The 144,179-nt window shown below is 38.0% G+C and overlaps 4 protein-coding genes and 1 long non-coding RNA gene across 9 annotated transcripts in view; 4 read left to right on the plus strand and 1 right to left on the minus strand.

Moving 5' to 3' along the window:
- Window positions 1-36,854, plus strand: part of gas2l1 (growth arrest-specific 2 like 1) — a 45,506-nt gene extending 8,652 nt beyond the window's left edge. The window contains exons 2-5 of the mRNA XM_073840747.1: window positions 18,060-18,167; window positions 27,894-27,990; window positions 29,210-29,519; window positions 32,205-36,854. Of these exons, the coding sequence (XP_073696848.1) occupies window positions 18,060-18,167; window positions 27,894-27,990; window positions 29,210-29,519; window positions 32,205-34,224 (2,535 nt within the window). The 3' untranslated portion in view covers window positions 34,225-36,854. The remainder of the gene's footprint in view (window positions 1-18,059; window positions 18,168-27,893; window positions 27,991-29,209; window positions 29,520-32,204) is intronic.
- A 3,782-nt stretch (window positions 36,855-40,636) lies between these two features.
- Window positions 40,637-77,082, plus strand: ap1b1 (adaptor related protein complex 1 subunit beta 1). 4 transcript variants are annotated; one of them, XM_073840291.1, is made up of 24 exons: window positions 40,637-40,718; window positions 44,291-44,351; window positions 44,807-44,912; window positions 45,025-45,160; window positions 48,642-48,887; window positions 49,233-49,423; window positions 49,818-50,039; window positions 50,162-50,282; window positions 52,459-52,554; window positions 52,706-52,821; window positions 53,117-53,282; window positions 53,600-53,698; window positions 56,769-57,028; window positions 58,264-58,462; window positions 58,943-58,963; window positions 59,325-59,390; window positions 60,123-60,152; window positions 60,355-60,498; window positions 60,885-61,030; window positions 62,985-63,114; window positions 65,723-65,807; window positions 66,767-66,853; window positions 68,073-68,227; window positions 75,642-77,082. In XM_073840291.1, the coding sequence occupies exons 2-24, from the start codon at window positions 44,315-44,317 to the stop codon at window positions 75,714-75,716; spliced, it is 2,934 nt and encodes a 977-aa protein (XP_073696392.1). In that variant the 5' UTR covers window positions 40,637-40,718; window positions 44,291-44,314; the 3' UTR covers window positions 75,717-77,082. The 4 variants fall into 4 exon arrangements, with proteins under 4 accessions (XP_073696392.1, XP_073696391.1, XP_073696394.1 ...); XM_073840290.1 differs by lacking the exon at window positions 40,637-40,718 and adding an exon at window positions 40,842-40,977; XM_073840293.1 differs by lacking the exons at window positions 40,637-40,718; window positions 59,325-59,390 and adding an exon at window positions 40,843-40,977.
- Window positions 77,083-80,489: 3,407 nt separating this feature from the next.
- On the minus strand, window positions 80,490-81,858 carry LOC141335906 (uncharacterized). The gene is made up of 2 exons (XR_012355645.1): window positions 81,480-81,858; window positions 80,490-81,286 (listed from the first exon to the last, which is right to left on the minus strand). It is a non-coding gene; the product is annotated as an uncharacterized lncRNA (long non-coding RNA).
- An 8,710-nt stretch (window positions 81,859-90,568) lies between these two features.
- On the plus strand, window positions 90,569-115,082 carry rasl10a (RAS-like, family 10, member A). Its single transcript, XM_073840659.1, has 3 exons — window positions 90,569-91,404; window positions 106,244-106,368; window positions 110,436-115,082. Exons 1-3 carry the CDS (start codon window positions 91,189-91,191, stop codon window positions 110,704-110,706), a joined length of 612 nt encoding a protein of 203 aa, XP_073696760.1. The 5' UTR covers window positions 90,569-91,188; the 3' UTR covers window positions 110,707-115,082.
- Window positions 115,083-116,388: 1,306 nt separating this feature from the next.
- Window positions 116,389-144,179, plus strand: part of osbp2b (oxysterol binding protein 2b) — a 92,915-nt gene continuing 65,124 nt past the window's right edge. The window contains exons 1-3 of one of the 2 annotated variants that reach the window (XM_073840304.1): window positions 116,389-116,806; window positions 137,206-137,414; window positions 137,800-137,841. In XM_073840304.1, the coding sequence (XP_073696405.1) occupies window positions 116,499-116,806; window positions 137,206-137,414; window positions 137,800-137,841 (559 nt within the window). In that variant the 5' untranslated portion in view covers window positions 116,389-116,498. The remainder of the gene's footprint in view (window positions 116,807-137,205; window positions 137,415-137,799; window positions 137,842-144,179) is intronic. The other variant, XM_073840305.1, reaches the window with a different exon arrangement.

The raw sequence follows: 144,179 nt of genomic DNA on the forward strand, positions 1-144,179 counted from the left end.
AATTACACAGCTATAGTTCCTCTTGATTTTCTTAGTTACAAAAACACTGATACAAATACTCCCCTGCACCTCTCCCTCTAGCGCCTTACTCATCTCTGGTAGGTTTGGCTGGGATTTTCCACTGTTGGACGTTGTGGGGGGAGACAGAACTACTGCTTCCCCCTGTGTAATGTTATTTAGTACACTCTGCTAGAATGTCTAGTCACAAAAGTGTATCCGTATAGTCAATCTAACGCTGTAGTACCCAACTCAAAGTTGAGAGAGAGACAGTTTCCCTCTGTCTGCTATCTCAGCTCATTTGTCATTTGTTTGTGTAACTTCTGTTAGTGACGCACTGTCTCAGTGCATTACGTCACTCATCATATAGTTACACTTACTCTTGGCTACTCAGAATACTTTAAATAGAAATGCAGTATGACATACGCTCCCATTCAAAGGGTTGGGGCTGGTAGGACTTTTTTTAAATGTTAAAAGTCTCTTATATATAGAAGTTCATTTCCGTCCGCTGAATAAAAAAAAAAGTTAATTGCAACTTTATCTTACGATTCTGACTTTTCTCTTAAAATTGCAAGTTTACATCCTGACCGTTTTTCTGAATTGTAAGATATAAACTTGCAATTGCGAGTTATAAAGTCAGAATTGTGAGGTATAAACTCGCAATTCTGAGAAATGAAGTCAATAAATAAAGTAATAAAAGTCAGAATTTCAAAATATAAACTTTCAAATCCAAATTTTTGCAGAATTGGGTGATATAAACCCACAATTCTAAGAAATATACTCACAATTTTGAATTTTTCTCTTTACATCTCGCAGTTGTGACTTTATAACATGCAATTTCTTATATCTTATATATCTGTTTATATCTTACAATTCTGAGGAAAAAAGTCAGAAATTCTGACACAAACTTTTTTCACAGAATTGCATGATATAAACTCGCAGTTTCGCATGTCTTTTTTCTCTTTGAAACTGGACTATAACTCGCAATTGTGACTTTGTATCTTGCAATTCTGAAAAAAAGTCATAATTATGTGAAAATTGCAAGAAAAAGTCAGAATTACAAGTTTGCAGTTTTGAATTACGAGTTTGCATCTTGCAGTTCTGACTTTATTTCTTGCAACTGCGAGTTTACATCACACAATTCTGTGATTTTATATCTTGCAATTCTGACTTTATAACTCGCAATTGCGAGTTTATAGTCCGACTTTATAGTTAGAGATATAAACTTACAAATCTGCAAACATAACATTTTTCCCCTAAAATTGGACTTTATAACTAAAAATTGCAAGTTTATATACAAACTCGCATTTGAGAGAAAAAAAGTCTGAATTAGTGAGATTTTATCACATAACTCTGAGGGAAAAAAATCAGAATTGTGAGATAAAAAGTCGCAATAATCTTTTAAACAAATTTTTATTCCGTATGTACGTGACCCTGGACCACAAAACCAGTTATAAGGGTACATTTTTTGAAAACGAGAATTATCCATCTGAATAAATAAGCTTTGATGTATGGTTTGTTAGAGATACAACTATTTGAAAATCAGGAATTTCAAAAATATTGAGAAAATCACCTTTAAAGTTGTCCAAATGAAGTTCTTATCAATGCATATTACTAATCAAAAATTACGTTTTGATATATTAATGGTAGGAAAATTACAAAGTATCTTTATGGAATATGATCTTTGCTTGATAATGAGAGTCCTTATGCTCACCAAGACTGCATTTGTAGTCACGTTGTTTTAATCACATGTTGTTTTCACAGAGACACATGTTGTTTTAATCAAAATTTTGAAGACGGGAGAACAAAATACTAGTGTACTGACTTTTTTATTTATTTTTTTGGCACATGCTCTTATAAACAGACAGACAGACAGACAGCGTCTTGTCAGAAATACCCAAAGAAATGAGATAAAGGCATATGACCAGAAGGATGCCCTACAATTTCTAAGACATCTGACAGGCTCTCTGTTCTCTCTCTCCCCCTCTTTCTCTCTCCCCACACCCCGAGGCCTTGACATTCTGCTTCATGGTTTTGTCAATAATGCAGAGCCCCAATATTCTCTCTCTTTTTGTTCCTCAGACACGCACATGCATGCGTACAGTACACATATACACACTCACACACAGTCCCTGCCCAGAGCTAAGGAGAAAAGAACAGAAAAAACACACTGCTTGATGCTGCAGTGCAGTAATGTTGCTCTTCTCATTATGATCCAGACATGAATAACAGCTCAAATCATGTGGTTTGTTGAGAAGTGTGCTACTACTTTGCTGAAGGATTGGTTGTTGCCCAGCTGTAATAAAATAGGGAAATTTTCCATAGTTACGTAGTTAAGAACCAGAATATGAGAATATGACATTGTGGGTTCTTTTGACTTGTACCAGTAAGGAACCACCTAGAAACCACTCAGAACATCTTAGCAACTGCATAGCAATATCCTGGTTTGATTTTCTGCAGGAAATGTAAAATTATCATCATTCTGCAGGATTTTGACCACACATATGCCGTCCCACGTTTGAAATTTTAGATTTATGGAGGTAACTGCAATCCCCTACAGGCCGACGGGAATGTGAGGACAGAGAGAGAGGGAGGGAGACATAGCCATGAGGTAGAGGTGAATCGAAGGACAACGGGAGAGCGGGAGAAAGACTGATATCAGAGGTGGAGTCGAGGGAAAACAGAAAGCTTTGCAGCAAAAGATATGTAAAAAGGGAAAATGCAGAGTTCAGTAGAGAGCATAAATGAAAGATGTGTGGGGGTGAGAACGAAAGAAAAGAAATAAGAGCAGAGAGAGAAACTGAACAGAGGTGAGCCGAGGACAGAATAACGAGAACAAGATGGATGGAGAATAAAGGGAGCAGCGGAAAGAGTGAGGGCAGCTGGGGTTGATGTGTTGCTCAGTGAACCTCATGGCAAGGACGTTATCATTGTGCATTTTTTAAAATTAGCTGTCAAATGTTTTTAGATTCATTTTACAGTGTAGTTTCAACATTTGTTTTACAGTTTAGTTGTTTTGGAACATTTCTATTATGTATCTACACTACCGATTTAAGGTTTTTATGTATCTTAATCTCACCAAGGTTGCTTTTGTTTTGCTTGTATAAAATCATAACCTTTAAAACATTTAAAAATTCTATTTTAGTATACTTAAAAATTGAATTTATTTATGTGATGGCAAAGCTAAAAAAAATGTTCTCAATTACTCCAGTCTTCCATTTCACATGATTCTTCAGAAAGCATTGTAATATGCTGATTTGGTGTTTTTTTATCTATTGTAAATGTTGCTGCTTAATATTTTGGTAGAGATTTTCCCAGGATGAATAGAAAGTGAGAAAGAAAAGCATTTACTTAATGTAGTCAAATTATTCAGACACAAGATATAATTTTTTTATATTGTTGTACTAGTGTGCTGTAAAATAGACAAAAATTTGGGACCAAAATCTTCATTTGACACTTTGACCTGACCATGTTTGGTTACATACCTTTCTATCAAAATTATCTGACATTATCAAGATGAATTTGTTCTGAAACAGTTTAACTCTCGAGTGATATTTTATTACCATTTTCTAAACTACGTTTGAGTAATACTACTTAGCAAACTGTAATAAATATTGCAAATGATAGAAGAGGAAAGACAGATTGCACATTGTAAGACTGCACATTGCACCAAAGGCACATAAGTAAGAAATAAAGAGTCCTCTGCTATTTTCTTCCAGTCGTTGCTATTTCATCTCTGTTATCTGTATCAGTAACCTTACTGGCATATCGCCTGTGGGATGTCTTCACCCACGCAGTTCAGGTTATTCCAGCATGTGAATAGTATTCAATGACTGTTACAACTTTTTTGTGTTTTATTTCAGGTAGCATTTCAACCAATGGTTTTAGTTTTTCATTTACTTGCATTACAGGCATATTTCACCCAAAAATGAAAATTCTGTCATTAATTACTCACCCTCATGTTGTTTTAAACTCGTAAGACCTTCATTCAACATATTTTTTTATTAAATCTGAGAGCTTTCTGTCTATGCAGGGTCAGAACGCTCTCAGATTTCATCAAAAATATCTTAACTTGTGTTCCGAAGATGAACAAAGGTCAGGTTTGAAACGACATGAGGGTGAGTACTCAGTTACAGAATTTTAATTTTTGGGTGAACTATCCCTTTAATTGTGTTAATTTATGAAATCTAAGATCATTATTTTATTTAAAAGAAAAAAGCTGAAAATAAAGTCTGCTCAATCCTTTCTCACTTGCACCATGAAGGCAAGCTTTGAGTTCACTCTGTGTCTTAGTTTGAATTGACAACAATAACCCTGCCTTATGCTTTAGTACAGTTTGCCAGAAGTGCCTGTACTGTACTGACTGCTAGACCTGCCTCTAATGGATTTTACACCAGAAAGATAGACACAGAGAGAGAGAGAGAGAGACAGGAAAAGTAGGTCATGGCAGTTTATGCTGGGTCAGAATCACACAAGCTCAGGCTTCGCTGTGAGAGAATGTCTCTCACTCCCTCTCTCTCTCTCCCTCTGAGTGTTTCCCATATGAACTCATATTTAGTCTTTTCTCTTTTTATGGTCATGCTGATTTATGCATTACATTTCGGCTGCCATAGGTCATGTATCTTTCTGTGGTGGGCTGCTGTACTCATCTATTAACAGAACTAGTGAAGTGGGCTGTATATGTCATTTCATACAGCACCTGTCTATGCTCAGCTTTTGTTTGTGTTCACGCATGTGTGTATACATTCATGTGTAACTGAGCGTGTGGAGATGAATGCGCGTGTGCCGTGTATCTGCTCAGTGTGGAAGCTGAGTGGTTTCTTAACTCTGTTGGTGGCTGATGAAATCACAGCATGGATGCCATTCCTATTACAGTATGTGTTTAAATCACCTGCAAGTATGGTGATACGAGCTATTGTTGTGTTTTGAACAAGTACTATGGTAACACATACATTTTTTGTATTTACTTTACTAATTTAATCCTGGAAGAATCTGACTTTTCCGTGTTTAAGTACTATGATCGGGTCACCAGTGCATCTACCAACCCAGAAAAAAAGAAAAGGACAACCTGGTAAATGTGTTTTGATAAGCATTTCTCTGCAAGCATGTGAAAAAATGATCTGCTCAGATTTCGCTCCCCCTGTGACATAGGAAGAAGGTCTTATTATAATATTACCGCCCCTTAATTTTTCACAATTACAAACTCACAATTCTGACTTTTTTTCTTAGAATTGTGAGATATAAACTCCCAATTGCGAGTTATAAAGTCCCGTTCTAAGAAGAAAAAAAAAAGACTGATATGTTTACAGAATTGCGAGTTTGTATCTCACAATTCTGGCTTTTTTTCTCAGAATTGTGAGATAAAAAGTTGCAATTGCGAGTTATAAAGTCAGAATTGTGAGATATAAACTCGCAATTCTGTAAACATATCAGTCTTTTTTTTTTCTTCTTAGAACGGGACTTTATAACTCGCAATTGGGAGTTTATATCTCACAATTCTGAGAAAAAAAGCCAGAATTTTGGCTACGTCTACATTAATCCGGATACATTTGAAAATGGAGTTTTCGTTTGAAAACGCTCTCCGTCCACACTAGTGTTTCCAAGCGTTTTCCAAAAGTTTCTCATCCACACTGAAAATTTGGAGGCTTTACGCATGCGCGGTAAGGCGAATTTGATGTAATAAGTTTTCACGCAATTCTTCTGGCGGGATAATTTACGCAAATATCTCATCATCCACTGACACGTCTATATCGCGCTCATTCATATTTTATCTGAAAAGCAGTTGTCGTCATGTTTTGCAGGACAGCAACTGTGAGTAAATTTTCTGTCATCATTTTAGGACTGTAATTTGAGGAGTGTACAAGGTAAATCTCTTTAGCAGCAGTGTGACAGTGAATAGCACAGGCACAATTACTGGTGTAAACATAGATATCTATTGGTACAATATGCGTCACATGACTAAATATGCGTCATCGTTTTCAAAAGCCTCCGTTTTCACAGTCCACACTACAACGCGAAAACGGCGTTTTCAAATTTATCCACTTTGGAGAGCGTTTTCAAAAAGCTCCGTTTTCCTTGACAAAAACGCCGTCTCAGTGTGGACGGAAGGCCAAAACGGAGAGAAAAAGATGCGTTTTCAAACGAAAACGTATTAGTGTGGACATGGCCTGTGAGATACAAACTCGCAAATGCAATTCTGACTTTATTTCTCGCAATAGTAAGATTATATCCCACAATTCTGACTGTATATCTCACAATTCGGACTTTATAACTCACAATTGTGAGTTTATGTCTCACAATTCTGAGCAAAAAAGTCAGAATTATGAGTTTATATGACGCAATAAAAAAAAAATCAGAATTGCGAGAAAAAAGTCAGAATTGTGAGTTAAAAAGTCGCAATTACCTTTTTAATTTTTTTTTATTTAGAGGTGGAAACGGGCTTTCATAGCCAAACAGATCTAATATAAATATAAATATAAATATGTATATAAGTTCTTTCCTATCTAACCGACTGTTTTTATAACTCCTGTGTGTTTTTAACATAAACTTATGTGTATTTGACAGTTTAAGCACAATACGATGTGAAAGAGAACTTAGTTTAGTACTTACATACCGTGTGACAGCTGCTTTCTTTTTGGGTGCTTCAGAAAACCCTGTATCAGAAGTTTAAACTAATGTGGTTTAAAACCCATGATTTCAGTGTAATAAACATGATAATCAAAACCACAGATGTTTTTTGGGAGAGTTTCTGAGGTACGAGCTGTAAAGGCACTGCCCTATTTTGGAAAAGGGGGTGGGGAGCAGCAGCTCATTTGCATTTAAAAAGTCATGCACGAAAACAAATTTTTTCAAAATTTTATAGTAAGTGATCTGGGGGGTATTTTGAGATGGAACTTCATAAACACATTCTGGGGAGACATGAGACTTATACAGTATATTGTAAAAACTGGCATAATAGGTCTCCTTTAAAGTCTTAGTTGTCCATGTGGTCTCTCATTGGTGTTTAGTCATATGCTAAATTAATAAAACAGCCGCTGATTAACTACTGCAATAGACACTACAGTTGAGTTGAATAGTTAAGTAACAATGACCTCTGTATGTTTTTGTCCCTCATGGCCTTGATACTGTTCTTGCGTGACCAAATCTCTTTGACTGAGATATGAAAATGAATTACATAATCTGTGCAGAAGATTGTGGGAAAACAGAAAGAGGAAAACAGCGCCAAAAAGTTACATAGGCCACGTACACACTGCAGCTATAATCGGTTGTCAGTTCACCTTTTACTCCTTAATCACGTTCTGTACACACATAATTCACTAAAATACAGGAGTGACAACCGCATTTACAGAAATTCTTTGCAGTGTGTACGGAATCGAACTGAACAACTAGTTGCCAAAACATTTTTATGGTTACAAATGCAGGAGTGACTGCTGTTACGTACACACATGGAACGATAATTTATGGGACTCACTCCCGCATTTAAATGCAGATTTCACTCCTAAAACTTCCAGTGTGTACGTGGTCATACTGTAGCTGGAGAGATTTTATGCTAGGTACAATTTAGGTCATATGAATTTTTATACCTTATTTGTACCAGGTCACCTGATATTGCCAGTAATTGTATAAGTTTATATCTCAGTTTATCTTCCTAAGTGTAGCTTCAGTTTCGTCATAATAAGGCCTTGAACAAAAGGACAAGCATGTGATAGTCTTATGCCAAAGTTTGTGAGAAGAGCTTTCATTCTATAGTTCTCCAGACAGGACACATATTTTGCTTTGCCCTTGAGTGCAAGCCACAACAAGCTTTTATAGAGCACTAGAGACTAACCTTCATATTTCACCAGTCAGTTTACAAAATTACGTTCTTGACTAAAAGGAAACAATCCTGTCATGGTAACTTAGTCTTTTCATTTATCTCAAGTTTATCTTAAGCCCTACTGCCCATTTATTCTGGTTTGTCTGGTTAGGTCTCTCTGTTCATGTGTGTATGTGTGTGTGTGTGTGTGTGTGTGTTTGTGGAAATTTTAGTGTTGTTTTTAGTTTTGATGGTAGAAGGGACTGTCCTTTTAATTAAGGTTGACAAGTTCGATAAGAGATGACAGATCTGTGTGAGTGTGTGTGCATGCTCTCCACATGTTTTCCCACTGTCTGTAGAAGTATGCTGGCAAAGCACACTAGTCCTTTGTGATACAATCACCCCATCACAGATCACTGCTTGCTGAAACTGTAACTGTCACGAATGTCCTTGTTAAAAATACTTTTTTTTTCTGTTCAAAGTTTAACAATTTTAACAGTAAGATTTTTCATCTTTTTTTCTGCTCGCAAGGCTGCATTTGTTTGATCCAAAGTACAGCAAAAACAGTCAAGTTTTGAAATATTTTTACTATTTAAAATAACTTTTTTCTATTTGAATATATTTAAAAATGTAATTTATTCCTGTGATTTCATACTCCAGTCACATAACCCTAAAGAAATCATTCTAATAATCGGATTTGCTGCTCAAAAACATTTTTTGTTATTATTATGGTGAAAACAGCTGAGTGGAATTTATTGATCAATTTAAAGAATCCTTGGTAAATGAAAGCATTAATTTCTATAATTTATTTTCCCCCTTTTGAATGGTATAGTGTATAATGTTGCAAAAGCTTTTTATTTCAGATAAATGCTGATCTTTGGATATTTCTATCCATCAAAGAATCCTGAAAAAATGTACTCAACTGTTTTAAATATTGATAATAATAATACAAATTGTTTCTTGAACAGCATATCAGCATATTAGAATGATTTCTGAAAGATCATGTGACACTGAAGACTGGAGTAATGATGCTGAAAATTTAGCTTTGAGCACAGGAATAAATTACATTTTGAAATATATTCAAATAGAAAAAAGTGATGTTTAATAAGAAATAATATTTCAAAATTGTACTTTATTCTCTGTACTATAGATCAAATAAACGCAGGCTTGGTTAGCGCAAGAGACTTCTTTAAAAAAACATTAAAAATCTTACAAAATTAAAAAAAACTATTGACTGGTATTGTATGTCTCATTGTTTCCTTTTTATGCATACAATGTAAATCAGTGGGGTTCATTTGGACCCCATTGAATTTCATTTCATATTTTTTGCTTCTGAGTAAACTATGCCTTTAAGTGAAATTAAGTGTCTTCATTTAGTTGTCTAAAATGCGTTAGACCTGTAAGTGACCTAGATTATGGAATGACGTTGAATGGAATGATCTGTGTTTTATTGTTTGTTACGTGTGTGTGATGTTGATCTTAGGTTGGTTTCAGCTGATACAGCTCTATTGAGTTTGATTCTCCCTCACTGGAGATGCAAGAAATGTTTTTGCTGTGCCAGACACCCGCTGAAGTGCTGAAGCAGTGTGTTAAATACAAGGCATGATCATATTTAGGTTGGAACCCACCCAGTCTGTATCTCCTGATGGAATCAGATATAAACTTCTTAGCAAACAGATTTCTCATTCTTGCACAACTGAAACAACAAACGTTTTTCTGCGAGGGAGGTTTTTTTTCAGACTCTACTCAAACAATACCATACTGTTTAAATATTGTCATTATTCAGTACAATTAACACCTGCCCTTGCAACAGTTTGCCATGGAACACATGGATTGTCAAAATATAACAGTTACCACAATTTATTGGGCTGGTTTTGTAAGTCTGAGACATTCAGTCACGCGATTACTGAGAAACGAATCGGCTATTCCAAAACAATCCACCCCCATGGCCTTTCTGTATCTAACCCGGAAGGGTCCTTTGCTTTTTACCCATCTGGCCTTCTGCATATCACCTCTGTCTAAGCATGTGTGAGTGTGTGTGTGTGTGTGTGTGTGTGTGTGTATCAGGTAGCCTGCAGTTATCAGAGACCCAGATACAGCTCACTATCTCTCAGATGCTCCATTTCCTAGTCTGCATCTCCAGGCTGACCGCACCCGGTGCTGTGTCTTTGATGCTGGCTCTCGCAGTCCCTTAGTGCTGCTGTGTCGGTTGTAAAGGAAGCAGGGTGATAAACAGAGAGTTTTCCCTCCAGACATATGCTCAGGCAAAAAAGCAGTACAGATAACAGCATTCGGGAACCAAAAACACAACAAAGATGAGGTCTGAAAGTGCAAGTAGAGTTCATGTGGAATGTCTTTAAAACAACCTTTCTTTTAGCGTTCATTCAGAATTTATTCATTAGTAGCATTGCCATTCAATTTAAATGATTAATTGTGATCTATTTTTTGGTATCAGTGTGATTAATTTAATCTTTTAATTGGCAGAAATTTACGGTAGGGTGGCAAATGTCTGACACCTTTATTTTGAATTGAAAAAAAAATTGAATAAGTAAGCAATTATTGTTATTTGACAGATAAATTTATTTTAAATTAGTTTAAAGTACTGTACACTAATGATTGCCCATTGATTGTTTTTCAATTTTTTTTAGCAATTTCAATTGCTTACTGGCAAACAGAATAATTTACAGAATAAAATTAATATTGTGCAAGTATGATGATTTCTAAAGACATTGTGAATCATATGTAATTGAACCAGACAAAAACTTAAATATATATTTATATATAATACACTACCAGTCAAAAGTTCAGAAGAACAGCATTTATCTGAAATATAAATATTTTGTAACATTATAAATGTTATATAAAAGTTCATTTCTATCATTTCTTTTCTTAATGTTTTTTAAACAGCAAATCAGCAGCTGATTTCTTAAGGATCATGTGGCACTGAAGCCTGGAGTAATGATGCTGAAAATGTAGCTTTGATCACAGGGATGAATAAATTACATTTTAAAATATATTCAAATAGAAAACAGTTATTTTAAATAGTAAAAATATTTCCAAATGTTACTGTTTTTGCTGTACTTTGGATCAAATAAATGCATCATAAGACATTTTAAAAACAGCAAGTACAGGAACTGGTTACCACTAATACATACGTAGATACGGTGCTGTAAGTATTTTATACTATCTATACAGGTGGAGCTGGGGAGGTAGAGGGTTTCAGAGAAACTCTAAAAGTGCATTGCATAATGATCTAGTGAATGCTAACCAGCCATTTAAATGTAAAGCAGCAAGCTCATTGGCTGCGCATACAACATGAACCTGTCAGCTTGTCCCAAGTTGTTTAACGCTACGAATATAATAAGTTTGCACTAAGGACCCATCAACCTGCGCCATTTAGAGTTTCATGACAGAACTTGCCATTTCAACGGCGCTGTTGTTTGTGTGTGTTGTAAACATGGACGTTGACTTGTCTTTTAGAAATCACACTAAACAGAATGAGATGAGATTTAATGTCAGATTGGGTAAATATCTAAACTGTGCTAAATAACTTTAACAGTGCTAATTTAATTTGTCGCAGAAGTTAATGTGTCAAATTTGTCAGCCCTGTTCATTATCATATTTATTCGCTCCCAGCAGGCGTCTCCTCTCCTGCCGTCTAGCTCCCTCCCCCCCATCAGGTGTTCATCTCTTTCTGTCTGCCAGTATGTTTTTCCCAGGAGATGCCTGCATCCGTAACACAGGGAGAGCTCTGATAACTCTTGTCTCTTATCGCTGTTTCCAGGGCAGTACAGAACCAGCATTTTCCCATTCTCTGAGCTGAGTCCATCACAGATACATCTCATTGTCTGATCTGTTTGCATACAGTATATGCTCCTGACAGTAGGCATTACCGAAGAGACAGACATTTAAATAACGTCTCCATGTCTACCATTTGTTAAGGGTGGTTTCTCAGCTATAATCAACAAAGAAATACTGTGTGAACGTTACAGGGAGTCTGCCTGCTCTGGTTCTGCTACACTGAATGACGGAGCTGTGTAAACTTCATTCTCATTCAGTTTAATGGATGGAGACTTTAAAATTTGCAATGAGCATTAAGGCTCTATACTGTATACTTCTGAAGCATTTAATTGTTTTCCCTGATGTCCATTTATAATTTTATATCGATCAAGTTTCTAGTAATTCTCAGTGGCCGACATCCGACAGCTATTTAAAAATTCATAGCTGTTGCTAAAAGAAACACTCATCGTTTTTCTGCACAGAGCACACATTTTGCGAAAGTACAGTGAGTTTGCTTTGCTCACATACTGCTTGTGTGAGATTTTATTGTAATTGGCTGTTTTTGCTGTTGTAGCATTAAGATTTGTATATGTGAATGTTTCTGTTACGATTGGCTAACCTTTTCACATTTAAAATGAGTAAGAACACTTGTATGCAGTGTTGATCACTTTAATGGAAGCATTTTGGTTTTGTCACGTCATTTGTTTGTGGTATAGCTATGATGTAATGGAAAGAAACCATAAAGACCATGAGTGGGGAAACAGCATCTTTAAGGTGGTCACTGCTTACCGACTTTCCAGAACAGATGTCTAGACAAAAGAGTGAAGCATTAGAGAGGCAAAATACTAAAAGAAAGTGCCTTATTACTTCAGAGAGAACAGCAGAGAGTCTGTATTACAGCTCTTTCTGGTTCTGTGGTAACTGTCAGACACATGCTGCCTAAATAGACATGAAGTTGGGTCTAATTATAGAATATTCCAACTTTAACCCTCTAATCTTCCAAACAGACCAATAATGTGGAAAATTAATCATGGACAATTCTAGAGCCTCTGAATTCAACTACAGTCAATCAAGTCTCACTGACTGTGTGCGGCAATAAATCTTCTCAATCATGCCAGCAGAAGTCTGCTGTCTCCTGTCTCTCATCTCTGGAAATTTGTCTGTGTAGGAAATAAGGATGAGTTTCCCATGTGTTTGCGCAAGCAGTCCAATGGAACAGCAAAGTGTACAGTCTAACTTTTCCCACACTTGTAACAGAAGAAAATAACATTTTAAAATATATGCAGGTGAATCTTGTCAAAAACAGAATGTAAATATAGGGTTCATACAAAGTGCTTGAAGTACTTGAATTTGACTTTTTGAAATTTAAGGCCTGGAAAACCCTTGAAAATAGCAATTTTCCTGAAGAGGTACTTGAAAAATGCTTGAATTATTAAAGCACCACTAAGTAACTTTTTTTACCTTAAAATAATGTTTCCGAACTCATGTCAGTGGTTCATCAACTCATAACAGGGTGAAACGGCACTTTCGTATTCGCTTTGCGACCTTCTATCAGCCATAACAGCACTATGTAAGTTTGGGTCGTCGGGTCGTGGTTTTGTAGTTCAAATGAGACTACAAATGCGACTTGATTCACAGCAGGCTTCACAAAAGGTTTTCATACTTTTATAAAGTCATACAACATACTCTACCTTGTCACTGGACATCGTTATTTCCAAAGCTGGTCCTGGATAGCCTTTCAAACTAATAACGTGCATGTGACACGACGGTAGGCTAAATTATTTACGACAGCGGTAATGGTCAATTCCGCTTCTAACCTGTAGTTAGTGTACTTAGTGTTGCTTTAAAAGACAATAGATCTATGAAATAAGTGTTAGATTTTTTTTAAATAAGCACATATCTTTTCACGCAATTAAAAAAAAATCATACTTTTTTTTTTGCCTATTTCAGTTAATGTCACCCCTATCAAGCTAAACCAGTACTGACAATGTTGTTTAAACATGGCTAAAGATGCAAAAAGAGGAACAGATGAACCAAATCAACTGAGTGAGTGATTTAAGCTGAAAGCGTCAGATTCAGATTTCTTTTAATTTCAAGCGATTCACTAGCAAAAACCAGATCAAATTAAAAGAGCCATTCATTTAAAAACCATTGCATCTCAACATGATTCACTGTTTCGAAGTGCTCAGGACTTCGGAGCAGGTTCGCAAATCATTTGACTTAGATCGGAGCTTTGCGTGTCGTGAATCATTTGATTTAGATTGGAACTTCAGAGTGGGTTCTTGAATCATTTTGCGAATTGAATGTTTCGTGTTCTGCGCTCAAAGTCCTGCTCTGAAATGATGGTTCATATACCATTTGATTCAGATCAGGACTTCAGAGTGCATATCGCAAATAATTCGATTTAGATCACAACTTCAGAACGGGTTTGCAAATCAATTGACTTAGATCGGAACCTCAAATCGTGTATTGCAAATCATTTAATTCAGATCTGGACTTAGGAGCGTGTATCACGAATCATTTGATTTAGATGGGAACTTCAAATTGCGTATCACGAATCATTTAATTTAGATCAGGTCTTCGGAGTGGGTTCGCAATTCATTTAACTTAGATTGGAACTTTGCGTATCGCAAATCATTTGATTTAGATCGGAACCTGAAGTCATGTATTGCAAATCATTTGATTCAGATCGTGACTTCAAAGTGCGTATTGCGAATCATTCCATTTAGATTGGAACCTCAGAGCAAGTTCTTGAATCATGCCGTGAATTGAATGATTTGCGATCCGTGCTTCGAGTCTTGATCTGAAATGATGGTTCGTGAATTATTTGACTTAGATCGGAATTTTGCATATCTCGAATCAATTGATTTAGGTCGGAACCTCAAGATGTGTATCACAAATCATTTGATTCAGATCGGGACTTCAGAGCTCAAATCGCGGATCATTTGATTTAGATTGGAACTTCAGAGCAAGTTCTTGAATCATTCTGTGAATTGAATGATTTGTGATCCAGGCTCCGAGTCCTGATCTGAAATGATGGTTTGTGAATCATTTAATTCAGATCAGGACTTCAGAGCGTGTATCATAAATCAATTGATTTACATCGGAACCTTAAGCCAGGTATTGCAAATCATTTGATTCGGATCGGGACTTCAGAGCGTGTATTTCAAATCATTTGATTTAGATTGGACCTTCAGAGTGCATATCGCGAATCATTTAATTTAGATCAGGATTTCGGAGCAGGTTTGCAAATCATTTGACTTAGATCGGAACTATGCGTATCACGAATCAATTGATTCAGATCGGGACTTCAGCGCATCTATCGCAAATCATTTGATTCAGATCGGGACTTCAGCGCGTCTATCGCAAATCATTTGATTTAGATCGGAACCTGAAGTCATGTATTGCAAATCATTTGATTCAGATCGTGACTTCAAAGTGCGTATTGCGAATCATTCCATTTAGATTGGAACTTCAGAGCAAGTACTTGAATCATGCCGTGAATTGAATGATTTGCGATCCGTGCTTCGAGTCTTGATCTGAAATGATGGTTCGTGAATTATTTGACTTAGATCGGAATTTTGCATATCTCGAATCAATTGATTTAGGTCGGAACCTCAAGATGTGTATCACAAATCATTTGATTCAGATCGGGACTTCAGAGCTCAAATCGCGGATCATTTGATTTAGATTGGAACTTCAGAGCAAGTTCTTGAATCATTCTGTGAATTGAATGATTTGTGATCCAGGCTCCGAGTCCTGATCTGAAATGATGGTTTGTGAATCATTTAATTCAGATCAGGACTTCAGAGCGCGTATCATAAATCAATTGATTTACATCGGAACCTTAAGCCAGGTATTGCAAATCATTTGATTCGGATCGGGACTTCAGAGCGTGTATTTCAAATCATTTGATTTAGATTGGACCTTCAGAGTGCATATCGCAAATCATTTAATTTAGATCAGGACTTCGGAGCAGGTTCGCAAATCATTTGACTTAGATCGGAAACTTCGTATTCCGAATCTGAAAATGGTGCTGATTTGAAATGGTGGTTTGCGAATCATTTGATTTAGATTGAAACTTCAGAGCAAGATTCATTCCGTGAACTGAATCGAGTCCTAATCTGAAATGATGGTTTGCCAATCATTTGATCAGTCAGAGCGGGTTCTTGATCATTCCGCAAATTAATTGATTCACACTCCGAATGGACTTCAGAGCGGTTTCACAAATCTTTTTTTTTTTCTGTTTAATTTTTTTTTTTAAGCGAGATCTCTGACTGAAGTCCTTTATAAAAAAATGCTAAGGAAAGTCCTTAGCATTTTCTCATAATCTTTATGAGATCCAAACCCACACACATTGGAATTTAATTTGTGATAATTGTTACTTTTTTGCTGAAAAACTGTCTGTCTTATTCATCCTTTTCGAAGTGGACATTTTGTCTTGCAGTACGAGTTTCAACTCTTAACATTGCTGCTCTGTTGTCTGATCTTGATTGATCTTCTGGACTTTTGCCCTGTTTGCTGTCATGGTGCCACACTCATTTAGGAAAGTCTTTTCAAAGACCGTAAACAGAACAGAAGAATGAGAGCCTGCGCAAGTCCATGCTCACCCCACCCAGTACAGCACTTTTGACCAGACTGACCACTTTGAATCAAAACACATGCATGCTTCCATACTGTTACGTCACTCTCTTTCACATCAGCAGTAATGTTTTATGTGTATGCGGCATGTGCCTTTGTGTTAATCATTGGGCAAGTCCCAGATCTCATCAGGAAATGACGCAACTTTAGGTAATGGCTCTTTGTTTCACTATTTGTGGTTTAGAGAGAGTGAGAGAGAGATAAAGCAAGAGAAACTATTTGTTTTCCCTAGGGAGTGATTCAATTAAGGTGTGACAGGAATTAGAAAGGTCTGGCTCTTTAGGTGAGTCAATCATCTCAGGAGCTCAGAAGTCAATAATGGAGCGTTCTATGATGCATCACATATACGTTACATTCTATCCGTTCACATGCTTACACATGCTCCCAGCGTCCTTCACTCTCTAACGCACAGTTGAGTTGAAGTGAGGTAAGGGATGTGACTCAGTGTTTCTCACAGGAAACTGCTTCTGTTCAGGTGCTGCTGGACATTCAGTGGAACGTTTGTCTCAGTGTGAATAAATGTCTTTTATAGTCTGCAGTGAGGCAGTAAAAAACTGAATACTAAATGACTCCATGTTTGTGAATAGATCTCAGCTCACCTCCTATATGGAAGAGATACATACACGAGTATAAACTAAAATTTAAATATAATTATAATTATAGATTATAAATTTTTTAAATATTTTTTAATATTTTTTTTGTATTATAAGCAATAGAAGTGAGGGTAAATAAGAATACAACATTACATATAATTTCCTGACTGATGTGGTGGTGAACAGTAACTGAACAATTGTATTTTTTTCGTCTTTTAATGCCCATAAATCCTTTAGTAATACTATGTTAATTTTTAGTCCTTTTTTCCCTTTTAGATTATATGATAATATTATTACCATGTAAAATAAGGTTTTTCTATTTTAATGTACATTAAAATGTGATCAAAGTTGAATTTTCAGTATTCACTTTCACATGATCCTTCAAAAATCATTGTAATATGCTGATTTATTATCAGTGCTGGAAACAGTTGTGCTGTGTAATATTTTTTTAACCTGTGATACTGTTTTCAGGATTCTTTGATAAATAAAAAAGCATTTATTTAAAATAGAAATCTTTTTTAACAATATGCACTCCCATTCAAAGTTTGGGGTCAGTACATTTTTATTCTTTATATTTTCGGAACAAAATTAATGTTTTAATTTAGCAACAATGTGTTAAATTGATAAAAAAAAGTGATATCAAAGACTTACATTAGAAAAGATTTATATTAATATTAATAAATTCTGTTCTTTTTAGCTTTTTTTATTTCTAACAAAATCCTGAAAAAAAAAAATCACAGATTCGAAAAAAATATTTGGCAGCACAATTGTTGCCAATATTCATAATTCTAATAATATATAAGCATATTACAATGATTTCCTAAGGATCACTTAAGAATGGAGCAATGGATGATAAAAATTCAGCTTTGCATCACAGAAATAAAATATATTTTAAAGAATATTAAAATCAAAACCATTATTTTATATTGTAATAACATTTCACAATATTACAGTTTTTTTAAATAAATGCATCCTTGATGAGCATATATAGCATAAGATATATACAAAAAAAAAAAAAAAATATATATATATATATACTCTTTCTAATATATTTGCAAGCTTCAAACTATAGTATTGGCCTCCTTATATATGGCAGGATATACCATTACACTACTGGCATTGATAAAAATAATATTTTGTCCAATTGTTATGTGATGAAAGGATTGTTTGTTTCAATATTGCAAACTTTTAACCATGATTGTCTACATATTGTATGATATTTGTTTAGTAAGATTTTTTATTGTGTTTTGTAGGTTCGGGAGATTCTGGGCCAGTGCTCCTGTCCATCACAGTTTCCTATGACCAAAGTCTCTGAAGGGAAGTACAAAGTTGGAGACTCCAGCTCGCTCATCTTTATCAGGGTACGTATTTAATTGACTCACCAGGTTTTTTTTCACCTGTCTATTCTGTCTGTCTTTTTTTTCCTAAAAAAGGATTGAAACAATTCTGAGCTGAAGTGTCTTTTTTCTTGCAAGTAGATCAAAATAATGCAAAATTTGCTATAAGTTGAGCCACATGTAGGTTTACTTAACCAGTGCCAGTCAGTTTGCAAACAAATGTTATTTTCGCGATTTTATTTGCTGACGCAAGTGGCACAGAATGATACACCTCACTTTCTTTCATTACAAAGTTTGAGTACAAATGCTGGTGTCACACCCACAGACATCAAGCCATCGATTCTGTTATTTACTTTAAATCTGCGCTGCTGTATCATTGGAATCTTCGACATTCCCAGAATAGAGGCCAAACTATAATAATTATAGCTCCATAATAAGTTATCCCGAGGTTTGAATGGTGTTTACACAGTTGCCAGGCTGACCTTTTCAAGACTTAGCCTGTTATCCAACTTCATCTAAAAGCACCCACACCCATTCATACTGCAGACAGAAATGGAGACTGATGTCATTTCCTGTCCTCTACCAAACTCTCTGGATGTGTGTGTGGGTTGGTGTATGGGTATTTACAAGCGCTTTATGCCTGCATCTGTGTCTCTTTAATTCGGTGTTGGGTCTACAGATTTTCACTCTCAGCTGGAGGAAATTTTAGAGGTTATTTTATCCTCCTCCAGTGCAGCAGGGCTGAATTAATTTAACTTAATTTAGCCTCGTTCTCCTTTGCACAGATGCTGTAACTGCAACCCTATATCCTTTTCTTTTTCTGTCTTCATCTGTTTTGATCTGCTCAGTTTTTCCTGTGCCTGATGTTTTTTCCCTGTGCTAAATATGTGTCTGCATGTTTTTTTTACAAGACACGTGCAACTTAGTTGGTGCTGTTAGAATGAACCCTTTTATTTACTGAGACTATAATTATACATAGAGCCATCATCCCTCACCAGCACAAATTAACACTAGCAGCACAGTATGAGGTGAAGCAGAGGCCATTCACATGCCCAGCTCAGTTTCCTTTTCTTGACATCAGTGAGGAAGACAGAAGGTGAAAAACAAAGAAAACGTCATCTGTCATCCTCTGAACAGTCACCTTGTTTTAGAAGCTCAGTGCTCATTTTGACATTGGTAAGCTGAAAGAAAATTGATGAAATCCCTGGAGATGAAGACCTTGGCACAAAAGAACATTCGCTTTGTTTACTGTTTATTATAATTATGGTTCCCTTCCGAAGGGAACTCTCACTGCGTCCTCTAGAGGGCGCTTTTGGGGAACGCTGCAGCGTGCCTCGAGTCTGAAGAATGCATAGAAAAACTACATGAAATGGCCGGCGCCAGCGTATGACGTCACCGCGGCGCGTCAGTCGCTGCCGTTGCGTCACTACCGGGCGACCATAACATAAAGAGGCGCCCGTGCAACACAATACATCTTCGCTGTCTTCAGCTTTCCCGGTTTGGATGTGCATGGGAAGAAACGGTAAGAATCCTTTCTTTGAACTACTATCATGGCAAGCACTAGCAAGTCGTTTAAACGGTGTGTTCATCCGTGTCCGCGTTATTTGACACCTGATGACACACATGATCTTTGCGATATTCTGTTTGGGCTAAGAGCACACACGCGATGTCCTTGAGGGGGCATTGTGTATACATTATGAGCGCTTCTCTATGAAGAAGCTCCGGTCTCGTCTGTCTCTCTTTCTGAGGAAAGATGAGCGTCCACTTGCCCCTCGCGGTTCGGGTCCTGCCGTTGCCGAGGCACGGAGGAAACTGAGCTCGTGGGGCTCGCAAGTGGAACTGGCTGACGATCTTGAGAGGGGTCTCTCTCTCTCGCCAGCCGGAGACGACGACAGGCTCCTAGCTGATGATGGTGCGTTATCGCTGACGTCATCAGATCCAGGAGCAAGTGCTCTTTTGGGTTCCACCCAAGAAGAGCAGGAAATGCTAGAGATGGATGAAGACGCTGAGGCTGAATCCTCTCTACCTTCCTGCCCTGCATACGAAGAGCTGCCAGAGGTTATGGACCGCACCACGGCCAGGCTTGTCCTGCTGTGGAAGCGGGCTAGAAAGATAGCGCCGCGGGGTCGCCTTGACGAGCGATATCTTTTCAGGCCATAACCATCCAGCTCTGGTGAGTCTCCCATTCCTTCCCGATCTTCATACTGAAATCGAGAGGGTCTGGAAAAAGCCGTACGCGGCGCGCATTCATAGTTCGTCCATTGCGAACTATGCTAGTATCGAGGGTTTGCGCGACCACGGCTATGAGAGGACGCCCCTTGTGGAAGAGATGCTATCTCTCCACAGGGCGGGCTTTCTCTCTCAAGACTCCCTCTCTGCCTTCTCCGGCCCTGCTGAACGGCAGAGCGTATGCAGCAGCAGGTCAGGCGGTGGGTGCACTGCACACCATGGCAGTGCTCCAAGCCTACCCAGCCGATCTGCTGAAAAATCCTTTATCCCTCGAAGGTCCAGGTATTAGCCCGAACACCACAGGGGTCCTGCTCCGCCTCCTTCTGAGGAACGGAGGTAGGTGCAGAAGGCTAGTGTTGCATCCCGCGCTCCTCCCCCGCCTGCGAGCAGGTCTAGGAGGCGACGCGGATCGAGAGGTGACAGACAGGATTTCAGGGAAGTCATCCAAGCGAGACAAAATTCTCGCAGGGGTCAGAGTAATACCTCTCCTTCCCTCGGTCCAGTCGGGTCGCCATATTAATTCCCCTGTCTCCATTTAAGCTTCCTGCACTCCCCGGACCCATGATGTCCTTTGGGGGTTCTACCTGTATAGAACCCTAATTTTCGGACGGTCTGGAATCAGGCGGTCTCTGAAAAAAAAAAAAAAAAACCCCGCCTCTTTCTATGAAACAGGATGCTTTTAAATGGGTGAGTATGATCCATTTTTTACGTGAAGGAACTTCATACTGTCTCAGACCTGTGTATGTTTTTCTCTATTCACAGAAGAAATACGACGAGTCTACGGCAGACGCCCCCTCTGATCCTATGGATTAAGGTTACGGCAGTGTTTGCCCTCTCCACTCCACAGGCTGTGCGGTAAATCAACCCTTACAGCATATATTACACATAGGACCTCTGTCCTCTTCAAGGTAAGCTCCCTAAGTTTTTCTTAGGTTTGCCCTTGGTATGCTTATGCTGTCCTTTGCAGGCCTAGTGTAGACTTATGTCCTGTTGAGACAGGAGCATAACTCCCTAGTTACGCCCCCCTTATGGCTGGATAGGCGTGTTGCCTGCAGGGTTTGGGTTGCGTGTTGTGTTTTTCCCTCAGAAAAGGAATGTGGAAACATCTCAACGGAGCACCCCTCCCTTCCGGTTGTATGGTGGTGTCCGTCTACACAACACTCGTTCCAGCACAATCGGGCTTCTCCCTTCAGTGGTTAAACGAGCAAAAGGAAATTTTTCCTTTCTCCCTAGGTAAGCATCTTAAGATATTTATATTTAAGATTGCACTAGTATGTTTAACTCTGTTGCAGACGGCCTGCGTGCGAGGATCCGCTTCGTGTCCTCTCCTAAATACGGTTTCTATGGAAACTGAGTGTCTACACCTGTTGAGACAGGTGTTCACTTACATAGGAGTACCAGCAGTCCGGAGTGCTCGCTGCGGACTCGGAGCAGGTTTGGTTGCTCCCTTTTCTGCGGAAAAGGCTTTTTATTTGAGCACCACCTGGTGACACGCTTTCCAGCTGGGGTCTTGATTCTCGGTGTGCGCTCCCCTTTCTGAGGAAAGGGGTTTTTATCTGAGCGCTACTTTGAGACTCTCTCCAAGTCGCCTCATTCTAAGCCTGAGGGCTGAAGCAGCACTTGATGTAGGATCTACACCCAGGCTGTCGAATGTCTCCCCTACAGAGGGTTTGAGCATCCTTCGGTGTTTAACACCTTAGAAAGCCGTCACTTTAGGATCGATTCTCGCTCCCCAGGCCTAGTTCCACTTCCCTTTCTGAGGAAAGGTTTACGAAGTGTCTGAACTAGGAAGCTGCCCTTATTCATTTCGGAGCTTCCCAGAAACTTTCAAGGCAAACAGTGCTCCCCTTTCTGAGGAATGGGTTTGTTAAGGTTAAGAGCTCACGTTCCTCCCTGTGCGCAGGATTGCTGGAACGGACCTGAGCTCCCCTAATCCAGGGTTTCCTTCAGAGCAACTTCCCAGGACTGAGTGCTCCCCCTTCTGAGGAATGGGTTTGTTAAGGTTAAGAGCTCACGTTCCTCCCTGTGCGCAGGATTGCTGGAACGGACCTGAGCTCCCCTAATTCAGGGTTTCCTTCAGAGCAACTTCCCAGGACTGAATGCTTCCTCCCTCCTGAGGGTAGGAATCTACCAGGGACAGACCTTTGAGAGTTATGGACCTGCTACAAGGATGTTGGCGTGCCCCCTTTCCAGGGTTCACTTATAAGAGCACCACTCCTTGGTGGCCAAGTTCTCCTCCCTGTTTCCCAGGGTAGGAGCTTGACCTTCATGCTTCAGGTTTCTACTCTCCAGCCTTTATTCTGGATGTATGCTCCCCTCTATGAAGGGTAACAGTGAGAGCATTCGCTCCTGTTCGGTTGTGCAGCTCCCCTTCTGGGAAGGGTCTTCTATGAGCGCCAACCCACCTTCGTGAGATTGCCAGACCTTCATACAGGTCGCGTGGACCGGGCTGTGCACGCTTCCCCTTTTCATTAAGGGTTCCCTAAAAAGACAGCAGTGCCCCCTTCTGGAGAAGCGATTCTCCCTGTGGATCAGGGTCAGGATTTTTGTCCTCCACTGTCGTCCACTATTGCAGGATGGTCTCAGCTCCATGTTCTTCTCTGTTGACAGATAGCTTGCGAGCTTCTGTCCAGGGGAGGGTTAGTGTGGCAATCCCCTCACCTTCAGGGTTATCCCCTTTCCGTCTCTTCAGACGGCATGGAGCTGATAGTGAAACCCTCTGGGAAAACACTCTCCTTAAATCCGATCATGTCGGTAAGCGTCCCACGCTATGCCTGGGCGTCTTCCAGTTAAAACCACAAGTGTGGTAAGTGCACACACACCTGGGGCACTTCTATAAAATCCACGTGTTGGTAGGTTCCCACCAAGTTTGGGTTCCTCTTTTAAATCCCTTTTTGGTATGGGTCACACGTTTTGCCTTGTTCCCATCTATTGGAGTCGGCTCACAACCCCGGTTCCCTGGGTTCGACTCCTTTGATATCTTAGCTGATGTCTGCTGACCATCCACTATTAGGGCGCGCCACTACTAGTGGCCCTTTGAACGGACCCAGGACAGGTTTCTGCCCTCATATGGGAGCCAGTTCCTGAGGGAACTAGGCCCTATGTTGCGGTAGTTTCTGGTTCTGACAAGTCTAAGTTTCCATCGAAGCTTAGCCGTTTCCCTCAGAAGGAATTACTATAATTCCAAGCCTGAGCTGTGCCCTGGGTTCTACCCAGTCTGGTAAGTGGGTAACAGGTCAGGCCTCTGGCCGGGAGGGGTAACGTTTTGACAGCCGTCACCACGTCCTAGTAGGGGCAATTCCTCTCAGAATTGTTGCTTAGTGCTCGCTGGCTTAGCATGCACTCCCCTCAGCATGGCAGTGTTGGTATACCGTTCCCCAAAAGCGCCCTCTAGAGGACGCAGTGAGAGTTCCCTTCGGAAGGGAACGTCTCAGGTTACGTATGTAACCCTAGTTCCCTGAGAATAGGGAACGAGACACTGCGTCCTCTAGGCTTCTTCGCCATGCTTCGGACGATAAAGCTTCAGACTTTGAAGATGTATTGTGTTGCACGGGCGCCTCTTTATGTTATGGTCGCCCGGTAGTGACGCAACGGCAGCGACTGACGCGCCGCGGTGACGTCATACGCTGGCGCCGGCCATTTCATGTAGTTTTTCTATGCATTCTTCAGACTCGAGGCACGCTGCAGCGTTCCCCAAAAGCGCCCTCTAGAGGACGCAGTGTCTCGTTCCCTATTCTCAGGGAACTAGGGTTACATACGTAACCTGAGACGTTTCAGCATGTTTCCGCCTGTTTCCATGGTGATTCAGGGACTGAATCCCAAGTGGTTTTTAAAGGGCAGATGAGTTAACGGCCAGAGTGCAGCACTCCCATTGGCTGGCGTAGAGGTGCAATAAAAGTCAATTGTTACATTAAAGCCTAGTGTAATAACAAATCTACCTGCAGTCATATTTATGTAAATACGTACTTGCAGTGAACTACATGTTAAAAATAGTCACACATAACAATGTTTGCAGAGAAAATCCCTCAGATGATGATTCAAAGCCATTGTACCATGTAAAAGTTTAAAGAAGTCAGTTATGTAATACTGAGAAATATAGCTTCTGTTATATTTTAATACAGTTGAGGTCAAAAGTTTACATACACCTTGCAGAATCTGCAAAATGTTATTTTTTTTACCAAAATAATAGGGATCATACAAAATTAACCTAACCTGAATAAGATATTTCACATCAAAGACTTTTACATATAGTCCACAAGAGAAAATAATTGTTGAATTTATACAAATGACCCCGCTCAAAAGTTTACATACACTTGATTCTAAATACTGTGTTGTTACTTAAATGATCCACAGCTGTTTTTTTTTTTTTTAAGTAATAGTTGTTCATGAGTTCCTTGTTTGTCCTAAACAATTAAACTGCCCGCTGTTGTTCAGAAAAATCCTTCAGGTCTTAGAAATCGTTTTTTCACCATTTTTGTGTATTCGAACCCCTTCCAACCATGACTAAATGATTTTAAGATCCATCTTTTCACACTGAAGACAACTGAGGGACTCATATGCAACTATTAAAGAAGGTTCAAATGCTTACTGATGCTCCAGAAAGAAAAATGATGCATTAAGAGCCAGGGGTGTAAACTTTTGAACAGAATAAAGATGTGTACACTTCTCTTATTTTGCCTAAATATCCTATTTTTTCATTTAGTCCTGCCCTTTAGTAGCTACAAAAGATACTTGTTTTCCAGAAGACAAAATAAGTTACATTTACTCTGATCTTCAAATTTTAAAAGTTTTCACCCCTCTTAATACATTGTGTTTCCTTCTGAATCATCAGATCGTTTGAACCTTCTGTAATAGTTGCATATTAGTCCCTCAGTTGTGGATCATTCAGTTAACAACACAGTGGTAAGAATCAAGTGTATGTAAACCTTTGAACGGGGTCATTTTTATAAATTCAACTATTATTTTCTCTTGTGGAGTATATGTAAACATCTTTTATGTGAAATATCTTATTCAGGTCCGTACTGCAAGGTGTATGTAAACCTTTGACCTCAACTGTATATTTTTAAATTGTAATTTATTCCTATTTTCAGGTGCCATTATAAAACAAGTTGTAGGACACTTCATTTGCAATCACACTGGCCGAACTGTTTAAGACTTAGTAGTTACAAATAGTTTAGATTTCTCGAGACCCCTGCATGCTGATCCACTCTGTCCAGATTTTTTTAGATGTCCCATGTGAACAGCTCCTTACTGATTCTTTTAGAAAGTGTGGTTTGGCGAGGTGCGTTGTATTAGCAGCTGGGTGTAGGCTGACTGCTGTCTTGTGGAACATTGTGTTTTGGTGATGCTTCATGCTTGAATGTAACCAACAATAGGAAAATTCTTCATTGCAGAATTTAAATACGCTTCATGTTCGGGTTCATTTGTATTGCGTTGTTGTCAGAATTCAACTAAATTAGTTAAATTAACATGCCTACCATTATTTTTATTTATATTGTGATTACGATTAATAGTGCGGATTAATAGAATTTACATTAATTATTTTGTGTATGGCTATTATCTGTCATCTTAATGTAGAAAAGACTTCCAAAACAAGCATAGAAATGTGTAGAAGAATTACAGCCCTAGATATAGTTGAGTGTACGGTTTAGCTTGTATGTGTAAGTGTTTCAGTCTTTGTAAAAATTAGACCTTGTGTAAGTTTGTGCAGGTGGGCATTGTGCCAGCCAGCAGATGTGCTCTCTTTTCATGGCAACAGCACACAGACACTCATCACATGGTTATTCCTTACCATGTGCTCAGCAGATGGAGTTTAGCAATGCTAAAACTATAAAGAGCTTTGTTGCAACAGGTTCGAAGTACACGATCAACAACAGTGAAAATGTGAAAGAGAGCGTTTTCCTGACTGAGCGTTTTTGATAAAGCAATCAATAGTGGTCTCTTATCCTGCGTTCCTCTCTGTTCATCAGAGAATAGCTGAAGAAACACGTTTGGAGCAAAAGGAGGGTTGTTTCTATGCTAAATCTCCTCCATTGCATTTTCTCCGAATACTATCTGAGAGGGGGTTGAACAAAAGAGAGTGCGTGTCGGTGCGTGATGTCTTTTTGTTCTCTCTCCAGCTCTGTCATTGTGTGTTGTCATGATAATGAAGGCGGATGAAGGCAGCAGGGAGGTAGATGAAGGAATTGTTGGTAGGCAGCTCAGCTCTGTTATATAGCGTTATATGACACAAGGGCTTGAGCTTATAATAATCAGCTGACTGTCATGTTGTTCCACTTGTATTATTAGTGGTGTTTGAAGATAAGCATCACTATTATTATTGCCCATACTGAGGGTGAGGGATTTAAACAAACTAGCCCTACTGCTTGTTCTACAGGAATGAATAATAGCTCATACTTTACAGTTCGCCTGAAGAGATATTTCTTGTGAGTTATTAAATAGGTAAAAAAATTCCATAGACTTGCAATGAAGGAGGGACCTGAGGCATGTTTATGGAGTTCAAGGGACATCGGATGCAAAATTCACTTTTACATGCGTTTGCATATAAATGTGTCCTAGCAGTGTGTGGACACAATGATAAAAATCCATTCACACACTTTTTTTTCAATCGCCAAAAAACCTAAACAGTCTTAACCCTTGTGCAAACTTTTGGACATTTTTGTCCTTTTCAGTTTTTTTTTCTTTTCATTTTGCCTGTGTTAATGCCAACTGCGTAAAATTTGGCACAGGTGTGTATTTTTATTGGAATTTTAATATTTTACCCTCATTTCCTCTAATAAATCTATTTTACACTAGGTACAAAAGTAGTTCCTCTCAGGACCTTTTAGACTAAAATGTCCTCATTGAAACCTATTAAAACTGCAATTTTTAATCTTAGGGCCATTTAACTACGCAATATTTGTTAGGCTTTCATTTTTCAATTTTTTACTAGATGGTGCCATTTTTTTCAAGTTTGGCAAATACTCACTTTATTCCGGTTTTCTACTTATGCATATTATAGTCTATTATAGAGTCAATTGGATAAATTATGCAGCTGTAATTGTGTGGGTATGTTGGTATGGATATCAGAGTGTGGTTTGATTTAGATTAGATTTCTGTAAATCTAAAAAAGTAATAGATTGATCAATTTGATGTTTGTACGGTTCTGTGCAGATCCAACCTCTACTAATTCTGTCATTGCAATGACAACAAATTATATCATCCCTTTAAAGTGTACACTGTGATGTTTTTGTTTCAAAGCTCTGAGACTCAATCTACTCTGTTTTGTACTTTTCTATACATGTCTACCACTAAACAATCACTCTTCAGTCTGGATCTTTTAACCAGCTGTTTACATTTAAAGCGCTACAATCATCAATATTCATTCGAAAATTCTTTTCTCAGCTGTTTTTCTCAGGTTTTTAACACAATTTGTGTATGTTACTGCATGTGACAGCCATACTGATGCATTAGATGAGTGTTTTATTTGGGTTGTGCATGTTAATGTGTGTGAAAGCTGTTAACATCTCTCTCTCTGTGTAGGTGTTACGGACTCATGTGATGGTGCGCGTGGGTGGAGGTTGGGACACACTTGAGCATTACCTCGACAAACACGACCCCTGTCGCTGCGCCGCATTCTGTAAGATCACCACTTGTGTCATTTCCTGTCTCTGAGCTGTCAGACTTCTTGGAATTTTTTCAACAGTACCACATGTGTTTCTCACTTCTGATTGTTTACTTTCTTATAGTATCATACAATCAAGTTATACAAGTTTCTAGTGTTTTGTGGTTAATGGGGGTTAGTTCTTTCAGTATTCAACTCTAGTAGTGTAATATAATCTGTTTGTAGGCATTTACAACAGATTTGTAATAGCTGTCTTACTTCATATATTCATACATAATCTATATATGTAACTCTGGACCACAAAACCAGTTATAAGGGTTCAATTTTTTCAAATTCAAATATCATCTGAAAGCTGAATAAATAAGTTTCCCTTGATGTATGGTTTGTTATGATAGGGAAAAATTCTGAAAATCTGAAATCTGAGGGTGCAAAAATAAATAAATATTGAGAAAATCGCCTTTTAAATGTATTAATTTAAAATTTGTTTTTGATATATTTACAGTAGGAAATGTACAAAATATCTTCATGGAACATGATCTTTACTTAATATCCTAAGGATTTTTGGCTTATAACAAAAATCGATACTTTTGCCCATACAATGTATTGTTGCCTATTGGTTTTGTGGTCCAGAGTCACATATATACAACTTATTGAAAATATACAAATATACACTGCTGTTCAAAAGTTTGGGGTCGGTAAGGTTTTTAAATGTTACTGAAAGATGTCTCTTTTGCTGACCAAGGCTGCATGTATTCGATCAAAAATTCAGTGAAAACAGCAAGTGTGGAAAAAAATGATTACAATTTAAAAATTTTGTTTTCTATTTTTATATATTTTAGCCATTAGCCATTACCTTAGTTTTGAGTGTCTTCAGAAATCATTCAAATAGTCTGATTAAGAAACATTTCTTATTATTATCAATGTTCAAAGCAGTTGTACTGCTTAATATTTTGGCAGACACATTATACATTCTATATCTTTTGATGTGTAAATACTTTTGACTTAATGCATTCTAAGTAAATGTATTCATTTCTTTACAAAAAAAACTTACTGGCCTCAAACTATGTACAAGACACATGAAATACCATTTTGGTGCCATTTTACATAAGTATTAGGTTTAAAAACATTTATGATGTTGAAGTTAATCATCATTTTTCTTAAATATTAAATAGATTATTATATTATATATTAAATATTTAAAGCGCTGTCTGACACCTATCTTTGACCTCAACAGCTCACCGCTATCAGCAGGCTAAAGCGAGCGGCCAGGGTCCTCACAGTAAGAGCTCCAGCGCTCACTCCTCCCGCTCTACCAGCCCAGGACCTCACTGGCGCAATGAGGGCATGGCACCCTACAAAACACCTGACAGGCGCACTTTGGACCCTGTGTTGGGCACCACAGCGCATTCCTCTCCATCACGGCCTGGCAGGTCGCACCATGCAGCTGTACCTGTGGAGATGGAGACTAATACAGGGCGACCCACGACACTGCTGCCTCGACCACCACGAGACAGATCAGAACCACGCCACTTTAATCCTCTCAGGTCAGTGCAGGTGTGTTTGGGTGTTAAGCAGTGTGCATGTGTGCGTGTTTACAGCTCCTCGGAAAGTACCTAAAACAGAAAAGCACCCGAAAGTCACACTGGAATCAAAGACAACAAGAGAAAGCGAATGTGAAAGTTACCCCATTTTTATTTTAAAGAAATTTTTTTTAGGATGTAAGAAGTGTAAACAGGACTGATCTTATAACAATTCAAGCATTTTGTAAATATGAAGGATTTTGAAAGAAAGTGCACGTTTGATAATGGATTGTTTATTAATAATACAAGGGTTTGTTTTCTTGCTAAACCAAAGCCAATAGCTTCTCCATACAGAAATAAATATGAATAGTAATGAAAAGAGAGAAAAAATACAAAAAAAGAAAAAAAAAAACATAATTCACAGAATATGCGTGCATGAATATATAAAGGGTGCAATTCTGTACGGGAGGAATTGAAGCTTGAAGCGTTATGACTAGGGAACATGCATGACAGGGTGTTTGTACAGTTGTTTTGTCTGTATAGATCCCTCAGGGTGTCTGCCATTTGCTCACACTGACCTAGTTAACTCAACACGAATTATAGCACTTTGCTTGTGCACTGTACCTTCACATTGAGCTGCATCTTAAGGCAACAGTGCGTATGCACACAAACAAACACACACACAAACACACAGATTATTGCAAGCAGATTTGAACTAATCCCAGGTGACATTGTCAGGACATCAATCCTCTTCTTGTCCAGTTTGTGACTCCCTCTTGTGTTGGAAAAAAAGAATTACAATTTTATAAGGAGACATAGTGTTCTTTCTGCCTAATTATGCAAGTCATAACATGTTTTGGATAATTTTTCAGTCAGTATTTCCAAATCAAAAGGACAATTATATCTATTTGTGTTTTTTTTTTTTACAAATGCCTGAAAATGAATGTTTAAACATGACTATAAAACTTTGCATTATGCATTACTGTACAATTAGTGTAGTAAACAAATATCTCGTAAACATTCTAAGGTTTCAAAAGGTGCTCATTATTTCTATCAGATGGCGTACTTGTACGTCAGTGTGTTGCCAGGACATTATATAACTGGACCATGAACAGCTTGCTGGTTTATCTTGGCTGTGTGCCGTGGTTTCCTTAGGCCGACTAATGATGCAGGCCCAGCGTCAGAGCAATACACTTTAACACTTGCACTCCCAGAGATGCAGGTGAGTCAAGCTGGATTATTGAAGATTAGAATAATCTCAGCCCCCAGGTCTGTCACTGCAAAAAAAGGTCAGAGCAGGGTTTATGCTGGTCATATTACAGAACTGGGCCATCAGGGTGTGCGTGTTTCACTTTCTTGTCTAAATAAGAGTGTGCATTTGAATAAAGTCAAATGAGGGCAGAATAGGGTAGCACTTTCACTTTTCATAAGTGTATCATAGGATCTAGAAGTTCTACATTTGAGAAGTGATTTTAAAGCAGTGATTTTATTCATATGCATACATAAGGAGAAAGAGTTACAATGCCAGTTGTATTCTTAAGAACTTGGTGTAGTACTTCAAGAGTGTGTGTAAAGAAAGTGTGTCTGTGTGCACGTTTGATAATGCCTGAGGATGAGTAATCCCTCTCTTTCCATTCCTATTTGATGTTTTCTTTAATCCCAAAAAATGTCTCCTGAGGATACAGCATCGCATACAGTTTCCTGCATGCTTGGTAAAGATTATCCATGTTGTCAAAAGTGACAAGTATGACGTAAAATTATTAATTCTAACCAGAATTACCAAGAAATATCGATGCATTAAATTGATTAAAAGTGACAGAAAATACTTTCACAAAAAATTATTTGTAATAAATGCTTTTCTTTTTTTCTTTGCTTTTTTGTTCATGAAAGAATTCTGAAAAACGCAACTATTTTCAACATTGATAGTAATAGCAGATGGTGTTTGGGCACCAAACTGGAATATCATTGTGATTTCTAAAGGATCATGTGGCATTGAATACTTCAAAGTCAAAGACAAAAACGACAATTTAAAATATTTAAAAATAGAAAATGGTTAGTTAAACTGGCAATTTTTTTGCATTATTACTGTTTTTATGGCATTTTCGATCAAAGAAATGCTGCCTTGATGAGTGTAAGAGACCTTTTTTTTTAATTAAGAACAGAAAACACAACAGAAATTAAGATATTTTTGATTCAATCTGAGAGCTCTCTGACCTTCCATAGACAGCAACACAACTGAAATGTTCCCAGGTTCAGAAACGTAGCAAGAACAACCATAATTTTACAAAGCTACGAGAATACTTTTTATGCACAAAGAAAATTACTTTATTCAACAATCCTTCTCCTCCTCATCCCGTCTGCTACTGCGCGCCGCCATTGTGGAGAGAGTATCACAACATGTGTGAGCTTTCCTTCATGTAAACGATGTGTCGTCTCCACAATGGCTATGCGCCGCAGCAGAAACCTCAGATTTCATTAAAAATATCTTAATTTGTGTTCCGAAGATAAACAAAGGTCTTACAGGATAGGAACGACATGAGGAAAAGTAATTAATGACAGAATTTTAATTTTTGGGTGCACTAAATTATTGAACAGTAATGTGTATGTGGCAAAATACGTCAAAAATATCAGGCAGTAGTTTATTTGAGATTTATGCCTCATATATCCTAAAATCCATGTTTATCTTTCTCTCTTTTCTCTTACAAACAGGAATAAGGAATCTCTTCTTCAGACTCGCAGACTATCAGGGGATAGTGACTCTTCCACAGCCTCGTCTAAAGGTGGAGGAGGAAGCACAGGAGGAGGTCGCTTCTCTCTGGGTACAAGGCATGCTCATGGAGATGAAGTGGTCCTCCTGGTGAACCGCAAGGAAGGAAAACACATGATTGAGCGTCCTGGAGCGGGAGCACAGATTCCAGCCCTGAGAACCCCTCAAATCCGTGCCCGTAGTGCTTCCAGAGAGCGCCCTGCACCACAATCCACTTCAATCCTGAAACCTAGCCCACCACAGGGTCCAGCAGAGGTACACCGAACACCCCGCACAGAGAGAGGCAGATCACTTGGGCCTGAAGGTCCGAGGAAGCTGCAGGCTCCACGCTCCCTCAGCCAGGGCAAGACTCCTAGAGGCCGACTGAGTGATGTCAGCCCTGGATCATCACCTCGCCGCAGGGACCCTCAATCTCTTTCAGTAGATCGGAGAGAGGAACTGAGACCCAAACACATGCCCGCAGGATCTTCGAGACCAAGTGGAAGTCTGTCTCGAAGACAAGCATCTTCCTCGGCTTCTAACTCACCTGTGAAAAGCGCTGCCAGCGGAAGTCCTGCGAAAAAGGGCATGGTCGCACCACGACCCCCTGCGCCTCGGTCGCCTTCCACCGGGAATCGAAAGTTGCTTCCCCCTGTCACACAACCAGGGCGGCGCTCTCCACATTCTTCTCCACGAACAAGCCATCACCACCCAGCACGTTCCCCTCGAACTGCACACAATGCAAGAGCCGCAGGGAGAGACCAAAAAGGTTGGGGAAATCCCTACAACCAGCAGCAGGAGAACCATGAGGATGCTGGTATTTTTAGTTTACACTTGCTGCCAAATCTGGACCCTCAAAAGGAGCAAGACCTATATCGCAGCTTCGAGGCAGAGTTTCTGGCCAACACACAACAAACCAAGACTGTACAGGGTAAGCCGTCTACAGGAAGGGAAATCAGGTCGCTACAGATCCACGTCTCCCAACAAGGTGTAGGGGTGCTCCCAACCTCTTCAGGTGACGCTAATGTTACAGACTCTGCTTACTCTTCTTCGAACTCTTCAACGTCTTCTCTTAATGTTGGAGGTAAGGTGGGAGTCCTACCTGATTTGCGAGAGTCTAAACGGACTAATCCTCGCACCTGTGCACTGGAGGATCCTCCCGCCCTTCTCCATAGCCAGATTCGTGGAGGCCTCCCCAACGGAGGGCTCTTGGAGGGAGAGCGATGGGGTGGTAAAGGTCTTCGCAAGCTTCCTGCCATCTCCAGCTCCACAGAAGAAGGCGAGACCTCAAATCCAGGCCTATCCAGGCCGGTGTGCCTCCCTAAAGACATCAGCGGGAGCCTTCCTTTGACGGAGGTGCCAATGGAGAGCCAGCAGGACTTGGCGGAATGGGATGGGGTGGAAGGAAACGTCCCACAAAGTACCGAATATCACCCGAACCTTCCACAAGACAATGCTGACTTACCACTTTCTGAGACATTTCCCTCGCCTCCACCACCTCTGGATGACTGTTCTTACCAGGACTCTTCCAGTGAGAGCTCATCCATGTGCTTAAGTCTGAGTGAGCCTCCATCTGAAGGCTCCTGCACTCCTCCTCTACCGCTGGCCAATGGGGATACGGATGACGCAGTCGTCCTCCGTGCCAAGAAAGGTCAAAAGAAATCAGAGAGGGTGCCCTCCATCTACAAGCTCAAGCTGCGACCGCGGATAAGACCCCGTACTGACAACAGACCCGACAACAGCCCGTCGCGCATCCCTACGCCTGTACGATACAGAAATCATTGTCAGCAGTCTCCTGCCAATTCGTCTCCCCTACAGACCCCACCACAGTCCCCACGTTTGAACAACCACCAACCCTCACACAAAGCTCTGCATCAGGCCTTTGCTGACCTAATCCAACCGCAGCAGCGCTCCCCTGCTATGGGCTCTAGAGAGTGTGCCTATTCTTCAGAGTCCAGCCTAGACAATGAGGCCTGGATGTAGTGAATGAAGATGATGATGTACACAGGCAACTGACTTGGTCTGTATTCTTTCGCTCAGCTTTATAAGAGAAAGGAGTGGTGAAAAAAGCACATTTGTAAGACTAAGAGACAATGCATACTTGACTGTTGTGTACAACATGTAGCAGGATGCTGGAATCCTTACTGTCATTTCACTGTAGACGTAGATGTGTCCTACCAAAACACCATTTTTGACATCTTGGACCAAGATAGCCTGTTCTGAAGTAAATCTGAGAGCTACTGTACTGTTTAAATTTGTTCATCGAGTCATCGTTTTTTCTTTTTTTGTTTTTTTTTCAGTTTGAGAACGGAAATGACAGAATTTCCCTTTAAAGATCTAAAGGCTTTAATGCTCCTTATTAATGATCTGTTCCATGAGGGCAGATTTTAGCTGTTTTAGTGTAAAAATCTTATTTTAATCAGGGAATTGTAACATACAGAGTATACTGTATACTGGAGAATAAGAGCTGTAGAATCAGAGCAAATAAGATGGTGGAATCATTTTGGTGTAATTTTATGTGCAAGATGAACGCCTAAATGGCGCTGTGACCATACTTCCATATTGTATTCAAATTGGAGATACAATTAAGTGACTGTATTCTCTTTTTTTTTTTTTTTAGCCCAGGCTAAATAGAATGGCATATCAACTTATTAAAGGGATAGTTCACCAAAAAATTAAAATTCTGTCATTAATTACTCACCCTCACGTTGTTCCAAACCCATAAGAACATTTATCTTCAGAACACAATGTAAGATATTTTGATGAAATCCAAGAGCTCCCTGACCTCCATTAACAGCAAGGGTTGATGTTCTTGGTACCTTTCTGGGCCTTGAATGTGGAAGGACCCTTGCTGTTTATGGAGGGTCAGAGAGCTCTTGGATTACATCACATATACCTTCATTTGTGTTCCAACAATGAATGAACATGAGTGGGACAACATGAGTTTGAGTAATTATTGACATAATTTGTATTTTTGTTTGAACTATCCCTTTAATTCGGTGTGAGGATTTCTCAGAAATATTTATGAGAGGATATAATTCTCACATTTTCTGCTTAACATGACCTTGGCAGACAAACAAATGTTGTATTTGTTTATTATGTTCTGTAACTAATATGGTTATTGTATAGGTTTATATGTAACATATGTTCATTTGCTTAATTGTGTGGTAGTGTAATGTAAATATAATTAATATTATTAATTGACTTTAATGTACAAAATGTATGCTGTTGATTTCAGTATGGTAATTCTGCCTTAGCTATGCAATGTTGCTATTGAATGTTGCCTTGACAGATTTTCTTGCCTTAAAGTAAGGATGAGAAGTTGTGTTTGTGAGGTAGAGATGATGAAGAGATGGTGTGTGTATGTATCTGGATGGTTAAATATGAGTGTGTGAGGTTGAAAATGTTTGTTATAGTGGATGGATTCTGTTTTGGCCCACTGTGAGACAATCGCACATATTTAAGGTCACAGTAGTGACAAGATCCTGCTTTATCAGTGTTTTTCAGTTAAAGTAATTGCTTGATTTATCTGCAAGTGATAAATGAAGGACTTAGTGTCATATTAAACATCAATAGGATGGTTTTTTTTTCTTCAAAATATGGAAATCACTACAAAATATGTATGGAAATAGCAATCATTCAGGAAATCACGCCATTTGATTGGGAAAGCCATACTGAGTGAAAAACTGCTTGTGAAGTAGTGATATTTTCCACTGTCATCATCAGCAGACGTTAAATTTCTTTTAAAAAGCTTTATGGCGCCACCAAGTGGTTGAGTGTTATCGGTGATGTTTGTATGACTTCCAAGTATAATATGAAAGTGTGACTTTAGTGGGCGATTATGATTTTAATCTGAGTGATACCATTGCATAAAATAGGGGGAAACTTAAACGAATTACACTACACACATATTGTTTTGGCATTGGATTGTTTATTTATATTAAATGAGTAAGTTATTAAGCCTTGTTGATTGGTTGTGGGTGAACTGTTTTATCATAAAGGGACAATGTTGTATGTTTCTGAATGAATTGTTTACTTTTGGTAGGTTCTCTTTTGAAAGGTTTTATACAGTACTGCTGTGTATTTATGAGCTCAAGTGTTTTATTGAGAGATGTTCCCATTTAAAAGAAGAGTAAGGGAGATTTTGGAAGTGGAAGTGGATTTCAGTGTTCTCTTTCTTTGCCTCAAGGACTGCAACCATAGGATATTACTGTTAGCATGGCCATTGACACTCCACAACACTTTCTTGTATAAAAACGACAATACAATTTATCACTTTACAGTGCTTCTATGTTCATGGCCATTTAAATGTCTGTTCAACACTGAAATACGTATAAATAAGGACAGTAGAGCTTTCTGCGGTCTTACAGATTATATTAATGGTTGCTGTGCCTAATAGTCAAACACATAGACACACACTACACTTTGAGTTATCTTTACAGTATCTAATTATTAACTGCCATACATTTGTACAGTTAACTCATTTTAAGCTCCAGATGTATTTATTCTGTTCTGCTTTCCAAAAAAAAGTTTCTTTGTTTTTTTTTTTTGTTTTTTTTTACAGAAAGATGTTTCTTTTCTGTGATGACATTTGTTGTGCGTTTCTAATCACATTTAGACCTTTTGAAAAATAATTTATTGCATGGATGGGTTCTGTTTTTCTTAATTCATTGTTGACCTCAGAACTACAAGCATGTAGATTCACACAAGTTTTGTTTACTTGAGTAAACCCGTCTGATTTGCATTATGCAAATGCGATGTTCAGGTGTGATCTACAAAATGCATGTCGAATCTCTGTCATGCTCTGGTTTCCGTAAATGAAAAGGATGTCGGATGATTTGAAATCTGAATGTGCATTGATTTATATTCAATTTCTGCAGTTTGTTTGGCTGACTGTTTTTCTTTAATGTTGACAATGAAATGTAAGGTCTTGACATTGTGGAATTTGTCTGTGTTGAATAGCAATATTGCAAGACCAACATTCCACTGTTCCTTGAAAACCAATTGCTGTTAATTTAATTCTTGTAATAAAAATGTTTTGGATTAAATGTTTTGTATTTCTTCTTAATTGTGGAATGGAGATACATGATGGCTACAATGACCTATTATAAGTGAATTTTTAATAAGCTATATGATAATAATATTAATAATATATATATACACTACCAGGCAAAGGCTTTTGAACAGTAATTTTTTTTTCAAAGAAACTTTTTCTGCTCACCAAGCCTGCATTTATTAGATCCAAAGCACAGCAAAAACAGTAAAATGTTGAAATATTTTTAGTATTTAAAATAACTTTTCTATTTGAATATATTATAAAATGTCATTTATTCCTGTGATTTTAAAGATGAATTTTTTGCATAGGGTTTATTTGATGAATAAAAACATTCAGAACAGCATTTATTTGATATAGAAGTCTTTTGTAACAGTATAAATGTTTTTATAATCAATTTTGATCAATTTAAAGCATCCTTGCTAAATAAAAGTATTAATTCTTTGAATCGTTCTATTCATCAAAGAATCCTGAAATGAACTGAACTGTTTTAAATATTGATAATAATAAATGTTTTTTGAACAGCAAATCAGCGTATTATTATGATTTCTGAAGGATTATGTGACACTGAAGACCAGGGACGCCGTTCGCAATTTTGGGCCCTATGACAAAATATGAGGTTGGGCCCCCCCTACCACACAAAAGCAGATCTCTGGGGGCCCCTAAAAGGCGGGGGCCCTTAGAATTGTCCTAACTTACCCCCCCTTAGCGGCGCCCCTGCTGAAGACTGGAGTAATGATGCTGAAAATTGAGACTGCGGCAGAAAAAAAGCAAGGTGAGTGGCCTGACACATCCAACATTACTTCTCAATAATAAGGTTGATAAATCAATAAAAAACAAATGCACATTCAGAAATAAAGTTACATTTATTAAACCAGCAAGTTTTTTTTTGTTTTTTTTTATTAGAAGTGACAAAGACATCTCCCAGAAGATAATAAGATGATGTACAAGAGGAATAATTGTGGAAAAAATTATCAGTCCTCTTTTATTTACATTTAAACAAAAAGTGGCATGTACAAAATTATTCATACCTTCTCAATAATCAATCTCATCTTTAGCGATGAGCTCCAACTCTTTCAGGTTGGAGGGTCTCCTTGCCATCACCCTGATCTTTAACTCCCTCCACAGATTCTCAATTGGATTTAAGTCAGGACTCTGGCTGGGCCACTGCAAAACGTTAATGTTTTTGTCTGCTAACCATTTCTTCACCACTTTTGCTGTGTGTTTTGGGTCGTTGTTGTGATGAAATGTCCACTGGTGCCCATGGCCAGGTTTCTCTGCAGACTGCCTGATGTTGTTGTTGAGAATTTTGATGTATTGCTCCTTTTTCCATTGGACTGTCTGCCTTGAGATGTTGCCACCAGCAGAGCCCAGATTCATCAGGATGGCCTTGGTGGTGATTCTTTTCTTACCTCTCTCACTATCTTCCTGGCCAGCACAGTTGTCACTTTTGGCTTCCGACCACATCCTCTGAGATTTTTCACAGTGCGGAACGTCTTGTATTTTTTAATAGTACTTTGCCCTGTAGCCACTGGAACTTCAAAACATTTAGATATGGTCTGGGCTATAAGACCTGACCAGACCTGGGCTAGTTTCCTGACTTGTGAGCAGCCACAATGCACAACCGCAAGTCCTCAGTGAGATTCTTTGTCTTAGCCATGACTGTCCACAAACCAACAGCAGAAAGCTTCTGTTTTTCACTTGTTGAGTTGATTAAAACAGCTGTTCCCAATGAATCAGGGTAATTAGGATGCTTTAGAACACCTTAGACTATTTGGAATGGTATAGAACTTTGGATTTTCCCATAGACTGTGACAGTTTGCAAAGGGTATGAATAGTTTTGGACATGCCACTTTTTGTTAAAATGTAAATAAAAGCTGAGAATTTTATTTTTATTTTTATTTTTTACCACAATGATGCCTCTTGTACAGGGTCTTATTATCTTTTGGGAGACGCCTGTGTCATTTCCGGCCAAATAAAACTTGCTGGTTAAATAAAATTAACTTTAATTCAGAATTTTCATATATATATATATTTATATATATATATATATATATATATATATATATATATATATATAATTTTTAGTTAGTGGGCCAATTAACCTAAATGTGTTAGGATAAAATGAGCCATTAATTTCAGTTAAAATGGGCCACCTGAGTTGAGTCTAAGCAGAATTTCTGTTGATTCCTCTTATTAAAATGTATTTATATTATTAATCTATTATATTATTCCATTTTTGACATACCTTTCACGTTTATATGCTCGACTACATTTGTATGTGCATGTTAATGAGGCATGTGTATGTGTACTATATGTGTACACAAAAACATAGTTGTACACACATGAGCTCACACTCACTGAAAAGAAAAAAGGGTGAAAGAGACAGTTTGATATAGAAGTGATAGATTTCATTCCACTGTATGACCACACATGTAGCAGAATGACAATAAAGCTCAACTTGACTTGACTTAAGAGGTAAAGAAGTAAAGTAGCTTAATGTTAAACTATTTATTACAGTCAACATGAAAAACAAAAAGGATCAGAAAAGAAAGAAGACAGTCAGGAAGGAACAATAAGGAGATAGAAAGGAAGCCTGCAAAAAAATACAATCTGAGGGTAGGGGAGAAGATGAGAGGAGCACTGGCCGAATATAGGGAAACTGATTTAAATGTATGTTTTAATGTAATTCAAACTGATGTTCTAATCTAATGCAATGTAAATGCAGTGTTACACTGTTACATTATAAAATAAAATATAATTAAATGTGTTTAATCAGAAATGTCTATTTCACTTTGTTTGACTGGCCCATTTTTGCCGATCAGCTGACCCATTTTACCTGAACATTGCTATCTCAAAAAATCTGGAGCAGCTAATGTTTCCAAACCTGTAGGGCCTAAACAATTATATTTTATTACATCAAATACAAAAAAAGCGTCCCAATTTACCTGATATCACCCTTTTTAACTTTTGAATAGTATGCATTCAATCATATTCAAGATATCTTGATAAGATGAAAGATAAAATGCATTTGTAAACCTGAGGTTACATTAAATATCATTTAAAATATGAATTGACGATGATTTTGTTATGATATGGTTATGTGAGGATATAACAATAACCTACAGCAAGTTTTGCTATTTCCAGTGGAATATTATTAGCTGCAAGTTACGTTTGTTGGTTATTATGTAATTTATCCTCACATAACTATATCATAACTTCTGAGTCGTATGTTTAAAGCAAAGTCAAACTGAAAACCAATGTAGATTTTACTGTAATCTTACTCCATTCAACAGTGTGTAACATGATACGAAAACTCCCCTAATGAAGGCGGAAGACGGAAGTGTGAATCATATGATGACAAAACATGTAAGGTGGGAGGCAAGGAAGAAGGCCGACTTGTACACACTCACTCTTCACTTCGGTAAGGAGCGTTTCTCGGTTTAACTGAGGTACAGTGCCTCGTTTCCACTTATCTATGGCTTTGTGCGCTGCGTGGTTGGACAGTAATACAGTCCGCAAGATTAAAGGCTTAACTGTGTGCTCCCATAAGCCCTGATTAAGAAGGTCATGAAGCTTTAGCTCGCGAGCCGTTAGCATTCAGCTAGCACAGCATCGACTATCTACATCTCCGAGAGCAGGTTCATTCATCCGCCAAAATGGAGTGGGCAAGTCAGCTATGTGTGAGTGAAGATCCAGTTCGCTCTTAGGATTAGAAGAAAGACCTATAGATAATACTAGGTTGAAATTAGTTTGCAAATGTCCGATTCAGAGGGTAATAAATGGGTTTTGCTAACGTTAGTTAGCTCTGTGGGTTTACCTACATTGAAACGGCTGTGGTTAGTGTGACTGTCACCTGCTGCAGTCACCGCTGCGCCACGTATATGTTTAACCAGTTGTGATGTTATGGTTGTTGGTAATCATTTAAGATAACGTGCCTGTATAACTGTATCACGTTAACGGTCGTTTAGTGGAGTCTGTCAGCTCTCTGACAGTTGACAGCTACTTTATCTGTACTGCACTAGCTGGGACGACGCCTCACAGGTTGACGAGATTATTGTTCTCGTTAAAAATGGCTATAAAGAGTTGTACTGTTTCATATATTCTTGTTTAGTACTTTATGTGCTTGCCAACGTTATCAGCTTTGAACAAATACTGCCTTTTGGCTTAAGTTTACCACTGCTAAGCATTGCAAGGCTTTGCTACACAAATTACTATAGTTATTGCAAAGTTTACATCTCTGTAAAATAGAATAAATACACTAATGTTACCAGTCAAAAGTTTTTGGACAGAAATATTTTTTATGTTTCTTAAAGTATCTTCTGCTCACCAAGCTTGGATTTATTTGATCCAAAATACAGCAAAAGCAGTAGTATTGTGAAATATTTTTACTATTTTAAATAAGTGCTTTTGATTTTAAAATGTAATTTATTCCTGTGATCAAAGCTACATTTTCAGCATCATTACTCAATATTATCGTGTACATTTTTTTAAGGATTCTATGATTAATAGAATGATCCGTAGATGTAATATTCTGATTTTCTGCTCAAAAACATTTATTGTTTTTATTTTGTTGAAAACAGCTGAGTAGAATTTTTTTCAGGTTTCTTTGATCAATAAAAAGTTAAAAAAAAATAAAAAAAATAAAAACAGCATTTATCTGAAATAAAAAGCTTTTGTAACATTATACACTACACCACTTTTTAGGGGTGGGGGATAGACAATATAGAAATTAATACTTTTATTTGGCGAGGATGCTTTAAATTGATCAAAATTTCTGATAAATCCATTTAAAATGTTACAAAAAAATTCTATTTCAGATAAATGCTGTTCTTCTCAAGTTTCTATTCATCAAAGAAAACCTGTAAAACTTCTATTCAGCTGTTTTCAACATAATAATAAGTGTTTTTTTATAGGGATGCACTAAAATGAAAAATGAAGACCCCCTTCTTGAATCAGGCATGTGTTTTTATGTGTTTTTGCATGCCTCTATTTCATCGTCACGTCATTGTTTGGTATAATTTATTCGGCCTTTTCGCTTAACACCGGAAGAGCTTTTTTTTTTTTTTTCGGCCAAATAATTTTGGTTGCCGAACATTCGGTGGATCCCTACTTTTTGAGCAGCAAATCAGAATATTAGAATCATTTCTGAAGGATCACGTGATACTTAAGTCTGGAGTAATGATGCTAAAATTTCAGATTTCAAATCACAGGAATAAATTACATTTTAAAATGTGTTCAAATAGAAAACATTTATTTTAAATAGTAAAAATGTTTCAGAATTTTACTGTTGTTGCTGTACTTTGGATCAAATTAATTCAGGCTTGGTGAACAGAAGAGACTTATTCAAAAAAAAAAAAAAAAAAAAAAATATATATATATATATATTTACATTACCAGTCAAAAGTTTTTGGAGAGTATGTGGTTTTTGTACATTAAAAAAGTGCAGAAAATATTTTTACAGTAGCCATTTCTTCAGGCTTCAGTGTCACATGATCCTTTCGTAATACTATAAATGTTTAAATGTTTTTTTCCCAGTGTTCTTTGGTAATTAAAAAATTCAGTATTTATTTGAAATAGAAATCTTCTGTAGCATTATACTGCAAATGCAATTTCTGTTCTATATATATTGTTATTGGTTTAATAAATTACTTATTAGTATTAATTATTGTTGCAAACCCTCTAGTTAACATTATGCATTTTGTTTTTGATGGGGTGTAATGATAATATAGTGATTGTGGTATGTTTGGTAATGAAATACCACAGCCGCCCTTGATCAATGATTTATGCATGTGGAGAGTTAGTGGACTGGTAATGTTGCCTTCCTAACTTACTGTCTGTGCAAGTATTGTCAGTCATTCTTCAAGGGCCATTTAGATAGGTGTGAACATTAACAGACAAGTGCTGTTTCATAGATAATTGTAATACAGTTGGTCAACGGGGATACCCAAGTCATTCAGGCACACAGATCATAATTCTACAGCTTTTTTTATTGTAACTGTCAGGATTAAAATGCCTTGTGTTGTTAGTCATAGGGGAAGAAGAAAGCCTGTAAAGACAGTTTCATAGCAAATAGCTCTTTGTTCTCTTGTTCTCTGTTCTTTCAATCTGCATAATTTCAGAGGTTGATTTTAACTGAAGTGTGAAATTAAGTTAAAGTAGCACTGTCACTTTTTTTAATATTATTTTTATGTAGCCAATATAGCATTCATCTTGGACTTAGACAAATAGTGTGGTGAAAGTTACCCATATAACAGTAGAAATAAACATTTTTATCTAGAAAAAATGTATTACTTTTTCAACAAAAAATATTAAGCAGCACAACCTTTTTCAACATTGATAAAAAAAAATTATAAGCACCAAATTAGCGTATTAGAATTTCTGAAGGATCATGTGACAGTGACACTGAAGACTGGAGTAAAGATGCTGAAAATTCAGCTTTGCATCACAGAAACGCATTCCATACTGTTATATTACCATGTATTTTGAATACAATAGTCATTTAAAATTTTAACTATATTAAATTGATCTTTTAAAAGCATTAAAAAAATCTAACCAACCCCAGGCTTTTGAATGGTAGTGTATATAAATAAAAAAAACTTGTCATCAAGTCAGCTGAATCAAATGAAATACTGTTGTATCCTAATGTTTCTCTTCCTCTTAAAAGACCTTTCAGGTGATGGCGCGAGTCTAATGTTCAATAACAGGAAATGGGAAGCTCTTCACAGCAGATTTAGAGAGTGCGGGAGAGCAATCACTGCACGTAGAGAATATAATTTTGCTGACTGAAAGAGAACAAGAAGCTTTAAAAATGTGTTTTTGCACAAGTTTTACCCCACTCCACAATCTCTAAGAAACATCAGGGAGGGCATCAGCAGGACAGGGACTCGACTTCCTCTCTTTTTCCCCTGCGCTTGCACTTTTCAGTATCCTACCTCCCTTTATTCTCTTCCACAATTTTGTTATGGTCTTAGGAATCTTCTTTCTCTTCTGCAGGAGAACAGAGGCTTGGGATCCAAGATGACAGATTCCAAATACTTCACCACTACTAAGAAAGGTCAGATGTTGTCAGTTTTGATTTAAGATACAGCTGTTTGAGGATTAGTATATCACATTATGTCAAAGAGATTTATTGGTCAATGTAGATCATCAAATGCACTGCTCCATTACACATTTAAAATAGTTTCCTTCTGCAGAACACAGTAAACTAATGGAGTCTAATACTGCGTAGTGTTATTTAGCTGCAGTCTAAATGAGATTTGTAGTCTCTAGATTTATTTGGATCAGGCACTTGCAGACACATGATTGTGCCAGAACAGAGTATTTTAACTGCAAATAGAGCTGCACACTTTACTTGGTCAAAGCCAGAAAAACACTTTACACACACAGAATCATTTTCTCTTTTATTACATAAGGCAAACAACTCTTCTAATACTGGCTGTCTAGACTGGCAATGTTTTTCTGAAAGTTTTTTGATCTTAAAGTCTCAAATGTTGTGTATTGAACCCTTAGGGGAGATCTTTGAGCTGAAGGCAGAGCTCAACAGTGATAAGAAAGAGAAGAAAAAGGAGGCAGTGAAGAAGGTCATTGCGTCTATGACAGTGGGAAAAGATGTCAGGTAAGACAAGTCATTTTCACAGTTAAGTATGCAACATTTGAATTGTTTATATGCTACTCTGTATGTCATCCATGAGTTTATGGAAATCTGATCTTAATATTTTTGTTCCCAGTGCTCTGTTTCCTGATGTTGTGAACTGCATGCAGACGGATAATCTGGAGCTGAAGAAGCTGGTCTATCTGTACTTAATGAATTATGCCAAGAGCCAGCCGGACATGGCCATTATGGCTGTCAACACCTTTGTGAAGGTAGAGTTCAGATGAAACAAATTGTGTTTTTTAATATTTTTATCATACAATTTGCACAGACATTTGATATAGATTACCAAAAAAAAAAAAAAAGATATGTGACCCAGGACCAAAAAAACAGTCATAAGGGTCCATTTGTTTTATATTTGGGATTTTTACATAATCTGAAAGCTGAATAATTAAGCTTTCCATTGATGTATGGCTTGTTAGGACACTATTTTTGGGCTAAGATACAACTATTTGTAAATCTGGAATCTGAGGGTGAAAATCGCCTTTGAAGTTCTTAGCAATGCATATTACTAACCAAAAATTAAGTTTTGATATATTTACGGTAGGAAACCGTAGGAATCTTTATGGAACATGATCTTTACTTAATATCTATAATTTTGACCCATACAAAATGGCTTTTGCTACAAATATGCCTTTGCTTCTTATGACTGGTTTTGTGGTCCAGGGTTACATATATGGATTATAAAACACACTCTGAAGTTCAGACAGATGAAATTCCCACTCTGGACTGGGAAGTTCTTAAAAGCCATGACATAAGCCTGGCAACAGCAGAGAAACTCTTTAAGTATCTCTCTAAGTACTAGAAAAGGCAGTCTTTATAGAATGGTACAGCTGCATGGCAGTCACTCCATCAGGACTAATGCATTTTTCCTGGCTTCCCACTAGTGCTGTGCAATATGGACAAAATAATCATATTGCGATTTTTTGAACGAATATTGCGATTGCGATTTTATTTGCGATTTTTTTTTTCTTTTTTTTCTTTTTCAAACAAGCTACATACATACATTCTAAATGTATTCAGTGCACAAGAAGTGCATAACAAAACATTTCACCATGAAATAACAGTATTAAGTTTGATAAAAAAAAAACTGTAGTAAAATTGTCTTTAAAACAGACAACATAAAATAAATAAGCCATTTTACTTTTTTCTCGGTACTTTAGCCTACTTTGTGCAATAACGAATACATTCATTTCAGTGGAAAAATAAGTCCAAAACTCTCTATTTTAACATTGAGGGTTCTAAAATCTTTTGCTTTTTCTTGTGTTTTAATTTTTCTGATAATGAAAAAGCATAAACATTTATTTATTTTTAATCATATGAAAAATAAACCCTTTTCATTTTTGTCAAACAAACAGAAATTTACTGTTAAAATCAATGCGTGGAAGAAAAATTATATTCAGTTTAAAACGTTTAAATAATAATTAAGTGGTTAATCTTGTTGTAATATTTTTTTTTATCATATATATTGTTTTATGTAAATTATTTAAATAGGAATATATAAACACCTACATTATACTGTACAAAAGTAATACAGGACTAATATTGATCTGTTACATGTTAAACCGTACTTTTATTTTGACAGGTTGCCGTGAAGTTTCTGTGTGTATATGATGCTAGTTTTCTCAAATGAAACGGTAAAAGTGAAACTCACAGCAGCGATTTGGCGATTGAGTTTATCTGTTCATGTGAGATGCAAAGGCCAAAAATTAGCGGGAGCGTCACGTGATTTTCAGTCTGCATGTAGTAAAGAAATAAAACGCGTCTCCACCATTCATACATACAGAAGCAAACGAAACATGCAGGATTCATATTAAAACGGTCTTTTTGCATTTCAGTTTTCACAGACACTAGTCCATATCGCGATTTGAATTAAGTGACAGACCAACTTTTGATTTATTAATCCAAAAATCTACGAATTACTTGGCATTCTGCGCTATAGTAGATTAGGTTTTTATGAATGGAGTCCGCGATCCAGTCCGTGTTTTCTTGGAGGAGACGTTGTAATCACGCGACCATGAAGAGACAGAAATGCCATGCCTTAGTGTAAATAAGATAAATAACATAAGGCAATTTAGTATGTTTAATAAAATAACTATGTATAGACCTGTTCTATAGGAAAGATAACCTTAAATGACTTCTTTTGTGATGTGGCGCTATATCGAAAATAAAATGAACTTGACGTTCAAGGGGGGCGGGGGTGCTGTTGGGGGGGATAGATAAAATCGCAGCCTTGTGCGGTTTAGAAATCGCATGTGCTTAAATTGCGATTTTTTTGCGATTGCGATTAATTGCACAGCCCTACTTCCCACACACCTGAGAATGAAACGAGAGACGCATAACTGAAGCAACTAACTAGGCGAAGCCTACAGCTAGTAGGGCAACTAGGCCATAAGGCCCATCACAGCAAATTAGAAAACAGCAAAAACTTTCCTGGTCCCTCAGGATCTCTGTCACGTATTACATGTCTCTGTCTTTTTTATTGGTCTCTTGGTGTTGGACTTTAGTGGTGCTACTAGTTTAATAACTTTTCTCAGGTTTATAGAAGTATAAAGTAGCTTGTAGCAAGATATGTTTGCAATGCTTGTAATTTAGCACAGCTAATGTTCTGTGTAGTAGTTGATAAGTTAGTATATGTTTATGTACATTGATATTTAATACATGCACACACAAACATGAATACAAAGAATTGATCAAAAGATTAAATTAATCAAAAGTGTGAGTAAAGACATTTATAATCAGTGTTGGGAAGGTAACTTTAAAATGTAATAAGTTACAGATTATTACCCTATTTAAAATGTAATAAGTAGTGTAACTATTTCAATTACTTTATTACTTTATTATAGTCATGTAAATGATTACATTTGATTACTTCTATACATTTCTATTCTATTCAAGCATTTAAACCATGCAGGGATAGATAACCTTACAGTAGTATTATCAAACTGTCAAAATCCTTTATCACTTGAAATAAGATTATAAAAATGTAATTTTAAAGCACAGCCACCACAAAACCAGACTTTAGCATTTCTTTTTACTTTGAGATTGTTCAGGTTAAATACTGTTTTTTAAAAATAAAGCAAGATATAATTTAATAGCTATGATACTGTGTTTAAAATCAAATATTTGCATAGCTATGACAGGAAACACTGCCATCTAGCAATGCTATGGGGAAAATGTTAATCTTAAAAAAGCCAAACAGCAAATAAAACAGTTATTGAATAATTATGTGTCCTAAACTCTTGAAACATTGGTGTCTCATATTTTAGAGCAGTCTTTACAATTTTCAGAAAGAAGAAATCAATCAAATCTGTATGTGTGTAAAAATATGTGTAATTGTTAACATTTTCACAAGTAGCTATTTAGTTAACATTTATTTTGTAATTAAATTATGTAACTCTGTTACATGTAACTCATTACTCCCCAACACTCTTTATAATGTTACACCAAAGCTTTATATTTCAAAGAAATGCTGTTCTTTTGATCTTTGCATTCACCATAGAAACCTGCAGTAAATGTATTTGTATGTGAATGTGTATATGTCAAAGTCTTCTCACAAAAATATTAAACAGCACATGTTTTCAACATTACTAATAAGAAATGTTCCTTTCAAAAACATAAACAACTTAAACTCCAAGCCTATTTTCAGGCTAATGTGTGATATGTGTGTCGGTGATATGTTCTCTCCTACAGGACTGTGAGGACCCAAACCCTCTGATCCGTGCACTGGCTGTGCGCACCATGGGCTGTATCCGAGTGGACAAGATCACTGAGTACCTGTGTGAACCTCTAAGGAAGTGTCTGAAAGATGAAGACCCTTACGTAAGAAAGACTGCTGCAGTTTGTGTCGCTAAGCTGCATGACATTAACGCCCAGCTGGTGGAAGACCAGGGATTCCTGGACACCCTGAAAGACCTGATCTCTGACTCCAACCCCATGGTGAGGCATCACAACCCAACTAGCCACATAAGATAAAGCTAACGTAAGATACATAATTGACATGTGAAAGGAACATCAAATTTAAGTCCTGGTTAGATGCTGCCAATATTGTAAAGTGTAATCTCTAAATCCCTAAATGCATTTGTACTCGTGCTAATTCACTTGCCCATGCACTTACGTTTGTTTTAAGGGCATCCGTGAGCTTGCCAGTGCCATTTAGGTCTCTCTTAGTTTTCATGGTGTGTAATTACATGCTATTGTTGTGCAGTCTCGAAACCCGAGACCATTCACATTCGCACACTACCATTGTATTGAGTTTAATGCCTTTTTTTTTTTCTCCATTAGGTGGTAGCAAATGCAGTAGCGGCTCTGTCCGAAATAGCAGAGTCTCATCCTAACAGCAATCTTCTGGACCTGAACCCTCAGACAATTAATAAGCTCCTGACAGCCCTTAATGAATGCACTGAGTGGGGCCAGATCTTCATCCTTGACTGCCTGGCCAACTACACGCCCCGTGACGACCGCGAGTCACAGAGGTCAGAGGGCAATGTTATTTCATCACTCCTGTACTGTGTAGTGGACTCTAAATGATTTCTCTAATGAAGTCTAAATAATACATAGGAGCCAGCTTCAGTAATAAAGCTGATCTAGTGTACCACTTATCTGCATTGATTACTTGAACTGAATTTAATTAGATCAGAGTTGGCTTCGAATTACTGTTGATTTAGTTAGGGTTTTACGAATCAATATCGTATTGTTCAAATGAGGATTGCAGTTATTTGGAAAAATCAATATATGCATATATATTTACCAGCCCTAATTCAGGCAGTATTAAACTACCCAGCCTGTTTTTGCTCTTAAAGATTTCTTTTATTCCTCTGCCTTAAAGCATGTTTCTCTTTATCTCTCTCTCTCTCTCTCCTCCCACAGTATCTGTGAGCGTGTCACTCCACGGCTGTCCCACGCTAACTCTGCCGTGGTTCTGTCTGCCGTGAAGGTTCTGATGAAGTTTATGGAGATGCTTCCTAAAGATCTAGACTATTACGGCACTCTTCTGAAAAAACTTGCTCCTCCATTGGTCACGCTGCTCTCAGCTGAACCTGAACTTCAGTATGTTGCCCTGAGGAACATCAACCTCATCGTGCAAAAACGGTAGGTGCACAGCTCAGGAAAATAGATTAGTTTTTGTGATGATGGATTGGCTATTTCAAAGTCAATGCACAAATAAACTTTATTATATTTTTCTCTTTTCCTTTCTACACTGTGTTTACCAGCCCTGAAATTCTAAAGCATGAGATGAAGGTTTTCTTTGTGAAATATAATGACCCAATCTATGTGAAGCTGGAGAAGCTGGATATCATGATCCGCCTGGCGTCTCAGGCCAACATTGCTCAGGTGAATGAAACGCCACATATACACCTACTTCACAAATGTGAAACATGATCTCTGCCTGGTCAGTTATGTTGATACATTTTTCTGTTACGCCACCCAGAATCAGAGCTGGGTAGATTACTTACAAATTGTAATCTGCTACTGATTCCAAATTACACGATAAAAATTGTAGTTAGTAACGTAATCTGTTACATTACACATTTTAGGTAAAATAATTAGACTACTTTTAGATTACTTTTGACCTTGCTTGTTTATCGCATTAATTCAAATAGGATAATCTTGTACCATACAAAGAGTAAGAAAATATTCCATTTGTTGTTATTTACAACATGAAGTGCATTAAACATTATATTATGTCAAGGTTTCCCAAACTGGGGTTTGTAAAGGAACTGCAGAGGGTTTGTGAGTTTAATGAAAAGCTAATAATTTAATCATAAAAATTGTTACAATAAATAAGTCATTGCAAATCAACAAAAATAAAACACTTTCTAAGATGAAGTATTTTATATGTTTACCCACGTCATGTGACCATAACCAATGTCAGAGAGCCATGAACATACAAATGTGATTCTTAATTATTAAATAATTAGGGCTGTCAGTTTAACACATTAACTCAAATTAAAATTCAAGACATTCTTGCACAAAATGCCTCTGAATTAGTTTTTGTCTCATATTTATATCATATGATAAGCGATATCACAAGACACAGCTGTTTGAGCGAATCGAATGAATGACTCATAAAGACATTTACCACCTGCTGGCAGATTTAGTTTCTTATTTAGAGTATCATTTCATTAAATAATAATGGTAATAATAATAAACATTAAAGAGATAGTTTACCCAAAATAATTAAATTGTCAAAGCTGTTTTGGTTACCAGTGACTTTCATTGTATGAACAAAAAATACAAAGATGTTTCTCAAATGATCTTCTTTTATGTTCCATACTTTATGTTAGGCCGTTGTAGCCTAATTGTTTATGTATAATACATTTTTTATGTTAAATCAAATGAAATATTTCTTTCTAAAGCTACAATTTGTAATGGCTACTTGATATTTTCTCATTTAACACAAAAATAGATTTAAATAATCTTTTGTGGCTATTTTCATAATCAAATTTATTTTGCGATTAATTTGATTAATTAATCGACACAAAGTAATTAATTAGATATAAAAAAAATCTGCTGACAGCCCTATAAAATATTTATTTTAAATCTCATGGCTGATTCAGGTAATATATTAGGTAAAAGAGGATCTGATGACACAAGTTTCTGAATTTTAATGTGTTTGAAAGACAAAAGCCTTCTAAAGACATAGAAATACATGGTTAAATAACCTACAGAGCGATAATTCAAATAAAATGTATGTGTTCATCAGTAGTTGATGCAATATTGAAACACTTCTTCAACCTGAAATGGAAATGGAAGATGTTCCGACTGTAAATAAGCAGTAGGGTATTTTAGAAAGCAATATTTAAAAGATGAAAAAGAGGAATTAGGGAGAATCAATAAATTATGAATAATAGATTGCTATTGTGTAAATAATATGTAATCATGTAATCCATAAAAAAGTAACTGTAGTCTGATTGTGAGTATTTTAAAATGTAATTTAATCTAATAACAAAGTACCTAATTTTTGGTATCTGATTACGTAATCCGGATTATATGTAATCTGTTTTTACCCATCTTTGCCCAAAATATAGTGGAGTCCAAAAGTCTTAGACTACTGGTGGAAAATACATTTTGTAAAAAAAAAATCAAAATGAAATTCAGAATGTCTAGTATTAGTTTTTTGCCCTCTTTTGCATTAATGACAACAGCAAAGTATATTTATGGTCTGCCCATTTTTTTTAAACTTAAGGACTTTTTTAAGCAAAATAATTAAATAATGTTTTATATGTACTTTGTTCAGCCTTTTTTATGGCATTTTATTGTTTTATTTATTCATGTTAAATTGTGTCTGTAAAGCAGAAATGATAATAAATGTAAATGGTATTATTATTACTAGTTATGTATTATTTTGTCGTCCATAATTTTTGTTTCAGTTTTTCTTTTATGTCCATGTTTATAATTTATTTCCAATCCCATATGTTACCGTCACTTACTTTTGGACACATTACCATTTGTAATGTATGCTTATGAGAGTCTGTGTTAAATTTCTCTGTACTTTTGTGTTGTGAAGGTGCTAGCTGAGCTGAAGGAATATGCCACTGAAGTGGACGTGGACTTCGTGCGTAAAGCTGTACGAGCCATTGGCCGCTGTGCAATTAAAGTAGAGGTGAGCTGGCCTGACCCTGATTAGGATAACATTATTATTACCTTAATTAACACTGGCAGTCTGATTAATGTTAATTTTAATTGTAAAGTTCACCACACCTAATGAAAGGTGCTTTAGCAGATCAGCTGATCTCTCTTTCTGTCTGTTACAGCAATCAGCAGAGCGTTGTGTCAGCACACTGCTTGACCTCATTCAGACCAAGGTCAATTATGTGGTGCAGGAAGCCATTGTGGTCATCAAGGACATCTTCCGCAAGTACCCCAACAAGTAGGTTTCTGTGTTTCTTGTAGAATTTTCCCCTGACCCTGACCTCTTTGACAGTAAGGCTGTTTCTCTCTTTCACTCTCTAAACTGCTTCCTATTTCTGTTTGGCTAAGGTTCATTATCCAGATGCTAGAGGTTCATTGTCCTGACACAGCCTCTGTTCAGCCATGCCTTTCATAATAAAATGTGTTGAAGAAGAATTCGATAAAGATTCACTGAACCCCCCCCCCCCCCCCAGCTATTCCGTTTTGCTCTTTGAGCTGCATCATTGTTGCTTTTCTCTTGAATGTATTGTCAGGTATGAGAGTGTGATTGCCACTCTGTGCGAGAACCTGGACTCTCTGGATGAGCCTGAGGCACGTGCAGCCATGATCTGGATTGTAGGAGAGTACGCAGAGAGGATCGACAACGCAGATGAGCTGCTGGAGAGCTTCCTGGAAGGCTTCCATGATGAGAGCACACAGGTGAAGTACTTTTAAGATTGCTTTATTAAAACCCTCTTTGCTAGTAAAATAAGTAATGCTGTAATAATTACAGCAGACTTGTGATATGCATGCAGTTTTGCTTCCATGCGCAAAGAAAAAGTATGACTGTGTAATGCTGTGGTATTGAAATTTGTCCTTTCACTGGTAGTGGTAATGCCTACTAAAATTTGGTATTATAACAATCATACCATACTACCCTAGGGAATTCTGTAGTGAACTTACATGAACTTGTTTCTTGGAAGATCGTGTTGCAGGATTTTTCTGTGTGTAAATGTTTTTTCTCACTTCTCTTTCAGGTGCAACTGCAGTTGCTGACAGCTATTGTGAAGTTGTTCTTGAAGAAACCCACTGAGACCCAGGAGCTGGTGCAACAAGTGCTCAGTCTCGCCACACAGGTGAGATATCCACACGGACGCTTATCAAAGCACACGTTTCAGTGAGAAAATGACACTGCACCTATACATGCTCACACATTCAAGGGCACTCTCTGGAGGTGTTACCATCCTCAGATGGCAGATCTCTAAAGCAAGGCTGATATTCAAAAGCAAAGATATTCAAAATGTTGTTACTCAACACCCTGATGTATTTAGTCTTTTAACAAAATTGCTTTAATTTCTTTTTATAACTGCAGGCAGACAATAAGAGGATAACAAAACACAAAATGGTAGACGTCTAATTAGTGAACATGTCCCAAATGAATGTAAAGTGCACAGGAAACAAAATATGATTATAAAACCATCAGGAGTTAGAATGTCCTGCTCCTGTGCCCCTGTTAGACTACATGACCTGCCCCATTTTATTATATTATATACATGCATATGCAAATAAGTGTCATAATGTAAACCGTAAGCACTGTGATGGTCCCTAACAATTTGCTATAAAGCTTGTGGGCCAGAATTTTTAAAACCCTGCACCAGATGTTTATTAAATATGTACATATATATGTTAAGGTTAGTATAACTTGCTTTCTTCCTCTGTGCCAATTAGGAATTTAATTGCTATTAATGCACTTTTTTGCATTGTCAAAATAAGCTTTTTCTGTTAAGCCACAGTTTTGCAGAATAAGGAAACCTTAATCTTTTTTTTAGTTAAAAGTGCTGCATATTCATTCATTTCATATGGATGCAGCTCATGTGTGCTTGCTTGACTAATTAAGTTCTCGCATATCAAGCAAGTGCAATTGCGATTTCAAACAAACCAATTAAATTTATTCTACCACATCTAGCAAACACAGTTAAGCTTAGGTTTTCCATATTTTATGTGCTCTGTGTAGGGGTGTTGATCAATATGTGAATAACAATATGTGAACTATATGTAAATAAAAGCCTAATTAAAATCATTCATCGCATAAAGTAGAGCAGGGTTGGTAATAATGATTCATCAATTTTATTTGATCCTCATTTGAATAAACTAATAATAATTCTTAAATTCCAAAAGTTCCAAATATCTTTTTAGTCTATGCTGTTTTCTTTTAATGTGTGAACAAAGCTTCATGGAACATATTTTTTTTGTAGTGTTACTCCCATCCAATAACTATAACAAAAGGTTTGTGCTTGGTTACTTTTAATATGAAAGTCTCAGTTTTCTTAAGTTTTATCACAAAATCCAAACAATGAATGCTGTTTTTATGCTCTTTAAAGGGATAGTTCACCCAAAAATGAAAATTTGATGTTTATCTGGTTACCCCCATGTCATCCAAGATGTAGGTGACTTTGTTTCTTCAGCAGAACACAAACAAAGATTTTTAACTCAAACCATTGCAGATTGTGGGTATACCTATTCAAAACGGTAATTACTTGCGCTTATCCTGAATGTTCAAACTGATTTAAAACTAAAAGATTACGTTTATGCAAACTCATCCGGGGCCGTTGACTTTTCACCGATTTTCCCCTTCCGGCGTTTGCATATACTTATATATATATATATATATATATATATATATATATATTTTTTTTTTATATATATATATATATTTTTTTTTAACAAAGGTTTGGTGCCCATTCTCTGCCATTATATGACTACCGGACTACAACGGTTCGAGTTAAAAATCTTTGTTTGTGTTCAACTGAAGAAACAAAGTCACCTACATCTTGGATGACCTGGGGGTAACCAGATAAACATCAAATTTTCATTTTTGGGTGAACTATCCCTTTAATGTGGCATGACAGCCTCCTTAGTTCAAGTGGCAGCAGGGAGCGCATGTGAGCTGATCATCTTTTACTCTTTACTACTAGTTATAGCATGAAATAAACATGCTTTAACAGATTTAAAAAGAAGCAGGACAGCATACTGAAATATGTTTTATGTAATCGTTCAGTTGGTGTTTCAACTGCAGAAGGACATCAATAAACGGCTTATAAAAAATGTCACAAAACGTTGCAAATACCTCATGAGCCATTTAATGTCCATAGCTCGACCGTCACTAGAAAAAGGTACTTTTTAGCAATATCTCATTTATTGTATGTTTGAAAACATCTGTCATGAAAACGAATTTTAATGACAGCCACAGTTTTAAATGATTCTATTTCAACAACATATTTATAGTAGAAACATAGTTATAGTCCCTATCATTAAAAGGTTTATATAAAAGCTGCCTGTGTAAAAACATTTTTGAGTATTTATAATTATATCTAAAAATAAACAGCCATTTAATTTGGAATCTTTTGTTAATTTAAATCTTAATTATTATAGTAATGTTGTAGTAATGCTGTACAGTTTACAGCATTAAAAATTTTCCTTAAGAAAAATCAACATGCATTGTACCTTGTCTATGTATCCTTATCTAATCTAAATCAAATCAAGACCTTGTGAATCAGATTTGAATCGATTGGTGAAATCTGTGTCAATACCCAGCTTTGATGTAAAGCAATAATTCATGTATCTTCAACCGCTTTTCATATGGTTTATTTTTACTTTGTCTTTATGTACCTTTTGTAACTTGAAAATGTTGCTGACAGAGTAGTTAAGTGTTTGTGCGTGCGTACGTGCGTGCGTGCGTGTCAGCAAGGGAGTATGTATGTGTGTGTGATCTCATTAATATTCAGAGAAGCTGTGAGCTTGTGCTGTCAGACTGGGATCTGAGATTGAATCTTGTCATTATTAACTTTGAGGTTCAGTGCCACAGGCTGTACTTGCCGCCAGGCTTCTGTCAGAATACCAAATGTCCTCCTTTATCCCAGGTGTCGTTTTATGGCCTCAAGATCTAATTCTCTCACCGCTGTTTTGCTCTGGGTGTTGCTGCAGCACCACTTGATCTTATCACACAGATGAATTGGTGCTCACAAGCAGTTTTGCATTATTTACACAAGACTGTCCTTCAGATGAGGTTTTGTGAAAAATAACAGTCACCTCATTTTCTCTTTCACCTTTAAGATGATATACTGTCATAAACAGTGTATGATTCCCGTAGGTTCATTACTAGTTAATGTTCACTTGCCCTGTATTTTCCTCTCTTTAACTTTGCAGGATTCTGATAATCCTGACCTGCGTGACCGTGGCTACATCTACTGGCGTCTGCTCTCCACAGACCCTGTGGCAGCAAAAGAGGTGGTGCTGGCTGAGAAGCCTCTGATATCAGAGGAGACGGACCTGATTGAGCCCACCCTGCTGGAGGAGCTTATCTGCCACATTGGAACTCTGGCCTCAGTCTACCACAAACCTCCCAGCGCTTTTGTGGAGGGCAGCCGTGGTGTTCAGCACAAGAGACTTCCTGCTCGTGCTGGCTCGTGAGTCTCTGTTTATATTCTATTCTTTATATGTGACCCTGGATGACAAAACCAGTCTTAAGTAGCACAGGTATATTTGTAGCAATAGCCAAAAATACATTGTATGGGTCAAAATTACAGATTTTTCTTTTATGCCAAAAATCATTAGGATTTTAAGTAAAGACCATGTTCCACAAAGATATTTTGTAAATTTCCTACCGCAAATATATCAAAACTTTAAAAAAATGTATTACTAATATGCATTGCTAAGAACTTGGACAAGGCAATTTTCTCAGTATTGTAATTTTTTTTTTTGCACCCTCAGATTCTAGATGTTCAGATGTTCTATCCTATCAAGCCATACATTAATGGAAAGCTTATTTATTCAACGTTCAGATGATATATAAATCTCAAATTTAAAAATTTACCTTTATGACTGGTTTTATGTCTGGTTATGTACTAGAAAAGCAAATATAAAGATTTATTTCTACAATGGTGGCCAAAATTATTAGAACACTAGTATTTTCCCCAGCTAAAAATGGTTTTAAGTCAGTAGGAATTATCAGTTTACATATCCAAACATTAATTTTGCCATTAATAGTAATAATCCAGTGAGATTTTTGTTTGCACAAGGAGTCTGACAACAGCCAGTGCTCCACACAGAGATCTGATCTCATCATCATTCAGTTTTTCTTTAATGACATGAAAAAACAGAACAAACTGAGACAGACTAAATCCAGAACAACTGTGGCAATGTCTCCAAGATGCTTCAAGAGACCTACCTGCAAAACTACCTGTAACTCACTGTACTGTAGCTTTGCAGGTGGGCCTCTTGAAGCCTCTTGAAGACTTTGCTACAGTTCTTCTGGATTTAGTCTGTCTCAGTTTGTTCTGTTTCTTTTGTCATTACAGACAGACTTGATGATGATAAAATCAGATTTCTGTGTAGAGCACTGGCTGTTGCCAGACCCCTTGTACAAACAAAAATCTTACTGGATTATTACAATTAATGGCAAAATGAATGTTTGGAAATAGTAAACAGATATTTCCTACTGACGCACTGCAGCAAAAGATAGAAATAACTGACTTAAAACCATTTTTAGCTGGTGAAAATACTAGTGATCTAATACTTTTGGCCACCACGGTATAATTCAGTTATTATTGTACATTTACCATACATTTATTTGATTTAAAATGTGTTTGTATTTTTATTTAATACTTTTTTTTATTATAATTTGCTCATTTATCTCTATCAGCGGGGAAAGTGCTGAGAGCCCTGATGTTGGCCAGTCTGGACCCACTGAACCTCCACCCGCTGTCATTCCATCCCAAGGTGATCTGCTTGGTGATTTGCTGAACCTGGATCTGGCTCCACCCACTGCCACTGTCCCTTCAGTGCAGCCATCAATGCAAATGGGAGCCATGGACCTTCTGGGAGGAGGTCTGGATAGTCTGGTACGTTCCTCTCCTGCCGCCTCTTGCTTTGCTATAAGCGTAATAACCCCTTTGTGGTGAAATTAGATTAATTAAGTGGAAAAACAGTGTAATTACTAGCATGAATATACCCATCAGTTCCTTTAACAATCTGTGTGTGCATATTCAGAGGCATGCAAGGCTTTCGCTAATGTGTTTGTCAGTTGTTCGGCTCACACGTGTTGTGAGACATTTATTTTGAGTTTGTGTCGACCTGAACAGAATCCAGACCTACTTTACTAAATCGAGATCATCTAATACCAAATCTGATCCCAGATCACTCCCAACACATCCAAAGTCCTTTAACCAGTGTAACTGTGTCTGTTGAGAAATCACAGATGGTCTTGCATAATTACAGTTAACTTTCCTTGCCTGCATTTCCCCTCCAGTCTTCTCCTTCTTTTTTTTGACTGCTGTTTTTTTTTTGTTCCTCTCTCTTTTATCCTTACGCTACACTTGCAGATGGGCGATGAATCAGATACGGTAATTAAACTAAGTGAAAGAGGAAGCAGACACTTCCATATCATGCCATTTCATTGGTCTTAATTGGGGATCTGTTAGTATGGGTATTCGATGTACTCATCACACCAGCACAGGGCTGCTTCAGCTACTGCAGTTCAGTAAAATATCTCCAAAATGTTTGTTTTGTCATCACATACCTTGTATGAACAATTCTAGACTTGATGTAACCGCAACCGCATTTTGTTCTTTTCTGGGAGTTATGCCAATAACTGTAAAGTTCATGAATGTTTCTAGAGTTTTAGAAGTCCCCAGCAACATTCCCCTCATTTCTTCTGCTTTCATCCATCGGAAACGTTTCATCCATTTCTCATTCCTCTATCAGCCGGGTGTTTCCCACAGGACAGAGGTGCAGTCTCCACAGCCATCTTCTGATTTTAGTGAGAGAGAGGTCTGTGTGGGTGTTGTCAGCTTTTGAGTTTACCCGTAAAACCTTCTTAGATCAGTATGAAGGAACCATATTAGCACATTTCCTCCTTTGTTTCAGTGTTTGAGTTTGTAGCAGTAGTTGTAGTCACACACAAGTAGGCATGTCTCATGTGAGATGTTTAGTATGTTAAAGGTAGGGGTGGGCGATATGACCAAATTAGTTTTTTTTTTTTTTTTTTGGTTACAAAAATATTTATCACAATATAGATTATTTCATTTTTGCTATTTTATTTTACTAAAAATAAGAACAAATATGAAAATATAAACATGAAGAAAAATACAACTTACAATTGTAAGAAATGAAGTAGAGAGAACTCGCAATTCTGTCATTTTTTCTTGAAATTTGCTACTTTGTATCTCGCATGACCCTGCAAGCAAACTTAGGCCATAGACATCTTTCTTTATCACTCTAACATATCAGTAACTTTAGGCAGACCGGTGCTGTGCAGACATATTTCCATACTGAGATATAAACAAAATTACAAAATCATTGACGATTGACACTTCATATCGCCCATCCCTAGTTGAGAGTAAAAAGCTTCAAGAAACTGTCCACAGTACGTTTCAAATATTCCTTAGCAGCTCATTGACTTGTTTCCACCCACTGAGCTAGTTCCCCCTTCATCAGCCTCTTCATAATTATTCCCTGCCTGCTAATCCTTACTCTCAATTTTTGTCTTCTTTCTGTTCCCAGCTGGGGGGAGACATCGGCGGAAGCCCTTCGGTAAGTTTTTAGCAAAGTTCACCCAGACTTTGATGAATGTGCTTCATGGAGGAGTATTAGCATCAACAGAGGGGTTTGCCCTCATTAATCAAAGCTGTTAAATTCCTCCAAGTCTTTTATCATAGTTAATTTGTCTTTTTACAGTAACTTGTAACAGTCTAGAAAAGTTGTAATAGGTTGTAATCCTCGTCTTTCTTCTCAGATGGGTGCCGGTTTGGGGGCGGCCCCGGCAGCTATGCCTGCTGCTCTCGGCGGTGCTCCTGCTGTTGGAGGTGGATTGGGAGACCTTTTTGACCTTGGTGGAGGTGTCGGCATGCCAACAGGAGCCTACGTTGCACCTAAAACTGTAAATATAGAATCAATCAATACTCTCAATCAATACCTTTGGTTATTACTTCAGAAGTCTTTTATAAGCAGTTTCCAGTCAATTTGTAATGCGACAGCGTTTCCTGGACTCTTAGTGGGTGTGCGCATGATACGTGCTGTGGTGTTCAATAACAGCTCGACAGAGTCCAGCAGAATGCAGGGCACATTTTTAATCATAAAACAATGGCTTTGAAATGCAACTCTCATAGAATGAGATGCTTAAAAAAAACAGGGAGGCACAATGCAGGAGCCAAAAATGGCCATCTGATGCATGTGTACAGAAACATTGAGGCTAATAAAAACCGACATTGTGTGTGTGCGTGCACCTAAGTCTTATTCTCTCAACCTGTTTATCTCTGGGTTCAGATGTGGTTACCAGCAATGAAGGCTAAAGGGCTGGAGATTTCTGGGACATTTGCCCGACGCGGTGGGATCATTCAGATGGATCTGTCTCTCACCAACAAAGCCATGAGTGTTATGACTGACTTCGCCATTCAGTTCAACAGGAACAGGTGAGTCCAGTGGCAGAACGGGAGACTGGTTTTGAGGACTTTTCAAGGTTTTGCTCTTCTCTCTGTGGTATCTTCTCTGCTTGCTAATCAGTTTGGAGGCCTGCCTGGAAAATGTTGCAATCATTTATACTGTTTTGTCAGTTAGATCATTCAAGGACATGCTGATATTGATACTTTTCATGTCAACTGAGGACTTCTGTCTAGAAAATTACTGCTCATTTAGTAAAGCTTAAAAGTAGAATATTGTAATATATTCTGCTTAGATCTTTGACTAATGCAAGAGCAACAGAAGGTCATATTCTTATCTATAGTTGTATAGAATGATGCTTTCTGACGCAAATCACACACCCACAAATCTAGGCAGCTGTGAGTGGTTGACAGAGTGTTGCTATGAAGTTGCTAAGGTCACCAGGTGGTTGATTACTTGCCCAGTCGAAAGTGCACACATTTAAGTCTTAGTATTCTTGTTCCTTAAAGGTCCCTCTGCTAGTAAATCTGCAACAAACATACATATTGGTTGTGTCTTAAAGGATAGTTCATCCAAAAATGAAAATTCTGTCATTAATTGCTCACACTTGTGTCACTCCAAACCCGCAAGACCTTTGTTCATCTTCGGAACACAAATTAAGATATTTGTGATGAAATCCGAGAGCTTTCTGACCCTGCATAGCAACACAACTGAAACGTTCAAGGTCTGGAAAAGTCATAAGGATTTCAGTAAGTGTGTGTTCACATTTGTCATGTGGTTTGATTAAAACAAACTCTGGTGTGATTGCTCAGTTAGTGCGGTTCATTTAAGTAAGTGTGTACGCTGCCATCCGATCCTGGTGCGTACCAAACAATTTTCATAAGCTCTTTGTGAGTTAGCAGGTGGTGAAAATAAAATCATTTGCTTGTAACAGTGAGCGTCTTGAGTCCAGCAGACGGCATTGCGTGTATTTGTGTATGCGGTGCTGAGCAGACCGATCAGTGAATGGGTACTTTGATGTCATACACTCACAGTGCCACTTTAAGTCGAACGCACCTTTTCCTTTTGTTTGGAGTGTTTGTGGGTTCCATCACAAAATATGCATCATTCAACTCAACCAATCAGGTTGTGAACGTATCACTATGTCTTTAGGTTCGGTATCTTTAGGTTCGTTGTCAAAAAATGCCAGTGTGAACGCTAAGCAGACCCAGACAAATGTATCATTTTCCTTTTTGGTCCGGACCAAATGAACCAAGCGAACTGAACCACAAGGGTGGTTCAACCATAATTTTAAGAAACCTACGAAAATACTTTCTCGATGCACGTTTATGATAGTACCACGACACACGTGTGCATTCCTCTGCTAGCATGCGCCTGCATGTTTTATACAGATTATTATTTTTGCATTCAAGTTCACAGAGACTGAGATGGCAGAAAGCACATCCTGTTTGCTTTCATTATTTTACAAAAGTGCAACGTTTTGTTGTGAGTGCACACAAATAACCAAAAATGACAGAGTATTTTAAGAGCAAGTGACCACACCGGTGCCTCCACCTATCATGCAGTGTTCAGCTTCCACACTCCGCACTTAAATAGCACACATCTTCTAGGTTAACATTAGACTGAGCAGCCATGTTGCTACTACATTCACCTTTCAGATGAAAAGCCATAGCCATATTTGAGGTCAATGAATGATAGGTAAGCATTTGGATGTCTCGTTCGATGTACTATATTACCACATAGACCTGCCGTTAACTCCCTGTCCGTCACAGATTGCGTGACTTCGCCAATTCATGTGGAATTTTTTTCTGCAACTAAGCACTCATCGACTATTAGGGGGCAGCCCTAATATAAAATGTATTCGGCTGAAATATTGAGAGGTGGCTCATTGCAGAACTTTGACTAAATGAAACTAATTTCAGTTTATGTAAAAATATATATATATATTGCATCACTAATCTAAACTGTTTCTCTGTTTTTCTGTAGTTTTGGTCTCGCCCCCGCTGGCCCCTTGCAGGTTCTGACTCCTCTGAGCCCCAATCAGACCATTGATGTTAGTCTCCCTCTCGGCACAACCGGCCCTGTCATGAAAATGGAGCCTCTCAACAATCTGCAGGTAATATATCCACCGCATTTCTGCAGTATGAGCGTTGTGTTGTTAAGCAATAAAGCAAGCCCAAAATGAGCATTATTAGCAGACGCTGCAGCCCAAAAAAGCCACTCCAGAGACAGTAGGGACAATAAGTGTAGTTGGTTACCAAGGGATGCAACCGCTCAGAAGAGATTCAGTAAAAAGAAAATCATCATTAGTGGATCCCCTTGGCTGTTCACTCTCTCATTTCTGCCTTTTCTTCCCCTCTCACTGCATCCATGTCCATTTCTGTCCTTTATTGATCAGGGTTGTAGGTCTGCAGTAGTACAGCAATAGGTCTGAATTAGCTGTGTCTGATTATCTCTCTCAGTGGAATCATTCACGGTGCTCTCCAGTGACTGCATTGGGAAATAAACCACAAAGCCCACAGAATACAATAGGAAGGCATAGCCATTATAGAACAGTGCAATCACTAATTGGTAGTAATTAAAGCAGGAGAAGATTGTGTTGAGCTTCGGGGACTGTTTTGGTTGGGTGAAGCAAATGCTAAAAAAATACAGGAATGAGGGCTTTCTTTCTCCTTCTGTCTCTAAAGGCGATTAAAAAAGATAGTGTTTTAATCTTAAGATTTTATAGAGCCCTACAGGCTTCATCTAATGCCATTTTCAAATTAAATGCATGTATTGAGCTTTCCTAGAGAGAGATTACTGAGCGTCGTGATTCCGGTTGCACATGTTAGATTGGCATTAAATGGTAAATCATAAATGTGTCTCTTTCACTTTCTGCTCTGTGCTTGTCGTGGAAGTCATCAGCAGGGGTTTTAGTGTCTAAGAGAGCTGTATGATAGTAATTATGGGATTTGTCACTGTGAATCACAGGAGGCAACATGAATTTTATCTCCATTTTTCCAGGACTGATATCACAACAATGATGTCTGGATATCAGGCAGCTCAAAGCTTCAGCATGTGCATTTGATGTGGACGTGCTTTGGCTTACCATGCGTTTCCAATCTTTGCAGGCATGGATTACTACGGCTGATACTTCTAGTCCCAAAGAGGCTCGTGGCATTATTAATTTCACACGTGGCTCCTGATAATAGATCAGTTATTCATTGCAGTGGCATCACAGGAAGTGAATGTTACTCATAGACTGAATGAAAGGCTTTTTTTTCTGTAGCTTGACTCATTGTCATTATTTACAAGGCCAATAATACTGTGGACAAATCTGAATAGAAGAAAAACAGATTCTAATATGTCATGACAATTACTCAAAATGGAATTTTGATTTTGGATTTCACGTTTCATGTTAATTAGTATTTTGCCTGGAGGTTCGATATAGTATCTCTAACTACAAGTAGACAACCGAGGGAGGGATAATGACAGTTTGTGCAGCTTAGAGCTTTTGGCTGGATGAATTATTCAGAAGTCAAGTGTAGCAGCTCTGGATGTCTATGTGGGACTGCCTGTCCCTCTCTGAGGCTGTGTAGTCTCTATTTTTATGGATGCCATGCACCTGCTGTTAGCTTTTATAAAAGCTCCCCTGGGTGCCTTTCAATCCCTCATGCTCTCAAAAGATTTACAACCATAAACGGATGAAAATTTGGTGCTTTTTTAAGCTGCAAATTTGTAAAAAAAAAAATTATTAAAAAAGTAAAGATTGGTTGCATTTAGGGCTGTCACAATTTCTCGATTCAATTCGAGTACTCGATTTGAAAAAAATCCTTAATTGTATTTTACCCTTGTCGAGTAACCAGCGAAATATCAGATGTGGTGCATTCCATAGATAAGAATCCATGAAACGCATTATTAGTCAGTGTTAGTGTAAGTGTTTTTGAGGGCTGCATGATATATTAAACCCATTTAAAAATCATAATAAAGCATGATGCTGTTGTGAATTCACAAACGCTACAATTCAGTGTTTTTAGTAAAGTAAATATTTGCGATGCAGGTTTATATATATATATATATATATATCTCAATCCAGGAATTGATAAATTAATTAAATAATGTTTCAAATTTATCAGATTACGTGATTAATAGTCAGAATAATCGATCAATTACACGATTACCAAAATCATTTTTTTTGCATGAAACCTCAACTTATAACATTTTTACAATGACAATGTAGACAGTCAATCATATAGAATTATATTTCTATCTGATTCTTTAGCTGCAGGTGTTTTTGAGTCTGATTATCCCGGACAGATGCGCTCACTCTGTTTTCTCAAGCTGTCAGTGGGCATCTTCCATCCTCTTAGTGAGCCACTGCCTTTGAGGCATTTGTGCATGTTTGAAGTTCACATATTGGCGTGCAAACATGAACTCCACACACAGGAGCTGAACCCAACCTTTGCAAAGCCACAGAGGGTCTTAAACAAAAGACTGAAGAGAGAGAGAAGCAAAATGTCAAAGAAAGACATGATCAAAGGACCATATTTCCTTATTGTTCTGTGGTGTGTCTGTGCAGATTCCATTCTTTGAAAGCACTGGAGAAAGAAAGGCCTGTTTGTTTAAACTGAAATTATGGACTAAATTCCATCTGCTGTTAACAGGGTTTGAGAGCCTTGTCCACAGCCGCAATGTCTTAAATCACAGTCGTAATGTGTTTCTCTCTCTCTTTGTCAATGTTGCAGGTAGCTGTGAAGAATAACATTGACGTGTTCTACTTCAGCTGCCAATATCCCCTCAGCCTGCTCTTTGTAGAGGACGGAAAAATGGGTGAGTGTGTTTGTGTGTGCAGCCTTAATCACTGCCTGCGTCCTCAGACGTAAGCAGAAGTGCTTCAGGTGATTGTGACGTCAATCCTTTAATATTTTTGTGTCTGTGTGTTCTTAGGTTTTGAGTATTGTTTTTCAGTTTTGACTCGTCTGCATGAAAGTGTGAGTGCCAGATCTGTCCAAATGAATGTGTAAGAAAGGATGTTGGTGTTTATGTGATGTGCGAGTCTGAGAGAGATTGCTTATGCATAAACAGCTTTCCTCAGGAGTCTCTTAAATGGAGTTCGGTCTCTGCAGGATATCACACAGATGCACAGTAGCTGTGTCCGAAAAAATACTGCCTTTGCAGGCAATATATGCAGGTAGAAAGGTTTGACGGCACACTCGAATCAGGGCGGGATTAACCATATGGACATTTGGACACGGCGAAAGTAGGGCACCATGCACAGTTGGAAAAATATTAAATCCATATGGGCCCTTTTTCCTCATTTCCACCAAGAAATAAGTGTGTGTCTGTCTGTGTGTGTGAATATATATATATATTCGACATAAATTTCAAGATTTGTTTCTAATTCACACGCATTTGATTCGATATTGATTATTTTGGATATACAGTCAAAATTATTCAGACACCAGATATACTTTTTAGATTTTTCTTTACTGGTGAGTGCAGGACACTATAGTTCATTTATGTAAGTGAGGATAGACAAATAAACTGACATATTATACCCAAAAATTTCTCATACAGTGGACTACTACTACTGCCTGGAAAAACAGTCTGAAACCAGTCTAAATGTGTCCTTGATGTGGGGTGCATTTATACAAAAGCATCTGTCTGGCAGAAAGACAGCAGTCTTCATTTTCAGATACAGCCAAACTGCATTCTTCTACTTTTCATCTACTGTTTTTTCCCACTGGTGTCCACTCACGTAACACTCCTTTTGTCCCTCTGCTTCTCAGAACGTCAGGTGTTTCTGGCCACCTGGAAAGACATTCCAAATGACAACGAGGCACAGTTCCAAATCAAAGACATCCACCTCAACTCAGGTAACAGGAATCAATATGTGCTGTGTATGAGTGAATTGGGTAAAGTGTGTGGAGGGAGATGGGAATGAAAAAAATGGAGGAAATGAAACAAATAAGCAAAGATGAGAAATGAGGATGAAGAGAAACGTGCACTATCCTTATCACTGCTTTGTATTATATTGACTGTCACACACTCTATCTTTTAAAAGAACACACTGTCCTGTTAAGGTCTGTCTCTGAAGAGCAGTGCTGATCCAGTGGCATGTCTGGTTGTAATTAACTCGAGGCAGGTTTTTAGGGAATGATCCTCTTCCGCATGACTGTTTGCATAAAATAATTGTGAATCACACAAGCATGAACATGCACACACACTCTCAGTGATATTGCTAATGAATGCACAGTGGGTGTCTTCAGTGCTCTTTTTTTTTTTTTTTTGACTCGCTTTCTCTTTTCTCTCCATGTGGCTTAGTATTTAATATAGGTGCTTGCTGCATTGTTATACATAAATCTCTTGTCCCAAAGCAAAATATATTTATGTTAGCAAAGATTTGAGCTTGCAATTGATGAGAAAGAAAGTTAGAGCAGCACAAAATAATATATAGACTATAGAGATAATACAACTTAGTTTTTTTTATTTAGCAAGCAATTAATTTGATAAAGAGTGGCAGTAAAGACATTTATTATATAAAAAAAAATCTGTTTCATATAAATGCTGTTTTGAACTTTCTTTTTATAAAAGAATACTAAAAAGTGTATTTGATCAAATGCAGCATAGATAAACATAAAAGACTTCTCTAAAAAACATTTAATAATTTACCAGACACAAACTTTTGAACTGTAGTCGACTAGTCACATCTGAGTCAGAAAATAATTAATTGGTGAATCCGTATATCGTTTAAAATTGGTAGGTGTCAAATGAACATCTCATTTACTCTCTGAAGTGATATTTAAATTAATATTTTCATTCTATGAAAAAATAGGCAATTTAGACATTCCACCGAAGTTCTTAAATGGATAAATGAAAATAGAAGATTTTTAACAACCTATAATCTAAATTAGTTTTTTATCCGACTTTTCTTTTAAATCAGACTAATTACTGACTGGTTCATATGTCAACGTGTAAGTAAAAATATGCATTCGCGACAAGAGTTGCCATAGAGACTCGCTCAGGTTCATCTTGTCTTCAGAAAAGCTGCTATGTGTGTCTGTGTTTTGTTAATGAGTAACTTCTCTCTCACAGACGCGGCCAGCAACAAGCTGCAAGGCAGTAATATCTTCACCATAGCCAAGAGAACAGTGGAGGGGCAGGACATGCTGTACCAGTCTGTCAAACTCACCAACGGCATTTGGGTGCTGGCAGAAATGCGCATCCAGACCGGCAACCCCAACTACACGGTAAATGGAAACAAAGAGACATTGTAGTGGCTTTTAAAAGGATGTGAAGAGACTAGTAAAGTACCACTCGAACACACATACACGCATAGATCGATAAAGACAAGAAGATGTGCTGGAGGAGACAGTAGCGGTCGCATGTGAGAGAGTGTGTTTCACAGAACGACTCTCCTGTTATTTCCTAATGAGTCACGGGGGAGAAAGATCTGTGCGTTTGTGTGCATGTGTGAAGGAAGAAGCTGGTCAAAAGGGGAAAGGACTGCTGGGTAGATCAGACACGGTCTTAAAACCTACTGAGCTGCATGCTTAGAAAGCATTTTATTGGTGCCTCAGAGTCCAAAAATGCTGTCTAGTCAGGCTGCACGCTAAGTTGGAGACCCAGCCATTGTGTTCAGAGAGAAAGAGTGTTTGGCAAATCCTGGCTGGGAGAAGATAAGGAAAGAAGATTGTCAAGAAAAGATGTCAATCCTCCTGTCAGTCCTTTCTCCCTTTGGTTTGTGGGGAGATTATCGCTCAGCCCAATGCGGAGTGTTTGTTTCTTCTCCCTCTTGTTCCCTTTCACATTTCCCACATGAATCATGCTTCAAACACAATTGTAGGGAACCATTTATTTTCTCAGATCTCAAGAGTACCTAGAATTGTGTACGCCAGCATGCTTCATTCCCAGAAGCAGAATATGCATCCTCCTAGAGAGTTGAACTATTAATATATCATACAATTATAACTATTTTCCTCAGAGTTAATCAGCATATTCAGCTGTTTTCATAATTACATGCACATTTATTCTGTTATACCACTATGATGTGGCGCTTTTTTTGAGTAGTGCACAAATTGTATTTATTTCTTTTAGGGGTTCCGAAGTACATGTAATTTTCTTTCTGAATACAGATTTGGCCACATCCCCAATAGGAAGTAAAAAAATATATTTTTCATTTTTTTTTAGGAAGTTAATAGGAAACATTGATTTCTTGAGTGAGGACTACCCATACTACAGACTTGTGTTTTTTTGTAACAAAATACTGGTGCGTTTGACATCCAGTGTGCACAAAACAAACAAAAAGCAAATCGTGAGCCCAAGAAAAATGCAAATAAAAAATGCTGAGTTAAAAAAACAACTTATTATTTGGCAACCCAGCGCTGGGTAAATATTGGACAGAACACATGCTGGGTTATTTTGACTCAGCTGGTTGGGTTAAATGTTTTTACCCAACAGGCTGGGTTGTTTTATTTAAGTCAACTATTGTTTAAAAAATACTATATTGCTGACATAACCCAAAAATAACTCAATAAAATGACCCAACAAGCTGAACCAAGCATTTAGGTTTAAAAAAAATAAAAACCTAGCTTTTTTTTAGAGTGCAAAAAACCTACCCAGCACCTAGGTAAAAAAAAAAATATTTTAAAAAAACCAATAAAATGACCCAGCAAGCTGAACCAAGCATTTGGGTTAAAAAAAAAAATAACCTATCATTTTTTTAGAGTGCAAAAAAACTACCCAGCACCTGGGTAAAATAAATATAAAATAAAAAAAAAAACAATAAAATGTCCCAGCAAGCTGAACCAAGCATTTGGGTTAAAAAAAAATAACCTAGCATTTTTTAGAGTGCAGAAAACTACCCAGCTCCTGGGTCAAAATATCAAAAACAACCCAATTAAATGACCCTGCAGGCTGAACCCAGCATTTTTTTTTAGGATTCCCACCCCTACTAGATATGTTATATAAACACCAAATTAATCACATCAAATGAATCATAGCCCCTACCGAGCGTTTAATTTAGACAAAATCTGTGCCATTTGCTCGCGGATCCTCTATCACATCTTATTGTCCAAGTGATGAATGTTACCATTTGTGTTGTTTGTTTTTCTGTTTAATTTTATTGTATTTTTTTTCCCTGTGTGTTTGCTCATATCTGCACTCACCTTTGATGATGACTTCACAATGCAGGAAATGGAGGTTGGGTGTTTTTTTCCCCCAAAAATAATCTTAACTCGAACTAAACAAACCTCTTTTACACTTTGCTGCTTTTAAATGAGCATGGTTCTTTCTTTTACTTCCTTCTATCACCAGTAAAACAGTCAAGTCCACCAAAACAAAGCAGCATGAATATCACACTCATGTGACTTCATATAAGAGCAACTATTTTGAATGATCAGAGTTTTTTTTTTTTTTTTGTCCTTTATCATAATAGAAAAGCATGACTTTATAGGAAGACACAGAGGTTTTGTGCACCGAATTGTTTTCCAGATTTCATTCCAGGAATATTCAAATTGAATAGCCTTCATCAAAGGAGTTGCTCTTCAGCAGGCACCCGTCGATTCGCGGCATGTGCTTTTAATGTGCACAAGACTCGCTCTCCTATACACACACCAGTGTTTCCTGCAGCGCTTTCAAGCGGCGGCACTCTACCGCTGCTGAATCTATAAATCTGCTGTTAAATCTACACCGCCACTGCAAAATTATATTTTATCTGAGATAAGAGCTGGCAGTCTAAATTAAATGTGATGGGATAAGACAGAATGCTGCAAATTTCTTGTGACTGCTTGCAAAAACATATAACACGACCAATGTTGTCCGATTCTTTGATAAATGACTCACTCCTTTTAATGAATTATTCAATACAATTTACAAAATTCAATTAAACCTCAATAAATAATTTGATTTGCATGCTTAAACTGTATTTGGCACACATTTTCTGTAGGAAACACTGAGACGCAGCACATCTGTATGGGTCTGCTAATCTTCCATCTCTCTCCTCACATCCTAACAGCCACTTTAAGAGGCAGAACTGTTATTCACAGCTCAGGCGCACGGTCCGTGAATCATGGTTGTTTTGTTTCTGGCTGTTGTTTAAGCACATAAACAATATTTGTCTGAAAGTACAGAAAAATGTGGCAGTGTGGCTATACTGTGAACTGTTTTGATATGTTGTTTTCTCTAAATATCTAGCAATGTTTCCATTAGCTACAAAGCTCTACAATTTGTCACTGTTCGTCGTCCCTATGGCAACCGGGCGTCCAATGGCACGGCCCGGTTCCCCTTTAAACGATTTGAGCGACTGATGGCAGGGATCTGTTAAAGCATTCCTCCGCAAACCTTCGGTGCAGCACCCCGCTGCTTCCACTCTTCCTGTCATCCCACCATCTCATCTGTTTTCATTTGTGCTTTGATTACGTTCTTACCCATTGTCGCAACCCGCTGCTATATCTCGAAGTCTTAGAGTCACACCATCTACTCTTCCTTCGTTCTTGTGTGGTTCATGTCCACCACCCACCTGTGCAGTATCTCGAGTCAAATTATAGAACAATGCAACTGTTAATAAAACGCCTCTGCGTACAGGAAACCGATGCCACAATGCAAGTTAGCACCAGTGTCATCACGTTTATGTGTTTGTGCACCCACTACATTCTGCATGAAGCTAAGACAAAATCCTCCAAATCTGACAGAACTAATGGAAGCTTAAAGTGGAGTTTGCTGGGATTTGATTGACAAGGACATGCCCACTCATTCTTCGATGTTCTCAGCATATTCATTCAACAAATTTATCTGTCTAAATCGCACTGGTGAGGAGTTGAATGATCTTTAATGAGCACTTTGCACTATTCCCTAAGCTGTATATTGCATATTCTTTTTATTATAATTTTTTTATGTAAATGCTTAAAATTTACCATTCGGTACAACTTTGGGGGAAATTTATATCGCAATATTCAGCAAGGATGCATTCCATAGATCGAAAGTGACTGAAGACATTTATAATGTACACAATACAGATGAGGTCAAAGGGTTACATGCACCTTGCAGTTAAAAAAGAGGGATCATACAAAATGCATGTTATTTTTTTGTTTATTACTGACTGAAAAAAGATATTTAACATAAAAGATGTTTACATACAGTTCACAAGAGAAAACAATAGTTGAATTTATGAAAATTACCCCATCCAAAAGTTTACATACACTTGATTTTTAATACTGTTGTTACCTGAATGGTCCAGTCACCACCAGCTTTTTTTTTTTTTTTTTTTTTGTGACAATTGTTCATGAGTCCCTTATTTATCCTGAACAGTCAAACTGCCCGCTGTCCTTCAGAAAAATGCCTTGGGTTCCACAAATTCTTTCGGGTTTTCAGCATTTTTGTGTATTTGAACCCTTTCCAGCAATGACTGTATGATTTTGAGATCCATCTTTTCACACTGAGGACAACTGAGAGACTCATATGCAACTATTACAGAAGGTTCAAACACTCACTGATGCTTCAGAAGGAAAAACAATACATTAAGAGACATTATTTTGCTTAAATATTTTATTTTATTATTTATTTATCATTTAGTACTGCCCTTCAGAATACAGTAAAATTGATCCTGATCTTCAAATTTAAAAAGTTTTCACCCCCCAGCTTAATGTTAATGTTTTTCCCTCTAAAGCTTCAGTGAGCGTTTGAACCTTCTCTAACAGTTGCATATGAGTACCTCAGTGTAAAAAAAAAATGGATCTCAGAATTATATAGTCATAAAAAAATTTTCTGAAGAACAGCAGGCAGTTTAACTGTTCAGGAAAAACAAGGGTCTCATAAATGAAAGTTGCTTTGATTGCTTCTGTTGTTCTCATTAGTCACATAAAATTGTCTGTTAAAGGACTAAATGTAAATTTAGACAAGTAATCAAAAACTAATCAAATGTAATCAGGTACTACTTTAATAAAGTAATTGAAATAGTTACACTACTTATTACATTTTAAATAGGGTAACTTGTAATCTATAACCCATTACATTTCCAAAATTACTTTCCCAACACCGTAATAATCAAATATACATTCATTGAATCAACCAATATATTCTGATTATAAAGCCTTTTACTTTAAAACAAATGTATACAAATACAAACAGCATTGGAAACGTGTTCCATCATCCTTGACGGACACCGTATTAGGAATCTCTCAACTTAGCATGTGTAGACAATGATTTCTGTCTTTTGACTAGTGGGAGCCTCACAGTTGATCTCATAGAAGCCTAGAGAGAACTCTTGGGTTTAGAAGGGACAAATTGTGCCATTGATCTCTCCCTCACGCTCATCTCTTTCCCTTTCTCACTTACGATGTCCTACTGCGCAGCACCCACAGGCTTTTTGATTATCCTCTGTATGATTGGTCCGTGAGAAGCCTCAAGTCTGCTGCAGCGCTCACTTGACAAAAGAGGAAGCAGGTGTTGCTGTAGATGGAGGTCTCCACTCATGTCGACCTCTCCAGGCACAGTTGCTCCTCCGACATCAGACTGCATTTGTTTGTCTATTACTCTGTTAGTGCCACATGAGATCCTTTTTAGGAGGAACAGCTTTTTAGGTGGCTCTCAGCAAGTAAACACCGCTTGCTCATGAATTTGCTACAGGTGGTTATTTAAATTGTTTTTCAGAAAGGGCTAAAGGTAGAAAACATTAAACACTGTTAAAATGTTTGGGGTTGGTAGGATTTTAAAAAAATGTTTGGAAAGGCTGCATTTTCTGAAATATGACTTAAAATATTCCCGTTTAAATGTTTTCCATTTTTTTTATTTGAATATATTTTAATGTAATTTGTTTCTGTGATGCAAAGCAGAATTTTCAGCATCATTATTCCAGTCTTCAGTGCCACATGGTCCTTCAGAAATCATTGTAATATGCTTATTTGGTGCTCAAGAAGCATTTCTTATTATCATTGTTGTAAACAATTGTTCATACAAGGTGCTTAAAGTGCTTGAAGTACTTGAATTTGACTTGAAATTTAAGGCCTGGAAAACCCTTGAAAATAGCAGTATTTCTGAAGAGGTACTTGAGAACTGAACAACTGATTAAAACTTGTGACTTTGATCATTCATTTCAGGCGACTCGCTAGCAAAAAAAACAGATCAAATTAATAGAGCCATTTATTTCTGAATTCCGTCATCGCTTACAATTAAAAAAAAACGTAGTGATGGATTACTTTTTCTAAACTCAGAATCAGTTTCAGTGTTTCGAAACGCTCCAATTGTATCTCGTATCACGAATCATTTGATTTAGATCAGAACCTCGGAGTGGGTTCGCAAATTATTTTATATTAATTGGGACTTTAAAGCAGGCATGTGAATCATTTGATTCAGATCGGGACTTCTGCGCAGGTTCATAAATCTTTTGCTTCATATTGGAACTTCAGAGCACGAATCGCAAATGATTTGATTCAGATCGGGGTTTGCAAATTAAACAATTACCATTTTTTACAAATCATTATTTAAATCGACACTTTAGAGCACAGATTGCGAATCATCTGATTTAGATTGTAACGGAGCGGGATCACGAATCATTTGTTTCAGGTTTGTTCACATTTTAGAGAGGTTTTGCTGTTTTTTTTTGTTTTTTTTTGTTTTTTAACAGTAGAAAAATATCACACTATTAGGGCAGTACAGTTAAAAACTAAACAAAGTAAAAAAAATAATGGAAGAAAGTATACATATAATTACATCCATAAGCTTTTAATGAAATTTGGAAGAACTCGTGAATCTGTTGTTTGATCTCTTCATATTTAAGGAGAGAACTATAGTTTCCAAAATCGCTTGTCGTGATATTCAAGGGTGTAGAATTTAGTAGAGACGCTATGACATGTCCCTACCAATATCCAGACACTACTAAATTGTCCCTAGCAATAATTTTGATCAAACAATTAAATGTCTGTTGTCTGCTGTTATGTTCCCACCAGTGCCCAAATCAGTCGTCACTCTTGTATTTAATGTATACAATTGCATATAATACATGCTCAGTTTTTAGAATTTGAAAGAGAAGACATTGTTTGATAAGTGAGATCTGGGATTGAAGTCATTGAAAATCATAGAAGTAGTGCTTAAAGTCCTGGAATTGCATTTACAGAATCTGTATGAACCCTGTGCTTAATATTTTTGATAACCTTGCTTTTTTAAGATTTCTTTGAAGTTTATGCATAAATGAATGTGTTTTATCTCTTTTAAAATCTTACCAACCCCAAACATTTGAACAGTGGTGTACTGTATATTATATTTCTAAAACATATTTTATATATGCCTGATGCAAGTAATGTTGTGCTTTCAGACTTGAAATTACTGTAAAAACTTTCTCTTCAGCTAATAAGGCAAAAGTTGGAAGTCTTAGTCATAAAGTTGAAGCCTGTTTTGGTCTTCTACATGGCAGTGTTTGTAATTTAGATTGTTTGGTTGCTCTTGGCACTGTGAAGGAGATGTATGCTATATTAGTGTGTTGGCAGGCTTTACCAGTGCTTATTAGTTTCTCTCACTTTCTCTTTTTCTTCACTTTGTAATGTCTTAAATTCTCAGCATGGCCTCAAATCTTCACTTCTTATTTTTATGAAATTTAAATCGATGTCTGATACTTGCCAGTGTGTCTGTATTTTATTCTAATCTCTCTTTCTCTCTGTTTCTTTTCCTCAGCTGTCGATAAAGTGCAGAGCGCCAGAGGTCTCTCAGTTTGTGTTCCAGTGCTATGAGCTGGTGCTGAAGAACTGAAGTGGGGAGAAACCGTTCCCAGGCATCATTTGGGTGGCTGAAACTTGATTGGACGTCAGAGAAAGAACCCCCGCTGTCTTGCATTTCCCTCAGACTGTGCTTTCAGCATTGACTGAATCCCAAGGAATTTTTCTTTGTTACTTTGTCCATTCCCAACACTCTTCTTTACCCCTCCTATTTCCACCCTGCAGTCTGAAAAATATTACAGTTACAGTCTCTCTTCTAAAATACAACACACATTCTCAGCATTGCCTATACTACACAATTGCTTCACTGTTTATCCCGTGTGCTAGTTTTTTTTTTTCTCACTCATGGAGGTCAAGCATCACACGCAGAAGATCTCTAAAAGTTTTAGACCATCCTGTATTTGTCATCCATTCATAGGAAGGGTGTGTTTACTACAGTTAAAAAACCTTTCAACACTGCTGTTTTTAATTTAGTCTTAATAGTCAGACAATGGGTCGCTGGGTTTGTATTCACACAAGCAGTTGTGTGAATACTTTGTGGTTCAAATATTTATTTTTGTTTTGTTTTATTAAAGCTCCTCCCTGGTCTTTCCTCAGTAATTTAGGTCTCCTGCAATTTCTTTTAAGGGAATGCTGTATCCGGAAGCACTACACAGTTGCTGAGTAAACGTTTTCTTTGTCTCCAAAGTATCTCTGTATTTGGCGATGACTAAGTTTGCAGTCATGTTTTGCTATTAAGCTGAGTTTATTTTTAGTTACTACTGTCTTTTGTGTGCTGTGTATCAGTTTTGTGTGTGTGTGTGTGTGTGTGTGTGTGTGTGTGTGTGTAAGTTGAAGATGTAACATGCTGCATGTTCTGTTCCTCCTCCTGGCAATCTTCCCTGTCCTCCCTTATTCCAGGATAAGCTTCTGGATCTGTGAAGGAGACTCGATTCCTGCAGAAAAGTGATACTTCATGGCATGGAATATCTCTCAAATCACACTGAATTTGTCTCCTGCTTTGCAAAACAACTTGTTCACTGAACATTTTTTCTCTCTCATTCTTTACGGGACTGGGAGACGTGATTAAACTTCTATGTCCATGTGATGTTTCATTTTCTTTTAAACCATTTTGACAAGGTGGACTTACTTCTCTCAAGCTTAATGTACAAAACCACCAGACAAAACACTGCTGACCTGACACACATAGCGCTGTGTGTGTACACTTAGAAGTTCCCAAATATTGATGATTGTGTTTCTTTTAATCATAGTTGATTCTGTATGTGCGATATATAATGTGGGTTTATTCGTAGGGGTGACTACAAGGAGATGGCAGGCAAAGAAATTTGCTTTACTTTTGTTGGATTCTGTTATGAATGCATCATCTGTTATAGAAATTAAAAAAGTATATTACCCATTGATTTAAAGTGTAATTATTCCAGGTTTTTTTTTTTTATTAAATAAATAACTTAAATAACATGGACTGTCCAAAAAGTGCTTTTAGAAATGTGTAGTCTCTCATATTTAGTATTTTAGAGTGTTGACCACTCTTGACTGCTGCAGTTACAGTCCTATTGTTCTATTGCTCTATGACTCAGGCACCATGCTGCAAACTAACTCATTTAAACTAGACTTCCAAATATCACCTTTTTATAGTAAATGTGAAATCCTAGCAGGTAGAGCTGGGCGGTATGACCAAAAATTTATATCACGGTATTTTTTTTTATTTTTTTTTATACGGTATCACGGTATATGACGGTATTTTTTTTTCCCCATGCATGACTAGGTGTTAACCACATTTCCTAATAAATAAGAGAATAATTACTGCAGTATATTGGCTTACATTGACCAGACTAGTATTAACCCAGGTATGATTGGTCTCACAATTCACAATTCTTGGCCGTAACGGAAAATCGAAAGAATTATGCCAATTATTAGTACCATTGCATTTATGGCTATGACTGTGTACTAAATCTTACTAGAATCAAGGCATTGCAATTGCATAAATATTAAAGTTTCAAAGAATAAATCAACTATATCAATTTAAACAATTATTATCAATCAAGTATTATATTACTTAAATAACATATACATATATTTTACTGCCTTTGTTTAAATTGTTTAAACTTTTATAACACATTATCTTGTGGATCCATGAGTTCACATTTACAAGTCTACGCGTTTCTCTTCCAGCAGGAGGCGCTTTCAGACTGGTACACAAAGCAGCGCAGCAAATGATTTTGAAATGTGCAGCGCTCATATTTATTCAATGGATAGCCTTTTGAAGTTTCATCGCAATTCTTGTCTTTCAGTCCCCACATTTAAGACCACCTGAAATTATAATTATGACTTTCAGTCATCAATGAAAATTAAGAGCTTTATTTAAGACTTTTTTCAAAAACAAACCTTACACAAAATACGTTTTTTTATTTTTTTTCCCACCATGTTCGGGGCACAAGAAAAATATTAAGGGACTAAATTAATATCAGCATATGAAGTATAATCGTCTCTCATTGTCTGAAAGAATGCACATCAGATGCTGAAAGTCAGTTTTTACTTTCACTTTAACATATTGATCAGTTTCCACGTTGCTTGTGTGATATCCATTGGCTCACCTCCATGGTTTAAAACATAAATATTAATAAAAATACAGTATATAGAAAAGACATATCTTTAAAATATTGCGACGTAACACCAACGTAAAGCCATTGTTTTTCTCTCACTGAAAGCTACATCTGTCTGCACGCAATGCGCCGATCTCTGCTCTCATCGCTGCAGACACACCCCCTCTTGAAATTTCGGCATTACAAGTTTTGCAAATCGCTAACCCTGGGTCTTTACGTTCACACCGCAGATGTGTTGCTTCAGACAAGCACGTGCAAGCTGTGGTTTCTGTTTGCCTCAACATACGTGTTCCCAGCGCTTTGTACGCGCACACTCACCGGTATTGGGGTATATGAAAAATGAATATCATTTAAAAAAAAACAAAAAAAAACACCGGTATTCGGTATGAAAAGGTATACCGCCCAGCCCTACTAGCAGGCACAAGAAACTGTATCTCATCTAATGACATTTTCTCCAGTGGAACTAATAGGCTACCGTACCTAAGCTAGGGTTGCAAAGGTTTCAGGAAATGTAATTTATTATGGTTTGCGGGCATACATCATCCAGTCCTTCACTAAAACTCTAGATGATTACATGTTATTAGTTTTGCAATGTAGTTCTGTAGAGTTTTAGCAATATTTCTGTTTTGTTTGGTTGTTTTTTTCCGTGTTCTTTTTGGAAGTGATGGACGTCATCATATCCCCTTTTTATTCAGTACAGTATGAATCCATGCTGAGCACATGGTTAAGCACAATTTTCTCTTTGTTGTGTTGACTGTCCTGTGGTGCTGAAATTACAGTGTAATGTAGAATATTAAAAGAGGCTGGGGGCCGCATGTGTATCGGACCATATAATTCAGTGGAAGTGCAATCATACGCCATGCCCGAAGCTCAATTTTGAAGCTGATGGCAAGCAATCTAAGCAAGGAAGACAGGAGGCTTGGCTTGTAATCTATGGCTCATATTGAACTCGGCCTGACCACCAGCATGGCAGTTCAAAGATACATTTACATTTTATAGCATTCATGATTGATGTATAATGGCTATTACTAGAGTTGTGTGTGTGTGGACAATCTGAGATAAAGAGTGGCCCAAAGCCCTGATAGATTGAGAAAAATCACTAAAATGTGTAAATGTGGACTGAGAGACAAAAATCTAGAGAAACTATTTTTTATTTTATTTTTTGTAAATCAAATTGGACTAATGGATGAATGTATTCCAGGTTAGTAATCCAGATATCATTATATTCAATTACAGTCCATGCTGTTTTGATACCCAGCACTTCTATTATCCAAATGAGCATGGAGAAAATCTTTGGATTAGGAACAGTGTGACTACTATATTCCTGTAGAATAGATGACCATTAAATCAAACAACAGATTAAAGGAAGGAATCCCCAAAAATGAAAACTCTGTCATTAATTACTCACCCTCAGGTCGTTCCAAACCTGTAAAACCTTTGTTCATTTTCAGAACACATATTAAGATATTTTTGATGAAATCCAAGAGCTTTCTGACCCTCCATAGATGGCAAGGGTACTATCACGTTCAAGGCCCAAATGTTTGCCCAAATCTTTGGTTCAACTGTCGCATATGTGGGATGATGCTGGCACCTAGGGTGTCACAAAGGAGAAGATTTGTTAAATAAAGTCATTATTTTTGTTTTCTGCACAAAGTATTCTTGTAGCTTTGTAAAATTAAGGTTGAACCACTGTTTTAACAATGTCCTATGTTTATGTGCCTTGACCATGGCAGTACCCTTGCCATCTATGGAGAGTCAGTTCATTAAAAATATCTTAATTTGTGTTTCAATAATGAACAAAGGTCTTACGGGTTTGGAACAACATGAGGGTAAGTAACTAAATGGTTAGGTCACCCAAAAAATTCAAATTAGCCCATTATTTACTCACTATCAAGGCATCCTATAGGTGTATAGAACTGTATGATTTCAGATGAATCCAATCAGAGTTAGAAGAGCAAGCAACCATAACTTTTTAGAAGTAGGGAGTCGGTGAAAAATCAACACTCCCGGATAAGTTTGCAAACGTAACTGTAACCCCCGTTAGACGACTGGAACAGAAGGTTTACTCATAAAGGAAAAGGAAAAACAATCATTCACCAGAATTTAAATGATTGTTGTAGGACACTACAAGTTAATTAAGATCCAATCAGAAGACAAGATTTCGTGAGAGGCAAGGCACACACACACACACACACACACACATATGTTTTAAATGCGCTTATTTATATAAAATAAAGATGTTTGTTTTGTTTGGGAGGGAAATTTGGCAGGATACACAGATTGAATGTGTCAATGACACTACATGAAGGGCAAAAGTAAACCAAAATAAATACAAATTCAAATACACATATCAATCAGCTTCGAATCTGACTTCCAAACAAATAAATTACCCAATATGAACCAAAATTAAAACCCTAAACACAGAAAATTATTTTCTTCCAAATTAAATTAAACTGGACTCAAATGTTCAATTGTAGGTTCAATCTCCTCAATCTCTCTTTTCCTCTTACATGCACAACTTAATACATACTCAAGTTCAGTGAGTACAAAGAAATAACTCAAATGTCAAAAAAAAGTGTAAATTCCTGCTGTAACACTTATTTATACAAAATAAAGTTGCATAAATACAACTGAATATGCAACTGTACTGAATATCAATTCAGCAGCAATAATGCTGAAGATGAACAGTTCAAAAGTGAAGTGTCAGTCCAATTAACAACAAATTATATTCTGTCCTCAGTTCCTTATAATCAATGATCCAGCGTTCAAAACAAAGAAAATTAAAATTAAATTGTTAGATACTTCAAACCTTCAACAATCCAGTGAAATATGTTCGTTGGAGGCAACGCAATACAGATGTCCACAGAGACAAAAGAAAGACGTTTCTGGTCGATTTACGGTTGGCTCGCCATCTTCACTCGGTGCACGATTGCAATGTTCATATCAGTGCAGTCCACGAATAGAAAGATCCAGATCCTAGACTCTAAGAAAACAAACTGGCCTGTGTACACACACAGAACGATATACAAAATCAGCCCATATTTCACATACATTTTGCTCAACTATACACATTCTTTAACACACTGTACATACATTTCTATAACAATGTATACATTCACTGAAAGTTTTTCCTTTCCAAGCACATCAATACACCATTTAATCACCACAACATTTATACTGAAATCTTAACTCACCGATTCCCTTGTGTATTAATGATATTTCTTATTTTTCTTTCAGGTTTCCACCGGATGACGCAACGATGGCCCACTCCATCGGACCTCAGCGCGACAGCGGTCACACGGATCACAAGATACAAGTAAGTCCTTCCAACTATTTAAACTTCTCAACAAAATATGTGCAAGATAACTTGCGCAGTTCGTTCTTTACAACGTATTTTTCTGATAAAATCCGATAAATCAAAACTTCACGCAACTTCTAACTCAAGCTTCTCTTCTCGTACTTTCTCTTCTGTCGGTTCCCTAATGGGCGGAGTCAGCTTTGCCTACTTATACTCGATTGGCTGCTCACCTGCGCAGCACAGACTAAGGGTTTAAAACGAAATAAAGTTTTAAAGTTTTTATCTACTCACTGTCCTGATACCACAAGTAACCCACATCCAAGGAGAAATAAATATTAAAATAAAGTTAAATAAATAAATGTATATATATACACACTATTTATCTTTTATCGCATTATTTCTACCTACATTCCCCAGTTATTTAGCCCAACCATATTCGCACACTGATTTAGACCACAAATGTTTTTGAGCCTGGGTTACATAACCAAACAGATCGCTTCCACACGTGCGTCTACTAAGCCAGAGCATGGTTGATGTGAACACACTCAGGACAGTGGGACATTGCGGTGGATCAGAGGTTAAAAATATTATATAAATACTGTTCAGTTTCTTGTTCTCTTTCATCATCTCGTGTTCGAGATCCACCTATGGGAAGGGCATCCGTACCTGACCTCTGCAGAAGCATCCAATTGCACCAAGTCTGGCTTGACAGACAGGAGCGCGTGCCCACTGGCAGGTAAGGGGCCGCCCCTTACCGAGCGCATAAAAACCCCTGCACGCGCTACCTTTTCTCAGTTGACATTCGCTTCTCGCGATCTCTGCGTAAACCAGCACGGTTGGATTGCATCTGCTCACTTGTGTCTTCAGGAGGACAAATCATCTGATCAGCCTCCGCCAGACGTGAGAGTCTGTTTTCAACCGACAGGTCAGTTCCTGTTGCTGCATCCTGAGCCGCCCACGCTCTCTCTCATTCACCTGCTCCCAGTTCTCGCCGCTATGTCGCTCTCCAAGTCGTCCTCTTCTGCCGGCGGTACTTTATCACGGGCCTGCCCGGCCGCGTGTGGAGCTCTAATAGCCGCCAAGGACACTCACCAGTTCTGTGTCGTTTGCTTGGGCCTCCAACACGCGCAAGAGGCTTTGGAGAACCCGGAGAACTGCAGCCATTGCCTCGCGCTGCCCAAGAAGCTTTTGCGGCGCCGTCTTAAAGTTTCCGCGACTCAGTGCGTCGAGCTCGACCTTTCGGACTCAGATGGTGGAGTCGGTGATGACGTTGCGCAACCGGGGAACTCCCGGGGTGCGACGTCTCTCAACTGGGCTGACCAGCCCAATCCTGCTTTCCCCGAAGAGGACATCTTCGCGGATATCCTCCCGCTGACCGACGAACCGGCCGGTTCCGGCGGCGACGACGATGACGCGGGCCTTCTCGGGATGTCAGAGGACGAGGAGGCCTTCCCGCCCTCCGGCTTTCCCCAGATGAACGCCCCTGCGCCTACACCTCAGTCTATCCTCCTGGACGTCTGTGAACGCGCGGCCGCGCGGCTCAAAATCGAGTGGCCGGCGCCACAGAGCGCTTCCGACCAGGAGCGGGATATTTATGACGGGAAGCTGCTGGGACTCCCTCCCGGCCCGAGAAAGCAATTTTTCCCCGTCCTCCCAGCGTGCGCGAAGCACATGAAGCACTACTGGGGCGATCCACTAAACCTCAAACACGGTCTCGCGGGCCTTGAGGTAAAAGATATGGCAACGCTCGGCATGGGTGATCCCCCTGTCATTGAGCCGTCGATTGCCAGACACCTTAGCCCTGTCCAGGGTGGGTTGCTCGCCCCTCCGAAACCGGTCTTGCCTAATAAAATGGACCGCTTTTCCGCCTCTGTCTACCAGGCCGCCTACAAGTCCTCGTCCCTGGCAGTCAGAGCTCTTAATGTCTCGTCTCTCCTCTCCGCTTACCAAGCGGAGCTTTTGGATGATTTGGGACATCAGATAGAAAAGGGACCCCCTTCCGCTTCCCTGTGGAAGGAGATCCGCACGGTAAACGACCTCGTCCTCCGTAATGCCCGTCAGTCTGTCCAAGCCTGCGGGCGTTCCATGGCGCTTTCGGTGGTAGGGGAGCGCGCACTCTGGCTCAATCTGTCGGGTCTCCCTGACAGCGAGAAGAGGCGCATCGCGGGCGCTCCAGTAGAGCCTGGCCAGGCTCTCTTTGGCCCCGCTGTCGCACTGATGCAACAGCGATGCGACGACAAAAAGAAAGAGGACGAGGCTTTTAAGCTATGCCTGCCCAGGAAGGCAGCGCCACGCCAGGCGCCCCCTGCGCGCTTGCCTATCCCCCCCGTCACGGGACGACAGTTCCAACAGGGGAAGGATAAGCCTCGCAACAGACCACCTCCGCGACAGGGTAACCCACCCTCCGCGAAGGCCTGGGGAAGACCAGCCCCTACCACGGCTGCTGCTGCCGCTGCAGCAGGAAAACCATCCCACCCCACCCATTCCGACACGAAACGGAAGCGGCCGGCCTGATGTTGGATCGATAAGGGCTCCGAGTCTACGTTCACGGGCCACAAGCCCGTCAGACTCGCTGTTTGCCCAAGGGACTCCGTCCAAAAGACGGAGAATCTCTCATGGAGGGCTCGACCAGCCCATGTGTTCTGCAGCTGTTGTGTGTCGTTGCCCCACGTTCGGGGGGCTCGTTGTGAGGAAAAGTACACAAGCAAACCTTATTCCCCTCACCCAAACAATAAAGGCTTCAGCCCATGTGTTCCCCAACACAAACATCACACAAAACACAAAGAACACTCTGATAGAAACGAATCAAATGAATTCGTTTCAGCGAGAGAACATCTCTCTGGTTCCCTGCACGCCGTCCCTAGTCTGTCCACTAGATGGCGCCATTGCATCACATATGAGCGAACCGGACGAATTGGCAGCCCAAAGCAACTCTCCGGTTTGTGTGGGGTCTCTAATGAATCATGTCGCAGCCTGGCGGTCAGTGTCAGCTCCCGAATGGGTGATTCATACAATAACGAAGGGGTACAGACTTCAGTTTGCCACAAGGCCCCCGCGTTTCAACGGAATTCTCTCTTCTCACACGGAAGAGAGCTCCGCTCACATTCTGAAAGACGAAATCTCCGCTCTTCTCGAGAAGGGGGCGGTGCAAGTGGTACCGCCACATTCAAGCAGTCAGGGGTTTTACTCCCGTTATTTCCTAGTCCCGAAGAAAGACGGTTCTCTCCGCCCTATTCTGGATCTCAGAGTGTTGAACAAACATCTCAGGAAATACATTTACATTTACATTTACATTTATTCATTTAGCCGACGCTTTTATCCAAAGCGACTTACAATTGGGAATACAACAAGTGATTCATCCTAAGGAGGCAGATCAACATAGGAAGTGTTCAAAAATACCATATATCAGGCGTTGTTAGAAGAGTGCAGGCTAGAAGGAGAAGATCAAGAAAGAGAGGAAAAACAGGCTAGAAGGGAGGATTTTTTTTTTATTTTTTTTTTTTTTTTTTTTTATTGAGTCAGATAGTGTCGAAAAAGATGGGTTTTCAGCAGTCGTTTGAAAGCTGTTAAGGAGTCTGCATTCCGGATAGGGGTGGGAAGATCATTCCACCAGGCAGGAACGTTGAACGAGAATGTTCTGGACAGTGATTTGATACCTCTCTGTGGTGGTACAATGAGGCGTCTTTCACTAGAGGATCTCAGTCTTCTGGAAGGAGTGTAGATGTGTAGTAGTGAATGGAGGTAGGCAGGTGATGATCCGGTGGCTGTCCTATAGGCCAGCATCAGTGTCTTGAATTTGATGCGTGCTGTAACCGGTAGCCAGTGCAGGGATATGAAGAGAGGTGTAACATGGGCCTTTTTGGGCTCGTTGAAGACCAGTCGTGCTGCTGCATTCTGAATCATTTGTAGAGGCTTGATTGTACATGCTGGAAGACCAGCTAAAAGAGCATTGCAGTAGTCCAGCCTGGAAATGACCAGGGCCTGGACGAGGAGTTGTGTAGCATGCTCTGTTAGGAAGGGCCTGATCTTTCTGATGTTGTACAATGCAAACCTGCAAGATCGAGCGGTCTTAGCTATGTGGTCTTTAAAAGTCAGTTGGTTGTCAAAGATAACACCCAGATTTCTGGCTGAAGTCGATGGGGTAATTGTTGATGAACCTAACTGGATGGAGAAGTCATGCTGTAGAGATGGAGTGGCAGGAAAGATAAGGAGTTCCGTCTTTGCTAGATTGAGCTGTAGATGGTGTTCCTTCATCCATGCAGAGATATCCGCTAGGCAACCTGAGATCCGTGCAGCTACCGATGGATCGTCTGGTTTGAAAGAAAGATAGAGCTGTGTGTCATCAGCATAGCAATGGTAGGAGAAGCCATGTGCCTGTATGATGGGGCCCAGAGATGTAGTGTATATGGAGAAGAGGAGAGGTCCAAGAACTGAACCCTGAGGAACCCCAGTGACCAGTTGATGAGTTTTGGATACCTCGCCTCCCCAGGCCACTCTGAAAGACCTACCAGAGAGGTAGGATTTGAACCAGCGAAGTGAAGTCCCTGTAATACCCAGCATTGAGAGGGTGGACAGGAGGATCTGGTGATTCACAGTGTCAAAAGCTGCAGAAATACAATTTCAGAATGCTGAATCACTCCTCTCTTTTAAGATCCGTAAATCACACTGCGTTTTTTACCGTGATCGATCTGAAAGATGCTTTTTTCCACATAAGCATCTATCCCCCACACAGAAAATTCCTTCGTTTCGCCTACCAAGGCGTTTGTTACGAATTCACAGTTCTTCCTTTTGGGCTCTCACTCAGCCCGAGGACGTTCTGTCTGTGTGTGGAGGCAGGACTCGCTCCGCTGAGAGCAGCGGGACTCAGAATCCTGACGTACTTAGACGATTGGCTGATCATAGCCAATTCGAGAGAGGAAGCGATACAAAACACAGCCCGTCTGCTCGCTCACATCACAGCGCTCGGCTTCAGAGTGAACGCGAGCAAGAGCAATCTCATTCCTACGCAGAATGTGGTATTTCTGGGGCTGGAGCTGAACTCTATCACAATGCGCGCGCGGCTCTCGCAACAGCGCACTCTGTCCCTCCTGAATTGCCTGTCGCTTTTCAGAGAGGGGGCGAGGATACAGTATCGCACATGTCTCAGGCTACAGGGTCTTATGGCCTCGGCTGTCCATGTCCTGCCTTTAGGCCTTCTGAGAATGAGGGCGTTCATGAAGTGGGTTTTATCTCTTCATCTCAGCCCTTTACGCGATCTCTGCCGCTCTGTATCGGTGACGCGCACATGCACTGCAGCGCTGCGCCACTGGAGGAATGTGGGGTTTTACGCTCATGGAACTCCCCTCGGGGCAATCATGATGCGCAAAGTGGTGACGACAGATGCCTCCTTAACAGGATGGGGTGCCACTCAGGAGGGCAGGACAGTGAACGGTGTGTGGCCAAACACACTTCACTCAGCCCACATAAATTATTTGGAGCTCCTCACTGTTTGGAAAGCTCTGACTCATTTTCTCCCCCGCCTGCAAGGGCATCACGTGCTGGTGCGTTGCGACAACACCACAGCCGTGGCTTATATCAACCGCCAAGGGGGGATGCGCTCTTCAAAGCTCCATGCTCTAGCTCACAGGCTGTTAATATGGAGCAGGCAACACTTCCTGTCGTTACGGGCGACTCATGTCCCAGGCGTTCTGAACAGAGGCGCAGACCTTCTATCGAGGGGGAACCCGCTCTATGGGGAATGGCGCCTCCACCCTCAGATAGTGGGGCAACTGTGGAAGAGGTTCGGTCAGGCGACCGTCGATCTCTTCGCCTCGCGCGAAAACGCCCAGTGCCCTATGTTCTTCTCGCTACGGGACGAGGACGCCCCCCTCGGCGTGGACGCACTGGCCTATCCATGGCCCAATGTGCTCCTCTACGCATTTCCTCCGCTATCGTTAATAGCGCCCACTCTGGCCAGGGTGAAGGAACAGAGCCTGACTCTCATTCTGATAGCACCCAGATGGCCCAAATCTCCATGGCTGGCACAGATAATTCCTCTTCTGTATGCACAGCCGTGGCCTCTCCCGCTACGCACGGACCTCCTGTCTCAGGCGAACGGGGAGATCTACCATCCCCACCCAGACAGGGTGGCTCTATGGGCTTGGCCCGTGAGAGGGCGAACTTAAACACATTGGGGCTCCCCCCACGTGTTGTCGCTACCATTCAGAATGCCAGAGCCTCCTCCACACGCTCCCTCTACAATTGTAAGTGGCGTGTGTTTGAGCAGTGGTGCGATGAGCGCCGGCTGATATCATATCAGTGCTCACTCACTGCTATTTTGAGCTTTTTGCAAGACCTTATCGATGGTGGAAGATCCTTTTCCACTATTAAGGTTTACTTGGCGGCTATCGCTGCATGTCATGTTGGGTTTGATGGCACGACGGTGGGGCAACACCCCCTCATTCGTAGATTTATGAAAGGTGCCCGCCGCTCCCTTCCAGTCACTAAAAGAGTGATTCCAGAATGGGACCTCTCCATGGTGCTGGAGGTCTTGTCTCAATATCCTTTTGAACCGCTGGGAGATATTTCTCTCAAGCTTCTGTCACTTAAGACAGCTCTGCTCCTGGCACTGGCATCTGCCAAGCGTGTCAGTGACTTGCATGCACTCTCAGTTCATTCCTCATGCACGAAATTCTCCATCAATGGAGATAAGGTCTTTCTAAGGCCTAACCCGGCCTTCATGCCAAAATGCTTCCCAGCATTCACGTGTGAGGTGATTCAGCTTTCCGCTTTTCATCCTCCTCCTTTCTCCTCTACAGAGGATAAGAGGCTAAACGCTTTGTGTCCTGTTCGTTCCTTACGGGTTTATATTGACAGAACCAGCGTTTTCAGGAGGAGCGACCAGCTCTTCATTTCTTGGGCCCCCCCAAACTCAGGGAATCCCATTTCTAAGCAACGCCTCTCTCATTGGCTTGTGGAAGCCATCTCCTTGGCATATGAATCTAAGGGAGTGCGTCCTCCAGAGGGCCTCAGAGCTCACTCCACTAGAGGCATGGCAGCCTCCTGGGCTCTGTTTAACGGGGTTTCCTTGCAGGACATTTGTGCCGCTGCAAGCTGGGCCTCACCACATACATTTGTCAGATACTACCGGCTGGATGTCACCCAGACCCCGGTAGCTCATTCTGTTTTAGGTGTGGGTTCTTCGTTGGGTTGCGCCCTCGGACCCTTAACACCTTAGGCTTGAGTGGTCCAACTCAGCTTATTCATGTTTCTAAGCAAGTCATCTGCCCCCCCCCCCACACACACACATCTTTATTATGTGTGCATATATTATTATTAATATATCAGCATGAGGTGTGTGGCCATATTATGTGCATGTTACCACTGTTCATTCTTGCACGGCTGGTATTCATGCTTATTATGGGGGTCTGATCCTTAGTGACGTGTCAAGCACCGCCTCTCCAGGTGACCGTCCTCTGGCTTACAGGGCCTCACTGTGAGTGTATTGGGCAACCGGGGAGCTGTCCATATCTCCCATAGGTGGATCTCGAACACGAGATGATGAAAGAGAACAATAGGTTACTGTCGTAACCCCGGTTCTCTGAAACATCGAGTGGAGAGATCCACCAAGTTTGCCCCGCTTGCCGCGAGAAGCGAATATGCTCACTGAGAAAAGGTAGCGCGTGCAGGGGTTTTTATGCGCTCGGTAAGGGGCGGCCCCTTACCTGCCAGTGGGCACGCGCTCCTGTCTGTCAAGCCAGACTTGGTGCAATTGGATGCTTCTGCAGAGGTCAGGTACGGATGCCCTTCCCATAGGTGGATCTCTCCACTCGATGTTTCAGAGAACCGGGGTTACGACAGTAACCTATTGTTTTGTGTGTTAAAACGAGCCGCAGGATTTAATTTGGTTTTGTCTGTTTTTTGACACTCAAAGCCATGGATTCTATTGACTGCCATTATATGACTAACAGACTGCCTGTAAACAAACGTTGGTTTCTGTAACACTAGCACATTTTTTACAGGCGCATGCATACGTCCTACGAAGTCCACCCAAGTGTTTATAACATATTAAATGTGGATACTATTCTTACAAAAATGCATCAATTCACTACAGGAGGCCTTTTTTCACCCCCTGGAGCGTGTGAGGCACTTTTTATTATGGATGTATACACTTTATTGGATTTCTTTTGGACTATTGAACAAAAACACCTGCCCACTGCTATTTATAAAGCTTGGAAGAGCCAGGATTTTTATATATATATATATATATATATATATATATATATATATATATATATATATATAACTCCAACTGAATTCGTCTGAAAGCTAGCCTCCGTGATGAGTAAATCATGGGCTAATTTTAATTTTTGGGTGAATTACCCAACTATAATAATAACACAACTTTATGTTCCTACTCTTTTGTTTCTAGATTCAAACATTTTTCTGGCCAACGTTAGTGGATTTGCACGGTTTTAAAAAGCGGATTTCGAAACACTTTAAGATAATTCGCAGCGGGATTCTCTGGCTAATGAGTGGAGAGCGGCTACGGGGAAAACCCGGAGTGGAATACTGCATATAGTGATTACAGAACTCTTTGAATGGAATGGTAAATCTTTGCGATGCTGGCCACTCAAACAAGCAGTTCCAGACTGGATAAGAAATATAGGAATTAACTTGACCATTTTTTTCCCCTTTAAAACTTAGTTACTCGATATATTTTACTCGTAAAAAATAACAATTGCGCTTTTGTACTGAATATCAGTACTTTAGCTTGTTTACTAAGCAAAAAACTTAGCATTCCTGTTTGAGCTAGATAGTCGAAAGCTGCCTTACAATTCACCTTGCATTACTCCAATAATGCAGGTAATTTTTGGATATGACATATATGTGACCTTTTAGAGCTGTTTATAGCCAGTAAGCATTAGCGCAAGCCTAATCAAATAGTCATAAATGCGCGCGCGCCAGGTTGAACCACATGAGTGCGCGCGGAGGAGCAGTGCTTGGTACCACACAGGATTGTGACTGCTTCACGTGTAGCTTCAACGAGAGATTTGTGCGGATACAGTCCACCTACAATCTCACGGAGCTTAACGATGGACCTTTGCGCAGACTGCATTTGGTTTGCGGTGAGGCGCACGGTGAAGCGCAGCACGCACTGCTGAGATGATGTGGGAAGGTATGAGAGGTTACGAGGAGAAAGGGTCAACGGTAACCTCGAGATCGAAGAGCACACGTTATCCTGAGATGGATGCTGTTGGAATATGACGGGTTTGTGTAGGAATACTGTGGGCTGACTGTGGAGCATTGAGGACGGTTCCCCAATGGAATGCAGAAAAGACAGCGCAACTGCCGCAGTGAATGAAGTTGGTTTGTTGATCCATTCATTAACGGATGATGCTAACAGTATACTTCACCAAAAGAGATAACGAAATGTATCAGAAGACAGTAGATCTGTGAACAAACTCTGATTTATTTGAACATCCACGAAGTGCGTTCTAGTCGACAGAGGTGATTTAAGCACAAAAAAGCGCGCGCTGACAATTCATGTTTGTGTTTTGATTTGTTGAGCAGTTTTCCAAGTGTCTTGATCGCTAGTGGTCGTCAGCAGTCCTGTTCCGCGCGGGATGGTCGAGACGCTGAGCATCGCCGTCATCGGAGCGCCTGGAGTCGGGAAAACTTCTATCATTCGTCAGTTTATTTACAATGACTTCTCCGAGACTTACACCCCCACCCAAACGCGATATGTCTACAGACCGTCGGTCATTCTTAACGGTGTTATGTACGACCTGAAGATTTTGGATGTCCCGCCAATTGCCTCCTTTCCTTCAAGCCCGAGTCAGGTAGGCTACAGTAACTGTACAAAGCGCTCATGCGTGCATGTAGTTTGTGTAATAATGCATCAGAGTACAACACATGACATAAAAATAATGCAACAAACGTTAAAGTGCTTAAAATGTAGGATAATCATAATGTATATAACAGATATAAGAAATAAGTAAAATATTTTACTGTGAAAGTAGACTGCATGCATTGTTGAATATTGTAAAGATTTTAACCCTAAGTTATATGATAATTTCAAACATTTTTATACTGTTTTTTTCTACAGTTTTCACTAAATTTTACAAAGACATTTATTGTATCATTAAATGTATTCACCATATGTGACCATATACCACAAAACCAGTCATAAGGCTCAATTTTTTTTTGCAATTTGAGATTTATATAGCACCTGAAAGCTGAATAAATAAGCTTTCCATTGATGTATGGTTTGTTAGGAAGGAACAATATTTGGCTGAGATACTATTTGAAAATCTGGAATCTGAGGGTGCAAAAAATCTAAATATTGAGAAAATCGCCTTTAAAGTTGTCCAAATGAAGTTCTCAGCAATACATATTACTAATCAAAAAAGTTTTGATGTATGTATGGGAGGAAATTTACAACATATCTTAATGAAACATGATCTCAATATTCTAATGATTTTAGGCATAAAAGAAAAATCGTCAATTTTAACCCATACAATGTATTTTTGGCTATTGCTACAAATACACCCGTGCTACTTAAGACTTAAGCTATGCTAAGATAACTTACTAAAAACGTTTTAGTAAAGCAATTTTCATGTTTTTGGGTTACAAAACGTACAATTTATGTCACGTGATTTGTTTGCGCACACACAATTCTTCTGTAAAAGACAATTACCGCGTGTCTGCTGTCACTAATGCTCACACGTCAAACATTTGTTTCAATTCGTCTCCAAACCAGTATAAATGTGGGGAATGTACGTTTTAAGGCATAGTGGACATTTTTTATTATTATTATTAAATGTATTAATAATAGCCTAGCTATTACTTAATTTTTGAAAAAATGTTTTGTCAAAAATAAGGCACTTTATAACGTTAGTGATTATAAAGGTTCAAGAGCCTTTTGTTTTAATACAGCATGTTAATCCTTAATCCATCTATTTGACCTTGCACAAAAAAATGTCTCTGGGATGTCATTATTGAAATTCACATTTTTACAATCTTGGTAAAAATAGAGTGTCCTTTCGTTCTTGTGAAGTATAATCATCAACAACAAACTGAATCTCAAACAGATCCATTAATAGACCGAGATTCCTGAGGAATGATAGTGGATTGCTTTAGGAGACAGGGGCTTTCCTCTAGAAAAAAAAAGGATCTCATTTGGAGTAGTTGCTATGGCGACATGGCTTGAACTGAGCATCTGTAAGCTTATTTTCTGTATCCTCCCTCTGGCAAATATTTCTCACTCTCTCCCCCACCTCTCACTCGCTTTTCTGTATCTCCCCCTCATCTCTCTCTCCCTGTCACACACATACTATTACTCTTCCTTTTGTTTTGTTTAAAAGTCTTGGCGTTTAAAGCACCCCTTCAGTTATTCTTGTGGGAAGGTCCTCAAATTTCAAAATTCTCAAAACATCTGTTTTGTTAAGAAATTGGCTTAACCAGACACGTCGTATGTTCTTGGCTATTTTACTACAACATCCCCAGTTGTTCTTGCATCACATTAGTTTTCTGTTGAAACCACCACATTCTGTCAGTCAACTGCTGCATGAAATACTTGCAGTGTATCTACCTCTGTCAGGTTTAGTTCTAATCCTGCATGTAATATTTAGGCGAATACAAAAAGCTTTATTAGCCGTTTCATGTGTGTCAGAAAATAAACTCTGCAGGAAGGTAGATCTTTATAACAAGGTAAAAAAGCTCTTAAAATTGACAGTTAAAATAGTCCATGTGTAGGGATGTAAAAATATTAAAATCTCACAATATGATAATATCGCATTATGAAGTCCACAATACAATATTTATTGCGATATTTACAAGAAAAAAGACAAATGAAAAATTGGGAAAATTTTTTAAAGTTAAATTATTTTAATGCACTTTGAGAGTTCAAAATTAAGAGCTCCAACCCATGTTCTTAACTAAGAAAACTACCTGAACTTTAAGGGGGACACACTGGTGTTTTAGGAAGCCAAACAAATTAGAATAAAATAATAAAAACAATGCTATGAAAATGAATATTTCATAGGTAGGGTACAATGTGGCTAAAGGCACCCCCTAAGAAAAAAAAAGTGCTTTTCACTGTGCCCAAAGTGTATGATTGCAGAAAGATGCATAGGTTTGTATTGAACATTTATGGAGCAAAAGGTTTTGTGTGAAAATAAATCATACAAGTCGTTTATTTTGTTTAAAAAATTCATAAATGTATGAGGTGGCAAAGGGGGGCACATTACGTCACACACAGGGTAAAAAGCACACAGTATTGATACAAATACTTGAGCTAAATTAATGTTTGTTTTAATAATGTATAACTTAATACTTGTTCAAAACAATAAGCAGACTTTTTTTCAATAAATATACTGTCATTAAACAAGTTAATATAAAACATATATTTTAAAATACAGAAACAAAATTATTTTAAAATCTAAAGATTCTAAAAAGCATTGAAGGAGATCCCATAATAATTTAATATAGATTTACAGTAGCAACAACAAAATATAATTGATTATATGATATGATTAATAGCATTTTTTTTTTTAAATATGATGGTTTCATTCTAAACATGGTTAATATATATAACATAATATATGATATTTACTATCTGAATCTAACAATGTCATGTCAACAAATGGAAAAGTCAGCCTTCTTTTAATTATCATGTTAATATTGTGCCTTTTAGCCCCAACAGCAGGGGGGCTTTTTACCCCAAATACCATACTTTGCATATTCTTTTGTTATTTTAAAACTGGTTTAATAATCCTAAACAACTGAAAAAATTTTAGTCATTCTCGTTTGCTACTTAAATCTACAACATTTTTAAAGAATCAAATATTAGATCAAGTAAGCACAGAATTGACTTTGTGCTGCTGCCTGCATCACGTCCACAATCCGAAAATTTTGCAGGTGTAAAAGCAATATTTTGGAAAGTGCTACGCCACGTTTTTCTGCCATCTAGGGGTTTAGAGGAAAATAATATCAAAGGAGTCTTTTACCCCGGGGTGCCTTTAGCCCTGTTCTACCCTATATTATTTTTGCTTTACACTACAGAAATTACTATACTTCTTTCCTAATTTCTACACTTGAAAGAGATATTTTGAATTTGGACTGCAGTAACGTTACCCATTTATACCTCTGGCTGTCAGCAATTCATACTGAACTTTTAAGCTTTTATTTTGACGGAAACTGCAGTAGAGCTTTTATTTTGATGGAAATCTCCAGCTTCAGTGAAAACAGGCTTACAAAAATGTGTCTCACTACAAATCTAGTAAAAAATGCTGTAATCATCTGCCGCAAAAAAGCCTAACTAATGGTTGCTGCATTCCCAAACGCACGCTAAACTCACAGCACATGCAATAAATGAGTTCACTGTGAACGGAACCGTTCTTAGGCGCAGAAAACACCGGATGACGAGCTGATCATCTGAATGAAATACACGTTTCGCTTTGAAACGTGCATGATGGAGGGATTAAACCATATTATGCTTTCAGTTTTAGTTTGTTTGACAGATACTACGCAAAGCGTAATGGCCCAAAACACAACTTTAAAGCTTGTATTTGTATTTCAAAGTTGAATGAAGGTCTTACGGGTTTGGAACTGCATGATGTTGAGTAATTAATGACAGAATTTTAATTTTTTGGTACACTATGCCTATAAATGTATTAATTTTGCACACATTTTGATTTATCCATAAAGCCATTTACAGACTAGCATAAGGAAGCATAAGCAATTAAACCAAGTAGCGCTACTATGCCAGAGTAGCACAATACTAGATCCTTGCAAATCCTTACAAATCCAGACAAATAATTTCTGCTCATCTCCTAACACTCAGAGCATTTAAATGCAAGACATGGCCAAGCAGGGATCTGTGGTCTCTTCGGAGCGAACGGCTAAAAACCCAGAACACTGGCTTTGAAGGAATGAGATGTAATTCACTTTTGACCTTTATAAGATTTAAGGCCGGCACAAATTTAACAAAACCCTCCCAAATTCCCTTCAGGTTTGTCGTCATCTAAAAGATGGAGAGGTTTTCAGAATATAAAATCCTATTTGCTCTGTGAAAAATGTTGGATGGTGAGCCATTTCCTCACCTTATTTTCCCTGGCAGTATTTCAGAGTAAATTCCCTGCATCGTGACCACTTCACAGCTTGAAGACCCTCTTCAGATAGAGACCCCCAAGGTCGCCTCGGCAACAAGTGATTCTGTTGATTGCGGCCAGGTTCTTTATTACCAAATAAGAAGTAGAATTTTGACACTAGTGAAAGCACAATGAGAAATAAATGTTATTATAGAATGGAGATGAGCGTGTTGAATAGAGAAATAAAAAAGGATTGCTCGTTACGGCGGTGTCATGACGTCCCCACAGGGAATCAGAGAGGTGTTAGTGGTTCTGATGTCACGTCAGCAAAATGGAATGTAAAAATCATGAACATGCTGTGCTGAGGTACGGAGGGGGCATTCCTTTCAGTGCTCAGAGCACATTAGGATACTGCAATCTAATTGAGCTGGAGCACACTGCAGCTAAATGCCATTTAGCTCCCTTTGGAGCGTGGCAGTTTGGAGCACATAGAGGCGAAGGTGTGTGTGGATACATATTTATTAAAATGTTTCTGGCTTCTTTTTGACAGGCGCTAGTGTTACATGCAGATGTTTGTGATGAAAAAAAGTAACTGAAATCAATGATTTTAATTGGTTGCAGAGATGAAAGTGTACATTTTGCTACCTGATCTCATGACGAAAACTTACCTAAAGACTCGTCATAATTTTGAATCTTCTGCCTGTTATCGATATACAGTGAGGGAAAAAATGATTTGATCCCCTGCTGATTATGTACGGTTTCCCACTGACAAAGAAATGATCTGTCTATAATTTTAATGGTAGGTTTATTTAAAACCTTCAAAAAAGTTATAAATCATTTGCATTTTAATGAGTGGCAAAACCCTTTTTGGCAATCACAGAGGTCAGACGTTTCTTGTAGTTGGCCACCAGGTTTGCACACATTTCAGGACGGATTTTGTCCCAGTCCTCTCCAAGTCATTAAGGTTTCGAAGATGACGATTGGCAACTCAAACCTTTAGCTTCCTCCACAGATTTTTAATGGGATTAAGGTCTGGATACTGGCTAGGCCCCTCCAGGACCTTAATGTGCTTCTTCTTAAGCCACTCCTCTGTTACCTTGGCCGTGTGTTTTGGGTCATTGTCATGCTGGAATATGCATCCATGACCCATTTTCATTGCCCTGGCTGAGAGAAGGAGGTCCATTGTCCCTTTGATGTGGTGTAGTTGTCCTGTCCCCTTAGCAGAAAAACACCCCCAAAGCATAATGTCCCCACCTCCACGTTTGACGGTGGAGATGGTGTTCTTGGGTTCATAGGCAGCATTCAACCTCCACCAAACACGGCGAGTTGAGTTGATGCCAAAGAGCTTGATTTTGGTCTCATCTGACCACAACACTTTCACCCAGTTCTCCTCTGAATCATTCAAATGTTCATTGGCAAACTTCAGACGGGCCAGTACATGTGCTTTCTTGAGCAGGGGGACCTTGCGGGCGCTGCAGGATTTCAGTCCTTCACAGCGTAGTGTGTTACCAATCGTTTTCTTGGTGACTATGGTCCCAGCTGCCTTGAGATCATTGACACGATCCTCCAGTGTAGTTCTGGGCTGATTCTTTACCGTTCTCATGATCACTGAAACTCCACGAGGTGAGATCTTGCATAGAGCCTCAGACCGAGGGAGATTGACAGTTATTTTGTGTTTCTTCCATTTGCGAATAATCGCACAAACCTTCTAAAAAATCCCACAAACCTTCGCACAAAGCTACTTGGCGATGGTCTTGTAGCCCATTCCAGCCTTGTGTAGATCTACAATCTTGTCCCTAACATCCTTGGTCAGCTCTTTGGTCTTGGCCATGGTGGAGAGTTTGGAATCTGATTGATTGCTTCTGTGGACAGGTGTCTTTTATACCCTTTAAGAGAGTGCTCCTAATCTCAGCTCGTTACCTGTATAAAAGACACCTGGGAGCCAGAAATCTTGCTGATTGTTAGGGAATCAAATACTTATTTCACTCATTAAAATGCAAATCAATTTATAACTTTTTTGAAATGCGATTTCTGTTTTTTTTTTTTGTTTGTTTGTTTAATCTTTTGTTGTGTGCTTGTCATTTTACCGAGGACTGCTTCTCTAATCTTGGCGAGTTAAATGCAGGATTCGCTAACTGCTGGTCCATTAAAGATAAGTCCATACCTTCTTCAATTGGACCAGCAAGCATCTCCGAACCAGAACCTTTTTGACCTAATTTGTGATGTATAGCTAGTGCAGCTTTAGGTTTCCAGGTAAACCGATATTACTGTCTTACTGAAATAGTTCTGATAATTCGCTGTGAACACACTTTTTCCTAAGAATGTGTCGATTAAAGTGGACTGTTGTTGTTCTACTTACTTAGTTTAATAAAGAATGTAGACATATTTTGGTTTACAAACTATATCGTTTCATCAGTTAGTCACGTTAGCATTCAGCATTATTGTTTTGTAAAGTGTTTACAGTTTAACAGCTGAACTTTAGCTGTGGACAAGATTTGCTTACATCGTGTACGGAAAGACCAATCACAACAGACTTGGCCAGCTGACCAATCAGAGCAGAGTAGGCTTATGGAAGTGAGGGGTTTACAGACCTTAAGATCGGAACTGATTCGAACTAATCATTTCGAAATCACCTCAAAATGATTTTAATATTAAATATATATTCTGAGAAAATTACAATGTTTTCTGACCTTAGATGCATTTAAACCTGTTATAAGTGAATCCAACACAATATTAGTATACTTTTAAGGGGTCCTATTATGCTTTTTTACTGTTTGAATTTTAGTCAGTGTGTGGTACATATGTTTGGGCATAAAAAACTTCTAAAAGTTACACATCTCAAAGTCCACTCCAAAGGGAGATATTTAGTTTTTAAATCCCTTTTCAAGAACTACAATGAACAGCTCGTTTGGATTGTTTTCCGGATGTTATGATGTCACAAAGGTCATTAGAATATAATTCAAATAAATCCCGTCTACGGAAATTTGAATTGTTGGCGAGTGGGGAGGGACGAGGTGGGGGATTAGGCTAAATTTACTGTAGCAATGTGGCATGGACAGCTGCTTCTGGGATGCTTCAGCGAGCCGCAGGGCAGCTGGTATAAACGCAAGCATTGACTAAAGTGACCGCAAACTCCTCAGATCGCCGTGTCGGAGCCGCACTGTTGTCGTGTGCGGTATAGAGGGTCGAAACAAATGCTGCGGCAGATGTAAACACAAGCATTGACTAGAGTGAGCTGCACCATAGTCGTGTGCTTTGTGTGGTTAGAGATTTATTCATCATACAGTGTAGATAGCTTTACTAGCCTTGCGCTGGAGCTATAGTTTCAGGCATGTAAATAATTACATAAATGAGCACAATAATGATAATATCATGTATCAGCTATCTCGCAGGCTGATGATAGGACCAACACTACTGTAGCGTATTATTAACTCACCCTCCATGCAGATGTAAGTTCCTTCTTCAACATTGCTTACTTACAGTTTCATATTGCATGCTTAAAAGATTGTAAAAGATTCTGGTCTGCACTTTATATCTCTGTATACTGCAATGCAACATGCAACAGTATCGTGCAGCTCCCGCTGATATTTATTGTATAGACAACTGTGAATAATAATCTTTGACTGCTTGGCAACTTTGGTGACTGAATGTCGCAGTTTGTTCACATGATGCCATGGCAGATGGAGCAGATCAAAAGCCAGCATGATTCAGGATTTCCTGTTACTGCCAGCCTCTCTTTCTCGCTCTTGTTCTCTCTCAGTTATGACAACAGAGGGCTCAGTGACACGTTCCCCTGCGTCTACAACAGTTGTGTGATCATGTAATGGTCCTCAGAATGTGATAGAATTCACTTTGCCCAGAGCCATGCACTTCCTCCTAAACTATGTTTCTCACCACTAGCCGAGGAGAAAATGTGCCTTTGGTTGTTCTTTTAGCCAGTGAAATTGAGAAATATTAACTTTAGCTTTAGTTTTTTTCTGCTCTGTGCGCTGACATTACTGATTCTCAGTGACTATAGGGTCTCTTTTCATTCAACTTTGGTTTGTCACTCAATGGCTTTGCCAATGTCACACTGCCAACTCTCATTTTGGAAATACTCTTCAATGACATGAACTCTTACATTCTTTTTCTTTTATTTAAATGCTCTCGCTTTTTCTTTAACTACTCCATCTCTTTCAATCCCCTTAATAAGGGTGATTTGTTATGTGAAGGACTTGCAAAATAATCAGATCAATCTATCACTCTTGTCAGTTTTTAATACTGATTATGGCCAGTTGAAATTCACACAGATACACTCACTCAGGCACAGATTCAACAATGTTGTAAAGCCCTTTTTCAAAAAAGTGCAACACACACACACACAAAAAAAGGAGATATTTTTGGAGGTAACTCTTCTCAAACTTTTGAGATGACGTTAAATTCATCTGCCTTTAAAACAAATGCAGTTCAGAACTGGGCTGTCTCAAGGACAGATGTTCTCATTATTTTTTTCACGCCTGAAAAGTGTAATCGCTTATTTAGGATGCACTGTCATATATCACAGTGTCAGCGAGTAGTAAAAAAACCCCAACACAATAAATCTAGCGGTACACCTCCGCATAAAATTAAGAAATATAATTTAGTAATTATACCATCAATTATTAGGGACTGAGCCAGAAATAAAGATGATGCATAATGAACAAGCAATTTAGTTGCCTTGCATGTAATGATTTAACTGGGACATGCAGTTATTTGAATTAGTGCTTTTCTGGATTATTTCCACATCTACATTTGGCACCACTGGCACCTGACTGTTTCGTAGATGAAAGAATGTTGTGTCAAAAGTATGATTTTGTTTTGGCTTCAGTCATGAATAAACAGGTGGCATAGAGAGAAAGATCCAGCAGTATTTTTTCCAGTGTGAAAAAATCAATGCATTTTGGTGTACTTCTTGATTTAAACTTTTATATATATATATTATATAGAAGTGGCATAGAAGGGCCGTTTTTAAGCATATTTTATCATAGATTTATTGTATTATGAAGCACAGTATAAAAAGCTTTAATGAGATATTTGGAAAAGAACTCTGATCAAAATTAGAGAACACTTACAGATCCCTCTAAACTGTTGGTGTTAATCTGGTACCTGGTGCTAATTTCTCTAATTTTAAGACAAACCCTATTTAACTGTCAGCATTCCTCCAATTTTCACTGAGATTGCATGATGGCGGGCCGCTCTAGGATGACTGAAACTCTGCAACAGGAGGTTGTCCAGATGAAGGACAAAGGGATATCCCTTTCAACCACTGCAAGAGAAGTTGATCACTCCAAATCTGGATTTCTTGAATATAGCAGGTTTACAGTGACACTAATTCATTCAAGTCCCCCAAAAAGGCTGGTCATCCATGTAAGACAAATGCACAGGATAGACAGGGTAATGCAGAGACTCTGAATGGGGAATCAGTTCAACCCTGCAGCTGGAATTGCTTGCCAGTTTGAATTTTGATTGAAAATCTCTGGAAAATCCTTGACAACAAAATTATGGCTAAGAAACACACTATAGTTACTAAACTATGGAAGAGACTGGAAAAAGTGGACCATTTTGTCAAACATGTAAGTAGAACAGTGGTAAACCTACAGCTAATATTGCTTCAAATTTGGAGCGATGAAGATGAACAATATTCAGAAAAAATATTTATAAAAGTAGTTATAGATCTTAAGCTCCACATATATATTGTTATTGAACATCCTTCAAAATTTTAGAAAGAACTAGGAATAGAAAGAAAGACATTTTGAGAAAGAACTATCAATGAATCATCAAACCGATGGAGTTCCATGTGGTCCTATTTTAGCCTAACATTATTGTCTATTCAAGCTGTTCATTCAGGAGAACATCAAACAAACACATGGATCAGATCACATTTATTTTTGAACTCACTTGGCAGCTTTCAGCCGCACAGCCACCCATTCAGCAATTTCTGGTGGACATCTTCCAAAGTTCCAAAGATTTTTGTTTAAAGTGGATACCTTTCCTTGCCCAGAGGAGAATGTTGAATTATGATGAAAGTGAATCTGAACGTGTCCTCTGTCTAACTCACACTCACAGGGAAAAACAGAACTGAGACTTGACAAGGAGCGAAAGAGAGAGAGAGAGAGAAGCTTCTATTTTTAGCTTTCATGGGGATGGCAGCGCATCTGAAACATCTAACAGGCACACTGAGGGAGCGTTTATGTAAGAACAGTGCTCAGCAGAAAAGACCGAAAGCTTTGAGGCTCAAGCTTAATTGACAGGAATTTGTCTTGTGCTCTAGTGCCATTGTTAATGCTCAAAACCGCTGCAGATTGCTTCAATCTACCAATGATCACTAAGCTAGAGCTCCATAAAATCTCATAGAATGTTGAGTTTGTGCTTAATAAGGTCTGAGAACCGTCAGATTTCCCAATGGAGACGGAGGGCAAGGCATCTGCTTTTGATGTGCAGGAAATTGAAAAGGAAAAAAGCAAAAGAGAGATGGGAGAAAAGGACAGAGACTTCTTATTCAGCATCTTAGGACTGGTTTAAACCCAAACACACAGACGTTTCTATTATATGGTTTTATAGACGATCAGTCAGAAGTTAGTGTGGTGAGAATGCAGAATGCGATTGTTCGCCCCAAAAATGTGCCTTAGTGTTTTTCTGTCTATAATAAATTCATTGGGTCCTTATGCTGTTTCAGACCCATCATTCCAGACACCTTCTTTTGTGTTCCAAAGAAAGATAGTCATACAGGATTCATTTTTGAGTGAACTATCTCTTTAAATGTCCCTCCACCCTTGTCTGTTATACTATATGATCTATAATATGTCAGTGCATTTATCTGCACACCTGATTGCTATTTACATTCCATTTACATTTATTCATTTAGCAGACGCTTTTATCCAAAGCGACTTACAAATTGGGAATACAACAAGTGATTCATCCTAAGGAGGCAGATCAACATAGGAAGTGCTCAAAAATACCATATGTTAGGCGTTGTTAGATGAGTACAGGCTAGAAAGGGAAGATCAAGAAAGAGAGGAGAATAAAGTTTTTTTTTTTTTTTTTTTTTTAATATTATTGAGTCAAATAGTGTCGAAAAAGATGGGTTTTCAGCAGTCGCTTGAAAGCTGTTAAGGAGTCTGCATTCCGGAGAGGGGTGGGAAGATCATTCCACCAGGCAGGAACGTTGAACGAAAATGTTAACGAAAACATTACACTAATGTACGAGCATGCACCAGTGAATCTCAGTGCGGAATCAGAGTGGTCATCTCTGAGTGTAAAATATTAGCAGCGGCTGCTTTTCTAACATCGCTAGAGGACGAGGGTAATTATTCCCCTGTCAAGATGAATGTGCAACCTCTGTCTTTGCTACAGTTGACATCGATTTTCTTTACAAGCAAGATCAGCTCATGACGAATGGCTTCAATTTGACTTCCTTCCCTCACTCGATCTTTCTTCTGTCCCCAACACACACACACACACACACACACACACACACACACACACACACACACACACACACACACACACACACACACACACAAATGCAGATCACAATCAATATGGCAATTAAACAAGATCTACTGGAATTTCACCATTTGCAAGCTTTATCCGGTTCAATCACTGATTCTATAGAGTTTAGGTATTAGGGATGTGCTGTGGTTAGTCTTGTGAAGTCAGATTTTGACTTGCAGCATTAAGTCTGGTCATTTTTTAAGCTAAGGTTAATTTCACACTGTGTTTAGCATTTAGAACTGTATTTAAATTCAGCATGAAATTAAAATTTTATCAGAGTGAAATGTCTTCTCAAACAAGAAAACAAATGTAGGGTCGGACTTGGTTTAGTTAATCAGAAATAGAGTGTTTTCACGATGTGTCATCAATCAGCTGTATTGGCGGCACTGAATGTAATCAATGCCACTGAACCGAACCAAACTTGCATATTTTGCTGATTATTGCTGCTGAAAATGGTCAGTTATTGTCATTTTGGCTGTACTAATCGGTCGGACCAGGAAAAACATTTGGAGTACTATAGACTGCCAAAAATTATAACAAATCAAGAAGAAAAGTGTGAAAAACTGTCTGAGGAACAAAAGGTGTTTGTGGTTGGCCAAACTGAACCAGGATTTCTAGGGCAAGAATATTGACAACATTCGTGTTTGTTCATATAATTTCCTGTCAGGTAGGTGAAATATAAATATTCCACCCATTTCTTCTTACTTATTCCTTCTCTATACGATTTAGCAGCATCCACACGTTTTTTCCGTGGTTTAGACAGCATAAATTAGCAGAACAACGTATTCATCAATAAAATAAATGTGGAATCCATGCTGTTGTTTACATCAGAGTATCGCCAATATGGCTGCACATCTGGGTAACTGACCAAATCATAACGTAAGTGCGAACCCTCTATTCATTGGATAGTGGATTTGACGGTTTACCTTGCGGCTCGATTTGACTCGTCTTGTCAGAAAGTGATAAGATTTTTCAGTTTTATAAACGTCACCATCTTTGAAATTATTTTGGTCACTGTCGCTATAGTTACTGATAAGAAATAAGAGCCCCTGATAGCACACATACATCTCGGAGACGTCTATTTGATCTCTGCATTTACATCTGCAAGATATAGTTTGCTCATCTACAATACGTCTATTGGATGTTTCCTATCAGATGTCAAATAGACGTCTATTAGATGTCTTTAAGATGTTTATGAATTAGAATGTATGTAAAACTGACATCTTACAGACATCTGCCGGACGTTTGTACACAGTAGATGCTTTCCAGATCAAGAGATCTTTAACAGACATCTTGCAGATGTACGTGTGCTATCTGGGGCTTGACTGCCATGGCATGTTCATAAAGATGGAACTGCAAGTTGCTGTGTAAACGGGACAATTCAAGACTAACACCTGGAAATAAATACAATTGTCAATCCCAAAAACTGACAGTGTGAACGTAGCCTATGTAGGCTATCTGTGCTTGATTTTCTGAAGTAGATGACAGATCATCAAGAAAGAACTCCTACCCTAAACGGCCACCGGCACAAGGCCATGGGAACCAGATGAGTCCTCCCCAATTTGACTTTGTTGCAATATGGAACTCTTGCATTATTATTGACATTTTGCTTTATTATTTTAATACTGTAAGGTTGCTTTGACACAACTTGTATTATAAAAAACGCTGTATAAATAATCTTGACTTGACTTGACTACAAAAATAGACCGGAAAAAAATCTATCAAAAACCAGTCTAATGCTAAATAATTAGTGTTTATTATTTCTCAGTCAGTAAAAAAAAAAGCAGAATTTAATCTCTGGTGAATATTTGGTTTGTTTGCTTAATGCGTCAAAGATTTTCCATGATTTAGTTAACCAAATCAAGTGTTAGCTGAAGGCTGATATATAATACAATTTAATGAGAGTGGAACAAAACAGCTTGACTGAATATTTGTTTTTGTACAATATTTAATAAAAAATCACCCTGAAGCATAATGTCAGAATTTTTTCTCAGACAGAAAGGTTTGCTCAAGTCATTTATTCAACTGATGTAATTGATCAAATAATACAGTATTGTCATGGTATGACATGATGTACCACGTCTGAGGGTCTAAATGAATACTGGAATTGATATTCAGTTCATATCATAACAGCCCTCCTGAAAAACGGAGGGGAAGGAGAGAGAGAAGAGATGAGGTCAGTGTGTCACGGTTGAAGGAATTTGCTCGCTGCCTCTTTCAGATGCCCCCCATTCAGCAGTGTTGTGTAATTACTGTAGGTAAATCATTACTATTTAATGGCTGTAACCGTATATTCTCCCCCAGTCTATTGAACTAACAAAAATTACTTCTATAATGTACCATGAGTGCTCGTAATACCTTGAATGGAGTAGAGAATATTAGGAACAAAGAAAACTGTGTAACAAAGAAATGTGATTTCACATATAGTAAATTGCTCTATTTTCTTCGATATATGCACTATTTTCTTGTTATATTCAGTTTTGTGGGCCCACTTTATGATCACCAATGGAGACTTAGTGCTTCAGTAAAGGTTTATGTGATAATATTATACTAATAATTATAATAATATTATAATATTTATAAACCATTTTCCATGTTTCTACATTATTTTATTTTGGTTGTAGGTCTATGTATTTTCTTTATATTTTTATTTTTTTGGGCTCCTGTCAGAAATTCAGTATCAGTAAGTTTATATTAAAACCTAAACAAAAAAAAGATTAAGAAAAATATAATATTTTCAGGCTTAGCAGGCAAGTGTTATCACAATATTTGCACAAAAACATTTTTTTGAACATTTTAATATGTAATAGTGCACGTCATAACTAGGCTGCACTTGTTTTATCACAATCTTGAACTTTAAATAATTTAGTACCACCACATAACCTAACTACAACCAAAATGCAACATTGTGAAATGTTGTGATAACATTTTATATTTGATTGGAAGTTATTTTCATAAATGAATTGTACACTGGCTTCCTATCATCACAGATAAACAAGTAATTACCTGCTTTGTCAATCAATCAATCAGTGGGTATCTGTTTGATGAAGTGTTTTTGTCTGTTGGTTTCTTTCAGGAGTGGCTGGATGCGCGGTGTAGAGGGGTCCGCAGTGCAAACGCCTACATTCTGGTCTATGACATCTGCTGTGTGGAGAGCTTTGAGTATGTCAAGATGATCCGACAGCAAATTGTGGAGAGCAGGTACGACAAAGCTCATTCAGAACCTGAAATGAGACACCTAAAAGAATAATAGAGAATGATTATTACTCATGATAGATCCAATAAAAAGCAAATGTTTGACATTCCTTCCATTATCATTAGAATAGGACCAACTGTAGTCACTGAAAAAATTTTCCTAGCCTAGTAGCAGTATGAGACACATCAGCACTGATTAATGTGACTGTATCAGCTGCACTGACAAACTACTGATTGATTTTGATGTTTTTAATAACAGTTGGCCCTTGTTTCCCTAGCTGATGTTGGGATAATGAGGTGACATTTGAGAATATGGATGAGTGACAGTTACAGAGCATAGACACCGTCACCATTCACCACAGCTGATAAGAATATAAAAGATGCCAGTGAGAAAATCCTTTCACATATGCAGGTCTTGTGCACGATAGATTGCGTGCAGCATCATGCATTTGCATAAAGGTCTCATGTGAACTGAATGAATGACAGAAAATGATCGGCAGTCTCCACCTTAGCCCTTTTCCCCGCCCACAGTATCGCACTTCTGTTCTACAAATGCTGTTCACGTTCTTACTGCTGTGGGAACACCTCAGTCTTAGTGCAAAAATTCCTTTAGACAACTTGATCTCATGACAAAAACGTACCTGTGGGAACTTTTTCGCAAGACACATACCAATAAGTACATATCACAGCAGTTTCCAACAGAAATGTCCACTGAGTAGTGCAAAAAGAGTGCTCCCTGGAACAGATGAAGGTACATATGGTGTGTTTTATGTGATGTTGGTTTTGTATGTGTCACCACAGTTCTGAGTTGAAATGTCCGTTGAATGGTGCTATAACTCTAATGCTCCGTGATGTTATAAAATAACATCCTATCTGCACTACACCTAAACCTACCCGATAGTATGAACAAAAGCGAATGTGCAAAATTTTCACGGGATTTGTACCCAAAGATTCCGCATCCTAAATCCAATTCCGTACCATCTGAGCCACCGAGCAAGCTTGTTATGTCCGGTATTGTGTCCATTTTCAACCCCCTAACAAATTATTACCCCCCCTCGTTAAAATCGCTACATGATTGCCTAATCCTAACCCCTACCCCACACCTAACCCTAAACCTACCAATACTAGGGGGTAGTAATTTGGCGGGGGTCAACACTGGAAAGCGAAACATATGGAGCTGTAATCATAACTTGTACGAAAACAATTACAAGTGCTTGCTGTTTCACCGCCTCTAGTGTTCATTTCTGTTGGAAATTACATTGATATTAACATATTGGTACTTATTTCGCGTGTGTGAAAAATTTCCCACAGGTACGTTTTTGTCATAAGAACAGGTAGCTTTTAGATGATAGAATTTTAATGTTGTTTTTAATGATGATGGTATTCCGTTAAATATAAAGAGATTGCATGAAGATGTTTGATGTGGTAGAATATCGAATCTAGACTCAATACACCAAAAAAATAAATGTGACCCTAGACCACAAAACCAGTCATAAGGGTCAATTTTTCGAAATTGAGATTTATGGATCATCTGAAAGCTGAATAAATAAGCTTTGATGTATGGTTTGTTAGGATAGGACAATATTTGGCCTTTAAAGTTTTACAAATGAAGTTCAAAAATTGCTTAATATAATCAAAAAGTTTTGATATATTTATGGTAGGAAATTTACAAAATATCTTCATGGAACATGAGCTTAATATACTAATGATTTTTGGCATAAAAGAAAAATCAATGATTTTGACCCACACTCTTAAAAATAAAGGTGCTTTAAAAGGTTCTTCACAGCGATGCCATAGAAAAACCATTTTTGGTTCCACAAAGAACTATTAAGTCAAAGTTTCTTTAAAGAACCATCTCTTTCTTACCCTTTTATAATCTGAAGAACCTTCTTTCGCCACAAAGAACCTTTTGTGAGACAGAAAGGTTCTTCAGATGTTAAAGGTCCACTGAAGTGCCTTGAAACACGCAGCGTTATTCTATGTGGTGACGTACTTTTAACTGAAACAAAAATTGCCCAGCCCCGCCCACTTATTTTGAATAGCCAATAGCGTTCCATTTATATCTGCTCGGGTCAGAGCCGTTAAGCTCGGTAAAGCCGCAATTGTAGCTTATGGCAGCCACAGACTAATAAATTACCCCACGGATTCAATATGAAACTCTTGCTAAAACAAAATAGTGATCATAATCATGCTGAGGCTGTGTAGTTTAATACACGCCGATCGCACATATGAGCGCATATGATCTGCTCCGTGTATTGCGTCTCTGTAGGGGGCGGGACAATACGGACTCTAGAGAGCATTGGATTGGACAGAACGTTTGATGAGAAACTGAAGTGCACGGTGATATCATCAAAATCGTTTATTCATATTGGCGGAAGTGACGAGACTGTAAGTTTTGAATGCCCATATCTTGTAAACGCGAATTTTGTCTTTGTTTTGAAGCACACTAGCTTATAGATAATCTTAAGGCTAATATATTCATACTAAAAGCCAAAAAACTTTAATTTTGATTTCAGGGGGACTTTAAAGGTTCTTTATGGAACCATTTAAACAAAAAACGTTCTTCTATGGCATTGCGAAGCACCTATATTTTTAAGAGTGCATACAATGTATTTTTGGCTATTGCTACAAATATACCTGTGCTACTTAAGATATTTAACACATACAAGTGTGTGTATTTAATCGTTCAAGGCCTATAAAGTGGCAAAAATAACACCGCCTTCATGTGTGCATATATCTTTGACAGTGCTCAGAAAGTCTTGCACACATATTGAAATGATTTCTCTTTCACTGCTAACTGCATTTCAACAGCTTAAAATCACTTATTTTTAAATGCTAAAAAACTATTTGTTTTCGTGGCAACGTATTACAGCAATGTCATGTGTAACCGCTATTGAGATGATTGTCCAAAATCTCCATCCAGTGAGAAATTTCTACCTGTTAATTGTGTCTATCAGTGTATTTTCGACCCCTATGCAGAGGGTGTGATAGAAAAAGCAGCTGTGGTAGAAGAAAATTTCACAAAAGTTCTTTGACTAAACATGGACTTGAAAGGTTTAAGAGATAGTGAGAGGGTAGATGGGAAAGTCGTACTGAGAAAGCACAGATAAACTGTATGAAAAACATGACACAAGCACCCAGACACAGGCAAGAGGGATTGGTGTAGGCTTATTAAACACAATGGCAATAATCTCTTCGACAGATTATTCACCTCTGATGTTACTCACAGACATTCTTTTCTTTTCTCTGTCTCTACACTTATATTGAACACACAACACAAACACAAGCATATATATATATATATATATATATATATATATATATATATAGCATAAATCCTCAATATTTGAAAGATTTAAAATTAGTAGATTCAGAATAAAAGCAGTCGTATTCTTTTTTTATATTAAAATTAATAATATGGAATGCCCTTGGGTCCTCAATTGAATTGAATGTGTTAAATATTCATGATATGTAATTTGTGTATGAATGGAGTTCTCGGTAATTTGCTATTATGTAAAGATACTCAATATTATATTAATTGGCCAGACATTTATTTAATAGCTATATATACTTGACGTTTTTTTTTTTTAAACAAATAATTGAAACCTTGCATTTTAATTTGAACTCCTTGTGCAAAAGTAAATTGCCAATTAAATTTATTGCATTTTTTTCAGTTTAGCAAAATGCACACACACACTTGCCTTTGAAGCCCCCAGAACATGAAACACTTTCATTCCTCATTATGTGTGTGTGCGTCTGTGTGACCTTCAAGCACAGTCAAGCGCTGAGAAAGGACACACATCATGCATTCTCCAGCACACATTATGAGCTCAGTGCCTTTTTTTACAGCGTGTCAAGGAGCTAAGGGGCTTTTTATGTTTGTGTGTGTGTCTGCGCATGTTTGCTGAAGATATTAGCGTTCAAACATGAACAAATATTATGTCTAACACAAATGTCATGTAAGAAACGGATCGATTCTCATGCGGTCGCTTTGTTTTACTTGCTAATTCCTTCTTAAACCTCTTTCTTATTGGTCTCCTTACCTGCCTTCCCTCTCTCTGTCTTTCCATAAGAGTGGGCAGCAGCTGTGAGGTGCCCATCCTGGTTGTGGGCAGTAAGCGGGATCTTCAACGGCATCGGTTCACCCAGCGCAGGGCCGTGTCCGTACTGGTGAAGAAGACCTGGAAGTGCGGTTATGTCGAGTGCTCTGCAAAGTATAACTGGCATGTGCTTCTGCTCTTCAAAGAGCTCCTGGGAATAGCCGTGGCACGAGGACTGCGTCCGAACCACACCTCTATCCGTCTCCAAGGGGCATTGCATAGGAACCGCTGTAATGTCATGTGACAGATATGTAGCCTTTTTTAAACGTATGCTTATTTAGGACCAGTCTCAATTATCTGATTTGAACTGGTCTTAAGTCAGTATTGAAAGTTAACTTTGCTCTACCACAAGGATGGAGCTTTGGGGACAAACTGTTAATCAAAATGGCTGGATTATTACCACCTAGGGGCCTCTGTAACTGATGCATTCATCTGATGGATTACCTTAGGTACTGCTGATTTCACTTTTCTCCAGTGTGCTCTAACAAACAGAAAAAATTGAAGCAGATAAGGATTTTTTCTCATCTTACCAAAGTCTGTCGAGGTCGGAGTAAGACATTGCATCTGACTCAGAGTATAATTTATTTCCCCTTTCTGCTCAGATTTAAATTCAGATGCTGTGGGTGCAAGTGTATTTCAGTGTGACAGTTTTTTGTTGCTTGGAAACAGCTTTTATGAGGGATGTATTTATTGTTTAGAAATAATGAAAATAATGAAATAATGAGTGAAAGTTTGTGGAATTATCTGTAGTGCTTCTCAAAATTGACTTAAAATATAAGCTGATCTTTCCCTTTGTTATAGTATGTGCACAGTTTATCTGTGCTTTCTAAGAGGCACTGACTTAAAAAAAAATCCCTGTCCTGTTCTCCACTGGCTAGTTTCCGTTTTGCAAAAGTGCTTCAGGACATTAATATTAAAGGAGCTGCAGGCTTCAGATCCTGCCACAACATTTTACTTCATAAATCTTATTAAAGGGATCGTTCACCCAAAAATTCTAATTCTGTCATTAATTACTCACCCTCCCTTATTGTTCCAAACCCGTAAAACCTTTGTTCATCTTCGGAACACATATTAAGATATTTTTGATGAAATCAGAGAGCTTTCTGGCCCTGCATAGAGAGCAAAAGAACAACCACGTTCAAGGCCCGGAAAGGTAGTAAGGACATTGTTAAAATAGTCCATGTGACATCAGTGCATTTTGTGCATAAAGAAAACAAAAATAATGACTTTATTCTTCAATTTCTTCTTTTCCGTGTCAGTCTTTGATGTGCATTCACGAGAGTACCACAACGCATATGTGTGCATTCCCCTGTTGCAGAAAAAGGCGCATTACATCCAGGTTCTACGTCAGAACACCGGCTCCTGGTATTGTTTGTGGTACTGTCATGAATGCATATCCAACACTGACAGGAAAGAGAAGTAACTCTTGAATAAAGTAATTATTTTTGTTTTTCTGTGTGCACAAAAAGTATTCTCGTAGCTTCATAAAATTACGTTGAACCACTGATATCACGTAGTCTATTTTATCCATGTGCTTACTACCTTTCTGGGCCGTGAATATGGTAGTTGCGTTGCTGTCTATACAGGGTCAGAATTTGTGTTCCGAAGATGAATGAAGGTCTTGAAACGACTTGTGGGAGAGTAATTAATGACAGAATTTTCATTTTCAGGTGAACAATCCCTTTATCCATATGCTGCAGCTCAAAGAAACCTCACCATTCTCTAATTCCATTTGTAGTAATTTATTGGGCCACCTTACACAGACCCTGCGTAAGTGTAAATAATATTCCTAAAATTCGTTTGGAACAACATTTTTTGTCAGAACAGCTGTTTTAATAGTAATATGGATTTCTCCATAATGGCTAAAGAAAATCACACAATGTACAAGAAGCGCTGTCTTTAAAATTCGAACATATGTTTTTTTATTAGTGTACACACACCGGCGGCACCAATCAGCTAAGACTCAAGAGACTGTTTAAAATCCTCCTGTGCCCCAGACAGCCCCAGAGAGGGTTTTCCACTAAATTACATTATGTTTGTCTCAAATCATTGTTAATGTGCATAATGACTTAGTTCTAGACTGGAAGATTGTGTATTGTGCATTTTGTAGTAAAATCTTTCTTTGGGTTTTATGAAGTCTGTATGCTTCACATAGAGAGCTATAATGATATAGATCGCCCTTTCCATTTACACTGTTTTTTCAAACACCAACCTTTAAACTCAACAACACTACTTTGTTCTTTCTTGAAGTAAATTTCAGCCTATTTGGTAATTAGATTAACTGTTTACCGGTGAGTTGTCCTAGGCGCAAAGTGGCACTGCGCTTCTGGCCCATTGTGCGACTGCATTAAAAGATTAGTTTACTCCTACATTAAAATTTCCTGATAATTTACTGACCCCCAAGCCATCCAAGATGATCTTTCTTTCTTCAGTCTCTCCATATGGTTGACTTCAATGAGGATCAATGGGTTGAAGGTCCAAACTGCAGTATCAATTTGCTTGTTTTAATGCTGCTTCAAAGGGCTTCACATGATCCCAACCAAGGAATAAGGGTCTTGTCTAACGAAAAAATCGTCCATTTTCTAAATAAAAATGTAAATACTTTTTACAAAGCGAACGTGCAAAAAACAGCAATGTCAGATGATTTTGAATTTGGAGGAGAAAATGAGATGGAGTTTTTCACCCTACCCTACCTTTTTGAAATGGACTACACAGATGAAGAACTAACCGTGTGTGACTTTCCCAACAAATTGCATAATGCTGCAAGACAAGCATTTGTAGTTAAAAAGTATATATATATATATTTTTTTTTTAGAAAATGACCGATTGTTTCACTTGATAAGACCTTTATTTCTCGACTGGGATCATGTAGAGCCCTTTGAAGCTGCATTGAAACTGCAATTTAAACCTTCAACCACTGATCCCCATTTGAGTCCACTACATGGAGAAAAATCCTAGAATTCACTGCAGAAAGAAAGACAGGAAGAGCTTGGATGACTTGGGGGTGAGTAAATTATCAGGAAATTTTAATTCAGAAGTGAACAAATCCTTTAAGAAATGTAGGAAATTTGTCCTTAAAATAGGCACCAGCATTCCTTCTGTCCTTCCATATACACCTCTCCAGTTCACTGTTTCGTCCCATGGTGGATGTATGAGCGAGGCCGAAAGAGATGCCTGGAGATCCTTAGCTGTTATCTTAGACATTAAATCATGCTGACTTTTTCCATTTCAGACTTCTTAGCACATTTGCCAAGATAGGTATATCCCAGCATACATGCTATATATAACTGCATTGCAATTTTCTCACCATATGCCCTGCCAAATCTAGTAAAATGGCAAACGTCCTACCTCCTAAATATAGATCACTGAAGAAAAGAGGCACAAAATAATGTCTTCCTCTGGTGTTCAGTGCAGATTTCAGCAAGCATGTACAATCACTGGCACTCTAGAAGCTGTGAGAAGTGATGATAAAGCCAACAGGCCCTCTGGGGCTTCCCTAAACCTGAAGATTTCTGCTGAACCAGGATGCAGAGGAGGCTTACATCCTTTACTGCAGTGGACTGCAGTCTGTGTGGTAGTGGATGACAGCGCAATCCACATCCTCTCTGGAGTATTTCTGAATGCAGAATACATTAAAGTTAAAGTGCTTTAGTGTCTGCAGTGAGATTCGGGTTGTTCTGGGGCTATTTATTTTCCCTATGCTGTACTTTGCTAGTGTAGAGAACAGGTAGACATTTGGCCTGAGCTTCAAACTAATAGAGGACGTTCTGTAGACATGTGCTGATAGTCAACACGATTGATTGGCTGGCTGTGTGGAAGTCTTGATTCACAGCTAGAGCTGTCGCACTGCTACACCTGTTCTGTCAGCGACTCTGTTCTGAGGTAATAAACTGTGAAGCTTTGGCACACAGGTGGAAATTCGTTAGACTGAGAAAATTGATGGTCCTGGAAACAGCGAACACACCCTGAATGCTTTCCCATGACAGAAAAAGGTCATAAAACAATATTCTCAGAGTGTGCAAAGGGAAAAAAAATCAACTCTGACGACCATCTATGCACTTGTACACATTTTACATGACTCAAGAGAGCTTCTGTCAGCAGATGGAAACATGAATAAGTTAGCAACTTGGGTCATCCTTCAGACTTGTTTTTATCATAAAGAATTTGTTTTCTGTTTAATGGAGCTGCATGCTTTAATTGGCAAAACCAAAATCATTCAGGGGTAAATTGCACTGATGTACCTACATGAGTGAGTACAAGCAGATCTTTGTAACAGTACTTGAGCATTGTTTTTGTTTTTTTGTAAAATGTTAGTGTGAAATAAGCTTAGCATGTAGTTTAAATGTACGTGATCTTATGAGGGGCTCATACATTTGCATGCCACAGTGTTAAGTGCTATGGTTGTGGACTGAGGACTAGATAATGTAGCAGATGTCATGTTCTTGTGGAATATGTCCTGTGCTAGTAATGTTAAAGGCTTTAGACTGAATATGGATTATCTTGGTAGGACTGTCTGATTTTTTTGTCAATTTGTTTTAGATTTTAAAGGGCTACCTGTTTTTTTGTAAATGGAAACAAAGATTTGTTTTCTTTTTAGTAGTTGTAATGTTTCATCGATGAAAAATTAATAAACCGATTCAAAAGATGTCTGAGCTGTTCTTTTTGATGAATATTTCATATATAACTTGTGTCTGACGTCCCAAACCAACTGCTTGTGCCACATTTGAAACACTGTGGCGCCATCATTTGGTGAACGATTACAAAACATCACATGACTGCAGTCTCCAGTCTGATATTCTATGAAATATTTGATCACAAAAAGTTACCACAATACTGCCTTTCTACCTTTGTACACTAGACCAGTTAAGACAATTATTTATAAAAAATAAATATGACTGGTGCGAACTACAAAATAACAATTACCAAATAATAATACATAATAGGCTAAATATTTACACGCTTACCGAGAATAAATATGGGTACAGGTCAGGGACGATCCTACTATGGGTTTCATCCATGATATAAAAAATCCCATTTTCATTATCATAACACTTAGGCTACTATAATCCTTGGATTAAGGTCTGAAATGTTACACATATTGCATACTAAAATGCAGTACAATATTAAAGTTCCAGTCCTCAAATCTGATTGGATAAGCAGTGTTCCAAAAATGCTGACACGCTTGTTGACACCAGAAAACGTGAGCTGACCTGAGTCAATGCGAAGCGTTGAGCGAAGTTTGCAACTTTTTCAAGTAAACGTTCAGTTTTCTCTTGCGAATTAAAAGTGAGCGTGTGATCGATTGGAAGATGGAACACATAGTGTCTTATTCAAGCAAAACGGAACTCGATATTTGCAGTATGTTTTGCGCACTAGTGTGCAGAGAGCGGCAAATAGAAAACCTGGGGTGGATTTCAAGTGATGGAGTTATTAGAGAAACGCAACGCTTACTCCGCTCTATTTATATTTTGATCCAGTCCGTACATTTCTTGCGATGTTTTAGTTTCTTGTAGAATTATTTTACCTGACAAGAACTTGCTAGAAAAATTTTGCCTGAAAGGCAAGTTATTCACTATTAACTATTAAAAGTGGAGCTAATTAGAGTCCAACAGCACGTTCTATTGATTACTGATCATTGATAGCATACATAAAATAGTTAATAGAATTGTCTATAATAACATATAAACGAGTCTATAATAGTAAGCATTTTAAACGCTCTTTATTATTGAGCGCATGTTTTGCACTACTTAGCGCTTACTACCTATGCTTGTAACGTTAATTTACGTTAATAATGTAACGTTAGAGTAAAATGTTACCGACTGGATGACAAACTATGTAGTGCGCGGGTGATTTCAGAGCAGCGCTCTCCTGTCGTGCCAGTGGTCGTCGCTCCTGCTCTCCCACTCGCTGCTCTCCATCTCTCTGTCATCGGGGAGAGAAAGAGGGGGGAGTGCGCGTTTCTCTCTCTCCCTGCCCCAGACCCTCCTCCTCCTCCGCTGGTAGCCCGTCCATCTCAGAGCATCGGCGGTGAGTTTTATGGGGAGAGTGGCCGCTCCCTGCAGCGGCCCGGGCAGGATCGTGTCCTTTCTCACCGCAGTTCCCTGCTTATCCTGCAAACAGCAGCAGCGGCGGCGGCGGCGACAACATCATCAGTCTGCGGCAGTGGACCGGGGCAGGAGGAGGATGAGCGAGCAGGGCAAGAGTGCCGCGTCCACGCCAGCGAGCGGGACACCAGCCCCGGGCTCGGACACGTACAAAGGCTGGCTCTTTAAATGGACTAACTACATTAAAGGTTACCAGCGCAGATGGTTTGTGCTCAGCAATGGACTGCTGTCCTATTACAGGTAAATAATTCGCGTTCCACATGCACTTGTGTTGATGTCATTCGTTTATTTCAAGAATGCAATATATGTATGTATTTAGGCTGTTGTGTGGCAGACCAGTGTAGGTATCTGTCATGTCAATGCAGGTCATGAGCGAGCTGTCAAATACACATGCGGACAGTCATTGCACTTCATGAGCGCGTCTCTAGTGTGGACAGATGCTAGCCCACCTCTCAAAACCCTCGCCACACTTTACCACCCTGTGTTTCTTTTAAACCAGCTCCTTAAATGTCATTAGGATCAGATAAACCTCTGTCTAGCTTATTAAATGACAACAGTACGCTGTTTTTATTAGCGCGCCAGCTAGCGCTCATGCTAACGTCAACTGATATTCTCATGGAGCGATGGTCTGTGACGCTTGTGAGAGTCGTTGCACTTTAATATCTGACAACCTACTTTTGCTCGTGTGTGTGGGCGTGTCTTACAAGTTTAGGGTTAATCATATTTCTGGCTGGTTTTTATGGGGAACTTGGTCATCAGTAATTTGTTATGGTCAATATTCAGCCTCTGTCCAGCCACAGATGTGTTAGCCAACGTTAGCTTTAGCCAGCGTACACGCAATAGTCCAAAACATCCCTTATAAGCATTTACCATGGTAACCAGTTTTCCTTCAAATATAATAGGCAAAAGAATAAGTGTACAAGCTCGTTTTTCCAGATTCGAGGATCACATATTAATTTCCATATACGGTGTCCATAGTTTCTATATGTAGTGTTCGTGTGTGTGTGTGTGTGTGTGTGTGTGTGTATATATACACACACACTACCTGTCAAAAGATTTGTAATGTTTTTTAAAGAAGTCTCTTTTGCTCACCAAACCTGCATTTATTTGATCTAAAGTACAGCAAAAACAGTAAAATGTTAAAATATTTTTACTATTTAAAATAGCTGTTTTCTATTTGAATATATTTAAAAATGTAATTTATTCATGTGATTTCAAAGCAGATATTTTTGCATCATTATTCCAAAGAAAAATGTAATTACACAATATTACTGCTTTTACTGTATTTCGGATAAAATAAATGCAGGCTTTGGTGAGCAGAAGAGACTTTCTTAAAAAATTGTAGTGTTCAAAAACTTTTGACTGGTAGTGTACATATATCTCACAGCAAAACATTTAGATCATTGTTTTTTTTTTGTTTTTTTTGAGACAGCATCTCGAATGACAGGGGCTGTGGTATCTGATGTGAAGCTTATGTATGCAGTGATACAGTATCTCTTTAAAATTTAAACCTCCTTCACATGTGTCACCTGTGAGCTCGGCCAGTAACACCTGTTGTTCAAGAGGCCCTTGAGCCAGCAATGGTAATCATGTTTCATTTCTCCTGTTGTGTCAGGTGGATCACATGAGGTAACTGTCACAAAACCTAATTATTACTGTCTTTTAATTGCTTCATTACCGCATCCAGTTCTGTTCCATAAGAGAAGCGTTTAATGATTTAGTCGAGCAGAAATATTGTAAATGATTGCTCATTATACGACTAGGAGGATGTTAATGCTAATATCTGTTCATTGAGCTATAAATATTATAGTTGTCATAATGTATCCTATTGCTGGTAATTCTGCAGTTTCTGAAATATTTCATTTCAGTCAGTCATTGAGCTTTCTAGCAGACTTTCTTGCCCCATATTGAGAATATTGCCCTTCACATTGGAAACGTATAGGACAAATCGTAATGGTCATTTTCACAACTGTAAACTGTAAATGCAAGTCTTACCTTAAAGCCATTGCAGAATGAGTGATAGTTTTGTGTGATAGATCAGTGTTTCTTCCCTTTGATTATTTTACCAAAATACAAAATGCATGCTATTTTTTATTTCGTACTGACCTGAATAAGATATTTCACATAAAAGACATATATTTACATATAGTCCATAAAAGAAAATAATTGTTGAATTGATAAAAATGACTATTCAAAAGTTTACATACACTTGATTCTTAATACTAAGTATTAGTATTAGTATTAGTAACTATGTTGTTACCTGAATAATCCCCAGCTGTGTTTTTTTTTTTTTTTATTGTATGATTTTGAGATCCATCTTTTCATACTAAGGACAACTGAAGGACTCATATGCAACTATTACAGAAGGTTCAAACACTCACTGATGCTCCAGAAAGTAAAAAAGTTGCATTAAGAGCCAGGGGTGTAAACTTTTGAACAGTATGAAAATGTGTACATTTTTTTGTTATTTGTTATTTTTGTTATTATGCTATTATGCTTTAGTTCAATTTACCCTAAATTCAAATTTAAAAAGTTAGGCTCTTAATTCATCGTGTTTCCTTCTGAAGCATCAGTGAGCATTTGAACCTTCTGTAATAGTTGCATATGTCCTCAGTGTGAAAAGATGTATCTCAAAATCATACAGTCATTCCAGGAAAGGGTTCAAATACACAAAAAGTTGTGGGACCTAAGGGTTTTTCTGAAGAACAATGGACAGTTAAACTGTTCAGGACAAACAAGGGACTCATGAACAACCATCACAGTGTTAAGAATCAAGTGTATGTAAACTTTTGAACAGGGTAATTTTTACAAATTGAACTATTATTTTCACTTGTGTACTATATGTAAATGTCTTTTATGTGGAATATATTATTCAGGTCAGTACTAAATAAAAAATAACATGCATTTTGTATGATTTAACATTTAACATTTTGCAGATTCTGCAAGGTGGATGTAAACTTTTGACTTCAACTGTAAAACAGTGACAGAAGTGAATAATTCTCATAATTTTTAATTTAGATGTTTTTTTTTTTGGCTAGTCTATGTTGTGATTCTGATTAGAATGCATGTTTAACGAGAGCCCGATTTAGAGGTACAAGTTTCCCATGGGGCACTTGAAGTCAGCAAAGGAACTTTGGTATGATCCTAAAACCAACAACCTGAAGACATTCAGGAAGCGTATTTGAGAGCCTTTGTGTTATCAGAACTGTATTGTGCACCAACAGTGATCTAGAACGAATGGTTATCAGATGGTCACGGGGGTCATCGTGATAGCATCATGGAGCAGCTCTGTAGTCAAGCGGCTAATGAAATAAGGGCAGAGGCGCTTGTAAGAGCACTGAAGCAATGCCCATCAGTCCGTATCTCTACTGGGCAGCCCCTGTGGGCCTCCTGACTCTTCACACAGTGGGCCACAGGGTTTCCACCCGCTCTGATGAGTCTGAAGGGAAAGCGACACTCTGCTGACTGTGAAAGAGAAGAAGCATGTCTCTTGCTGCTCTCCTCTATTAATAGTCTATTATGGTGGAAGGTGATTGCAGCGGTGTAAAGCTAGATCTGCTGTCATCGGAGAGCTCAGGCAATGGTGCACACGTAGCCAATACAATGGAGCGTCTGGATAACGTGCTGTGATAATGTCTGCCAAATCAACCTGCCAAACGCGCTGTTGGGGAGCCAGAAAGAGCAACAGTAATGGTGTGAATATGTTTTAGAGCCAATGTATGAAAACAGTCTTTAAATTATAAATGGCTTCATGATAATTCCTTGATTAGATTGACCGTGATTGGAAAAGTAACGGTTAAAGGTATTTGGTTCACTTAGGTATTTGGTCATCATTTACTGTATGTATACTGTGTGACTTCTGTGGTACACAAAGATATTTTGAAGAATGTTCCAACTCTTTTTGTATGGACAAAAAAGGGAGAACCCTTTAAGTTGTAGTAGAGAGGCTTCTGGACTCTTACAGGACAGCATGAGGAATGAGATAGCATGGGATGTGATTTAGACATGAACCCGTGTCTATGGCCTGAGCATGTGCACTACACAGCACCACTGCTCTATAGGAGATGTACTTAGAATGTATATTTTATGCCTACATTTTTATTAGTCCATTAGTGGTCAATATATTCAAACAAGTGAAGTGAATCGAAAAATTTGTACCAATCTTCCAAGCGAGTCTGCTAAATATGCACACTTACAACTTCCTACAGCACTTAAATGCGGAGAGCAGCTGACTTGCACTCTCTAGGTGGCCTCTGTATCAGCAATTTCTTATTTTCAGCTGATATCAGTCTAACTGTCCTTAAGCAGTAATTTAATAAAAACCTACACTACAAAAACTTCAAAAGTTTTTGAACAGCAAATTTTCATGTTTTTTTTTTTTAAATAAGTCTCTTCTGCTTACCAAGCATGTATTTATTTGTTCCACATTCTGAAATATTTTTGCTATTTAAAATAACAGTTTTATTTTTTAATATATTTTAAAATGTAATACATTCATTTTATTTTTAAAGCTGAATTTTATTCAACATTATGTTGAAAACATTTGCATAGAATTTTTTCAGGTTTCTCTGTTGAATAAAACGTTCAGAAGAACAGCATTTATCCGAAATAGAAATCTTTTGTAACATTATGTCATTATCATTACTTTTGATCAATTTAAAGCATCCTTGTGCTAAATAAAAGTATTAATTTCTATAACCCCCCTCCCATTTTTTAATGGTATTTTTTAAACTGTTTTAAATCCAACTCTTTTTTTAAACAGCAAATCAGCATATTAGAATGATTTCTGAAGGATCATGTGTCACTGAAGACTGGAGTAATGATGCTGAAAATGTTATATTATTATATAACCTTTGCTTTTGCTCTATTTTGGATCAAATAAATCCAAGCTTGGTGAGCAGAAGAGACTTCTTTTAAAAACATTAAATGTGTTAAAAAACTTTTGACTGGTAATTTATATTAAAGCTTTGTGCAATCGATCCAATATTGCATAATACTATTGTGTTTCTACTTCTGTTTCATGCATCAATATTTTTATGAATTTGTAATTTATGTAAAATTTAGTTTTTGAAAGAAGTCTTTTGTGGTAACCAAGGCGACATTTATTTGATCAAAAATACAGGAAACATGTAATATTGTGACATTAATGCAATGTAAAATAACTGTTTTCTATTTTAATGTGCTTTAAAATGTAAATTAAAGCTGTGATGCCAAGCCGAATTTTCAGATGCCATTCCTCCCGTCTTCAATGCCTCATGATCCTTCAGAAATCATTATAATTTAATGTTCAAGAAACATTTTTTTTCTTATTTCTTCTTCTTAATGTCTTTCTGGAAACTGTGATACATTTTCAGGATGTTTTGATTAATAGAAGTTTAAAATAACATAATTTATTTAAAATATACATCTATTGTAACATTAAAAATGTTTTTACTCTTACAATTTAATGCATCCTTGCTGAATATAATATTTATACTGAAAGTTTTTTTTTTCTTATTTTATTTATTCCAAACAAAGTCTACTTGTATAATTAGCATTTTAGTGTAAGTTTTCTCCCAAGTATGTTCAGAAGTTTTTGTTTTGGCCAGGAATTTTTTTTTTTTTTGTGCGTCATTAGTCTTCATATGATTCCTGTGGTTCAATTAGTGAAGAAGCAGGTTGTTAAAATAAGCTGAGTGGGAGATGAGAAAGTACTTGGAGCTAAAGCCCTGTTGTGATATGCTCAGTAAAAAGGACTGCTGTAACAAGGCAAATGCTTTTTTCCTTAAAGTTATCTTAAAGAAATCTGAAACGCCTGCCGAAACGACAGGTTGTGGAATGTGCCATTTTATGATGTAATAGTGTGGCTAAACACTGCCTCCGCAGAAAAAATCAACACCCGCTTCTACATCACTGTCTGTTTAGCCCTGCCCACCAAATCACTAGGGTTGGGGTGATACGTTAATCTGCCTTCAATACTATCCCGATACTTGTGTGCCGATTTAATGTATATTGCGATTATATAACTATTGCGATTCTGTGTTACAATTTATTGTGATTTTTGTTTGTTTTTTAAAGACTAGACAATGGAAAATACTTGATCATGTCCTTAAAGAGCCTGTATGATGAGTCATATTAACAAAAACAATGCATCACATCTTTCTGAACTTTTATTTCAGGAGCATGCATATACATACAGTGTATATTTTAAAATACCTTGAATGAAAAAAAAAAAAACTTACTGAAATAAAATAAAGTGCAATGTACAAATTCAAACACTTCTCACTGGATCTTGTAGCAATGTGCAGTAACAGTGTCGCAAAATCAACTTGGCTCCTGAGTAAAGCTATTTTGAGCTTGGACAAGTTTGTTTGTGTTGCAGTATAAATAACAAGAGAGGCAAATGCAGGTCTACGCAGAAACCAAACAATAAAGATGGCGCCTAAGACAGCAAGATGCTCTGAAGTGCTAAGTTAAAAAAAACACTATCTTTGCATTGCCTTCCTTCTGATCCCAACATTAGGAAGTTGATGAACTTTGTTTTTAAAGGGGTCATCGGATGCAAAACTAACTTTTACCTGATGTTTGAACATTAATGTGTGTTGGCAGTTTGTGTACACAACCACCCTACAATGATAAAAATCCACCCAGTGTTTTTTTTTAATCTTTAAAAGTAATATCTTCTTTTTAAAATTAGGTCATTCTCAGCTTCTTGTCGTTGTGACGGCACACCGACAGAGGATGCTCCTACGATAGTTGATTGACATGAGCGCCTTACCTTAGACCCGCCCTCACCGAGCTGAAACAGTCCGACTCCGATCGACTCAGGTGCATTGGAAGACAAGAATGTCTAAGATTAAGCGATTGAGGTGTTCTGTTGTTGGATGTAATAATGAACATAGCAGTAGTCATTTACTACCGACATCTGAGCCGTTGAAGATGCAGAGGATAGCGTTACTTTCATTTTTAAAAGGAAAGCGCCGATCCCAATCTACATATGCATCTATGTTTGTGCAAATTGTTCCTGATGCAGCTTCACCCACAGCAGAAGTGAGTATAAGAGTTTTATGTGCATCTTTGCAAATGGCCTTTCTTAATAATGTGCTTGTTGGCACGTTTCTCCACTAAATGCAGCTAAATGCGGCTAAAGTAAACATTAAGGCTCATCATCATCCCAGGCAGAGAGGTGCAGGACGAGCAGAGCTCATTTGCATTTAAAGGGACCATGCAATAAAATGAGTTGAGTTTTTGGAGAGCTGATTTTGACAAGGTAAAAGGGTATTTTTTACACTACTATTGAGAATTTTAAACCAAAGTACATTACAGACCAAAAGTTTGGACACAGGTGTCCAAACTTTTGGTCTGTACTGTAGATATGAATTCAACTGAAAAAACTTGTGAAAAAATATCTTTCAGGTGGTCAGATAGCAAATAGTGGAGCTCTGCAGCCACCTACTGGTAAAAGTTAATTTGTTTTTACTTTTAAAACTGGATTTTCCAAAAGATGGCCAAAAATCTTACACTAAACCATGTGAAATTATCCATGTTATCCCCATGAATTAAAGTTAGAAATGTGGGTCTTTTATAAAGTGAATTTTACATAAAAAACAGTTTTTGTATAAAAACCCATTTAAAAAATATTTATTTATTAATTTATATATATATTTTAAAAATATCACTAACCCACTGAAAACTGCACAAATGTAGAGTAAAAACTTTAATAAACAGAAAAATATACAGTACAGACCAAAAGTTTGGACACACCTTCTCATTCATTTGAATGAGAAGGTGTGTCCAAACTTTTGGTCTGTACTGTATATTATAGACTTTTCATTAAAACCCTAAAGAATCAAATGAACTTGTGGAAAATGGGCATCCGATGACCTCTTTAATGAATACCAGACCACGTCACAAAGAACTTGGGTCCTTTGTTCACTTTATTTTACCACGGATTCGTTTACAAACAAGGCACAATTCGACACAAGATGTTCAGAAAGATTAAAACTAAAAGACAATGATATGCCAGCTATAGTGGATCTGACAGTAATGTCGCAACATAAAAGTGTGAGTAACTGTTTTTATTATGTTGTCACTATTGCTTTGAATGTTATTACAGATCATTTGATATATACTGTGTATTTATGCACTTTTAACCTAAATCGCAGCAGCAATCTATGAAGGATTTAGGCTATCCAACATACACAAGTGTTAGCCAATCATAGCAGTGGGAATTAATTTCTGAATCTACAATTCGCCACGCCTATTCAAACAGAGCGTTCTGATGAGGGGGTCAAAACAGGACAGAAAATACACTATTACTTCTAAATGATTGTTTTTTGATGTAAAAATGTTGCTAACATTATAAGGACCTACAAAATGTACAAAACTGTAAAAAATATTAGAAAAGGCGGTTCATGACTGCTTTAAAGGGCTCACAATGCATTCAGTCTGTTTTGCCTTGCCTTCCTATACTTCTCCTTCCATCGCTCTCTGAGAGGATCTCTGCGTTGACGTGTGTGTGAGTCATTCAAGCATCCAGCGAGCCTGTTTCTGACACGCTAAGTCGATGGCCATTGGGTTGAGATGATGCTGCTGATCTCTGTGTTCTCACATACACACGTCTTCATCTCTCTAGGCTGGATCGAACTGATTTTGCTGTCATATAAACATGTGGATCATTACTAAGAGACACATTAATCGATCACTCTTTGCTGTGTGCACTTCTGAATAACTCAGCTCCCTGTAGTGCTGTCACTACACTATGAAGGAAATGCAGAGGCTTTCTATAGGATGTGTTCTGCTGATGTATTAGTTTTACAGAGAGCAATAGAACCCCCATCACCACACACACAGTTCTGTCATCTGCAGCGCTAAAGCACGTTAAAGTGTAATGGCCTGCGTAAATTGCAGTCGGTCACAGCACCTCCCCGTCCTCCTTCTCCTACTTGCGATGAGTCACATATCTTCCCCTCCTGTGTTTTTCTCCTTAAACACTTCCTCTCTGCCTGGTTCCTTTTATGCATATCTGCCTGGTTCCTTTTATGCATATTTGATTTCTTAACAGACTTTCTCCCATCTTTAATGTCTGATGTGCTTGTTGCAGTTGCAATGGTAATCCATTTTAGTTAGTTAATGAAGACTGTATCAGTCAAAGAGGATAAAACAGTGAACCTGCGTAGATCTGATTGTCGGTATCTGTATTTTTTTTGTTTAATGATGGATATTAGTCTGATTAGGATGTTACTGGAAGCAGACAGTAAATGGTGTTTGCTTCGACATTAGAAACAACTTGGCAATGTTTTAGAACACCCTAGAATGCCCTAGCAACCACATAGAAATTTCGTAAAGCAATACCCACTAGAGGTTGACCGATTTTTTTGCCGATTTTTTTGCTGGTTTTGCCGATTAATCGGCACCGATAGTTGATTGGCGGAACTAGCGGTTATTGGCAAAAAGTAACTTAAACAGAGTATACATACAATATCCATATGATGTAATTTTGAAACTATGGCCTTGGTGTAGATGTTTAAAGGTGGGCCATCTTTAGCTTGACTGTTGATATGAAATTGTAACACCTCACAATAAGAGTCCATTTTTAGCATTAACTAAGATGAATAAAAGCTGTAGAATAGAGGTATTGTTCCTCGTTAGTGTGTTAATTTCAAAATTTTGTGATATTTTTAAATGTTTAAGTTAATTATGTTTAATATTAATACATTTATTCTGTAACACTTTAGAACAGGTAACACCTATTAACTATTAACTATGACTTTTCCCTCAATAAATTCCTAATTTGCTGCTTATTAATAGTTTGTAAAGTAGTTGTTAGGTTTAGGTATTGGGTAGGATTAGGGATGTAGAATAAGGTCATGTAGAATAAAGCATTAATAGGTGCTTAATTACTGCTAATAAATGGCCAATATTCTAGTAATATGCATGCTAATAAGTCATAGTTAATAGTTAATAGGTGTTACCTATTCTAAAGTGTTACCATTTATTCTTTCACAAATGGTTCAGTCCTCTTTTTTTAAATAGTAGAACACAATTTTAGTATCCATTTTTAAAAAATATTGGTTGATTAATCGGTATCGGCCAGTGTGGTACAACCTAGCTATCGGTATCTGTAAAATCCATATCGGTCGACCTCTAATACCCACTACACCCTAGAATTGTTGTGGTGACTTTTACATGTGATAGCACTACAAAAAAATGTAGTAGTACATTATGCTACATTGTTTTTCTAGCCAAGTACCTATCAGCTATCAGTTCTGATGCCTGATTTCATTAAAAAGATGCAAGGTGTTTTGAAGTTGCAATGTAATAGAAACATCATTTCTTCCGTATCTTCCGTGATGTACGTCTGAGTGAAACTGATTATCAAAAAGAAAAAAAAATCCATATTGTGATGTACAGCCAAGTAAAAATGGAAAAAGGAAAGAAAATTGGGTAGGACTCGGAGTTAAGTGAACTAAATAATAGGAAAAGTCCAGCATACGTCATCAAAAAGAAGTATGATGTTTCACTGGAAGATAGAGTTATGACAGTTTAATTAAATAAAAAATCATGCATTCCACATTCCTACATTAAAAACAGGCAAAACAATATTATACTGACTTGGCCATGAGATGAAAAATCAACCAGTAATCAAATTGCCCATTATATTGCATATTACACAATAATCAGTATTATCCCTATTAGCCAAATGTTCTGTTTTTAGGGCATCTCTCACTCATTCGCTCCCAGACAATGCTTGACCTTCTTTTGCAATGAGTGATAACGTTCCGTTCTGCTGGGAAGAATGTGGTCACATGATCTGAGAGGAGGATGTGTCCCTCAAGGGTTTATGGAAGGTTAAACTGAGAGAAGGGTGTTTTGGAATGTCATTCAAACGCTTTCACTGACACTTGCACACTTCCTAGAATTATTTTTGGACTCTAAATACATTTCACAGTTTGAGTAATCATCATCAGTCATTGCTGAGTGTGTGTGAGAATATGGTTTTTGCAGCAGTAGGCATGTTTTATAAGCACTGCAGAGCAACCCCTCTCTTGCTCATCTCCAGGGGCTAGTATGAGATTAGGCGTGTGTCACAATGGTGTTACGAAAAAAGAAACGTATATAGAGGGCTAATAGTATATAGAGACAAAGAAAATTTTATTTTGTAAGTGTTCTAAAGTGATAGTGCTATGTGGTAATTATGACACTTGAGCAAGCAAAGTTACAGCTGGAAAGGTGCACTCTAATAAATGCTGGGTTAAAAACAACCCAACTTGGGTTATTTGGCAACCTAGGGCTGGGTAAATATTGGACAGAACATATGCTGGGTTATTTTGACTCAGCTGGTTGGGCTGAATGTTTTTACCCAACATGCTGGGTTGTTTTTATTTAAGTCAACTCTTGTTTAAAATTACTTTATTGCTGGTTTAAAATAGGCTTAAAATCACACACAGAATTACTTGAGGCAACAGCAATAATCAAAAGATGAACATTTATTAATAAGCAAGGACACCCATGGACAAAAATATGAGACAAATTGAATTTATTTGAACAGCATAATTCATACATTTAATTATAGAAAAAAAAATAACATTTAAAAGAAGCATTTTGATTAAAGTGTATTCAACCTTTTTCTGTAATCCCTTTTTATTGAAATAGTTCTAATTCTCATGCCGGTGTGTCAACAAAATCTGAGCCGATGATGGGCTTCTGTTCCCCAGGGGAACTGTGAACCTCAGAATGCTGCTTCGCGTTTTACTCGTAGCTGAAAAATGTCGTGACTGACTCCATAACCTGCCATAAACAAACAGTACTGAGATTAGAGAACCTATTTTAACATTAAATTAAATTAAATTCAATATTATAATGAATAAAATCAGTTTATGTTATGCATGGCAAAAGGCATTTCCATCATGCGAAACGCCTGCTGCTCACCCAGCTGACTGATATCTTGTCCTGGTATGTTGTGTTGTGTAAAATAATATAATTTACAGCAGACTGATTAAAAGTGACAGTAAAACGTTCATAAAGTTACAAAAGTTTTGTATTACAAAGTTACAAATTTGCATATTAAATAATTACTGTCCTTTTTTAATCCCTAAAAACCTAAACAGTCTCAATTATCAAGCCTGCTCAGGCCCCGCCCACAACTGCTGACAGACTGTTCCGTTAGAGATTTCTTACTTTTGGGAGATAAGAAGGTCTGTATTACTTACCATTGAAGAAAGCATAACAGTCATCTTGGATCTTGGCCTTTATAACCAATCACATTACAGCCTTGACATCACGGAATTTCAGTCAGAGTTGTGTGACACTCAATCACCGCTTACGGATACCATAGGAATGAATGGGAGGTGCTATAAGCTGAATTCCACCTGTGATTTCTCTTATAAAACCACATTTTTTTGGTGTAAACTCCAAAAAAAGTTAAATCCAAAACTATTGTTTAGTATAAAACATGTTGAAGATTAGCCTATAGGCTGTTTATTCAATAAATGATAAGCTATTTTCTTAAAAAGCTGTTTATTCAGTGTAGTGAAGACTCCATTGACATCCATAAAAAAAACAGCAACTGGTCTCCTTCCCTGTGCCACAGCACACCACTGAATACACAAAAAATGGAAGAGAGGGGCGGGGTGAGCAGTAGCTCATCATTTAAAGAGACATGCACCAAAACAGGTTGTTGAGCTGTTTTTGACAAGGAAAAATGGTGTTGTTTTACATAACCATTGAGGAATTTTGAACCAAAGTATATTAAGTATGTTTCATGAAGACCCTACTTGATCATATGAATCATCTGATGTCCCCTTTACAGTAATATATATTCAAATAGAAAGCAGTTATTTTAAATTGCAGTATTTATTTTACTGCATTCACACCCTTCATTTAAGAGATAAATTCTCTTATGTCTCAACTGATATTTCTTTTTGTCATTGCCATACCCTTTTCTCAGTATTTTCTCTGCCTCTTTTCCTACCCCTCTGTCTCTCTCTGCAGGTTTTAATGACATATCTCTGTCTCTCTCTTTTTGCTCCACATGGTAGTTCCTTACCCTGGCTTCATGTTCTTAGTTCTGACCCACTTACAGCCATTTGCGTCCAGTCTGTCCCCTGCAGGGTGGGTGAAGCTAATTTAAGATCTTTGCTTTTACCCCTCCATACCTCCTCCCCCCAACTTTCTCTCTCTTTCTTCTGTCTGCTTTTGCTTTGGTAGGGTTTGAGTATGCAAACTAAGCTCTAGAGGGGTTGTTGTTGTTTTTTTCTTTTTCTTTTGTGTGATGGAGTGAATATGGTAATTGATGGTTGGTCTCTGAGCTGAATGTGTATCTCTCCCTCCCCCTGACTCGATCACCTGAGTTTGGATTCAGCCAATTACTTGGTTTGCTTGACTGTCAGACCATCAGCCCCCAGAAGGCCTGATAAATGTAGCCAGAAGATGTTGGACTGTACACTTTCAACACAGACACACACAGTAGGAGACTATAGTGTCCTGTATCTGGAAAGAGAGAATTTTTTTTTTGTACCGGATTTTTTTCTGATATATTTTTAATCCCTTTTCTCACTTATTTTTTAGTTTCAAAGTAGGCTGCTTTACTGAAATTATTATTCTAAATGCAAACAGAGACAGAAATGTTCTTATAAACAAATAGAAATGTATTAGTATTACCATGAATGCAAATATACTGCATACATTTTTAATATCACAGAGTGATTAGGAAGATGTGAAGAGGTTCAGATGCAAAAGCTCTAAGTGGGTTTAAAATTCCAAAATGAGCATTTTTATCAGGCTTCTGTGTGTAGGTTTACTAAGTTCACTGTAATGCCAATAAATAGGTTCTTGTCATTGCCATTAAAGTGAAATAACTGAAAGTAAACATGAGAAAAATGCTAAATTTACAAGAAAAATTCAGACGGCACTTTAAGGTTTTTTAATCTGAACTCTTAATGCACAATCATGGACATTAATTCAATACATAAAACACAGCAACTGGTAACTTGTGAGTCTTTATTCCATAAAAGAAGAGTCAAAAGAGTCATTTGCTGTTGAATTGGACTGCCCTGATAATGTGATTTTTCTTTATTTCCAAATCCCAACCCATAACCGATTTTATTGGTTAACCTGTGCAGTCACCTGTTAAGAAGAGTTAAAACTTCATGGATTCAGTTTAAAGTTCAGAAAGATGGATCTCATAACAAACAGTAATGCTATCTATCAGGATGTGCTACCAAATACTAAGGTTGAGGTTAGAATGCAGGTTAAGGTTAAGGGTTAGTATTTGTTTCAGCATTGTGTTGGCAGTTAGCACTTTGACTGACATGTCAGATGAAATCTTTAGAATCGGCTGTGAGCAAATTTGCATTTAACACTTTTGAGAAAAAAAGTCATACTGATCATATTTTTGATTCATTATAAATAGCTGCCTTATATGAATAATTTGTTTGTGAATAAGACTAACATGGTTGTGCTGTGTTTTCTTTTGCACGCAGCTCATGAGAACAGTTCAGAAGAAAGAAATGTTTGTATTTTTTAACATTTTATTGATAGTCTAGCATCCCACCATTATAACACACACGTTTCACATTAAATACAGGCACATTAATTTCCACAAATACAGTGTATATGTGTGTCAGAGATGTCTGAGAGCCTCTGAACGAGTGGAATGCTTCTCACAGTTTCTCTGAGAGGTTAGAGCTTTGACATTCCATTAGAGATGTGCAACAGATACTGGGTAACCAGAGCAGTAACACACAGAGACAGGGTTCTGGCTCTCTGTGTGTCTCCCCACCTTTTGGCTTCTCCTCTCTGCCCCTTCATGCCTTTTACTGTCTCATTGTTCCTCACTTTTACACTTTCACTGAACCTCTTTTTTATTGTCTCTTTCTGTGTCAGCATAGCAGTGACAGAATTTGAATCAGTGTTTAATAAGCAGCTGAATAAGGAATCTTTTTTTTATTCCCTGTCTCTCTCTTACTTGGGCTGTGTTTTGTGGGGATTTACGCCTGTTTCACACATACTCCGTCTGCAGTGCGTATGTGTTGCGTATGCATTTTTTTTTCCGCACCCATGTTAACGGATTAGAGCGTTCACACTGCACGCGGTTGCTGTCCGGCAGTGCGTTCCAGAAGCGGTGCGTTTGCAGCAGTGCAGCGATCGTTTCCGCACTGAGTCTAGCGGAAAGTGACAGCGTATTGTTGCTGTAAAAATGAACATGTATTGACACGGAAATGTGGTGATTACACATATAATGCATATAAATGAAGGGTTGGTTACATTAGAGCTCCTTAGAATAGCCTGACAGATTTGAAAGAGGTTCTGCCTATCTATCTATCTATCTATCTATCTATCTATCTATCTATCTATCTATCTATCTATCTATTGTTCTATCTTTCTGTCTATCTATCTATCTATCTATCTATCTATCTATCTATCTATCTATCTATCTATCTATCTATCTATCTATCTATCTATCTATCTATCGTTCTATCTATCGTTCTATCTATCGTTCTATTGTTCTATCTTTCTGTCTATCTATCTATCTATCTATCTATCTATCTATCTATCTATCTATCTATCTATCTATCGTTCTATTGTTCTATCTTTCTGTCTATCTATCTATCTATCTATCTATCTATCGTTCTATCTATCGTTCTATCTATATCGTTTTATCTATCGTTTTTATCTATCGTTCTAGCATTCTATCTATCGTTCTGTCTGTCATTCTATCTTTCTGTCTGTCTGTCTATCTATCTATTGTTTTATCTATTGTTTTATCTATCGTTCTATCTATCTATCTATCTATCTATCTATCTATCTAGCATTCTATCTATCGTTTTATCTATCTATCTATCTATCTATCTATCTATCTATCTATCTATCTATCTATCTATCTAGCATTCTATCTATCGTTTTATCTATCTATCTATCTATCTATCTATCTATCTATCGTTTTATCTATATCTATCTATCTATCTATATCGTTTTATCTATCGTTTTTATCTATCGTTCTAGCATTCTATCTATCGTTCTGTCTATCATTCTATCTTTCTGTCTGTCTGTCTATCTATCTATTGTTTTATCTATTGTTTTATCTATCGTTCTGTCTATCAATCTATCTATCTATCTATCTATCTATCTATCTATTGTTTTATCTATTGTTTTATCTATCTATCTATCTATCTATCTATCTATCTATCTATCTATCTATCTATCTATCTATTGTTTTATCTATCGTTCTAGCATTCTATCTATCGTTTTATCTATCTATCTATCTATCTATCTGTCGTTCTAGCATTCTATCTATCGTTTTATCTATCTATCTATCTATCTATCTATCTATCTATCTATCTATATATATCGTTTTTATCTATCGTTCTAGCATTCTACCTATCGTTATGTCTATCATTCTATCGTTCTATCTTTCTGTCTGTCTATCGTTCTATCTATCTATCTATCTATCTATCTGTCGTTCTAGCATTCTATCTATCGTTTTATCTATCTATCTATCTATCTATCTATATCGTTTTTATCTATCGTTCTAGCATTCTATCTATCGTTCTGTCTATCATTCTATCGTTCTATCTTTCTGTCTGTCTGTCTATCGTTCTATCTATCTATCGTTCTATCTATCTATCGTTCTATCTATCTATCTATCTATCTATCTATCTATCTATCTATCTATCTGTCGTTCTAGCATTCTATCTATCTATCTATCTATCTATCTATCTGTCGTTCTAGCATTCTATCTATCTATCTATCTATCTATCTGTCGTTCTAGCATTCTATCTATCGTTTTATCTATCTATCTATCTATCTATCTATTAGGGGTGGGACGATACAGGTAACTCACGATTCAATTCTGTGGCGATATGTGGCCCACGATATCGATAATATCGCGATTCACGATATCTACGATATTCAATATATTGGAATAAATTTCATCAACGATATATCACGATATATGTGACTGAAAAAGAAAAAAATACCCATAATAAGGAAATCTTATGCATTTATTAATGCCAACATTTCCAACACTGTGCAAAGAAATATGCATTTGCATAATAACTCACTGCCTCCTGGTCTTAAATGTAAACAATGTACAGCTAGACAGATAAAAGTGCCTGAACATTAAAAAAACAACATGAACACTAACTAACATGTGTAAACCATGATACTGAAACGTCAGTAGTAAGTTACTGTAAAGTGCTTTATGTTAACCTGGACAGTGGTCACATCAATGCATATTCTTCTTGAGGAACACTAACGCCTGTTTCACACATACTCCGTCTGCAGTCCGTGTGCGTTACGTATGCGATGCAGAAGCAGCACGGACTCATTTTGCTTTCACACAGGACACGTTTGCAGTCCGTTCCTGATCCGCGGCTGTTTACCACAAACACACCATTTATCCGTTATTTTGATTTCAAATACAAACGTGCTTTTTCAGCATTGTGATACTCTTTTATCACAGTACACTAATACAATTCTAGATATATTCACGTTTAAACTCAACGTATAATAAACAACGTATTATTCAATGCACTTGCACAGCAACCGCGTGCAGTGTGAACGCTTATCCGTTAACAAGGGTGCGGAAAAAAATACTCAACGCATAAGCACTGCAGACGGAGTATGTGTGAAACAGGCGTAACTGATCAGCATGCTCAACTAGCGGGTGCGTCTTTGATTTGTTTTTCGTTATCTTCCGCCATTCTTCTCACTTCTCTTTTTTTCTGCGCTTCTTCTCTGATGTTGTAAGATAACTTGTGTTCTTCACTGGCCGCTGCTTCCGCCACTTTACGCCTATTTACTCGAACAGCGCCCCCCGCAAACAGAATGGTAGATATTGGGTAGTGACAGTGACACTGACGACGGGTAAATTAATCATTTGTGTTGTAATAAAATATCGATATTGGCCGTTAGTGTATCGATTATTTATTGCGACAGAGAGCACAACAATATATTGCAATATCGATTTTTTTCCCACCCCTACTATGTATATCGTTTTTATCTATCATTCTAGCATTCTATCTATCGTTCTGTCTATCATTCTATCGTTCTATCTTTCTGTCTGTCTGTCTGTCTATCTATCTATCTATCGTTCTATCTTTCTGTCTGTCTGTCTGTCTATCTATCTATCTATCTATCTATCTATCTATCTATCTATCTATTGTTTTATCTATCGTTCTAGCATTCTATCTATCTATCTATCTATCTATCTATCTATCTATCTATCTATCTATCTATCTATCTATCTATCTATCTATCATCTATCTATCTATCTATCTATCTATCTATCTATCTATCTATCTATCTATCTGTCGTTCTAGCATTCTATCTATCGTTTTATCTATCTATCTATCTATCTATCTATCTATCTATCTATCTATCTATCTATCTATCTATCTATCTATCTATCTATCTATCTATCTATCTATCTATCTATCTATCTGTCGTTCTAGCATTCTATCTATCGTTTTATCTATCTATCTATCTATCTATCTATCTATCTATCTATCTATCTATCTATCTATCTATCTATATCGTTTTTATCTATCGTTCTAGCATTCTATCTATCGTTCTGTCTATCATTCTATCGTTCTATCTTTCTGTCTGTCTGTCTGTCTATCTATCTATCGTTCTATCTTTCTGTCTGTCTATCTATCTATCTATCTATCTATCTATCTATCTATCTATCTATCTATCTATCTATCTATCTATCTATCTATCTATCTATATCGTTTTTATCTATCGTTCTAGCATTCTATCTATCGTTCTGTCTATCATTCTATCGTTCTATCTTTCTGTCTGTCTGTCTGTCTATCTATCTATCGTTCTATCTTTCTGTCTGTCTATCTATCTATCTATCTATCTATCTATCTATCTATCAATCTATCTATCGATCGATCGTTCTATCTATCTATCTATCTATCTATTGTTCTATCTATATCGTTTTATCTATCGTTTTTATCTATCGTTCTAGCATTCTATCTATCGTTCTGTTCTGTCTATCGTTTTATCTATCTATCTATCTATCTATCTATCTATCTATCTATCTATCTATCTATCTATCTATCTATCTATCTATATCGTTTTTATCTATCGTTCTAGCATTCTATCTATCGTTCTGTCTATCATTCTATCGTTCTATCTTTCTGTCTGTCTGTCTGTCTGTCTATCTATCTATCGTTCTATCTTTCTGTCTGTCTATCTATCTATCTATCTATCTATCTATCTATCTATCAATCTATCTATCGATCGATCGTTCTATCTATCTATCTATCTATCTATTGTTCTATCTATATCGTTTTATCTATCGTTTTTATCTATCGTTCTAGCATTCTATCTATCGTTCTGTCTATCATTCTATCTTTCTGTCTGTCTGTCTATCTATCTCTTGTTTTATCTATTGTTTTATCTATCGTTCTATCTATCTATCTATCTATCTATCTATCTATCTATCTATCTATCTATCTATCTATCTATCTATCTATCTATCTATCTATCTATCTATCTATCTATCTATCTATCTATTGTTTTATCTATCGTTCTAGCATTCTATCTATCGTTTTATCTATCTATCTATCTATCTATCTATCTATCTATCTATCTATCTATCTATCTATCTATCTATCTATCTATCTATCTATCTATCTATCTATCGTTTTATCTATCGTTTTTATCTATCATTCTATCCATCTATCTATCGATCGTTCTATCTATCTATCTATCTATCGATCGATCGATCTATCTATATCGTTTTATCTATCGTTTTTATCTATCATTCTATCCATCTATCTATCGATCGTTCTATCTATCTATCTACATCTATCTATCTATCTATCTATCTATCTATCTATCTATCTATCTATCTATCTATCTATCTATCTATCTATCTATCTATCTATCGATCGATCGTTCTATCTATCTATCTATCTATCTATCTATCTATCTATCTATCTATCTATCTATCTATCTATCTATCTATCTATCGTTCTAGCATTCTAGCGTTCTATCTATCATTCTATCGTTTTATTGTTCTATCGTTTTTATCTATCGTTCTATTCTTCGTTCTATTGTTCTTTCTATTGTTATATAGAAACATCATTCTAACTTTCTATTCTATCGTTCTATTGCTCAGTAGTTTCCTTGCTGATATTGAGTACTATAAGTTCTCTTTCTGATCTCTCTATCAGGGTTTACATCATGCTCTGTTCCCTCTTTCTCTCTCTGGCTGTGACACTGGTTGGTTTGTTTGAGTGTTGTTGTTTTGACCAGCTGACACACAATAGCCATGTTAACCTCATTCTCTGCCCACTCTGCAGCTGTGTGTAGTAATGTAACGCTCACAGGTGCTCAGTGTTTCTCTCTTACACACAACTGATGCGTCATTCGCTCTAGATATGACATCATATGCATATACTTACGTCTGTCATACTGAAAAGGTATGCATTGTGGCATCTCTTCAGCGTTGGACAAACTGGACATTTGTATTAATTGTTTAACAATATTATTAATCACTTTCTCTTGTCTCTCTCTTCTTCTCATTTTTCCCTGTGTCTGTCTTTCTGTTATTTCTGTTTACGTTCTCTTGCATGTTTTGTCCATCATGTACTAACACCTCCCTTTCATTTCCTGCCCTCCATGTTTTGGTTCACTCTTGACAGGACGCAAGCAGAGATGGCCCATACGTGTCGCGGCACCATCAACCTGGCCACAGCGCACATCGACACCGAAGACTCCTGCAATATTGTTCTGAGCAGTGGAGGGCGCACTTACCATCTGAAAGCCAGCACAGAGGTGGAGAGGCAGAGATGGGTCACAGCACTGGAGCTGGCCAAGGCCAAAGCCATCCGAATGATGAACGATCAGTCCGGTAAGAGCGGGAAGACTGTGATAAATGTAATCTTTGTAATTGGCCAAAATTTCATTTGGACTTGTAAACTGGGTGTCCATTATAATAAATTACAATGATTTAACTATTACCGACTTATCACATCAGTCCTCCGAGTCTTTAACAAACATTTATATGAAGTTTCCAGGAAACAATAGGTTATTTTAAAGTTGCTTTTATAGCATATGAAGATACTCATCTGCCATTTTGGCTTTTTGTCATGCGGTTGAAAATGTTACTTTGTTATTGAAACCGTATAGAAATGTTTATTTGGATCCATGTTTTTTCTCTGCTTAGAACTGACAACTAATTGTGTTATTTAAGTTGCTGCATAAAGGTTTTGAATGAAAAATGTCTGTGCTTTTAGACAATGGCCCAACAGCCCAGCTACCACACTGTTATCATTCTGGTAAGGTGACTGGGCTTCTTACAGAGGCTTTGCATCATGTTTGCAGGGTTGGTGTGTAGTTAAAAGTTTGCAGGGCTCAGCAATAAGAATTTTTTTTTTTTTGCCCAGTCAGTACATAAAATTTGTACTTGGTCTGTCATTGAATTGTCAGTGGCCACACCACAAAAAGTGTATTTTTATTAAAAAGTGTTTTTAATTAACCAAAGGTTTGAATAAAATTATGAAATTAAAGGGGACGTCTATTTTCCACAAGTTGATTCTTTAGGATCTTCATGAAATCTCTGCAAAATACTTTGGATAAATTCCTCAATATTTGTGTAAAACAACTAGAGGTGTGTTTATATCGTCTACGATAATATCTTAATTGTTGTTTAAATATATGATATGTGATTTGACATTATCGAGTATATCGCAAATGGAAAACAAACAAAAATACACCCAGAGAGGGTATGCATACTTCGAGCACATTTAGAGTTCACGCTTTCACTACGTAGTTTAGTCTATTAAAAGTCTATTTAGAATTCACCCATTCAAGATAAGGGGGCAAATATGCCCCTGTATGACTTTTATGTCTTTTATATTCATATCATCTGATATAGTTGATTATCACACAAAGAGTTCAGTTTTTTTCTCCAAATATCAGTATGATTGCAATAAACAATAAGTTAATATTAATTGACTAACATTTTAAACATAAGTTCCTCTATTAACTAACATTATTTCAAACAAAGCCACAGCAGAACTGTTTTGCATCTCTGAGTGACACACAACAGTGTTTCGTTGAATAAATCAACCGTTTGAAAGAATCGTTTGAATAAATGACTTAATGTCTGACTCGTGCAGTGATTTACCGCCACTTACTGGCGATTTTAGGTTTATATTTACATATTTTCTTTTTTATTTTCCAAAACAATCTTTTCAAATATCACTGCTGAATAAAATAACAGCACAATAACATGCTAAGCAAAATATCATCTAATTATCGTTATCAACAAAATTCCAGAAAATATCAAGGTATAAATTTTTGTCACTATCGCACACCCCTAAAAACAACACCCTTTTTATCTTATCAAAAACAGCTCTGTTCACAGTGAGCCATGCCTCGGTGCATGTCTCTTTAAATGATAGTGAGCTACTGCTCACCACGCACCTCTCTTTCGTTCTTTTCACCTGCATCTCTTTATAAGACATTGTTGTCGTTACAGCTGCTCGAGCATAGAAAATGGTGGACAAGGTACAACTGGCTGAAGGCAGAAATATGCTAATTCGAGACAGACGTAGGCAGTTTTACACCATACTGTTCAGAAAATCAATATGGCTTGATAATTAGGACTGTTTAGGTTTTTTGGGGATTAAAAAAAGAAGTGACTGGATTTTTATCATTGTAGGGTGGTGTCCACACACTGCACATAACATTCATATGCATCTGATGTCCCCTTTAAGCAATAAAAATGGGTAATTAACCAGCTTTAATGTATCCATGACTATGAATCTATTGATGCACATTGTCTGAAAAAACAATGGTATACAATGATTTATCATTTTCAACCAATTCTAAATTCCAAAAACAAACAAAAAAGATTAGACACAGCTTCATTCATGTTAGCCAGCTGAAATACATTATCCTGATAATGTTTTTAAATGATCAGAATTGTGTTCAATATATCATAGAAAACCAAGTATTAAAATGTCTTTATTGTTGAGCCCTGGAATGATTGCATTCAGACTGGACTGGCTCAAAGATGTTTTTTCGTGTATTGTTTAGTTGCGGTAACTGCAAAGGGTCACTGCATTGCTTCAGATAGGTCAAATCTCTCTTTCCAAAGATGTCTTTGACCTGAACAGTGAGCTGTTGAATGGATGGTATTCATCTTTGGCTTGAATCACAACATACTGTAGATCTGATCATGCTTTTCATTAACCGAACGCTGTACCAGGATAGATAAGACGGTACCTCTGGGTTTCAGGACTGCATGAAGCATGAGTATATGGTTTATGTTCATGTTCAAGTAACAGTGCTATTCAAATTTTGGGATTCCAGTTATGGCCTTTAGAGGACATGTTTACATGGACTGCAAGACTCAGCTATTTCCTATTTTCAATCGGAGAGTTGGATATAAACAATGTAAAGACAACATTTATTAATCAACAACCTCAAATGGCAATACAAACTGAATCATTTCTAAGAATCTTAGGTCTAATTGCAGTCAATGTAAATATAGCCAGTGCCTGCTATTTTGCAGCTTTCTCTCTCTTTTTTTTTTGAAAGATAAGTCATTATTTGGTCATTATTTCATTCAGTAAGGCTGTTTCTGCATGTGTTTAAAGATACATGGTCACTTCTTTTAATTAAAAACCAGCAAAGAAAAAAATCCCTCGTTTCAGGGCTGCCTAATTAAACTTTTGGGTCAAGCTCTAAATGTTATCATACAGAGCTGTGTGAATAACTCAGTGTGTTATCTATTAGTTCTTTGGCAGTACTTGGGGTCAGAGTGGGTCAGCACATTCGCCATGTTACTGCGCTGTCCTATATTTGAGACCTGAAGCGCTCATCTCCTGTGACACACACACAGCTGTCATTGCTCAGTGAGCTCCTGAAGCAGATGGCTTCTGCTTTTGAGTAGAACTTGTGTTTTATGTACTTACCAACTGCGGACGTTAACCATACATTTACTTTACACAATACATTTGAGTTGTATTTTATAAACACGATGAGAATTGCTTAACTTTTTTTATTCTGTCATTTTTTCAGCTATTCATGTATTATGTACTACCAGTCAAGTTTGTTGGACTGAAGACTGGAGTAATGATGCTGAAAATGTAGCTTTCATCTCAGGAATAAATTCCATTTTAAAATATTTTCAAATAGAAAACAGTTATTGTAAATAGTAAAAAATATTTCAAAATGTTACTGTTTTTGCTGTAGTTTGGATTAAATAAATGCAGGATTGGTGGGCAGAAAATACTTCTTTAAAAAACAAAAACTTACTGTTCAAAAACTTTTGACTGCCATTGTACTTGGCAGGTGTTTTAAAAATTAGGAAATTAGTTTAAATAATATATAGAATATTTGATAATACTTTTTTTCAAATTTGTAATCATTTTTAAAAACACATTGCTAAAATGAATAATAATACAAATAGGTTTCTGCTTTTAATAGGTTCACCACAAGGGGGCAAGTGTGCTCGTGTTGGCACGTGATTTCAGTTCTCATGAGAACCTAGCCAGCACTCACATGACAACACAGCTCTTTTTTATTTCTCTCTCTAATCTCTCTTGTATGTCAGACTCTCATCCATATGAAACCCTGGCCGTGCTCCAGCCCCCTCTCTTCATTCCATTCCAGACGCTGCCCACTCTTTCCTCTCACACACAAACAAACCCAAGCTTTCTATTTTTGCGGAGCTGTCGCATTCTGTGTATTCTGTCTATGCGAGGGGTATTTGTGTCAGTATAAATGGGAGATTTATTCCTCTGTGGAGTTGAATGACAGAACAGTGATGACGTTGTGTGCGTTTGTGGTCTGTCCACCTGAACTCTCTCTCAAACTGAACGATTCATTCCTATTATCTGTGTGCCATGTATTAGTATAAATGGTCAGTAATGAATCGTGTTCAGAACATTAAATATTAAAGGCCAGTAAAATCATTCTGAAACCTCCCCAGCTTCCACTAACTTTGATGTTTCATAAAATGAAATGAAGCTTTATAATATTAAGGTGGAACCACTGATGTCAAATGGACTATTTTAACAATGTCCTTACTACCTTTCTGGGCCTTGAACATTTCAGTTGCATTGCTGTCTATGCAGGGTCAGAAAACTCCCGGATTTCATCAAAAGTATCTTAATTTGTGTTCTGAAGATGAAGGAAGGTCTTACAGGTTTGGAACAACAGGAGGATAAGTAATTAATGACAGAATTTTCATTAAAACAGATCAGAAATATTGATGACCTTCTAAACTGCTCATGTGAAAATGAAAATTAAAATAATAAGACGCTACTAAACAGGAAGCGAAAGATCTGTTCTGATCTACACACTGCACCTTTAAGATAGTCTCGCGTAGCCAGACCTTCAGACTGACGGCTGAAGGTCTGGAATTCATGGCAGCTTTAATTGGCCAAGGCCCGCCTATAAGGCCGTTTGACCGACATGTCAAACAACCAATCACAGTTCGTTTCGTTCAGCGTCACGTTTCGGGGTGTAGAAATGCCCCCACAACAACAGACTGGCTGCAACAAGTCAGTCATTGAAATAACCAGCATTGAAAGTTAACGAAGAAGAGGGAGAACAAGCAGTAAGTCAGTAATTTGTTCGCGAACGTCGCAAATGTGTATAACAACAACGGCGTCTGCATAAGCACCTTTTAGCAAAACGCGAGTAAATCAGTCTGCGCTTGGTTTCCCGCCGGACCGAAAATAAACGCGACACTCGCGTGTTCCGGATATCCGATCAAATTCAACTAATCAGATCACGACTTCGACATTCCTGAAGTGTTTCCAGTTAAGTGTACCATATGCATCAGACGTTTAGCCAACGTTCCGTGGGCGTGACGTCTGAGGCTGAGACTACCTTTAAGATTTTTCGAAAAATCCAGGAAGTACCGGGCCAATCACGAGTCGGTGGGCAGGCTTAACATGATGATGACTAACATTCGCTGGTTCCGTGAATTACGCGTGAAAAACTGAACAGTATTTATAAGATTTTTTACCTTTGATACACAGCCACGTCCATCTGTCCTGAGCAAGAGTTTAGCATCAGGCTCGTTACATGTGAACGCGCACTGGCGTAGTATACGCAAACACCGGAAGCGATCTGTCGCTTGTATACAACACTCATTGTTTACACAGTGCACAGAGATTGTGGGTATAGCGGCTATTCAAAATGGTAATTACTTGTGCTTATCCTGGTTGTTCAAACCGATTTAAAGCTGAAAGATTATGTTTGCTTGCGCAAACTCATCCGGGACTTTTCACCGATTTCCCCTTATGGCGTTTGCGTATACTACGCCAGAGCGCGTTCACATGTAACGAGTCGAATGCTAAACTCGTGCTCATGACAGATGGACGTGGCTGTGTATCAAAGGTAAAAAATGATATAAATACTGTTCAGTTTCTTGCAAAAACCGATCGTTTCTTGTCTTAGGACATCAATGTATGGTCACGAGCCGCAGGGTGTAATTTGGATTTGTCTGTGCATGTTTTTGTTTACTTTTAAAGGTCTGGTGCAAATTTATGTCCATTATTTGGCTGACAGACTGCACCAGTTTTCGTTAAAAATCTTCGTCGCTCTGACTACGTCACCTTCTTCGTTGCTCTGATTGGTTGTTGTGCTATCCTATTGCATGGAGAGGGAGTTTGAAAGACAACCGTTTAGTGACCCCTCCGGTTGAGCCCTGTCAATGGAGAGTGCCCAGACCCTACATTTATGCTTGTCAGGCTAGCTAGACAGGGTTTTCAGTGGAAAATGTGGTTGCCTTTGCCAGCCCGAGCTGTGCTGAAATATGATGATGTCAGAGAGAGATCTCCTAAAGGAAGTGAGAGAAACAGAGAAGTGGGTCAGACGCACATCATTGATCTCAAGCTTTTAGAACAACAGCCTCGCTCAGAACGGTATCTATTTTGCACCAGTATTTCTATCTGCATCCCCCACCTGTCTGTCACTTTCTGTCTCTCTGCCTCAGAGTCCCAGAAGACCCACCTCACTGTTTGTTTTCACATATACTCTGAGTCACTCTGACAGTGGCTGATCCCTGTGCTCCAGTGTCTGGTTGTCAGGATGGTGGGAGTGAGTGTCATGGTGATGTGATCCTGCACTGAGATCCTGCATAGACTGAAATACAGATTCGCCAACGGCAAGGTCTAGGGATTTAATCCCCAGAGAACACAGATGAGAAATGTGTAGCTTGAAGACTTTGTACGTTTCTTCAGATACAGATCTGGCCATTAAAAATGCGTCTATTTTCACGCGGCAGCCTGCAATTCGGCACGCGTGGGCACGCGTCCTACCGCAGCGGCTTTTTTTTATTTTTTTACAACGTTGTTGCACTTCATATAATATCCACCAGGTGGCGCAAGGAACAACATTCTGTAGCCAAACACCATGGCCAGCTCTAGGGGGCGTTGGTCACAAATACCAGTACAATAGTTCAATGATTCCTCTTTCCTGAAATTATGGTTCAAACCAATAGCAAAAAGATAGCCTATTCATAAGCAGGTGCAGTTGTATTGTTATTTTGTTTTCTTTCTTTGTTTTCCTGACGAACATTTATTAGACTGCATCGGAAATAGAAATGTTAATTTCAGTTATTTTATTTTTCCAACCGACAACTGACGTAAAC

This window comes from Garra rufa, chromosome 5 (genome assembly GCF_049309525.1).
Source record: "Garra rufa chromosome 5, GarRuf1.0, whole genome shotgun sequence".
Classification (NCBI taxonomy): Eukaryota; Metazoa; Chordata; class Actinopteri; order Cypriniformes; family Cyprinidae; genus Garra; species Garra rufa.

Excerpts from the sequence above, each read along its gene's own strand:
- ap1b1 (XM_073840290.1), top strand. The coding sequence starts at position 40,954 with ATGGAGTGGGCAAGTCAGCTATGT. Across the intron at positions 52,555-52,705 it reads GCTGTGCAATTAAAGTAGAG|CAATCAGCAGAGCGTTGTGT; the intron begins GTGAGCTGGCCT and ends TGTCTGTTACAG. Across the intron at positions 58,964-59,324 it reads TGGGCGATGAATCAGATACG|CCGGGTGTTTCCCACAGGAC; the intron begins GTAATTAAACTA and ends TTCCTCTATCAG.
- rasl10a (XM_073840659.1), top strand. The coding sequence starts at position 91,189 with ATGGTCGAGACGCTGAGCATCGCCGTCATCGGAGCGCCTGGAGTCGGG. Across the intron at positions 91,405-106,243 it reads TTCCTTCAAGCCCGAGTCAG|GAGTGGCTGGATGCGCGGTG; the intron begins GTAGGCTACAGT and ends GGTTTCTTTCAG. Across the intron at positions 106,369-110,435 it reads CAGCAAATTGTGGAGAGCAG|AGTGGGCAGCAGCTGTGAGG; the intron begins GTACGACAAAGC and ends TCTTTCCATAAG.